The following is a 137,492-nucleotide window of genomic DNA, read 5'->3' as shown; positions in this document are numbered from 1 at the left end:
ACAAACAAAACCCCCAAAAACAAAAAAACAAACACAAGCAAGCACGCCCATTTTCAAAGTCACCAGAGTTCTGCTCTATGATATCACTAAAATTGATTTAGTCCAACTTTTCCTCCAGTGTCCTGGACCATTAAAGGGATTCTCAAATGTATCCACAGAGAACAGAACTTCTGGCCACACCTGCCAAAAGGATGTGCTTTTAAGCAAGGCAGAGAGTGAGATTTTTCCAAACGTCACACATAGTTGCTTTCTAGATGTTTTAAGTGCCTGAAATTAAAGATCTTATTGATTAAAAAAATTAAAGTGCCGTTTGTTCCCAACGTTAAATATTAATTACTTGACACCCTTTCTCTTGCAGGAAAATGAACCCGTGGTCCCCTGTGTCCAACCAGATCTGCATGTCTGCACTGTCCTTCCTAATTATTGAAAAATTACTGTTCTCCATCAGGGTGTTCTTCAGATGAACAACAAAAACGGGGTGGGTGGGTGGGCAAAGCTACTGGGCAATGTCTACTTTTTCCTCCAATGCTCAAAAATACTTGCCAGTTGGAGAGAACAAAAACAGCCACGGGGAAGAAATCCAAACCGCACCCTCTCTCTTGATTGTGCCAGTCTTGCAGAAAAAAGCCACCAGACCAAGCAAGACCATCCTTAAGGTAAACACACAGAGAACCTGTGCTCTGCACGCTCTTCTCCCTTCTTTCAGCCCTTGGGTAACTGAAATCCCATGTTCTTGTACACCAGTAAAGCTGGGAAGCTGTCTGAGAGACAGAATATCCTGCTGCCAGATGCTCTTTTTTCATTCTAACACAGTTGTTTTTCTCTTCACTTGATAAAGTTAAAATAAACAGTCTCTGGGGTGAATACCAGGCATCAAAATTGGATTGGCATATAAACTGTGGAGCAGTTGGTGGTGGGGAGTCTGGGGAAAAGGAAACAGCAGGTTTTAGCTAGAGGGGACAACAGCTTTATTTCCCTTTTGGTCCTTGACAACTAAGCAGATGTCCTACAATTATTGTTTTACCTTCTAGAAATATAGTGCCTTTTCCCATCCTCCCAGGTACACACATGAGTGGCCCTTGTGCAGATGTGCAGGTACATCTCCTCCCTGGTTCAAAGCCATCTTGGTGCACCACTAGCTCCATCTATTGCTGGGTAATGGCTGGCTGATAGTCAGACAAATCCTTGTTTCTCCCTCAGCTTCCTGGGATACCTATTTCCAGTCCCATTAATGTAGATACGACTGCTGGTCTAAAGAATAAGATCTCCTCTGATCATCTGACATGGGCTTTTCCACACCTGTTATATTGTAAACTTTCCATCTGGGTTGATGTCCACTGTAGATACAAGTGCCTGTTGATGTCCTTGAGAGCCCTTTGGTGCAGATGTCCCCTCACCCTGACAGCAGTGATGGGTGATAGGAGGTGTCCCTGGGCACCCCCTGTGTCCTGGGGCACCCAATGTGCAGAGCAGGAGGATGGCACTATTCTGAAGACCTTGGGAAGTCCAAAAGTGTGCAGAGGAATAAACACTGGGAAAGACAGTGCCATGTCCGATTAATTCTTAAGGTTCTGGTGCCATCTACAAAGAAGTGCTTGTTATACATCTGGGAACACCTAGGGCTGCACACCTTAACTTGCTACAATGAGCTGCACTCAAGCCTGAAAACGGCAAACTTTTCTCATTTTTTTTAAAGCAGTCCTGAAATCTGTTTCTAGCCTTAAGAAAGCTGCAATCCAGGTTTGTCATCCTACAAGACATCTGACAGGGAAGTTAAATAGCACTCCAGACACATTTTTTAAAACTTACTTGGGATTGGAGGAATGTTTAGTGTTATCTCAGCAGGTGGGCATTGGAGCTGAGGTGTGTGTAATGTATAAACTCCCAGGTATTTTGGTGTCTGCACTGACACCTGCCTGGTTTCCCAGTTTTGTGTTCAGTGCTTTCTGAAAGTGTGAATGACAAATGACATCTTAAATTCTTGGACCTTTTGAGGACACATTGGGTAACTTGGAATGTTTAACAAAATCTTCAGGATGGTTTTCCTCTACAAAGCTTGCACCTGCTCTTGCAGTATGAGAGGCAAACATGCTGTTTCAGGTAACTAGAGGAAATCACCAGGGAATTCTTTTCTCTTTAGAATAAAGGAGTTAGAAAAAGTCAAGTCATACCAGGTGAAGCTGGCCTCTGGACCACCCACTCTGTCCTGCACAGGACAGGTTTTCATTAGAGCTGGTCAGAGGAAATGCAAACTAGCCAGGAGCTGAAAGCACTGATGGTGCTCCTGACTACTCATCACAGCTGTGTCTGGTGCATATTCCAACATTTTCCTGGTTGGTGTGAATTCCTAACTCCCCAACTAGATAGCAACTCCTGTAATGTCCCAAGGTGAACTTGTGTTAGGAGTGGAGCCAGGCAGGGAGATAATCGCTGAACTGGAGGATAAATGCACCATGTGTCTCTGCTGTTCCAAACCACTCTAATTTCAAACATCTCGCCTCAACAACGATCTGTTAACGACTGCAAGCCAAGAATCTGTCAGAAGAATTTAAATACAATTCTGACAAGATCAGATCTGGATAGACTCAAACTTTACCAACCTGTGGCTAAACCAAAGCTAATCGAGTAAGTGTTTGCCCAGGTCAAGACAGAAGGTGAGTTTGCTGGGATCGTCTTCATTGTAACTGAAACTTCCAAAACCAGACTTATTTGATGTATTTAAATTCATTAGAGGAAATAGAGTGTTGACTTGAGTCCAGGAGAGTGCCTTCATTACTTTGAAAACTGAAAGAAGAGGTTAAAAGTGGAGCAGAGGAGTGGTGCCCGCAAAAGGATGATGTAGTGAGATGTGAAGGAAGTTCCAAAGAGCTTCTGAAAGAGCCATTTTCTGAATGGGAATGGCTTCTGGCAGAGGTGTAGATGTGAGAACAGACTGCCTCCCTCCATGGGACAGGATGTCATTAAAAGGAATGTGAGGGGGTGGGGGGGATTCCCAATCCAGGTTGGGAATACACACTTGAGTTGACTGAACTCCAAAATGGTGGAGACACCCGGGTCTCAGCTGGACACAATGTGTTTCCTCTTTCTTGACATCTGTGTTCCTGTAAACTGATGTGGAACTGCTTATGCCAGTTGTTTGTAGACCCTCCTGTCTTGTGATTGACATGATTAAACCCAGTAAAGAGATGGTTTCTCTACTGCCAGGCTCCTGCAGAGAAGACTTGGGCCATCTGCTAAATGGTCTGTTGCATTTCTGGCCGCTGGTGCTGTCGCAGTGGCTGGAGCTCTGCTGTTGTGCAACAGCCACGTATGGAAAGCTTTATCCTTTAATGTGAAAAATGGGAAAGACAGATGCAATCTGGGTCTAATATTGTTCTTGTATGCCTTCCTCTCATCTCTCAGGAGCTCTCTTGCTGCTGCCTTTCCTCACTCTGAGCACCAGAGCTCCTCTTTTTACTTGATAAAGCAGGCACAGTCACTGTCCCCCAAATTCAGATCCCTGCCTGAGGGTATTCCTCAGGACCTCCAGAGGATATGAACTCTCTCCCCATGATGGTTGTGACCTCAGCCTGTGCATATTGACATCTCACAGAAATGACAGTTTGTAGTTTTTCCTAACTGTGATTCCAGGTTCAAGTAGATGCACAGTGGATGTCTGGTTAAACCAGCAAAACCCCTTTATTAGAAAACTATAGAAAAAAAGGTATCAGATTTAGTGTTTCAAAGAGGATCAGAACCAAATGCCCTGTCTTGCTGGTAGGAGTATGGGAGATTTAGGAGTAGTTAGTAGCTTGAGACAGATAAAACTACCAAAAAAGATGAGTAATACAGGCAGCTTCTGTTTTTTTTCTATTAAGTTTCTGGGCTATACAGATTTGTTATAAATGATGGCACTAAATAACCAGCCGTGCCCAAGCTCCCTGAAAGGCTCTGTAATATCAGCAGCTGATGTCCCACTGCGCAGAGACACAATTGGGTCTGTTCCTCCAGACAATACACCTGTCACTGGGAAACAGAAAGCTGGCAATTAGCGGGGAGGCTCTGTGTTGGGCTTTCATCCCAGACAATGAGAAGGGCCTGGAAGAGTGAGATTAAGGCTGGCATGTCCACGAAAGATTGCTGAAACAAACCTCATTGAGACTTGGGGGCATTTAAGAAGCAAAACCAAGAAAATATAACCCTGGCTAAATCTAACTCTGCAAAGAAGTTGGAGTGCAAAATACCACCGGAACTGGATCCTTTGCATTAGAAATGTAAGTCTGGGGTTGTAGAGGAAACTTTCTTCTCAGCTGAGCTGTCTTGTAGTTGTCAGTGTATCATAGCAAATTAAACCAAGTGGGTTCTGCACTCAAGAGCTACAGAGTTCTGGGAGTTCTGCATTGCTCAGCCAGGACCAGGACTGAGCAGCAGCCTCCACAGACAAGACTTTTCACCTAACTAATGCAAGTTCCACGCCTGGGGACTCCATACCTTGCACTCTGTTTAAAGGTCTCCCAAATTACCAGCCCTACAAAGGCCCTGAAAGCAACACAGCAGCAATGCACTGACAAGCAGTGTCAGTGACTGCCTGTGACCAGTCCTGAACCTGGAAGGGAGCAGCTGTTAGAAAGGAACTCATTTGGTCAGGAAGTCTCAAACATTTTTTTCTCCTGGTGCAGGTGTTCTTCCAACACACAGGAATCAGGAAAGCCAGAGGAAAATTAGGAAAATCTTTTCCTTGCTATCAGCTCCATCTCCCCAGGGATGTAACTGAGGATTGCCACATGGCCATAAAGCAGCGAGTGGGTGGGAGTGTCCAGTAATTACACCACAGCCATGCTGTGCTTTGAGCAGGGCTCAAAGCAGGGGCACAGCTCCCACTGCAGAGCCCTGCATGTCCCTGCTCACCAGTGGCTGAGGTGTGATTGCTGTGCTGAGGGCAGCTCACCTGCTGCTGACAGGGGCACGGGGGAGTGAAGGCTGCAGGGAGAGCTGGACATTTCCTGTGCCAGGAGGTGGTTGGTACAGGCAGGCTCTTGAGACCCACGGGTCACTCTGTCCCCTTGGGGAGGTATTGCTCTGCCTGTGACCTTGTGCCCTCAGCATCCTGGGGGACATATCCATCACCTGCCAGGCTCATGATGGGAAGCCTGTAGCATCAGGAAGTTTGGTCAACCCTGATGTGACAGACTTGAAAGGAGAAGAGGAGAGGGAACTAAGAGAACTAGACAAATAATGGCATTGCCAAACATGCGGGTGTCTGGCCATAAAATCACATCAATGAAGACCTTCAGTGTGCAGGGTGAGGAACTTGTTTGGATACCTGAAGAAGTAGCTTGAGTACGTGTCCTCTCTGTCCCTGCCCTGTCGAGCTGTGAATGGGAAATGGCACCTGCCATCCCAAGTCCCAGCTGTGCTCTTGACGACTCCTGCATGGCTGCTTCAGCGGTTCCTGTGCAGGTACAGACCAGTTTTCCAGGTAGGTGAGTGTGGAGGTCAGGTGGTGACACTGTGCCCTTGTCCAGAGGGGCTGAGAGAGTTGTCTAGATTTTTTCCAGGCACTGCTGCTTCTGATAACTTGACCCCTGTGAGAGTGGTAACATGTGTTAAGAGCTGGCTTGGAGTGGCAGGGATGGGATGGGATGGGATGGGATGGGATGGGATGGGATGGGATGGGATGGGATGGGATGGGATGGGATGGGATGGGATGGGATGGGATGGGATGTCCTGTGCTGACTGCTCCGTGGGAGCAGGAACAGTGGGAAGCTTTGCCATGACCGGAGCCCTGCAATGCAGGGTTAATTGCTTCCTGAAGGCTGATGAATCTTATTTTGGGAGAGCTGGCATGAAGAACCCTCAGTAGCACAAGCCAGCAGCAGCTTGTGAAACATTCAGATGTGTGAAAGGGTAAAATAATTGTGATGTGGCAGTTGTGTGACACACTTTCACAGCCCCAGTACTGGGGAGGGAGGTAAGTCTGCATCTCTTCTATTGGTGCCTCCTCAGTCAGCCCTTAGGAAACCCTGCCTTGGGTCAAAACTGATTCTAATGAAAGTTTGGGTGACAGTAAACTCAGTGAGGAGGAGTTGGGTTAGAGAGAGTGTCAGTTTTGAGCAGTAAACAGCAGGACAAAAAAAGACTGGAGAGGAATAACGTGTTCAACTGGGCTAGGGGATTGCTGTTTTGAAGGATAACTCTGCAAGGGACAGGCTTGCACATGACTGAGTGATCTCTGACACACTCCGTGCTTTGTTCCATTTCTCACTGCATCTTGCTCAGACACATGGCTTCTACTCCATTTGGCAAATATTTGATTTATAAAGATTAACATGTTGCTCGCCCATGTGCTGAGAAGCTCTTCCAAGGGTTGTGTGAAAGATGTGCCTTGAGGGTGGCAGCTCAGGGTTTACTCACTGCTAAGGAAATGTTCCTTAAAATGCACCTGAGCTGATTTTTTAAATTGATTGAGTGTAAACAGAACTGAAACCTATTCCAAACCAAGCTAACCCAGAGTGACAGCATCACCCAAATGGCACAACACAACTTGCCCTCTGCTCAGCTGCTTGTTAGACAGATTTACCACCATTAAAAGTGCTTTGGGATTTTGCCATCTAACCATCCCAAGGTTGTATGTCTGCTTGCCAAGGTCTTAATGTGCTGGATAGACACCTCTTAACTCTAGGAACGCTGTCATTTCCAGTTTATGTTAAGATGTATGAATGGAGGTGATTCCAGAAACCGCAGTTGCCCTAAGGAGACAGCTGACTGGCTTTGTGGGAATTAGTGCTGATACAATGAGGAACTGCCAGCACTGATGGCAACAAATCTGCTCTGTGGCAAGGAGCAAACAGTTGGCAGTGCCCACATGTGCATAGAAATTATCTGGAGAGCGGGGAGGTCCAAAGGAACCACACTTCCTGGGCTGTGCTCTTTGAGGCCTTTTCACTATGATTTTAGGTGAAAGCACAATGAGATGCCAACTATTGGTTTCCACTTTCTGGCTGTGACTTTTCCTTTGAAATGCCAGTGATGCTCTCTTGCCAGGGTCTCTAGAGCCATCCTTGGTGCCAGCCAAAGCATCAAGTCTTATTTGAAAGTCCAGTGTATGCTTATGGAAATTAGTTCATGTTTAAATCCAGATAACTGGTGTAAGTGAGGTGGAAAACTTGGGTGGCGTTCAGTGATCACAAGAAACTTCCCTTCACCTCTCTGCATGTGCACAGAGAAAGGTTTATTTGTATATACAGAGAAGAGTGAGGCTGAAGGTTTGATCCCTTTTCTAATGCTACCAGAAAACTGTATTTTGTGCTCTTACAAAAGATGATTCATTCTCTCTGAGACACAGGCACAAAGACCACAGTTTTGCTGCCTGCTGGGAAACTCTAACTCTCATTAAACCTGATCCAGCCCTAAATTTGAAATAACTTTGCAGTTTCCCTCTGAAGATCTTTGGTGTAAAGTTGGGCTCTGCCTCCTGCCCTTTGCTCCCTCCTTTACCGCGGGAAGCAGGATCCAGTTTTGGCCAAACCACGGTGAGCAGCAGAGCCCTCTGCAGTGCTGCCATGCTGCTGGCAGGCCTTTGGCACTCTGTGCCATGCTACCCAGGAGTGCCAGGACATTTCCCAACTGGCAGTGGTGACTAAGCAGCCCAGAGCTGCTGCCTCCAAGGTCCATTCTTCTGTGGGAGATTTATTGCTGAGAGCAGAGGCATTGGGATGAGAAAACTGCTTTCATTCCCAGGCGAAGACCCTGAAGAACAAAAGCCAGTTGCTGGTGAATCCATGGTGTGATTCAAGCATTTACTGGGAAAGGAAGAGTGGAAACTGTGTGCCTGTTGCTGTAGCAAAAGCGAGTGGGCATCACCCGAAGGAGCAGCTCTGGCTGGTGAGGTGGGGAGTGCCACAGCCACCTGGACCCTCCAGCCTTGGCATTCCCCCAGCGGCAGCTGCAGGCCCCAGTGTGAGGAAACACTGCAATGCTGAAGCTGCTCAGTGAGGACATTGCACCAGGAACCCACTGGACATCTCCAGACCTGTCCCTCCTCGGCTGTTTTGGGCTCTTGCTGCTGCGAGGATCCCCGGTCACTCCCCCACTGCCAGATTTCTCTGCCACGATCATGCGTCAGATTTTCTGGGAAGGTTTGCTGGATGCCTCTGTGGAGCAGTGACTGCCAGGGAAGACAGACAATCCTGGTGCTGCTGGCACGGCGGAGCAGGGAAGGTTGTGAGTGCTTTGCTGTCAGGGCGATGGGATGGGTGGGCTGGAGAGACGTCCCGGGGTGCAACGTGGGCAGTGGGGTGCGTGGCTCCCTCTCATCCATCAGATTTATAGTTTTGCCTGGAGGGCCAGGAGCTGTGTTCGGTGTTTCCAAAGTCGCTGCTGAACTTTGGAAGACTGTGGACACAGAGCCCAGGCTGCAGAGCGGATCTCCGAAGTCCCTTAGCAGCAAAGTGCTTAAATGAGCTTTTACAGCGCCCTCTGAGACCAGAGATCACTCACAGCCGGTGATGCCAGTGCCCAGAGCTTTAGGGCTTGTTTGCATTGGCGTTGCCAGTTTCCATCTTGTGTCTTTACGTGTGATTTTACTAGATTTTTTACTGCCGTGTACTCAGGGTTTTCTCCCGCTGGGGCAGAGGTGGGGAGATGGGGGTTCACTGCCAAGCCCTGACGCTGGCAGCTTCCCAGGATGGCTCCGTGATGCTGGGCTCTGTGTTTGGACTCATGGAGGCTGGATTTGCTGCTCTGCGGGGCTGTTCTGGTGCCCTGCTCCTGCAGGTTTTAAAGGCAATGAGAAAAGCTGCCAGTGATGCAAGACTGCTTAATGATGCCATTTATGGTGGCTTTTTTATTTAATTAGTGAAGATGAAGAGCTCTGCAATCTTGCTTTTTCATTAATATTGCACATCTCTATGTTTTATACTTAATTATTTTGTATCCTGCAAACAAATGTTAAACTGAGACGTTAAGTTCTTCAAGAAGATCTGGGAATTCTTTGGATAAAATACTATTCAGGACAGGTATTTCCGAGGGAGTAAGAAGGAGTAATTTTCTCCTTTTTGTTTCGAGACTTTCTGAGGAAAGCAGCATTGTCAGGGAACTGGCTTTCTGCAGAATGCTTCTGTCTCCATGATGCATCACCAGTAATATTTTATTTATTCTAACAATTGTGAAAGCTTCCCAGCTGGTCAACATGTTTAGGAGAGACTTGAGCCCTGATTCTTGGTTCTTCAGCTTTCTGGTGAGTATTACCAGTTGTTTATTTTTTTATTCTGGGTATTTGAGATAATAAGTTTCTCTGAATGTTTCAACACATTCTCTCCACCAGCTTGGTCTGTCTAGGAGTCTCCTTGCCTTTGCAGCCCTTGCCAAGAACCAGACTACTAAAGGTTAGTGTTTTTATCAGTGCTCTCTATGTGTTTTACAAGCAATATCCAGCACAGAGAAACAAAAGGTTTGTCTGGTGTTGCAAACAAAGGCAAAGAAACTTTTTCTGTTATCCTGTTTTGTGCCTAAAACGTTGTTTGTAGAGCTGGTATTTGCCAGGCTGTTTGCTCAGCTGCTGCTCCGTGCCCCACTGCAACTCCAAACCAAAAAGATTATTTTGTGCCTGCAAATTGCATCTGCAAGTGCAGAAGCTGGATGGAGCTGGGAAGCAGGGACAGAGCAAGAAAAGTTGTTTTTACTTAACTTCTTTGAACAAGTTTTTCTGAGGGCCATCCCTAGGCATAGCAGAGTGAGCTTTTCCTTGGTGCTGAGCCCAGCATGGTCTGTGTATCTCACAGGAATGTGCCCAGCTCCAGCCCTGGGCCAGGGAGCAGAGTCACAGACATCCTTCAGTTCAGGTCCAGTGTAGCCTGAGCTTGTCTGTGCCCACCAACCAGCCCAAGGGCTGCATGGGGAGATGAGCTCCTGCCAGCAGCTCCTCCAATATGCACGAGGCACTGTTTTTAACAGTGGGCTGGAGAGGCTTTCTATTTCCCCATGCTATGTGTGTCTTTCTCCAGGCTTTGCTCCTGTCACGATTGAGACCCCGAGACACGTGTATGAATATGTGGCCACTGCTCTGGACTGGTGGCAAGCTGACAGGTACTGTGAGCAGCACTTTGCTCAGCTGCTCTTTGAACCCCAGGACAGTGAGCAAGGCTCCTTCAGCAAACTGCTGCAGTCCCACCACATCAGAGGTTCTGTCTGGCTAAAGGAAAGGGACAGTGTCCTGCACAAAACAAAGAGGAGACGTGAGTATTACCGGACATGGGCTGTTTAGAGATGTTTCCACTTGGAAAAATATGACTGGAGAAATTGTCCCTTGTTTTTTTTATTGTCACTTTATTGGCCTATGCTTCTTCCTTTCTGCTGACTGAAATTTCTCCTTCTAGGTGGCCACACTGCACCAGCCCTGATATTTGGAGAGAAAACAGACACAAAATATGTGAAGGTGCTCTCTGACTTCCCAGCACTGCCTGCTGTCACAGCCTGTGCCCACCTCCAGTGGGACACCAGGACCCAGGAGGTGGCTACCATCTTCTCCTACGCCGTGCCTGCTTTCATCAACGAGTTCCAGCTCCGTGGTTGTGTGGATGAGGAAGGCTTTGTTCGCTTTGCTCTCATAGTCCACGGGCACCATTCCCCTTACCTGCCTGTGTTCCGTGCTGATGGACAGTGGCACCACTTCTGTGTTACCTGGCAGCAGGAAAATGGCACCTGGGCCATATATGCTGATGGGAAAAGGAGGGCATCTGCCAGTGGCTTGTTTTCTGTGGGGCCATCTGCCCCCCAAGCCATCTTTGGCCAGGGGACCTTCATAATTGGGCAGGATCAAGATTCCCTGGGGGGCACCTTCAAGGCGAAGGAGTCCTTCAGTGGGAACATCACTGACTTGCACATCTGGCAGAAAGTCCTCAGCACTGAGCAGATTGAGAAAGTTCGCTCGTGCTGGGTGCTGGAGCAAGACCTCGTTTTTGGCTGGAGCTCAAATGCCCTTGAAGTGGAGAGCACCGTTCAGGCAGTGACCACACAGCTTCTTTGCCCAGGTAAGTCTCAGTATCCTCGTGGCTGCTGTCCTGGTTCTTAAGGCATAGCCCACAGTGTTTGTTGTACCAGGGCTTGTGGATTGCTGCAGGGAAGGTGATACCTGCTGGGGATGGCACATCCATGGGAGACCCTTCTGTCTGTGTGTGTTTCCACAGGGCCTGTTGAGGAATGCAGAGTTTTGGAAGTTGGCAGCAGTGGATTCAGTTATGCATCTTGTTTGCAGACTTTGCCTTTCATCTGTCACTACAGCAAGGGTACAGCATCTGTTAGTTATTTATGCTTTGCTTCCACTGCACGCACTCCTGGAGGTCCTGCCTGGGGTGGTGGCCGGGGATGGGGAGGCCCCTGCTCTGAAGGGGTCTCATGCAAACTCACTGGGGCTGGCACTTTGCTCCAGCTGCCTGCACTCTGGCAGGGGCTTTGGCTCTTCCCCAGCTGAGCAGTGGTGGTACACCTTCCATGGCTTCTGGGCTCAGTGCTGTGAGTGCCTCCCAGTCCAGGCATTCCCAGATTTGTTGGCCAGGGGAGCATGGGGAGAGGCAGAAAAGGAGTGTGAATCTGTCTCTCCAGATGGGATCTTGTGCTAAAAATAAAATACAGCTGTGAAGTCTCCTTGTCCTGCATCTCCTGCAGACTTAGCCACCATCTGAGGACCATTGCCCAGGCTTTGAACATGGCATGTGTTAACCATGCTGTTGGACTCCACAGCAGTGGTTCTGGTTCTGGTTTGTCCCCAGATGCATACTGGCAACTGAAAAGAGCTCAGCTGGAGTCCAGTCACTTGCTCGCCAGCTGCGTGAACAGCCTTGCAGTGAGGACTGTGGTGAGTCCTGCAGCCCCAGCAGTGGCAACTGGCACCTGGAGCAGGCAGGAGCTGCTGGGGTGGAAGTGCTGGCACCTAGTGCTGTTTGAGGTCACTTTGACAGCAGTTGTGCCTGGGACCTTTCCCTGAGCTGCTGTTGGAGATTGTGACCAACACAGCTGTAACTTCTGCTGTGATCAAACAAGCAGTGTTGCTTCAGATTGACTCATCTCACTGAGGATGGGAGGCTGGACAAGAGATCCCTTTCCCCAGGATATTCCTGGTTGGGACACCAGACAGGTGTCCTGATGCCAGCCAAGGGCATGCAGGGCATTGCCAAGGCACAGCTGATGATCAGGGAGACTCAGAGCTCTGCACTGATCTAAACCATCTTTTCCATGGCAGATTCCTGACACTGTCTTCACGACTGGTGTGCAAGACATGAACCTCTCTGTGGCTCTTGATGTTCTTGATATCTTGACAACTGTTCTGAGAGGAGGAGAAGTGCCTGTGCTTGAGCCATCTGACCTCCTTGTAGTTCTTCAATTACTAAGCCAAGTTTCACATACGGAAATCCAAGAGGGAGATGAGCTGGAGATGTTGGAGAAGTTGGGCCAGTATTTCATGGAAATAGCTGAGTTAGTTCTGGAAGAGCAGAATACTGGGACATGGTCATCGATCAGCCAGGTAATGGTGTTCCCAGTCTGACTACCCTGTGCCTCATCTGCTCATCCTCGGCTGCTGCACAACCACAGGCTGCTCATGCTGTCCTTGCATGGTCACCTGTAGTCTCTGTGGCCATACTCGAGCATGTGAAGGTGCTGCAAGCACAGGCATGGAGCCTTTTCATGGTGCTTTCATAGCGCTGTGTAGTTTCCTTGCTCCCACATTCTGCTGTCTGGCAGGGCAATGCCCTTTTCTCTATGGTGTGCTGTGTTTCCTGGGGATGGGCTGCCAAGGAGCTGTTTGCCATCAGCCCCCTCACTGCTCAAAACACCATCAGGCTTTGCATAAGGGATTTCCATCATCCCACCCCTGAGAGGATTTTCTCCATGCTCATATGTGGTTTTTGTGGCTGGTGCAAGGTCTGCACTCTCCACCTGTCTCTGGAAAACGTGTGACAGTGTCTGGCCTGGTGAGTGCCCCAGGAACCAAGCCAGGGATATCCAGAGATTAAAGGATGCTGAGCAGTTCAGAGTTTGCCTCCTTGTTCACAGTTGCTCATGTCTCCATGGCCACAGTCACTTCTCGATAGTGGCACAAACCCAGCTCTGGCTTGGTGTAACTGGTACAGCTGATAATCTGCTGAGGGAGAAGGGTGGGAGCTGTGTGCTACAGGGGTGGCTCTTGTGCACCCAGCACAGCAGGACCTTGAGCAATGGGGCTACTCTTCTGCCTCCCTTTAGCTGCAGAGTCTGTTTCTGGGTGAAACCTTTTCCAGGAAGAGCAGATGGTTGTTCTACAGCTTTGCAAAAATCAGGAGTCAAGTCTAAAGGTCTTTCTTTCCAGAAGCTCATTTAGTTATTTATTTCCATGCTGTTTTAATGGCTTTTTATACAGAACAGCAAGTTTCACTCATTGCCAGACTTGTCTCCTTGCTGAAGGAACTGGGAACATCCTTCAGTAAAGAAATCACAGAAAAGCAAAGCCAAAGCCTTGAGTCCCAGCTTCTCTTTTTTTTCTGCCAAAGACCAAATGTTTAAGGAAACTCTTGTGAGCTGTGGGAAGGGAAGACTGACAGTGCAGGTGCTGATTTCCATTGCTCTGTCTGTGTTTGCAGGTTACCAGGGGGCCCATGGCTGTTGTTGAGCTCTGTGACAGAATGGTGTCACTCTTGGTCCCACTGCTGACCCCAGAGAGGACAAAGATCACAATCCAATATGGGAATATTGGTGAGTGACACTGGAGGGTTTCTCACCAAGACCCAGATCAGTCACCCCATCTGGTTCTCAATCCAAATCCACTCCTGGCTCCTCTCCTACTCTTGGCTCACCTCTTGCCAGCCCTGCAGCCTGCTCCCCATTTCCTCTGTGCACAGTGTCACAGTGTGGAGGCACCTCTCGTTCTGTGGATTGCAGGGGGATTGTAGGAAACCTCTGGGCATGGGAGAAACTGAGCCCAGATGCCCATGGCTTGCACAGAAAGGGACCTGTCTGCTGCTGCTGTGGCTCTGGGTTGGTCTTGGCCGGGATTACACTGTCCTTGTGGTACTTTGCTGTAGCATAGCTCTGGAGGAAGTTGTTTCAGCACCTGATTTTACCCGTGCACAGGGATGGAGGTGAGGGAGCTGGAGCTGGGTGAGCAGGAGCTGAGTGCTGAGGAGTACGCGGTCCGGACCCCTGAGCAAGGCAGGCGTGACCTCATCGAAGTTCCCGCAGAAGAAATGCAGAGGCTGAAATCCAGAGGTTTGTTCTGACACCTGAGCTTCCCCTGGTACTCCTGTGGCACAAACTGTTTACCTTGCCCGTGTGAGGTCGGCAGAAGTGCGGGGGAGGGGATGCCCCTGGGGAAAGGGAGATGGGCCGTGGGGGAGAGATTCTGTACAGCCCCTCTAGTGACACAGCTGGAGCTGGAGGTGTTGTGGGCCCCCAGTGTCACCCCCCAGATGAGGGCAGTGGTGTCCAGGGCTTCCCTGTGTTCTGTACCTGTCTCCGTGCTCTGTTCCTGCAGGTTTGCAGAGGGTCACAGTGAAGAACATGTGGTTTGGCTACGGCTCCCTGCAGCGCAGCCTGTCCAGCAGGAGCACCACTGCTGTGTCCCAGGACACGGCTGCCTCTGATGGGGGACAGAAGTGAGTGAAACAGACCCCCCCGCACCCCAGGGCTGCTCTCAGGGCCATAGAAAAGCTCATTTTCAAATCTGCATTGAGTTGGTGCCTCGATTTGGGGTCACTTTCATCCCAATCCATCTCCGCCCTCGCACTGGGGCTGCCCGAAACCTGAGATGCCCCGTGGGGTCTCCTGCGTGCCTCTGGTTCCCGGGGGTTAGCAGCTCTGCTGGGGTGGAACAGAGCCCCCAGGGGCTGCCGGAGGGTCCCCTGTGGCCGGGCAGGAGGTGTCCCTGGAGATGGTGGCTTTGGGAGCGGGAGCTCCGGGCGCTCCGAACACTAGGTGGGGATGGCCGCCCGCGCATCCCGCACACGCTGCGCCCGCTCGGCCTGAATTCCCAGGGCTGCGCAGCTGAAACCCTCGGGATGCTGCAGTGCCCATCCCCTTGGTGGGGTTTTGCCAGGTCCTGCCCCGTGCCCAGGCCCTTTGCGGGCAGCCCTAGCACTCTCCAGCAGCGATCCCCATCTCTCCAGCTGTCCTGTACGCTGGGAAATCCCGTGTTCTGAGCACTCCCTCTGCTTCCCTGTGTCCCTGTGAGCAGCGTCCTTTCCCTGGCAGGTACCTGAGCACCACAGTGGGCACGGCTGTGATCTCATCCACGCTGCTCAGTGACCATCAGGAGATCAGCACGTCCGTGCGCTACCGCCTGCAGCACCGTGTCCAGGTACCCGGGAGAGGGGCTGGGACCCAGCTGTCCACAGCCACAGCTCAGGGCCCAGAGCTCTGGGATGAGGGCTGTCCTGTGCCCAGAGCTCTCACTCTGACTCCTGTCCCTGGGGAGCTGTTTGTCCTTCCAGGCAAGTGAGTGACCTGCATATCCCCCGTGTGTGCGTGGCTGTGTGACCTCTCCTCTCCCCTCTCTGCCTGCAGGACCTGCCCAATACTCTGGTGGGGCCCATCTGTGCCTTCTGGAACTTCAGCCTCAGGTGCCTTGTTTCAGTTCGGGTCCCCAGATTTTTGAGCTTTTTATTTCCACTGGAAAAACCAAACATCTCAATAGAAATGTAATGGTAAGAGTAGAGATCTGGAATTTTTTGCCTCCTTTGCATGCTGACATCCCCTGTCTGCTGGAGCAGAATGCTTTCCTGGGAAGATTTCCTTTGGAGAAGTCATTCACAAGCAAGTGACCTTTAATGAGGTATATACAACTCAAATGGAAAGCCCTAGTTAATTATGATTGTTGCCTGTGACCAAAAAGAGTTAGTTCAAGGTACATGCCCCAATGACATGCAGGACTCCCAGCCTCATAAATCCTGCCTGGCACTGGGATCTGTTTTTGCCGAATGTCACTGTGGTGAGAACACTGAGGCTGTGATATATTATGGATTGGTAATTAAGTCATTCAAGTGAAAAAAACTCCTGAGAGTCCCAGACTTGTAGCAGGCATGGATCAGGCTGGGGAAGGTGGGAAAGGCATGATTTTGGAAACAGCTGGTTATTGTCCAAAGCAGCCCTGCTCTGATCCTGACCTTCCTGTGGCACTGGGGAGGCTCAGGGGGCAGTGGGGACAGAGCTGCAGCCATGGTCCCTGCCCAGGGAATTCAGATGGGAGCATTGCTGGCTGAGACAGGCTTGTCCTGAGGACCCAGAGCCCAGTGGCACCACGCTGGGGCTGTGGCAGAGTGAGACACAGGCAGCCCAGTGCTGCTCTCAGTGAAGGGGCTGTAAGGGGAGCTCTTCCCAGAGCCATGCAGTAGCTGGGTTCTGTTTGAAGCTGTGATGGCTGGACTCCACTCTTTAATGCAGATATTGACACCAGGTCTGTTTTCACTGCATGCCTGCTGGATGAGGCAAAGCTGCTGAAACAAAGGGTGAACCAAAGGGAAGTCTACATGAAGACTTGTTTCTGATATCCTCTTCCTCCTTTAAACTCTGCTTTTTCTGGGAGAATGAATTTCTCATCACACTCTGGCTTTCTGTGGAAGTGAAAGGTAATTTCTGTGTGTTTTCTCTGTTTTTGCTGCATGTTAGCCCAGATGCTGGTGGGATGTGGTCCACAGCTGGCTGCTCTGTGGTGATGTCTTTCTCAGACTCCACTGCCTGTTTTTGCAACCACACCACACATTTTGCCATCCTTCTGCAGGTGTGTGAGCAGGAGGTAAGTGAGGAGCCTGCCTGGGCTGCTGTGGGGTGGATGCTGGGACTGCCAGCTGGTGTGGTTAATTCTTGAGAGATTTATGTCTTCTATTGTTTCATCTGGAGCAGAGGACCACCACAGAGGAGTTCACACTGCAGGTTCTGACTTTTATTGGATGTGGAGTTTCCTTCTGTGCCTTGATAGTCGCCTTCATTTTGTTCTTGGTAGTTCGGTAAGAAAAGCCTGGATACTTGTACCCTTCCTTGTATTTTCTACTTGATATTTTACTTCAGAGCCTTTCTCAAAGTGTCCTTTGCCAGCGTGGGGAGAGGTGGGAGCTGCCCTGTGGTCTGTGGCAGAGGGGAGTGATTGTTTTTGGCTGAAGAGGGGCTCAGCCCTAGTTGTTTCTGTGGAGATGCTCACTGACGTGTGCACATACCTGGGTGTCTGTGGGAAGACTTTTATCAATTGCTAACGATGTTTACTATAAAAGCTGCTCTGCTAGAATTATTTTTTATAAAATAAATGGAGCAAGGACTATTTCTTTAATTGCCAACCCTTCTGTGTCACTTGGCAAGGACAGAGATCTGCCTTGTGAGCATGGCAGTGGCTCCCTCCACCTCCCTCTCAACTGCCTGTTCCCTGAGCTGTGGCCAAGGGCTGAGCAGCTGCATCCAAGATTGTCTCCAGCACAGCAGGGCTGTCCTCTGCCCCTTAGACTGTCAGCTTTGCAGTGAGTGGTAGAGAGACCACAAGTTGCCCAGGCAGGCCTGCACAGCCTGAGAGGACAGGGAGGACCCTTTTGCTGTGCACCTTTTTGTCTGGCTGCAGCTCAGGGCTCCCTCTCTCCCTCCCCAGCGTCCCCAAGAGTGAACGAACAACTGTGCACAAGAACCTGATCTTTGCACTGGCTGCAGGAGAAGCTCTGCTCATGTTCAGTGGGTTGGCCAAGACCAACCAGGTGAGTCCATCAGGAATGTCCCACTCAGCACATGTGACCAGGCTCCAGTGTCGCTGTCAGAGCAATAGAAGTGCAAACCCTTTTATTAATTACCTGTGACTGGAATTTAGGGTAGAATTGTCTCTCTGTGTGGAGATGCACATATATACGTGGTGCAGTCATGATTTCTGTCCTCTGCAGGCGCTGTGTTTCATGGTCACTGCCTTCCTGCATCTCTTCTTCATGGCAGCCTTCTCATGGATGCTGGTAGAGGGGCTTCTCCTCTGGAGCAAAGTGGTAGCAGTCAACATGAGCGAAGATAGGAGAATGAAGTTCTACTACGTGACAGGCTGGGGTATCTGCACACTTCTCTGCCTTGGGTCCTCAGGAAAATATTCTTTTTCTTTTCTAGTGGAAGTTTTAATAGGAGACGTGCACCATTGTTTGATTTAATTTAATATGAGAGCTGGATGCCAGTGCCCTGCAGAGGCTCTCGTAAATTATTTGTCAAATTGCTAGTGTTAAAGTTTAGCAGCATTTCTGTTATATTTCTAAATCCAGGAGTTCAGTAAAAAAAAAATGGAGGAGGAGATTTATAGTAAGTTCTTGTTCTTGGAGAGCATCACTATTGTCTAATAGTAATTAAATATAAATGTGTTCCTCACTAAGCACCTTTTATTCTGAGGGAGCCATTTGGGGACGTAGAATTGTTTGAATAGGCTGAGTTTTATGTCAAAGAGGAGCCTCTTTAGGGATGTGCTGCTCAAAGAGCACACACCTAGTTGGACACTGAGCAACCACTTCAAGTATTTTGGATTGGTTTATGTCTTTGATTGTCCATTTTGTTAAAAAAGCAATCTGAGGAATAAATTGCTTTGATCAGGACTCAGGACTTGGAATGCTTTATACCTCAGAGGAAGATGCTGACAGCTTGTAAATCTGACTGTGTTGAGCCAGGACAGATTTCAGCTGCAGAGAATTGATGTTGCTCGTGGGGTTTTGGAGCGTCACGCTGAAGTCTGTCTGGTCAGGGGGGTTTTGAAGCAATTGTCTGGTGCTCAGTGCCCTACATGAGGCATTTCTGCTTTTCCCAAAGTTTAACCTGTGGGTTTTTCTGCAGGGCTTCCAGTCCTTATCGTGGGGGTGACCCTTGCAACTTCCTTTAACAACTATGTGGCAGACAACCATTGCTGGCTGAGCGTGCAGACCAATGTCATCTGGGCCTTCGTGGGGCCTGTGCTCTGCATCCTGGCTGTAAGTGCCAAACCCTGCTGGGAAGGTGGGAGTCCTCAGGGTCTGCTACTAGAAAAGCAGTGCAGAATCAGGGGTGCAGCTCATTGTGCCTGCTGCTTTTATAGGAAAAATGTTGTTTTACTTTATATAGACTTCTACAACACAAATAAATTGCTTTAATCAAAAAAAGCTTTTTGATAGGAAAAAAGTGCTCTAAGAAAATTTTGCTGGCCAGTTGTTGGTTGGCTGTTCAGATAGGAATGTGATGTGTGACATTGCTTTAGCTAAAGGTCTGATTTTAGTACAGGAACATCTACATCCTTGAAATATCATTATACAAAACACAGCAGCAGAAGAAGGTCCAATGTTTATGGGGTCCAGAATAGACCTTTAACAGGGAAGACATTCTCTACAAGAAGTTTTGGGATAAGTTTCCTAGATTTCATACATGTGTAGATAGCTCTGTGAAGTCTTTTGACTTCACTACTTTCTTGGTAGTGATATTTATCGTGACATTTATCCCCAAGTTCTGACAGCAGTTTCCAGCAGAAAAGTCTCACCCACTGGAGCTGAGGCTCCAGAATGAGTAGTGTCTCACTGAGTGCACAGCTGTGCCCTGGCAGGTGAACACCTTTGTGCTGCTCCGGGTGGTGATGGTGACTGTGGCCAGCGCTCGCAGGAGGTCGAAGATGCTGACGCCCAACAGCAGCCTGGAGAACCAGATTGGAACACAGATCTGGTGAGCAGGGAAGGGCCCGGCTGCTCTGGGTGTGAAATATATGAGATAGTGTTCGATATGTGGAAGAAATCCTTTCCAGTGAAGAGGGTGAGGCACTGGCATAGGTTGCCTAGAGAAGCTTGGCCAAGTGAAAGACTTGTGAGGCCTGTGAGAGTCAGAGCAGAAGGGGCAGAGGGGATTTTCTCCCCCAGGGTAACTGTGTCTCACCCAAAGATAGTTTCTAATCCCAGCTGAGAAGCCCAGCCAGCGCCTTCAGCTTAGGGAGCCAGCGCTGGCCTCCATCTGCACTCACACTCCCAAATCTCACCCCTTTAGGACAGGAGACCCTTGGCAGTGCCTCCAGAAATCCAAGCTTGAGACTTGGTGGGTTGAAAGTAAGGCTGGTGGGAACACAGGGGAAGAGGCAGTGGGGACTTCTGTAATCAGTCAATACTGAGAGACCTCTAAAAAACTGCTGCCTGAGTCATTACTTTATCATGCTCTGTGAATTTTTATTGTTGTTAGCTGGCGCCGGATACCCCTGCTAGACATGCATTGTTCCCCTGTAGCATAAATAAATTTTCCCAAATTTACAGAAGCACAAAGATAGGGCATTGCTGGAGGGCAGGGTGACATCCATGAGCAAATAAAACAAATAGAGAAACCCTCCTTGTAGCAGAAATTGGGGGAGAAATAGCTGTTTTCTCATGGCTGATGACGTCAAAGAGCTCCCTTCTTGCTAACTTGCAGTGATAAATGAAGGGCAGGGTTGGCACACTGGGGTCTGGGAGGTGAAATATTTGGTTTTTCCTGTCTTAACTTATTTTGTTTACAGAGGAATTTGTTCCACAGCTACTGTCTTGGTAGTGTTTCATCTCTGAAATGTGCCTGGGTAACCCTGAGCTCTTCCTCCCACCAGGGCCATGGCCAAACCCGTCCTGGTGCTGCTGCCTGTGCTGGGGCTCACCTGGGTGTGTGGAATCCTTGTCCACCTCAGCATTGTTTGGGCCTATATCTTCATCATGCTGAACTCCCTCCAGGTGAGTCCTGCACCAGGTGTGTCCCCAGGTCACAGCCAGGCAGGCACCTGCACTTTCCTGCACTTCAGGGCACTCTACCTGTCCTTGTAGCCAGGGACACTTGAGCTCTGAAGCCAGCACAGCTTTCCCAAGCCCAGTGGCTGTTTTGTCTGAGGAAACTCATTTCATCCTTTCAAGATACAAAATATAACTCTGGAGACCTTGTACATTTAATGGCCCTCAGCACCAGTCTCTGGCAGTGTCCTACTGGTGCCACAGGTTTCCAGTTCAAATCTTGTTTCTTGTGTTAGTTTTTCTCACATGAGTGTGGTGATTCAATTCAAAAAGGCAGTTACAAACTCATTAGGGTTTTTATTTGCTCATATAATGGGTAATTAAGATGGTACCTGTGCAGTCAAATGGAGCAGACATCCCTCCTGCTGTTTGCATCCGGGAAATGAGCTTCTTTCCTGCAGGACAGGGCTGGGCCCTGGGTGCCACTGTCCCTGTTAGAGCAGGGCTGTTGGTGGAAAGCCTGTCAAAGGTCACATCCAGCCACAGCATGCTTGACTGCTGCCTGGATGGGGTGTTCCAGGATGGGAGTTTACCACCTGGCTGCTGTTCAGATATTCTGAGAGGTTGTGACCCCTGTGAACAGTACAGGCAGAGCCACCTTCCCCTTGCCTGGAGTTCAGCTTTACTAAGGGAGACTGGGGAAGAACTAAGAATAAGAACTGAAAACCTTTACCTCTGAAATCTGTGTTGTCTGCAGCCATGCAAGCTCCTCCCCAGGGCTGCTCCCAGTGCCCAGTGACACTGTACTGGGAGTGTTTGGTGAGGCAGCTTTGGTGGGCTGGTGATCAGAGCCTCGTTTGGGACAACTGGACATTTGGGGGCTATTTCTAGCTCTGACTTGCAAGACCTTGTGTGGATCATATCATCTCCTTCAGACTCCTCATTCCCCTTCATCACCTGGCTACATTTTTAAGGCTTTTTGCTTGTCTTGGTATCTTCCAAGGCCATGGCCATGACTGCCATTACTGCAGTCATATTGTTAATGAGTTAGTGTTAATAGGGAATTCTGGAGGGCAGAAAGTAACATTGTTACCTGGTTCATATTTACACCATTATTTTCAATATTATACCTTAATATTTGCTTCTGAGTTTACTGTTCTCATCAAAACACTTTAAAGTTGTAACCAGGCCGTTATGTGGTTAAGACAGCAAAGCAAATTGTCTAAGTCCCAGCAGCCAGGAGTGCTCAGTTCTGCACCAAGCTGGGACTGTTCTCAGGACATTGGGATATCTGGAACTCAGGGACACACGGTGCCAAAAACTCCTGGAACATGTGCTTGCCACCTGGGAATCAAAGCATCAACAGAGGCCTTGCCAACCTTGAGAGAAGGCAGCTGTAGATGGAGCTAGAGAAGCACTGAACACCCCTGAACACCCCTGAACAGCAGGGCTCCCAGCACGGTGCTGAGGGGAAGGAGGAGTTCTCAGCAGGCAGGTGGGAGCAGGGAGCTGAGGGGCACAGGGTGGGTCAGAGCAGCCCCGGGCTGAGGCTGTGCCTGCACTAGAGGTGCCCAAGGGGCCAGTCCCAGCTCTTGGCACTGCCTGTTTAGGGTCCCTTGCCCAGTGCTTGAGGACAGATCCTACTCCAGGGGATCCAAGTCAAGGCAACAACTGGGCACTGCCCTCCAAACCACTGGAATCAGAGTTTTCCGACCCCATATCCCATTTTTTTTTTTTTTTCGTTTCAATAGGAATTCGCCCCTGCTGTAGCTCGTGCTTGTGGAGCAGCCAGGTTTGTGGTGCTTCCCTCTGGCACACTTGGCTGTTTTCAGCGTAGCGTTGGCCGAGCTCTCCAAGGGTGAATCCCAGCGTTATCACCACGTGCACAAGACGTGGCTGCTCAGGGCTGTGGTGTGGCTGGCCCTGCTCCAGCAGCCAGGAGCTGCTCACGCACATCCGTCACTCCAATGGGAGGTTCCAAGGCCAGCCAGGGGCTGCCTCTCCACATCTCCGCCCTTAAGGATATCAGGAGGGTGGCAGGAGGCCTGTCTCAATCATAATTAAACAGCATCAGTTCTCTATGTCTCCTCATGCCACACTTGGGTTACTGAACAGGAGAGAACTGCAGGCTCAGAGCTGTGTGGACAGACATGGCTGTGCTGTACTCATTCGCCTTTGTCCCTTCATTACCAAGTTCAGGACAATCTGCAGGTTGCCCCAGAGGAGAAATAAATGCTGGGGAAAAGCTGCAGAGTTGAGAGAAAGCCATCCCGTTTCAGCCCCTTTGCTGGCTGTCCTATGGATTACTTGAAATTTCCTTTGAGGCCTGAGTGTTTCTTCACCTGTGGGTCCTGTGCAGTTGTTCTGTTGCTGGGGTTGTTTTTTGTTTGACTGCTTTCTGTTTGTCTGCAGAAGCCCAAGCTTGTCTCCAAGACTGCTCTGTGTGTTGGCACCAAACATGACAACCCCTTCCCCAGCCAGGCAAGGCAGGAACCCAGACAGTGACTCAGCAGCAAGAGGGAGTCTGTGGTGATGTGGGGCAGGAGCAGGGGAGGAGCAGGGGTGGAAGTGCAGGCAGGAGAGGGGCAGCAGCAGGGGTGGAAGGGCAGGCAGGAGAGGGGCAGGAGCAGGGGTGGAAGGGCAGGCAGGAGAGGGGCAGGAGCAGGGGTGGAGGTGCAGGCAGGAGAGGGGCAGCAGCAGGGGTGGAGGTGCAGGCTGCATCTCTGCTCCCACCCACTGCTGCAGCTGGGCCTCCTCTCCTTCCTTGCTCTCCTCCTAGCCGACCTTTCTGCTCCCCTCTCCCCACGCTCATCCAGAATGATTCTTTCAAGGAAGACCTGCCTTGGAAGCCTGGCCAGAAATCTGGTCTGGGGGAGTGACCAGCATTTCTGGCTGAAGGACAGGTCACGGCACGGTGCCAGGGGGCTGCTACCATTGCGCCTGCCAAGAGCTCGCAGATGAGAGCAAGGCTCGTTGGAGACAAGATGAATTGCATCTCTTGCTGCAGCTGATTTATCTAGCTGCGATAACAAAACACCCCACAGATATAACATAAATCTGGTGGGCCAGATAGGGCTGCTTTAAGGCCGAAATGGTCGGTCTGGAGCTGTAATTAGCCCCAGGCTATGGCCCCCAGGCAGTGCTCGCTCTGGGCCTGGCCTGGGCACTCTCCCTGGGCACATCCCTCACACAGCTGTGCCCAGCATTCTGTGGTGGCCCAGGTGCCACTGCTCATTGGTCCTCAGTGTGTGAGAGCAGCAGACTCTGTAAGCAGCCTGGTCTCAGGTGTGGGAGGTCCTTCCTGCCTGGCTGGCCCTGGCTGTGCTGTGCCCACCCTCTGTGCCAGTCCCACCCATTCCCATGCTCCTCAAGCCCCTTGGCTCCATGCAAATGAGCACAAACCAGCCGTACATCCTTGACCCTTCCTCTGCTCTCTCCCTTGCAGGGCCTGTACATATTCCTGGTCTATGCCATCTATAACAGTGAGGTAAGGGCTGCCCCAGCTGGATTCAGTCCCTCAGTGTGTTGGCACCTGGGGGAAGCTGGTTCTGGCAGTTGTAAAGCAGCACAGCCCCACTGTGCTTCTGGAGCTGTGGCTGCTTTTTCTCCATGGCTTGTTGGAGCACCTCCAGCTGTGCTGGAGCTGCTGTGGCCCTCACATGTCCTTGCTCTGCTTCAGGTGAGGAATGCCATCCAGAGGATGAAGGACAAGAAGAAAGCCCTTTCCTTCACAGTAAGTTGGAAGGAATCCCTGCTGCCCCTTCATCCACCAGCCACCCACCAGAGGAGGGTCTCAGCTGTACCGTGGGTCTGCTTTGAGGAGATGATGATGGAAAGAAATCTCATTTTTTACTTTTGTCCCCCTTCTTTGCAACCTTGTTGGACAGCACAGACCCCAAGATAGCCTACCCCCATTAGGCAGCAGCCTGCTCTGCCAGGGTGGGATGGGAGCCAAAGCTGTGCTGATGAAATAGATCTTTGGAGTTGGATCTAGATGTAGCAAAGATCACTGTAATTTTCACTGTCCTGTATCTCCTCCCTATCATTACAGAACTGCTCTCATCCCATCAACTACATATCCAGCCCGAGAAACACGACCTCCTGGGAGACAGGGAAGCTGAGTCCTGCAGCTGAGAGTGCCCTGCCAAGCCCTGTGCAGAAAGACCCTCCAATGAAGATCATCACCAACAAAGGTAAGAGGATTGTTTTTGCTGTTAGTCCAGACTGGGTGGTGACACCACAGTAAAATGTTATTGCCAAGACTTGAATTTTAGTGCACCTGGCACTGCATTAATTCCTTTGCACCTGTGCCTGCGTGAGCACAGGGTCTGGTGGTGCTGCTGAAGGGGAAGGCAGAGTCCTCGTGCATGTGGGTCTCAGAGGGGTCAGGTCCATGTCTGGGCCTGCCAGGGTGTGGACAGCATGTTAGGCAGCATTGCATTCTCCTGAGGAAAAAATCCACTTTAATGTCTTAAAATTAATTTTCTGGAGGAGGAACAAAGGTGACAGTAGAAAATAGGGATTTTGGCTCAGGGGAAAAAAGGTTTTGCATTCTCCAACTGATTTGTGGGTGCAGTGATGCAGAAAACCAATTTGGTCCCTTTGCTTCAGTGGGGGACACAAAGCACCAAGTTCTTAGGAAAGCATGAATATTTCTGTTCTCTGGTCTGTGAACTCATTGTGCTGTTTCACCCTTTAGGAAACTTTGGAGCCAAAATTCCCATGGGAATTTCATCAGTTATGTCCCCCGAGAGACCGGTATGTAACATCTTCTGTTATTCTTCCTCCTTCACCCACCCAGAGCACAGCAGTTATGTAGGGACACTCCTTGAGCCTGGGCACCAGAGGAAACCCCCTTGGGCAAGGGGGACAACAGGGCAGGGCACCTTTCCAAGGGCAGGAGAGGAGGTGGTCCCAGAACAGTTGAATTCCAAGGCAAAGGCTCCCCCTGAGCCCTTGGGGAACCAGCCCTGCTGCCACACCAAGAGAGTGCTCAGAGCAGGGCCCTACAGGAGCACGGGGCGCTGCTGAATAAAGCCCCAGACTGAGGTTAGTATGGATCAAGCAGGAGACTTTCCCAAGGACAGCAAATCAAATCAGGCAGTGGGGCAGGTGCCATGGGCAAGTCTCATCCCTCCCAGGAGGGCTGTGCTGCCTGCATCAGGATGGAGAGCTCAGCAAGGCACGGCCTAAAGCAGGGAACAATTTAAATTTGACTACTCTGCTCCCACTTCCATCTCCTGCTATTGAAATGATCATCAATCCTTGTGCACTTGACATACAAGTGCTGTAATTTTCTCAGATTAAAATCCAACACTACTTTCATGAGTCTCACTGAAGGATCTCTCTTTCCCTCTCTAATATTTATCCTTTGAAAACCTATGTCACAGAGACAGCTCTTATTTATCCAATAGATAACACTTCTATAGCTGGCATATCATTCTGAAGCCACTCAGTAAAATCCATATTTCCATCTCTCATGATTTATATTGTGGTTAATGCTGCATCACCAGGCCCCTTGTGCTGAACAACACCAGGACTCACTCGCAGGTGATGCTTTTCTCAGCCAGCCAGGTGCTGGCTGTGTGAGCCAGGGTCAGGGCTGAGCTCCTGGCACCAGATATGAGACGTGGGCCACAGGGATTAGCCCAAGGACCCCAGTTCCCTAAGGCAGGGGCATTAGGAGGCAGCAGATCCCCTAAATGCCAAGGCCATGGCATTTCTGAGTAGGCAAAGACAAAAAGTGCTTCCCTCTGTGTGAGGGTCACTGAGGGCTTTGCTGTATCTTTGCTGCATAAACACTTAAAATGACAAAACACTGAGCGACTGAAGATACAAACACAGACAAGATGTTCTTTGTGTTTCAGCTTTTTAAAATGTTGTTTGGTGATCTTTGTTGTTGTTGGACTGGGAGTAGGAATTTCACATCTCTCAGAGCATTAACCATCCTTTAAGCAAAGAGTGCAGACTGTGTGGGCTCTTTCCACCACAGCACAGTGGTGCTCTCACACTCTCCTGGATTTTCCTGTGGTCTCCAGCATGGTATCCAGCCTGGTGGGTGACCATGGGGCTGGAAGGGTCCCCAGAGTGGGTGTTTGGAGCAGGGTGTCAACTCCCCACTGCTGAGAAGTGCTGCTGTGTCTGGGGACACTGCCGGGTGCCTGTCCCTTGGGGCTGGGATGAAGGCTCTGGTTCCCAGCCTGTGCAGCAGCTCCGTGCTGGGACAGTGGGTGGTTGGGCTCTGGGGAGCCCTGCCTGGCCCAGGGAATATGTTGGGGACAACCAGCAGCAAAGCCCTCAGCCCCTCAGACCCATACTCCCTGCTAACACATGCTCTCCCCTCTTTCAGGCCATAGAGCTGACAGCCTTCAAATGCTCAGGTAACATTTGCCTCCATCGTGTTCTGTAGTTCTTGTTGCTGCTGATGCTGGTTCCTGTGGTTGTGTGCTAGAGGGCTGCTGCTTTCTGCTTAGGCTTCAGGAATCCTTTTGTTTCCAAACTGCCCTGATGGGTCCTGCCCTGGCCAGACTGGGGGAAATCTGTGTCCCCTGAACAGATGAGGGAGAGGTGGGGGCTGTGGAGCCCCAGCAGCCCTGCCAGGGGCACTGCTCTCCCGGGAGCACTGGTGCCTCAGCCAAAGGTCCCATCTCAGGGCACCTGCCTGGTTTCTCCTCACATCTCTGCACCTTTCCTGCTGCCCATCCTTGTTTGCTCCAACTCCTGGGGCCCTGCTGTGCCAACAGAGCTGGGGGTCACAGGAGTGGGCCCTGCAGGTTCCTGGTGCTGAGCTCTCTGCCTGCCCCCAGCCCCACTGCTCTGTGGGGTGCAGCAGGGACTGGCATCCCTTGCTGCTGGGCTGTTTCCAGGGGGGCAGCAGCTCTTTCTGCCCCGGGTTATTTTAAACCAGCAGCTGTGGCAGAAAATATTGGCAGGTGCTGGATGTGCCATGATCCCAAAGAAGGGAAGGTGGCAAAGGTGGGGTGTTCAGACAGGGCTGGATTTATGAGCTTAAAAACAGCCATTTAGCTTCTTCTGTTTCAGGTTGTAGAAAGGGCAATGTCACCATGGAGTTGGGTAGAATTAAAACCAGAAATCCCTCCTAAGCCCCAGGCCTCTGGTGGATAGCAGCTCCCTGCTACCTCCTCAGCCTCCCAGCCTGGCTTTGGGCAAGTCCTCAACTCCTCAGAATACAAATGGAGCATATTTTGCTTTATTTTCTTTAACAACTACTGCTGGGTACTCCCAGTGCAGCTTCTGGATGGGGACCCTCAGGCAGACAGTGCAGTGAGGACACACCAGGGGTGGAGTGATCATCTTTTTTCAAGCATTGTGACATTTTCTTTTGTCAAGGCAATCAGTGCATTAGCAGGTTTCTGATTTTGCCTCCACATGAAGTGTCTAAGCAGGGCATCCTCAGACTATTTTCGAGACGATGCCACCCAGAAGCAGTGCAGCTTTCCTCCCCACACTGAGACGTGAGAAAGGCAGAGATGGTGGCATCCAGGAGTAGCTGTGCAGCGGCATTTTGGGCATAGGAGTGGGGTCTCAGAGGCAGTGAGACCTGCACCCAACAGGCTATTTGTGCTCTGCCCACCCACCCTCACCTTCTTCTGTGTATCTTATAACCCACGTGTGTTATTAAACTCCAGCTGTGCAAAGAAGTGGGTTGTTTAGTTTGGCTTTATTTTCTCAGGTGAGCCCTCGGTGTGTTTTTAACAGGCCAGGTCTGCACAGAGGGTGAAGGAACGCCAGGCTGGGCTCGGTGCCGTGGGAGGGGCCAGGGGTGGAAGGAAAGCTGTGCACGGCCACCCTCCCTGAGAGCCCCCCAGGCTGCCCCCGTGGCTGGGCAATCCTTGAGCCTGGGGTGAATGAGATCTTGAACCAGAAGAGCTCTCCTGCCACACTTGTGTTTGTGCGGCGGCACAGCGCCGGTGCCGGCCCCGGGCTCAGCCACAAGTGCCTGCAGCCATTAAAGCCAAGAATAAAAGGCTCTAATGCCCAGCTGCAGAGGTGCAGGGGGACCCCAGGGCAGCTCAGCCTCACACAGGCGTGTGCCTTCACATTCTGTTCACAGAGCAAAGTGCTGCAGAGCTCCTGGGTGCCAGAATGGGGACAGATCATTCCAGTACTGACACTGTCCCCTCTTCTATTTGTTGTCTCCCAAATGGTTTAATGAGGAGAGATATGTTTAGCCCCAGATATCTTTATTTGAAAGCTGCCAGCCAACTGATGAAAATGGTGCTGCTGCCAGCAGGAGCTATGGCACAGATACAGGAGAAGCCCACCTGTCTCTCCCAGGAAAGCCGTGCTGGATCTGGGATGGGCTCCAGCACTTTTCTGCTCCAGGGCCTCAGCCACCCCCTGTGAGAGCTCTGGATGTTGCACTGGTCCCAAGTGGGTCCCTGGGGAGGTAGAGGTGGGATGGGTGAGGATGAGGGTGGATAAGATCCAGGTGAATGCCAGGCCAGAACCAAAGAACGGGGTGTTTTGCAGCATGGCTGTGGCAAGAGCCAGGCATGGCCTCCCCCTAAAAAGGGCTCAGTCCACGGAGCAGTTGTGCAGTAATGAGCTCCAGCCCAGCTGTAAGGAGCTGCACTGTGCAGCAAGCCCTGCCTGGCTTCATTACACACTTTTTGTGAGCAGGGCATGGCTGGGGCGGTTCACATATTTGCACAAACAATAAGTTCCATCTTCCTTCTCCAGGCAAACAAGAGCTCCAAGAGGCCTCCACATCCTCCATCTCCTCAAGTGATGGCTGCTTTGTTTCCCCACGATAATTTCATTATTCTGTTTGAATACATTTATATGTTGCTAAGCCACACATAGCAACATGGATCTTGTCTCCACAGCCCAGCCTTCCTCTGATCGATACTGACTAATTCTGCAACTCTCACCATGCTGTGTTACATAAGCTTGGTTTGAAATAATGAGGAATTTACGAGGCTTTGGGATTCAAAGCCAGAAAAGCACCTCGTGTCATGGGGAGAAACGTAGACCCTGTCCATGCCAACTCTGCTGGGCTGAGTGTGGCGTGGCCCTCCCTGAGGAATCCCTTGTGTACCCTGTGGAGGAGATGCAGCCCACAGGGCACTGGTGCTTCCTGCCATGGCAGAGCTGGTGTTTTCCTTAAATCCCATTTAAAGCTCATTGTTCCATGCTCTCAGCCCTGGGTGCTGTGCTTAGGGGTGACTGACCAGGGAAGAAGAGGTTTCCTGCCAATTCTCCCACTGCCCTGGGGAGACCCCTGCCCTCCCCTGCTGCCAGCAGAGCTGAGACCTTCTCTCTTTTGCTTTAGGTTTCTGACAAGTTTCTGGGTGACGAGCCTGCAATGCAGAGGGCCCTCCAGCAGGAAGGATGGCAGGTCGGAGGAGCTGGCTTCCCTTGGAGAGCTTCCAGCCCAGGCAGAGCTGTCACCCTGCACTCCTTCCCAGCACCTTGTGCTGCCAAACCAAGGCAGGGCAGTGCGGAGTCTCATGGGGCTGTGTCTGCTGCTGGCTGCCCTGCTCCTCTCCAGGGTGGGCACTCCACAGGCAGGTACCTGTGCTTGCTCAGAGGTCCCCATGGCTCCTGCAGCCTCTGCTGGGGCAGGCAGGGCTGGCCTGGGGCTGCCCCACATACCCCCTGGCAGCACTGGCAGTGCTTGGCTGTGAGCTCTTGTTGCTGCCTGGGGGGGCTGGAGCAGTGGGATGGGAACAAGCCCAGCTTTGCCCATCCAGCCGTGCCCAGGCAGTGCCCACACTCCATGGTGAGGATGGCAGCACTCCTGATCTGGGGCTGGGCTGGGGACAGGCTGGGGACAAAGCGCATGCACTAGGGAAGCCAGCAGCTGGCTTCAAGCCTTTTCTAAACCAGCTGACATCAATAGCATCTTCTGCTGTTTAGGACAAAAATCCTCTCCCTGCTCCTGCTTGAGTTCCTTCCCGGCTGGCCTGGCCCCTCGCCAGCTGGGCGCTGCTTTCCTTCCCTCTTCGTCTGTTACCTCTGTAGTGTTTAGAACATAGAAAATGTGGTGGGTTTTTGCTGATTTTGACAACAGTAAATGGTGATTTTAAAGACAACCTCTTCTCCTTGTTGCACTGTGTCCAAGGGAAGGGGCTCATGTCCAGCTCTGCATGGCTGAGCCCAGTGAAATGGGTTTGGCCATGGTGCAATGACCAGGGCACTGCCCACTGATTGCCAAAAAATGCTGCTGTTCCTGCACTCACTTGTGAAGTGCTTTAAGAGTCACTATGGCAATTCCCAGCAGCACTTTGAACCAACCTGGAGTCCCCAGTGCCCTGAAGCAAAGGCAGCAGCAGCACCATCCCACCCCAGCCATGTTATCCTGGTCCCAGAGGCAGGTGACAGGCCAGGAGTGCACCCACAAACACCCAGCCCTCTCCATGCCAAGCACCAACCACTAGGGTTAGAAAGACAGCCAAAAAAGACAAAGTTTGCCATTTTAAATGAACTGCAAAATTTATTACAGTGGTTTGCTCCTGACAAAGAAGTTGGTAACCTTCTGACTGGGAAGGAAGGGGGAGGAGTGGGGAAGGCCAGGGACGAGAGGGAGGAAAGTATGTAAGAGACAGAGAGAGACACTTAAGGACACTTTTCATTTTCTGAAAATAAAACATCTTTTACCTCCCAAAACATTTTTCTCCAGTTCTTTAAGTTCACAAAAAGAAGGAGGTGAAACCAAACCACAGACTTCAGGAGGAAAATGCACAAACGTGTTAAAGCAGAGACAAACATGCTCTTTCTTCTGTGTCTAACAAGCTTCACAAACGACACGGCTCCGGGTGAGCCTCCGTGGCTCCTCAAGGCACGGGCTCTGCAGAGCTGCAGCTGCCCCGGGGAACACACCTGAACATCCCCAGGCACGCTGCAGGACCCCCAGAGCTGGGGGTCTGTGGGGCAGGGTCTGTGCCAGCCCCAGTGGTGGGGGAGAGGAGAGGAGAGCACGGCTGAGACCGAGAGAAAGCAGCAGCCAGAGTCCAGCATGGCCCAGTTTGGGGGGGCTGCCACCCCCCAGTGCTCCCAGTCCTGCCTGTGAGCCCCGATCATGATGGGAGAGGACCAGAGTGCTCTTTGCCTGTGGCTTCAGCACAGCATTTGCCATCCCCTGGGGCCATGGCAGAGCAGAGGAGGGAGCCAGGAGGCCCAGCATGAAGTGCAACACAATCTTCATTCCTCCTTACCCACTCACTCAGCAGATAAATGCAGGGGGACACTGCAGAGCTCCCTAAGTCTTCCCAAGATCCTGGGCACCTGCTGGAGCTTGCACCTCCTTCCTGCCTGGCTGCTCTGCCACCATACCTGTGGGCAGGACTGAGCTGTGCTGCCTGTGGGCAGCTCTGGGCTCTGGACACTGTGGCTGCCAAAGAACTGCTGCCCCCAGCACCAGCAGGCACTAGGAAGATGCACCTCAGCTGAGGATTCAGCACTGCCCACCCCTGCCTGCCCTCTCTTGGCCAGGCCAGCTGCAGGACACAGAGCTGGCAGCAACTGGGACCCAGCATCTGCACCTTGGGGTCCTGGCACATCTGCATGGGGTTGGCATCTCCAGCCCAGCCCCAGCATTCTGTGTGGATTTCCTGCAGAAATCCTCCACCTCTGTGTGTTCCCTGGTGCCTGGAGACACCTCAACTGCCATAAAACCACAACCTGGAGGGGTTTCACCTCCCCTCTCTCCTGCCCTGTGCACGAGGGGCCCTGAGACATGGGCAGGGTTGGGGTGGGATGGCAGCAGTAAAGAAACAGCTGGTGGGGGCAGCAGGAGAGGAGCAGAAATAGGAGAAAAAGCCAGAACAGGCTTTACCCTTCCTTGGTGCTGCTGAGCCGGGTTGGCAAGTGACAGCTTTGGGCACCAGTGGAGCTGGGGGTCAGCACTGCCAGCGGGGCAGCCAAGCCACGGCCCTGCAGCCTCAGCTGTCCTTGCAGTGTACGAAACCTTCTGGGGCGTTTCCAATAGCAGAGGTTAAATAGCATCACTGAGGAAGGCAGGGGGGGAGGCGGTACCTGCCTGCCCCTGGCACCAGTCCCATCCCTGCTGGAGGCACTGGGGCACGGCCGGGTCCTGCTGGTGGCCACTCAAGTCCGCTTGGCGTGCAGCATCTCGATGAGGAGGTTGTTGCAGGGCACCTCCCCGCTCAGGTGCTTGTGGTACAGGTACTCCTCGGCCTGCAGGCTCAGCGCCCGGACCTCGGCCAGCCACAGCAGCAGCTGGCGGAACTTGTCCGTGGAGTGGGGGTAGTGGCACACCGTGTACTCCAGCAGTGCCGCGTTGGCCTTCTCCTGAGCATCCTTGGCCAGCGTGTGGTTCTCCAGGTACTTCACGTCTGCAGGGGAGAGGATGAGGGTTAAATGGTGCTAAACTTACCTGTCTGCCCCACCTGTTCCACACTGTGCTGGGCGAGCCAGGAGGGACCCACACTCCGGGGTCAATGTCCCTTGTGCATGAACACACAATGCAGGAGGGGTCGCACAGCCTGTCCCCGCCCAGCCACGGGCTCTCCATCCCTACCCTACTCCCCAGGTCTTCCCTGATGCTGAAGAGAGACTCCAAACCCCCTGTGAGTAGGACTGGTGTCTCCCTGCCCAGGAAGCTGCAAAGCCAGAAGGTGTTACCAGCTGTGCCAACACACTGGGAGTTATTACCATCAGCCCTCTTTAATTCCTGAAGGTCGAGAAAGCGGCTGAATTAATTCCCTGATAAACCTGGTCTTTCCAATGTGGCAACCAGGCTCACCAGCCTGGAAACCCTAATCCTCCATGCCTTGCCAGGGCCACAGCAGCTTCTCATAATCCTGCTGCCAGCAGGGTAGGGAGCAGCTCAGCAGGCAGCAGCACCGAGGTGCAGGCAGGGCCAGTTGTCCCCACAAGCAGATTTTGGTGCCTTTAGGGAGCCAGTGCTGGGCATTGCCCCATCACCACCTGCACACAGCCATGGTCCCACACACCTGCCCAGCACAGACCTTGCTGCCCAGCCTGGCATGGTCCACCCAGGGCAAGTGGATTTAGTGGATTTACTGTGCAGGATGAGGTACTGCCTCAGTCACGGCCCCGGTGACTCTGCTGCACACAGCCCCTGATGCATGGCCAAATTCCTGCTCACCGCCTGGAAACATGGAAATCTGGGCACAGGCTCTGGCTGAGGCAGCTGGGAGTTTGGGGATTGTGGCACCCAAGGCTGCTGCAGGCCAGCAGAGCTGGGAGCCCCGGGGGTCAGAGCCAGGAGCTGAGGTGTGGCCGGGGGGCTGCAGAGCCCCAGGGAGGGGAGGCACAGCACAGCCGGGGGGACCCCAGGGAGCCCCAGCCTCGGGCCGTGCCCACGGGCACTGCGGGGGCAGGCACAAAGGGCACAGGTTGCAGTGCCAAGATGCAGTGGGTCAGATCACTCTTCCCTTTTCACTCTGACGGCACATTTGCTCCTATTCTCTCCTGCTTACCCGGGTTGTTGTTATGAAATCTCTTTATCTGCATAAGGTTATTGTGCATGTCATTAAAAAAAAAAGAAGTTATATTGATAAATGTCAAATCTATCCCCCGAGTTGGCTCAACAATAGCTAGTTCTACTCGATGAACTCACCTGGTTCTCTGAAAGACCCTATTCACTGTTTAATTGAATATTTGAATAATCTTTTCATTCCTGCAAGGAATAAAGAATGTTGTCCAAATAACATTGACTCACTTCATTTAGAGACACTGCAGCAGTTGCAAAGACTGTCCTGTGACAAAGCCTCCCATCACACATACAGATATGCCTGGGATTATTTCTATGCCCTCAAGTGTTCTTCCTATTCACAGCTCCTTTTGTTTGGGAGAAGCTGCTGATAAATTGCAAACGCTTAAGGGAATGTGGGCTATAAAAGCCTCTCTTCCTCCCCTCCCCAAGAGTAGCTGCTTCATGAATGTAAGTCATGAAATCGAATGATAGGTCAATCCATTAAGGCTCTATTAAGCCCTTCTGTAGAACAAAGCTAACCTGTGCCGTCCTCATAAATATTGCTATTTTGAGAAGCCCTAATTTTAATTAAATCTCTTTACCTGCTCAGGAGAGAAATCTATTTAGAACTCAAATGGCAGCTCTTGTGAGCAGGGCTTGGCTTTGACTGTGCTGTGGCAGAGTGGTAAATGTGGAAATTCTCTTGTCAAAGGCAATTACATCCTGCACATAATACACAATCCCGTCCTCTACAGCTGAGCCTAGGAAGGGCAAATTACTCCAAGTGAGCTCTGCAATATGGAGAGAAAAAGTTGCATTTGGGGCAAAATGATGTACGGGAAAACACACAGCTCTTGGATTCCACTCCTTCCCTGAAAGGCGCTGCTCTGGGGAAGCCATGGGGGGGACACTGTGCTGTGCCATGCCAGGGGACACCGGGGCAGCACGGGGGGACCTGGCGCTCCTGGTGCTCAGAGCGTGGGGCAGCGGCCAGGGAAGGTCTCCCCCGGCTCCTTCATTTCCCAGCCCGGGCACTGTTTGTGCCACACCTTATCACTGCTTGAGCAGCGAATTATCGTGTCTCGGTTCTCTGCGTTTCTAAACAGCTCCGGAGGGAAGGAAAGCTGAGGGAGGAGATGCTGCAGGTGCAGGACGGGACAGCAGCGGGAGCCCGCAGGTGCAGGAGCGCAAGCACAGAGCCGAGGCATTCGAACAACGATGGGGACGGGGACAGGACTGCGGTGGGCTCACCGTGCCAGCCCCAGCACTCGGCTGGCGCAGGGACCCAGGGGCAGGAGCGGGCTCTGCCATCCCAGGCACGTCCCAGCTCCGCTGTTATTTTGTCTGGGTGAGGTGGGAGCGTGTGAACGCGCCGGCTGTGCCCGACCGCAGGCTCCGGGCTGAGCCTAATCAGGAGCGCAGCAGCCCCTGCCCGAAGGAGCGCGGGCCCTGTGACGCAAATCCCGGGAGATACGGCCGGCCCGGCCGCCTCTGTCAACACTCCTGTTTTCTCCAGCCGTATCAGCGCTTGTTTCCCTGCTCGCTGTGATGGGCCGGTGACCAAAACAGGCTCTGCTTGGCCGGCAGGGTGACAATGTCCCCTGCAGCTGGAGCAGAGCCCGGCCCCGCAGAGGTTAGGGGCAGAGGGGGACAGGTAGATGCCAGCTCTGGCTCCTGGCTCCTCATTAAATCCCCTTTTGCAGAGCTGCTTGTGCCCCCTCCAGCCGTGCTCTTACCCGGCTCCGCAGGCAGCCCGGCCGGACCCCTGTGCCCCCCCAGCTGCACTCACCGAGGCTGAAGAGGATGAGGAACTTGAGGCAGACGAATTCGTGCCGGTCCACCTGGAGCGAGTGCAAGTGCAGGACGAGCTCCTGTGCCCGCAGCACCAGCGTGTTCAGGATGGAGCCGGCCTGGGTTGCGATGGCAGACATGTCCACCTGCAGGAACAGGGGGACATCAGCTTTGGCAGCCCCAGCCCCAGCACAGCCTGCTGCAGGACACCTCACACTGGGGGAGCAGAACCCAGGTCCAGACCTGAGCACTGACTGAGAATTAGAGGTGTCAAAAAAAAAAGACTGATGAGTGAAATGGGAGCACCGTTTAAAACAGGGGGGCCTTTCGAAGGGTGCTGGGATTGAAGACACCACATCTCCAAAAGCCTCCTTCAGGGAGGGAAGGGATCCCTCCTCCCACCTCGCTGCTGACAGTACGGTGGGGCTGTTGGTCTCTCCTTAAGAAACATTATTCTCCAGAGCAGGAGCTGTGTGGCAGGATGGGACAGGATGGGACCTTCTGCACAAGCAGACCCAGAGTGTAACAACACCACCTGCCTGCCCTGTGCCGAGCTGGCCACACTGGGACAAAAGAAAGAAAGAAATCACTCCATTCCCCCATGCAGCCTCTGCCTGTCCCCACTGTCCCTCCACAGCACCACCACAGTCCCATAGACAGTTTCTCACCTCCTGGCCAGTGACCAGCAGCACGCTGTGCTCCTTGCCGTGCTGCAGCTGCCGGTAGATGTGGTCAAACACCAGCAGCTCACTCCAGCAATTCTGCAGCAGCTTCATCTGGTCACCCACCTGAAACAGAGCAGGAGCAGCACGGCTGACACCCACCATGCTGCAGTGCACAGCATCCACTCTGTGCCTGGCAGGCATCCCACGGGAGGGGTGTCCCCTGGGGTGAGCATGGAGAGCTGGAACTTCACCCCAGAAAGGGGGACCATGGGCTGGAGGAGAGGAGATGGGCATATGGCATTGCTGAGCTGGCTTCAAAGCAGCTCAACATGTTTCAGGGGCACTTGCTGGCTCTTATCAGCATCAGTCTTCCCCCACCAGGCACAACCTCCTCAAATCACACACAAATTTTAACAAAATGACTGCGGGAGGGACACACAGTGGCTGCACAAAGGGCCTGTGTGTCCAGACAGCCCCTCTGGATACTTTAAAACGAAAGAAGACAGTGCCCATCCTGGACTCCTTGCCCAGGATGGCAGGTCTGGGGGGGCAGCAGGGCTGTGGGGGAGCCACCAGGCACGGGACATCCCTGTGCCCTGCAGCTGCCAGCCCGGCCCTGCCCACACACCAACACACACACTTGTGGTCACAGGCACTTGTGCCCATGTGCTGGGGTGTGTGTGCCCAGGGAAATACAGGGGGCTGTCCCTGTGAGGAGCTCAAGCCAGGACACTGGCTGAAAGGGTCCCCAAAGGCCAACAGCTGCATTTGGAAGAACTAAAAGCCCCCGGAGCTGTGGCAGGATGTAGGCACTCTGCCTTCCCCACTGTCCTGCCAAGAACCACCATGGGTCACTGGCTTCATCCCCTCTGCACTGCTCTCCACTGAACCTCAACTCCTTTCCACAAAGAACTGAACTCCTGCCCTGCCTGGACTCCCCTCTCCTGCAGGGCCAGTGTAGGGAAAGGGTTGGGATTATGGTACTGCCTCCACTACCGTCCTAAGGAGCAAATCCAGTGCCAGCAGCCGAGCTCTGCAGGGCCATTGTGCTCCCCGTTAATAGAGGGAAGACAGATGCAGCATCACAGGGCTGGATAATGCCCTCGTTTTGCTGAAGAGGCTGCAATAAACCCGCACTGGGAGATTGCAAAAGGAATAGAAGCCAGATGAGAAAGAGCTTTATGGTCTCAGAGCCGGCGCTCCCTGCAAGCTGCTGGGGTTTGTCTCTTGATGGTGGTGGGTGGCCAGAGCAGGGTGTGTGGCAGGGAATGAGAGGAGGTGGGAAGGCAGTGACAGTGGCTGGGCTGTGGCACTGCTCCTGCCCAGCTGCTCCTGCCCAGCTGCTCCTGCCCAGCTGCTCCTGCCCAGCTGCAGGGCCCTGGGCACCGCGGGGCTGCAGGGGCTGCTTGTCCTTCATCCCCCAGCCCATGCAGAGTGTGGGACTCCGGTCAGCTGCTCAACAAAACCCTGGGGAAAAGCTCATTCTGCACTAAACCAAAATGGAGACTTTGTGCACCCATGGTGAGCCCTGCAGAAGGCGAGTGGCCGACTCTGACGGTGGCCAGCCTGGGCAGGGAGCTGGGGCCAGCCCAGCTGCGTGATCCCCAGCGGTGCCGAGCGCCTCTGCTCTGGCTCAGTCAGGCTGTTGTTTTGGAAGTTCTTTCCTGTGCCTCATTCCTGAGCGGGATGAGCTCCAGCAGAGACAGACAGAAGGTTTTGCCTTGAACACCATTTTAAAAAAATCAGCTTTTCCAAAGAAAGTGCTCCAACAATTTTGAAATCTTACTTTCTTCCTTTTAAAGTTGCTAATCAGCTTCTACCAATCTCTGAGGGGAGTTTGGCTTCCTCCCTGAAGCCCCTCAGCAGCACATTTCACCCTCCATGGCTGCTGCAGGGCTGTTCCCTGGCCAGCACGCTCCGACACTCTGCGGCGCTTCTTGGGAACATTGCAGTGCCCCAGAGACACACGGCCATGGCATGGGGGGAATGTGCTTGGGAGCACCATGGGGTGGGCTGGGGGCTCTGTGGGCCAGTCAGAGCTGGTTAGAGTCCATGGAGTTGTCCCCATGGCCAGGCTGGGTGGGAGGGGGCAGCCCTCACAGCAGCACTGGGGCTCTGCTGCAGGGGGGCTCAGGCTGGGGGTCACTGGGCTGCACCCCACCCTGGCCTGGCCTGACAGGAGCAGGGGGCTGCTAATGGAGGGGCACTCAGAGGCAATCGATCCTCCCAGCGAGGCGGCAGCACACACGCTCGCCGCTAAAAGTTAAGCAAAGGATCTTCCTCTTTTAATGTCAAGGCTTTTCCTTGGAGTGCTTTATCAAAGGCCTGATGCAAGCTGTCTTTAAGAGGCAATCCTTATCTTTTTTTAAAGCAAGCATTTAACCCATTCACAAAACACAGGGTGAAACCCTCCCCACACTGGAAGAGCAATCTCTGATGGGCTGCAACCCACAGAAAATGCAGTTGTCTGTGGGAAAGGATCTGGGAGTGTGCTGGAGGGGAGACAGGTCACTCAGAGGCAAAGATGATGCTGCCCAGGCACAGGGCTGCAGAACCTGCCTGTGGGTGTAGTTTTAAATCTTCTGAAACCTTCCTGTGTGTTCATAGGTACAAGGTGAGGAAACCCCTGCAAGTGTTAGGGCTCCACAAAATGTGCCCAGGCCATGCAGGGATGGCACAGCCCCACAGTGCTCACTGCTTCCTGCACAGTTCAGGGCAGCCCCCACCCTGGGTACCACTGCTTTAGGAAGGAGAGTGACCCACCAGCAGCCCTTCTTTGACAGCAAGTCCTGAGATGGTCCCAACATCCATCCCCAGCCACGGGCACAAGTAGCACTCAAATGCCCCCAGCCTGCCCCTGCCACACAGGTGCCCTCCAGGCCTCCTCCCAGATCTCAGGTACAGGATTTACCCCACAGTCCTCTGGCAGGTGTGTGGCACATGTCAGTACCCTAAGCAGCCCCAGCAACTTGTGAGTGCAAGCAGGACCCATCACCTTGGCTACTGAGAAGTGTGAAAGTGGATTTGTGTCCACCAGCCACCCACATTGGAAAACCCACTCATGTCCAAGGTGTTAATGGTCAGTGCAGCTCCCCATTGCCCTGCCCCGATTACCACCATGATGTGCATCTTAAAAAAAATAATCATCAACACCAGTGTGGCTAGCCCAGGATCCTATCTTCCCTGCTGGCTCCCACCCTGCTGCAGCCCTGGCTGCATGGGCACCACGGCTCTGCAGGCAGAGCTGTGCTGGCCAGGATGTGTCACATTTCCCCCAGTGCATGGGACGCTAAACATTGCTGCAGCATCTACGACCAGGAGGAGATTTAAAATCTGCCAAAAACTCTCTGGCCATTGGCCAGGAGATTGGGTCAAGATGACCCACATGTTAAAGGCAGAGAAGCAACTGACTGCAAATAGGCTTTGTCGTGGCTCTGGGATCTCTGAGCACAACTGGGGGAGAGCAGCCCAGCAGACAGACCCAGTGATCTGCGGGAACGGTGCTGCCTCTCAGTATCCTCCCCATCACTGGAGCTTGTCTGTGCATGAAAGGGTGGTTTGCCCCAGCCCCTTGGCATAAAAGGGGTGAGGAAGGGATCGGCATCATCCCACCACCCTGTGGCTGCTCCGTGCCTCTCTACTGGCTCAGGGACCCACTGCTCACCCAGCCCAGCCTGGCCTTCGAGCTGAAATCATGGCAATTTGTTTAACATTCCTGCCTGCTCATCCCAATCTAAAGGTCACTGCAGCCCTGTGTACACGATATTGATATGTAGGTATGGCAGTGACACCCATATAAACCAGGCTGTGCAAGACGTGTGTGTATAAACCACACCAAAACCAGACACAATGTGGGCGTGCAAGCACACATACGTGTGTGCACATCCCTCTGCCCATCTCTCTACATATACATATAAAAAAATTACATCTGAAAGGACAAAGTTGCCCGAGACTCCCAACCCAACAAAATATATTTCACCCCCGGCCCATATTTTTCTTCCTGAAAAGATGCTGCAAATCTTCCCTCAGTCCTGACACATCTCATCTAGACTCAGTTAAAGTTCGTATTTATGGGCGTCAGCGCTGACCTCTTCCACCTCCGCCCGCGCGGCCTCGCGCCGCGGCAGCCTGGCCAGCCCTCGATAAACAGGCAGGCCCCCAAATCCCCCTCTGCTGTGCAGCGTTATTAGTCTTGCCTCCGAAGGCCAGCGCAGTCCGTAATTCTCCTCCTGGTGACACGAGATGAGCGCCGCGACATCAGTCTCCCGGCAGATTGGCATGGGGACCCTCGTTTGTCAGTGGCAGACTGACAGAATTACTGGCCCTTAAATGAAACGATATATCTGGGAAGTTAAATCTGTTTTCAATCTGACTGCCCCGCGCCTGCGGGCGGACGTGGCGTGTGAGCCGATGTCAAGAGGCCATTAGCCCGTGGCCCCCCTCCTTCCCTGGTGGGGAATGGTGGAGCCAGGGGGGCTCTCCCCAGTGTCCTCCACTCCAGGAGTGTGGAGACAGCAAAGCACGCATTCTGGCCCTCAGCAGATTGCTAGTGTGGGAATGGGAACAAGACTGGCCAGCTCCAGGGGAAACTGCTCCCACACTCCCTGGGCAGGGACCAAAGGCTTGTCCTAACCAGGCATGATCCCTCAGTTCCTCATGTCCCTGAGGATTTTCTCCTTCCTCTCCAGACTCCCTGTGAGGCCTCGGGGACAAGCCAGGTCTCTGCTAACAGCCCTGTGGAAGGAGCACGGTGGTGCTGGGCAGGCTCAGGCAGGGAAATCCATGATGTGGCAATCTCCCCACACCTCCCCTTCTCACCTGCCTGCACCTCCTCCCCATCTAGTGCCAGCCTGGCATGATGTCCTGGTGTCCCAGCACAGTGCCTTTCCAGCCTGGATGCCTGCACTGGCCTCAGCCAACAGCCCTTCCCTGCTGGGGCAGGGGACCATCACCTTCACATAGACCTTCCCAGAGGATGGAGAGGGCTGCTGGCATCCCTGCCCTGGGGAGCCCTGAGCACTCAGTGGTGCCATCGACCGCGGAGATTGCAATGTTCCTCCATGCTGGCTTTAGGGCAGAGCTATAAACCCTGTGCTAGCAGGAGTTCATTTACCACCCCAGCAGCCCTTTGCTTTTATGTGCCAGGCAGGAGCAGGAATGGGGATTCAGGATCTCAGGCCTACTCCTGCTTCCCACTGCCTACTCTCCCATGGCTGAGGAAAAGCCTCTGCCCTGGCCAGGGAAGATGAGCCATGTGGGGTGGGCAGGAGGCAGCCCCAGCACCACCTGTGGGGACAATGAGGACACCAGGCACCTCTGCCCTGTGCTGGGGCTCAGAGCCGCCCAGAGCTCTGTGCACAGCAGGGCTATGCCACATTCTCCCTCTCCCACTGGAGCCAGAGTGGGCTGTGGGGTCCTGCAGTCCCCAGCCCTGGGAGATGCTGGTAATCCACCCCACAATCACCATGTGGATAAGGCAAAACCTTGAGGGATGGCAGTGACGGACGTGGGCACCCGCTGAGCACCAAACCCCATGTCCTGAGCATGGCAGGGCATGTGCCCTGCTCCCAGCAGGACACTGGTAGCTGTGCCCAGGTGAGGCCTGTGGCACTGCCATCCCCCCCAGAGTCCCATGGCAGGAGGAGCACCCACCAACACCGATTCACACAGGAACAGCCTATTTTGGTGGCACAATCACGCTGACAATGGAGTTACAAGGCTACACAGCTATACAGCTGGGAACTGAATTTACACTGTTTACAATATCTCCTGCAAAACAACAACCACCCTGTTCCCAAAATCCAGGCTGGACACTGATACGATTGAAACAAGCCCAACCCACCCCCACAATGCCATTTCCTGACACTGTTCTGGAAGACAGGGGCTATTTTGAGCCACAAGGCTTGGCCACACTCAGCCCCATGGCACCCATGGCACAGGGAAGAGCCTGGTCCTCTCCTACAGCACAGTCCCACTGGAAAAGGGTGATTTTGGCCCAAGCCAGGCAGCACAATCTGATGCTGGAAACACAAGAAAGCACCTGAGTCTCATCACAGCTGCCCTAGGATGTTGCTCTCTGGGTTTTGGCCATGTTGCAAAATTTTCTCTCCCATTTTTGCACCAGTTTGAGATCTTAAGTCAGCCCAGAACATGCATGGAAAATTTCTGAAGACTTGGCAAGGTGAACAGGATGGCAGAAGCTGTTCTAACCCTGTTAACCCTCCCCTGGCCTCAGTAAATGTTCAGGGACATTTGCTAGAGGGATGTCTTGGCAGGATGGAGGTCAGCTCCATGTCCCCCAGCTGGGCACACTCGTGGGCTGCAGCAGCAGGCATGGCTCTGGAGCAGACTGGGGCTGCCCCGGCTGCCTGGTGCTAATAGGACCCACCTGACCACATCGATTTTCCTCCTAAAGGCAGAGGAGAGAATTGTCTCAACTATAATTCGTCAACGTTACATTTTTCAATTATATCTTGAGCTTGACAATACAGTCACTCTGCCGGCAATTGCCTCCACACCTGCCCCCGCCATGATGAATCTGAAATCATCCCACACGACAGTGGGAATTGCTCTGGCAGCACAGCCAGGCCCAGCACCTCCAGCCCTACTGTGCAGGGAGCTAGGAGCAGAGCTGGGACGTGTCAACACATCTGCAGTGATGGCCCCAGGCTTGTGCCCACGGGTGTTGCCCTGTCCTCACAACATTTCACCCTCAATCCTGTCCTCACATCACAGCAGCCTCAGCCCTGCCCACCTCCCAGAGCAGCATCCATCTCACTGACAGGTCCTACCTCCAGCTCCTTGAAGAAGATGCAGCTCCGTGCCCACTCCACAATGGAGAAGAGGGTCTGGTCAGCCATCTTGCACATGAGGCCGAAGGTGCTGAGCTTCTCGTGCCGGCCTTTGCCCTGCTCTTGCTGCAGGCAGGACAGTATCCGTGCCTTCACCTGGGCCTCGTCGGGCTCCAGCTGCAGCAGCTTCAGGATGACCTCGGGGATGTCAGGGGGGGAGCTGCTGGGGTAGGTCTCTGGGTACATGTAAGCAGGCATGGCCTCGTGGGCGTTTGTGTAGTGGTCGGGGTACTCGGACTTGATGGTGCGGTTGGGGAAGGAGGGGTAGTGGTATCCGGGCAGCGGCGCGTGGCCGGGCACCGCCATGCCCAGGGCAGGCGTCCCGTAGGGGCTGCGCTCGTAATCCACGGGCGTCAGCGCGGCCGGGTTGGGTGGCAGGGTCTTGGACATGGTGTGGATGCTGTGGATGGTGGAGGACAGGCTGTAGTCGCTCTGCACAGGGGACATGATCTGAGGCACGCTCTCCAGCTTGAAGCCGTTGGCACGGATCAGAGCTTTCTTCTGCTGCTTTAAGGCACGGTCCCGCTTGTACATGGGTCCAAACTTGTTCCTCCCTCCTCGCATCCGGTCTGCACGGACAGCTGGAGACAGAGACAGGGCAGAGACTGCAGTGAACCCGCATGGAGAGAACCAGGACTTCCACAAGGCACAGAGAAAATGCTGGGGGACACGACTTAGTGGCAAAAAGGGGTTTTGGGACACTGGGGAGACCATCCTGGAAAGCTGATGACAGATTTTGTCACTCCCAGCCCAGCCCATGTTACCCTCAGAGCCCCTGGGGATTGCAGGAAAGGAAGAGACATTTGGCTTTCACTACAAAATGGGCTGGGGGATAAAGAAGCTTTCATTCCCCATGGGTTGAGGGGACAGCCTTTAAAGCCTGAGCAGAGGAGGAGATTTGACACTCACTTTCATTTTAACAATCCATGTCACTGGACCAGCCCTGGGATTTCCTTGTTTCTGCAGAGCCTGGAACTCCAAAACCCCCTCGGGACCCTGGTTTCCTCCATGCAGGCTGCACATGCAAACCTCTGCCCCTTTGTCAGGCAGTACGGCTGGCAGGTCCCAGCGGATGCATTTCACCCCACTGGCCTCAGGCAGGAGGCTGCCGGCCCTGGGGGTACAAGTCCTGGTGGGGGCTCTGCTGGAGCATCCCGCTGGGCTGAGTCCCTCTGACGTCTGCAGCAAAGCAGATGTTCCCACCAAACCGAAAAAAAAAAAACCAAAAAAACCCCCAAGGATCTGCCAACATGCAAGGGATCAGGTGGTTCTCTGCAGAAGGAGATTCTCCTCCTGCATTGCCTTGCTGTGCTCCGGGGGCTGCTGCCCTGGCATCCCCCTGGAAGAGCCTCAGATCGCGGGAAGGCACGGAGGAGTGTGCCGGCGAGAACAGCGCGCAGTGAGCATCAAAGGAAAAAGCTCTCCGCTAGTTTGTGCTCCTGCTGACAGCCAGCGGGTCTTGCTTTGCCTCTCAGCTGTTACCTCTGCCTTTCTTTCGCCTACTTATCCCGGGGCTCGCAGCCAGCCCCCCCGGAGAGCTGGAGCACCTCCCCAACGCTCCCAAGGCAGGCTGGAAAGGCGGGAGCAGCAGCATTTCCAGGACGAGCAGGAATGTGCTCCCAGGAGAGCCGTCCTGGCTTCCTCCCTCATTCTTTATTCATGAAAACAGCATCTCACTTGGAGCGGGCTGCCAGCAGCAGGCTCTGCAGAGAGAGGTGCTGTGGCCCACAGAGAGCTGTCCCGGGGTAGTTCCTGACTCGGGGACAGGGGAGGTGGCCACACTCAGCAGTGTGCACAGCCCAGCCGGGGTCCCACACCAGCAGCCTGAGCTGGCACAGGCAGGTCTGGTTGCCCTGACCACACACCCTGGAGCCAGAGCACATCAAACCCAAACCTCACACCCACTGGAAGTGACGTTATCCCACCACTGCTCGAGGTCGGGCACAGGGATGTCCAGGGATGGCATCCCAAAGCAAAGCCCTGTGACCTGGGCAAAGCAGAGACCCTCCTGCACCCCCACACACAGCGAGAGGTGCTCACAGTCCGGGCTTAGGAGCTCTCCAGAGGCAACTGCAGACACCTCCTCCCATCTCCCAGCGAGAACACAAAGGGAGAAAAGGCCTTTTAATTCCCTCCTGCTCTGCTTTTCCTGCCGTTTGTGCTACACTTCGGATTGGCAACAACTTACCATTTGCTGTGTCCCAAGTGACAGCCGAGAGGAAAATGATGCATCCTGACCTCCAGGGTGAGGGAGCCCAAGTGGAGACACCCAGGAAGCGCCTGCACCCCCAGCAACCCCCCAAAACCATCTGCAGGAGGCCCCCAAGCCGCATATTGTGTCGGGAGGGGTCTGTAGCCCCCTTTTCCCCTTGTACTGCCCTGCCTGCTCTCATCCCAGTGCAGGGCCCTGCCTGGGGCAGGCTCTGCCTCCTTTTGGCCACCTTTCTTTGCCTGGGCAGGGACAAGGAAGGTGCCACGGGTAGTGCCTGTAGGGTGCCCAGGGCTGTGCTTCTCCTCCCGGGCAAGTTTCGCTGCCACCTCCCTTCAGGCACTTTGAGGAGTGCCCGTCAACGCTGTGTTCCCAAAATCAATCACCTTGGGGTTGCTCTTATCTTGTGGACCTATAGACTCAGCTCCAAAGCATCACCTCAGATGCCTTGCTCAAAAATACTAGGAGCTGAAAGAGGTGGTCTCTTTTTTTTGCCACAAAAGACACGGTTCCATGGGAATATCGCCCTTGGCTGTGTGATTGCCGCGTCTGCTCAGCTCTGCTGAAGAGCCAACAGCAAGAAAATACACGAGAAAAGGCTGTTGGGACAGCTCTGGGACCAAAGCACCTCCACGGTGTTCAGGACAAAAACTGAAAAGGGGACAAACTGAACAAGGGACAACCGAACAAGGAAAGGGACAAATTGAGACCATCACGCCTTTTCACCCCAAGCACTGTCCCTGCCCGTCTGTGGTGGGCTCTGCAGCCTCTGCCCAGCGCCCAAATCTCCTTGAGACATCCATCAAAATGACCAGAGCATGCACCGAGGAATTTGGGGCACCAGTAATTCCAGCCCAGGGAGAAGAGTGGAGCTGGGATGTGTTTTGGAAGCTAGCTCACGCCGGGAGTTTGCAGGGGCTGAATTATGTTTTGTCTCACTCCTGCGCTTCTGCTCGCAGGCTCCCGCCCTGCCAGAACATGAAGGACTTTCCCATTAACCGCGCCGTGTCCCGAGCAGCGAGCCCTGGGGAGGGGGCTCAGCCCTGGGGAGGGGGCTCAGCCCTGGGGAGGGGGGCTCAGCCCGGCAGGAGGGGGGCTCAGCCCTGGGGAGGGGGCTCAGCCCTGGGGAGGGGGGCTCAGCCCGGCAGGAGGGGGGCTCAGCCCTGGGGAGGGGGGGCTCAGCCCTGGGGAGGGGGGCTCAGCCCTGGGGAGGGGGCTCAGCCCTGGGGAGGGGGCTCAGACCAGCAGGAGGGGGCTCAGCCCTGGGGAGGGGGCTCAGCCCGGCAGGAGAGAGGGGCTCAGCCCGGCAGGAGAGGGGGGCTCAGCCCGGCAGGAGGGGGCTCAGCCCAACCAGGGTCAGGCAGGAGGACCCAGCCCATTTCCACAAAACGCAAACGATTTCAAAGGCGAATTGAGGAGGGGGCGGCTGACTCTGGGGTGGGGGGTTCCTCCAAAAGCAGCCTCAGCTTTTGCTCTGCCACCCCGGGCCAACGACCTGTCCCCTCAAATATATTTGGTTGCATTGCAGAACCCGCAACACGAGCTCTCGGAGCCCGACTCTGATGTCGGGATCCTCTGAGCCGACAGGAGAGAGGCGGCGGCTGTGGGGCTGAAATCGCCCCCCCGGGGGTCAGAAACCCGTTTTACTAAATGCCACCCAGAGGAAAAATATAATTCGTGGTGGCTCTGCGGCAGTTTTATTGCGATCCCCGTATTTTTTAACGTTTTTTTTTTTTCTTTAAGTCTCGGCTTCTGGAATTATGTGCTTAAGGAAAACAGTAATTTATTTGCTATTTCCCAACCTTCCTGCCAGCAAAAAAAAAAAAAAAAAAAAAAAAAAATCCTGAAAAGTTGAAACCGTAGCAGCAGAAAACCCCGGGGAAAAAAAAATAAAAACCAAACAAAACGAAAGAAGGAAAAAAAGGAGGCGACGCGAAAAAACGAATTTTTTTCTTAACTTGGGAGGGGAAAACGGAATCGAAGCCGGCCCGGGGAGGTGGGTCAGCCCGGGCGGAGGGGACAGAGAGACCGGTCCCGACAACTGATGGTCCCTGCACAGCCCCGACACAGCCCCGACACATCCCCCGCCCCGCCGGGCCCTTCCCGGGCCGTCCGTACCTTCCAGGCGCATCCCCACGGTCAGGCACTTCTGGAAGCGGCAGTAGGGGCAGCGCTTGCGCTGGGTCTTGTCGATCTTGCAGCTCTGGCTCTCGGTGCAGGTGTAGTGCTTGTTGTTCTGCACCGTGCGCTTGAAGAAGCCCTGCGGCGGCGGCGGGGATGCGGTGGGCACCGGCATCCCGGCCCCGGCGCCCCATCCCCGCCGGTCCCGCCGCGCTCGGGGCTCCCGTCGCGGCCGCTTTCCCCTCCCGCCACCGAGCGCCGACCGCCGCTAACGAAAACGGGCGGGAGAAGCCCCGCGGGCGGTCCCGCTGCCCCGGCCCCTGCACAGCCCCATCCCCGCTCCCTACACAGCCCCGGCCCCCTGTTCCCCGTGCAGCGGTCTCCGCACAGCCCCAGCCCCACGGGGCGCCGGTCGGGCAGAGCCCCTGCCCCGTTTCCCCGGCCCCGTTTCCCCAGGCCCGTTTCCCGGCCCCGTTTCCCCAGCCCCAGTTCCCCGGCCCCGTTTCCCCAGCCCCGTTTCCCAGCCCCGTTTCCCCAGCCCCGTTTCCCAGCCCCGTTTCCCCAGCCCCGTTTCCCAGCCCCGTTCCCCGGCCCCGTTCCCCCGGCCGGTGGTACCTTGCAGCTCTCGCAGGTGAGCAGCCCGTAGTGGTAGCCGGAGACCTTGTCCCCGCAGACCGGACACAGCTCGTCCAGGTCCTCATCATAGGAATAATCCATCCCCTCCGGCGGCCCTGCTGCGGGACGAGCCGCGCTCAGCGGGACGGGACAGGACGGGACGGGACAGGGAAGGGGACGGAGGGCGGCCCCGGCCCCGGCGCTGGGAGCGGACCGGGAGTGGGCGCGGTGGAGACCGAGCGGCAGGTGCGGGAGCCGGAGCTCTTTATAGCGCCTGGAAGAGCATCTCCATGTCGGTGCGGGCTCACGGCCAGCCCCCCGGGGCTGGGGAACCTCCTCTGGGAGAGCGGGCGGCTCGCGGCGGCGGGGACCGGGCGGGGGCGGAGGGACCCGGGAGCGGGGAGAGGCTCGGCCAGGCCTCGGCAGCGCCGGGATCCCCCCAGGGACTCCCTCCGGGCCGGGCAAGGGGCACCGCTTTGCAGGAAGGGCTGTGAGACCCTCCCTTGCTACCCCACACCGTCTGTGGGGGACAACAAGTGCCCCAGGCTGTCTGGAGTGTCCGGCCTGGGACAGGCAGGACCTGCTGAGAGCCAGGAGTGTCAGGGCTGGAGCAAACTGACCATGTGTGGGCATGAGCCTGCTCTGCCCTGGGCCACCAGCTTTGTCAGAACATCATTACCCCCCACACCCCCTCTGCCAGCCCAGGAGAGCTGTGTGGGGAGCACAATGGCTCCTGAAATCTCGTCTGGGGCCACCACTGAGGAGATGAGTTTGGACCCAGCACTGGCCATCCCACCAGGAGCACCCACTCCCAGTGGTGTCCTGGTCTGCCTGTCAGACAGCAGGTATTGAATCAACGCTTCACGATTAGTGTTTCTTGATGAAATGATCCACGATGGCAGCAGACCAGCACAGAAGCACCCAGGCTCCTGGCACATCCTGTTTATAAGGATGCTCCCAGGCCACACGCCGAGACCAGGACTTGGCTATGGGGAGCTTGAGGCTCCAGCTCTGAGCCAGGCACTGGGGCTGAGCCCGTTCTCCAGGGCTGACCCACTGAGTCAGGGGCCCCTTCGTGGCTGGTGCAGAGCATGTCCCAGCACGGTGGGAGCCTGCTGCCAGCAGAGCAGCACCTGGAGCCCCAGTACAACTGAGGGCTGTGCTGCTGGCAGTGCCCCACAAAGGAAAGGCATGGCTGATGGCCCCATACGGCTGATCCTGCCAGGCTGAGCCTGCCTGGTTTGTCCTGAAGGGCTCATCCCACAGATCTCATCCCACAGATCTCATCCCACACTCTCACCCCACACAGCATCTGCCCACGGGTGCAGCGGGTAGGAAGCGGCGCTGGCAGGGAGAGCGGCAAACAGGAAACGGGCTCAGTGAAGCATCACTCCAGAACCACCAGGAATGGAGCCCGGGCTAAGAATAGCAGCAGAGCAGCCTGCAGTGCGGGTCAGCCGCTGTTTCACAGGGAAGGAGCGCTCCCACCCCTGGCAAAGCCTCTCGGCCATGGCCCCCACAGCCACCACGAACTCCTGGAGGAGCTGCCAGGCAGGCACGGAGCAGGACCTGCCATCCGGGAAAAGCAGCCCAGGAGGGGCTCTGAGTTGGGAGTGCTGAGCAAACATGGCAAGGAACAAAAGCAGCTCAGAGCTGAAGGCTGTGATCCCTACCAGCGTGGGATGGGGACAGGACACTGGCTCAGCCAACCCCAGGAGTTGAGGGGTTCCAGATGACTCCCATGCCCACTCCAGAGTGTGGAGGCTGCCCATGCTTCTATGGGAAACTCCCAACCCTTGGGTGACAGGGGACCCGCAGGCACCACCAGCTGGGCTCCCGGAGCCCCTCAGCAGCCACGTCTGCCATTTCTGAGCAGCAGCTTGGCCGTGGGGCCAAGGCTGTGGCGAGGCCTCGCTCTGCTGCCCGTGATCTGCAGATCCGCCATCCCCACGCCCACTGATGGGGACGGGAAGCGGAGGCCCACACACGACTGCTGCTTCCTCACCAAGCCCAGCCGTCCCCAGCTCCAGCCTTGGCTGCCACCGTGCCGGGGAATGGTGGCGGTGGCTGGGAGAAGGGTGGGATGGGACCACGGTTCCCCCCACGGACACGTACTCACCGCGAGGCGGCTGCGCAGCTGCTGCGCGTGGGGCCGGTGGGTGGGAGAGCCTGCCTCGGCCTCCGGCCAGGAGCTGCGACCCAAGGAGCCTCCGTGGGGTGTGGGTGCCGCTGCCCTGTCCACGCTGTGCCGGGGGATTTATGGGGACCTGTGTCTCTTGGGAAGGTGTTGGGGCTCTGGCTGCGCACACGCCGCCCTGGGCAGGACACCGGCCAATCTCCTCCCCATGGGGGCCAGGCTCAGCCAGGATGGACCCACTTCGGTGCCTTATTGGCTTCTGCGGCCACGTGACCGTGCTGAAAAACATCATAATTAAGCTACAAAACGCTGCCCATAAACTAGCATTAGAAAGTGACAGCGAAGATAAGTGGAACCCCTGTAGCAGATAAGGTGCCCTGGGAGGGAGACCCCGCAGGGAGGTGGGGGGCACCAGAGTGCCCCAGCACCCACGGCCACCCTGATTTATGGCCCCGGGCAGAAGGGAGGAGGCCGAGGGCACGGGGCAGGACACCTCTGGGAGGAACGTGAGCTCACTTCACCCATCCAGCACCAGGATGCAGACATGGCCTCTTCAGCCCTGTGAGGTCTCCTCTGCAGGGGAGGACAGGAGGAGGCTCCTCCACACTCAAGGCCCCACTGCCGGGTCCCTGAGGCTCACAGTGTCCTCGAGCAGCAGCTCTTCATTTGCCAGAACAGCACTCACAGAAAGCCAGTGCCCCTGGGCCTAGGCAGCCACGCCTTGGCTGTGTTTTTTGCCATGTGTGATTCCCCGTGTGTCACTGCCATGCTTGGTCCTACCCACGAGCACTGTGCTGGCAGATCTCGGCTTCCAACTGCCCTGTGCAACACAGGAACTGCAATGCCAAGGCAAGAGGCTGCATGAGAGACCCTTCCATGCTGCCAGAGTGGGGATCTCCTCTCACCACCGGCCCCGTGCTCCGGCCATCCATCACCACGGTGTCTCCACACATGTTTGCACAGTGTCCTGCTCTCTGCTTCATCCCACAGTGACAACAGCCTTGAGAAAGGGTGGCTGCCTCATGCCCCACACCAGTCCAGCAAAGGCTGTGCCGTGGCTCTGCTGTGGCCAAGTGGCTGCTGGTAGCCAGGGTGGAACAGCAGGACCCATAGTCCTGGGCTCAGGGAAAGATTTGTCCTCTCTCTGTATCAGCACAGCCCTGACACGGTGTGACAGTGATGTGCCCTGCAGTATTCCCGTGCAGAGTGAGGGAAGCAGTGAGCCCCGGGTACTGAGGGGAGAGGAGTGGGAGTGCGGGCTGCACGGCACTGCTTGTTTTTTCCTTGCTTTGCAGCTGAAGAGAGGAGAAAAACTAATGAAAACAGAGCTCTGGAAGAAGCGCCAGGCCTGGAGTGGCTTCCGCCCCGATCCCCAGCAATTATCAGCCACATGCCAGATGTTCCGATGCGATGCCAATGTCAGAGAAAATAAATCTGTGTCAGGTTCAAGGTCCCTGCCGGGCCGGCACGCAGCGGCTCGCGGCTCAGCGCTGCACGAGGCGGGACAGAGCTGCGGGCCGGCCGCCGCCGCTTCCTCCTGCCAGGCATTGTTCCCCTGGGAAGCCCCGGCCTCACACCGGCCACTTGCTATTTTTGCAGCAAGGTGCTTTCGGGGGTAAATACGTCCCTGCCGGCCTTGGGCACTTTCCTCTGCGCGGGCCCTGGCCAAGGCTGTGCCCTGGCTCCTGCTATGGGCAGTGTGGCGGGGCCTGGGGGTGGCGAGAGGGCGAATTTGGGGAAGGCCACACTGGAGTGGCCACACAGGCACCAGGTAAAGCCCAACTCTCGGCAGCCTTAGGGGTTCCTGGGGACAGCGAGGAGGTACAGACAGGTGACATTATGGAAGCCACACACCTAGGAGGGAAGGATGAGGTGAGTCTGGCTTCCAGCAGCATGGGATCTGCTGGGGAGAGGATGTTCAGAGCTGGGGACAGGCCCCAAAACTGCTGCCCTGAGCAGAGTTGTCCTGGCCAAGGGAGCAGCACAGCTCTGTGTCCTCGATGGGCCCAAGCACTGGCCCATCTGTCACCAGAGCCCCAGCTGTTGGCTTGGAGGCTGCTCTGCCCCATCTCCTTCCCTCACGGCCACAGCGCAGCCGGAGCCTGCGGATCCACAGCACCCACCGCGGGCCGCAGCGTGCTTTGGCTCCTTGCTGGTGCTTAGCCTTGATGCTCAGCAAAGCATATCTCCTTCTTGGATTTTATCTCCATCCCCTCAGCTTATCGGCGCGGGGCAGCCCTCCTGCCTGCGCCACGTTCCCGGAGCGTGCCTGCAGCAGGTGTGGCCAGCACTACTGTTTGCCAAACGCCGCTGCCTGCCCGCAGTCCCTGACTCGGGGGCCCGCGCTGATAATGCGCACGCGGCGAGGACTCTGGCGATAGCGTTCCCGATGACATTACCTTGTCCCCCACATTCTTCCGATGCCACACACGCCTTCGCTCGGGGTGCGTGCGGCCTGGCCATGGTGGTGGGTGCAGATGCTGTGCAGGCAGCACTGGGAAGTGCTGGTGGTCTCCTCCCGGGGGGACTCATTGACATATCAGTCACATAGTTCTGCATAATTGGGACTTGGATGCAGCCTCTCTTTATGTTTCCTCTTGGCAGTAGCCAACAACATGAAGCACTCCTGGGTCAAAATGACAGCCTTTTGTTTACTATTCCTGCTTATGTGCCTCATTTTCTTCAAGGATAAGAGCTCTTTATAGGAATCTTTATTGTGATGAGGTTAGCAGAGAGAAAGATTTCTCTCCAGCTTTCTCTCTCTCTTTCACAGCTGATTAGCAAGGTTGGCCCACGAGGACAGCGATGTGGAGCACAGATCCAGCATTCGCCTCAGGGTCCTCCCAGGCATGAGTCATCTTCTCCAGCACAGCCCCAACCTGCTACCCTCCTACTCGTGGCAGGAAGGGGATCCACCACCCCAATAACGGTACTGAAAAACCCAACTGATTGAAGCTTGGAGAGGAGCTTACCCGGAGCACACACCTTCTCTCCACGGTCTTACCAGCCATCCCATGGTGAGCCATCCTTCATCTGACCTTTGCAGCGGTGACCAACTTGGCAAATTGAGATGTGAGACTTGTGATGGACCAGACAATGGACACCCACCAGTCTGCTGCACTCAGAACTCTGGTTTTCAGGTGTGAACTCCAAATGGATAATGACTGGGGAAGGGATGAGGAGAGATGTGGGAGCAGTTGGTGACAAGATGGGAAGAGCTCATGGAATAGACAAGGGCAGGGTGGATATCAATGGAGAACATTCCCCAACTCTAGAAGAGGCCCCCACAGGACCATCCCAGCAGATCTTCCACCCACTGCTGGACTGACAGTGCTGCTGCAGGGAGGTGACCCAGCTGACGCCACAGCCCTGTCCCAGCCAGTGCCTATGGGTGACACACTCCTGGGAACAGCCACTCCTGTCAAGAGGAAAGCAGCTTACCCTTGAAAGTTCCTTTGCGAAGGTCAAGAGTGGGACTGTGACAGAGCAGCCTGACAAACACATCTCCCTAAGTCCTTGGGTCCGATAATGTATGTCCCATGCAATGTTGACACTAGTGATCCACCAAAGATCAGGTTAACAAGTTTGACGTTAGTGACAGTGTGATTTGTTCCATGCTGGCTCTGAATTCATAGAGCCGCTGGCCTTCGGTGATAAACTATTGCGCCGCGCACACGAGGCTGTGGCAGTTGTCACCCGCCAGAGCACTGAGATGAAAAGGAAGCAGAGCTCTAATCAAAATACAGTGGTCAGTAGGGGTTGAGCTGAAAATTAAAAGGTGCTGGTACTTTTCCCACTGCAGCCTCACTTTCCATGCCAGCGTAGGGTGAGGGGAGAGGCTGCCTCGTCACTTCTGCTCAGCTCCAGCTTCGTTTGAAGGTGAGGACAAACCCATCACTCCATGTGCACAGACCATCCTCTGCCACCTCCCAGGGAGCCCCACCACTGCTGATCTTCAGGCTCCCCTCACAGGGAATAAATCCTGTGTGGCACAGTGCCCTTATCCCAGTTCCCAGCCACAGCAGCAGCCCCAAGACCTTCCCCACAGCCCCAGCCCATTCCAGAAGCACAGCAGCAGACAGGGCAGGGCAGGGCCACAGCCACCACCCAGAGCAGCACTGGGCTCCCCCACCCTGATGCTGCTCCGCCCCTGAGAGAGAGCCGTGACCAAGAGGGGAAGGTACAAACAGCCAGGAGACACCAGCGGTGCAGAACATTTCACATTTATTAGTTCATACAGCTAAACACTCACTAAACATGCATTCAACACTTATTGGTCACATTTCCACAGGTAGTCAAGTCCCGGAGCGGAGCAGGGGCAGGCCGGGCTGACAGGGACCTGCCGGCAGAAACATTCATTTGGTCATAGCATGGTGAGGGGACAGCTTCCAGTGCCCCTTCCACCTGAGGGTGACATGGGGCCAGACACTCCCTCCTGCCCCAGCCCCGGCTCTGAGTGTGCCAATGTTCACCGTGTGTCATGCCGAGGCAACATCCTGCTTCCCTGATTTATACAAGGGATTGTGGGAAAAATGAACGGGAGAAACCATCACTGGGAGTGTCCCCAAGAAGGACCCAACAACTGGGACTGACCCTCTTGGAAACGTCCCTTAAACCAGCAAGGGGCTGGCACAAGCAGCAAAACCTGACCCACTGCCTCCCCAGGCTGCCCAGGATGGACACACCAAGAGCTGCGAGGTGCTGTCAGGTCCCAGTTACAAAGGCAGCCTCTGCACCAGGACATGTAGCTTGATGGGCACCGACAAAACCCCAAGTGCCATGAGCCACATCCTCCCCAGGGAAGGGACACCGGACACACAGCAGTGACAGCAGCCAAGCCCCAGCCCAAGGGAAGGGAAACAACTCCAGCAATCACAGCCCCTGTTTCTCGCTGGCAACAGACACTGGCAGTGTTTAGTTTTTCACACAATCCCTTTGAGATGATAAACAGGATGTCACACGAGGTAGTTTAGTTATGGAAATTGAGTCAATAATGTTATCAACTATTACAAGACATTTTATAAATTGAAAGAAAACAATGAATCACAAAAGGCTTTGTTAAGGTTGATCGTCATCTGGTCTCAATTCTGTTTCTTTTTGCCCTTGAGGGCATTTCTTCCACTGAACCATGTTGCTTCTTTCACAGACTTGTCAGAGGACAGCTCACAGGAGCTATTTTTTTTTTTTTTTCCAAGGGAAAGACACTGCCTGGATTGGCCTCCTAGCTTTTCACGAGGCTGGTTTAAACTCAGGTTTGCAGATCCTGCCTGAGGGTGCTGGGAGGGCCTTCAAACTTTTGCTGACTCTCACTAGTGCTGGCCCTGTCTGTGGCTGGATGGGGCCGTTTGGATACCCATATCAGCTGAAACCCAACCAGAGTCACACACCAGTGCCCTTCTCAAACTGTCTGACTTTGCCTACAACCACAGTGAGAAAGTTGTACTGATGAAAATTAAGAATTCATAAATAACAGAGTACAGAGCCCTGGAACTGGCTGCCAGGGACACAATGAGAAATTCCTGTTTCCTCTTTTCCATGAACAGTCAAATATTTAACACCAAAGGCAGAGCGATGAGGTAATGCAGAAATAGAGCCCCACAGACAGAGCTGGTCCCCAGCTGCTGGGTGGTGCAAGGGCACAGCCTCCACCAGCCCTGTGCACCTTTGGGATGCTCTGCCCACAGGACCACGTCTGAGCCTTCAGCAGGCTAACTTCCTACAGCCAAACCCAAAGGTTTTCCCCAAAAATCCCCATATGGGGCTTTGGTCAGCTCTCAGTGGGTCCTCCAGACAAGTCAGGAAAGAAGCAACTGTTGCAACATCAAAACTAGGGTTTCTCTGGGTCACATTTTAAATACTTATCCCTGAGCTTCTGTGCATTGAAACAACACACCGTGAACCCAGAGAAACACCACAGCTTGATACTGATAACTATGCACTCCCCTCCATTTACACATCATCTACAACTTAAAAATTAGTTTCATACTTTAACTAGTTCCCCAAGTTTCCCCCTTTCTCCTGCCTTTCATGTGGCAGGGATGATTGCCGCTTATTATCCTGAGAAATAACAACATTTTCACAGACACCAAGCTTCATAGTTTCAAATCCAAACCAAGAAGGAAGAAAGAATGAATGGGAAATAGCACATTCACAGGAGAATCTTTTTTTTTTTTTTTCCTTTTAAAAAATGTAGTAAAGGTAAAAGAAATTCAAGTGGGTTTCTTTTTTTTTTTTTTTTTTTTTTTTAAGTTGGTTTGAAGGACAAGACTTAAACTCCTTTATCTGAAGTGGCTGTGAGTCTGTGCAGAAGCCTGAGGAGCAAGGGCAGATCCTGCTGGCACAGGGAGGGATGCAGCAGAGGCACTTGAGCCTTTGCATGGGTGGGGACAGAGCCATCAAGGCCCCCACCAGCAAGTGAGAACAGCCCAGGAGCCCTGCTGGCACCCCTGGGAGCCCTCACTCTCATGGGCTCCCTCAAAGCAACACCCCAGCACTAGGAAAACAGGTGGTACGAGGCTGGCAGCTGCCCAGTGCAGGTGGCAATGCCACTGACCACTGGTCACTCTGAAAACACCGTGCTCCCCCTTCGGCCTGTGTGTGATGGGAGATGGCAAAAGGTTTAAGAATGAAATCTCTGGATTTAAAAAATACAGAATAATCCAGATGCGCCCTGATGATCCAGAGCATGCAGTGCCTCTGCAGAAGGGAGAACAGGAAGGGCACCGGCACAGGTCACAGCTGAGCAGCAGCCAATGCACACGGGAAGTGCAGTGAGTCCCTCTGCTCATCCCCCTGCCCTCTCACAGGGCTGGACATGCTGAGAACAGGGACTGGCAACTAACCCACACCGAGGGGTCAAGGCTCAGCCCATGTGGCAGGAGCCTGAGCTGAAGGGAAAGAAAACTCACTCATTTTCCAGAAGGTTTTCTTGAGGCCCCAGGGTCTGACTGAGCCCTGTGAGTGGGGATCCCTTCCAGCCGCTCCTCGGCAGCCTCCCCTGAGCACTTCAAATTTATGTCCCAAATCTCTGTTTGGATTAAAAGTAACTCTTCAGCTTTCTATCTGCACAGACGCTTTGAAGGAGAAGAGGGGGTCAGCCAGCCAATCTATCTTTCAAATCAGGGATAAAAATTGACTTGTCATGGCAGAAAATTCTACCAAAAACTATTATTGTTGATTGATTTCTCTATGACAGAAGGTCAGATAAGCAAGAGCAGATAGATACCAAAGATAATGAACTTCCCCCTAGTAGCATTAAGCACAAATAAAATATGAGTCCCTGTAAACTGAATGTTACGTGAAGAATGGAACAAAAATTCCAACCTTTCCAGGGTGTCCTTCAAACCAAATTCACAAATACATCTACCTAACATCTCTACATCTCTAGCTACATTCCTACCTTCTCATAATACCTGAGTTTGCAATGCAACACATTCACATTACCCTGTTTAAAAAATACAAGCCATTAGAGGACTTGGTGCCTAAGATATCAGGAATGACTATCCAGTGATTCCATCTGGTCTGTTTGCTGCTTCCTTACCTGTCAGTTCAGGAAGGATTTTTTACTCCCTATGGCAAATGTGTATTTGGGAACGGATACTACTGCCAATCAACCTTTGTAAAATTTGCTTTCTACAACAGAAAGTGGAACATTCATGACTGCTTGTCAGCATAACTGAATTTAGATTTTTGGTTGTTGTTGGTACAGCATTAGTTTTGGGAGGCTATTTTGGAAAATCACAGATTACCCAATAGATCATTTTTTTGGATAGCTGGCAACAAGATGACTGCTTTTATGTACACTAATTAAAACACTTATTCATCAACAGATCATAATAATTCAGTAACTGTAGAATAAAATTACTCCTATGCAATTTTAACAATTCATTGAGTGAATAAAAGAGCAAGCCAGAAATAACCCGTAATAAAAAGATCATATCAAGCTATTTGAAAATTAAACTTAAAAGCTGAGAAATACATTCTAACTCACAAACAGATACACTAAAATCTTCCCCTGAACACGTGAGGTATGGGCTGTATGCAGAAGGCTTTCCTGAGAATACACACGTGTCTCATTGTACTGTCAGAAAGTAAATGAGATTTATGGAACCACCTTTGGGTGCGAAGCTCCATTGAGCTGAGCCACTGCTGTGCCCAGCAGCTGTTACCCGTAACATCCTGTTTAAATAATGAAAAATTAACAGCTATGGACTTTTAGAAGAGCTGGGAGATGCCCAGGTGGGATGCCCACGGTGAGGCAGCAGCAATGCCTGGCGCAGTGTGACTGCAGCATGGCCTGACTGAGATGTGCCAAACCAGCAGGTCACAGCCCCCCTCGGGCTGCAATCCAGGAGCACCCCCTGGGCCAGGGGAGGGAGGGAAAGATGACTTTGGTGCATGGGATTTTTCTCCTGCTCACCATCACATCCATGCACAGCAGCTGCAGCCCTGCTGAGCTGTGCTCGCTCTGTGCCATACAGCTGTCACCAGGGACAGACAAGAAGGTAGTGACTCGTCCCTCACACCCTGAAGGAACAAAAGTTGTTTCCACAAGTATTTTTAAATCAGCATTCAAACACTTATCGAGGAGCCACCTTGCTAACTGAATGCCAGATTTACACCTGAGGAGGCAGGGAAGGAAATCCAGCCAAGGCTGTCTAGGAGAGTAATGGAGCCTTTGAAGATTAATTCCTAATGAAGGAGATGAGATCAAGAGCATCTCATCCAAGCTCCCCATCATGAGCAGGAAATAATGAGGTCACTCACGAAAATGCCCAAGTTTAGCTGAACACCAGCACTCAGCAATCACTGAATCAGCTTATCAGCTGCCATTAAACCAGTTCTCCATCTGAAGTTGTGGAGAGTCTGGGAGATGGAAAATCCAAGCCTTGCAAGACCTAGAACACAGCAGGCAACCAAGTACAGCAGTAATGTAATTTTTCCTAGGATTCCACAAGGAACAGGGCAGCCCTGGCAGGATATAACTATGGAGCACCCATTCCCTGAGTCCAGCAGAGAAAGCCATGCCAGAGGACACTGGAGTCCCTCACCCTACTACACAGGCCCCATTTAATAAAGGATACATTAACTGCTCTCAAAATAGGGATTGCTGCAATGCAGAAGCCTCAGCAGTCAGGTATCATGTTAGAGGAACACATTAACAGGGGGCAATCCTACCTCTCCTCTAAGTAGGTTTTTCCTGCTTCTGTAAACCTAAAATGGATTTTAAGGAAGTGATGATAAAGTCCTTACCGTTCTCTAGCAACAGGAGTATCTTTGTGTAATGCCAGGAGCCTGTTATGAACTGCAGGAACACAATTCCAGAGGAATTGGCAGGTGTTGTGGTAATAGTAGGAGGGCAGCTGGCCAGGAGGGGCTGGGGCAGACCCCACCTGCAGCTCCCCAGACAGGACAGGGCCAGGGAGCCCCTCAGAGCACTGCCATCCCACTGGAAACCTGCATCTGAAAACTGCCAGGGGAAAAGAAACCAACTGCCTAGACAGACTTCTCCTTCTCTATTCCCTGCCTTTTTAAAATTATGAAAAAGCTTGGCACTTCTCTAGCACCCACTTCTCCAAAGTCATCCCTTTGGGATACTAACAGCTCTGTCAACATTTGTTCTCTATGACAAATGCTTTGGATGCAAATCATGGAAAGAGCAGTGCGTGAACAGCATCTTCTCCTTGAGGTAGTCTTAGTCATCTCAGTCCCCAGCCCCAAATACAAAAGAACTAACCCTAACAAACACTGTAACATTAAACATCTTCACATTCTGTAAACCGCTGGAGAATGCATCTGCTGCATTCTTACAGAACCATGTGCATTGTGTTGAAGATCATACATTCAACTCTGTCGTGAAATAAATATATAGGAAAAAGAGTAAAAAAACAAACAAACAAACAAACAAACAAAAAGATTCTTGCTACAAGGGCAGAGAGGCCCCCTGCCCTGTCTCCTGCCTGGATGGCGTTTGCTCCTGTCCCGGGGTGAGCCGGCTCCCGCCCGAGGCTCAGCGTAAGGCACTGGCCGGGGCCAGCTGCGCTCACTCTTTGCTCACACTGGTCTTGCAGGAATGTAGAACGGCCTTAAAAAGGAGAGGCAGCTGCTCCAGGGGGACATTCACCATTTTTCCTGGTAAAAAAACCCCAAAAAACCATAATTAGCAGCCACTCCTGAATCAGATTTCAGAGACACCTAAGCCAGCAGCATTGGAGACGGTTTTACCTTGAACCTCTCACAGAAACAGTTAATCATCCTACAGCTACGTTAGACATTTGATATGCATTTGGACACATTATGATTTATTATTTACTGAATAGAAAGCAAAATAAATGGGCAAAGTCAGATCAAAATGATTTCTCCACAACGGAGAAGTATTTATAGAAAGTGGGAAAGGCTAAATCCCATCTCACCTCAAACCCCCTTGTTGATCTCTATGAGTAAATTACGAGAGCTACTCTGAGATTATTATCTAACTCATTATGATGGAGTAGGATGAAGCATACGGGCCTTGACACAGGGAGGCAAGCATCTCCCTTTGCCATAACATTCAGGAACAAACAGTTTTAGTAACACCAGACCTTGGAGATCTAATTAGCAACACAAATGCAGCTGAGAATTCACCTGCGGATTTCCGAGGTCCAGATGAGGAAACCTGGAGGTTACACTGGTCTGCCTGAACTCTGCTGAGCACTTTCTGCTCAGTTCAGGCATCTCCTTAATTCTGATTAGATAACTACTCAAACCAGGATTACACCGTTTTGGGACAAAATGCCCCCCAGCTGGGAGTGAAAGAAGAATAAGGCAAGACCGAACCATGTATTTAAAGGGTATCACGTTGGAGTAGGCACCTCTTCCCAGAGTGGGACTAACCCTGTGCCCACCAGCATCACCAGGACACCTTGCCAAGAGCCCCTCAGACTGGATGAGCTTAGGGCTTAAAGATGGGTAGAAGCTCTGATAGGAAATGGTCCCACACAAACATCTTCGACCAAAGTCCACAAGAATTTCACTGCAGTAAGTTAATTATCTTACTGAAGTAAACTTCATTACTTGCTCCCAGCGGGAGAGGTGCTCAGGAGTTACCTGCAATATACCGAATCTCTGGCAAACACATCATTAAATCCGGGAAGCGGTTTGGCTGGTGGGGGTATTTGTACTCCGTGAAGTCCTGGCAAACGTACCAGTACCGCTTATTCAGCTGCTCCAGCTGGGAGGCGTTGGTCAGACCCCTGATATCTGGAAAGGAATACAATTAGAGCAATAAAAACATGACAAAAACATCTCAGGAGAGCTGCAGCCTAGCACTTACTGCCACTTCTTCATGACAGACTGATTTCTGGCACTCTGATCTGGGTTCCTGCTTTGGAGACTGGCTCCCAGCACCCTGTTAGACCAATACTAAAATTCCCATCTCCCCTCCTGCTGTGCCTGCATCATGGATATGTCTTTATGTGTATGTCTGAATCCAGGATTTCCCTCCACAAAAGGCTGGGAAGAGAACATGTTCTACACTGCTCACTTGCAGCTCAGTGAATGATCTTGGAGAGAACAGCCCCAGCAACCTGAAATCCCTGCCTGGCAAAACACAGCCGGGTGTCAGGGTTTGGTCCTCACAGCACATCAGTGTAACACCTCCTCAGACAGGAACACGTTGGTTTTAGCTGTATCATCGTAGGTGAGGACAGCACTCAGCTCTATAATTCAAGATACCATCACATTTCTCCCCATCTGCTTAGGAATTATGTCACGGGGGCTTTATAAACTTGTCAAGTTCTTATTTTTAAATTTAGCTTTGCCAGTCAGGCAACACACACAAAGGAGAAATGGACAAGCAGGAAGTCCCACTGGCAGCGTGACCAGTGGCTTCACCAGTGGGGGATCCTGCGGAGGATCCAGCACAGGAGTGAGGAAGCTGCAGAGCCTTGGAGCAGCCTCAGGGATGGGAGACCATCTGACGGAAGAGGCATTCATCTACTGCCCAAAAGCTGACTTTTAAAAATAAGTTTCAGGTATTTCACATAAAAAATTGCAAACTTCAACTAAAAATAAAAGAAGACAGGAAGTTAATGAAAATACATTTTGGAAAACAATGGAGACAGCTCAAGAAGTGCATTATCCAGTGTCAGGAAACTGCCCAGGGAAGCAAACCGGAACCTCAGCCCGGCACAGATTGAAGAGTCAGCATTATCTCCCTCTGGAAATGAGCGGGGGAGGAGGGAGCCCGCAGCACATTCTTACAGACTGCAACTATCTTTCACAGCACAAAAGACTTTGGGGACATTTATTTCCAAAATTACAGCTGAACACTATTCACTGACCGTTTGTCTCCGCATGGATTTTGAAATGCCCAGGGTCTTGAAGAAGCCTGAACTGCCAGCTTTAATATGCTGCTTAATCAACAGGAGGATACAGCCCTTTCCTAGGCTGAATTCATGTCCTGCATGTAAATACTTCATTTGTGATTTTCTTTCATTGTGAAAAGTCAGATTTAGGTATAGAACCTAAAAAGCAGGAACCCAGCTAAGAGACTTAAGGATATATCCTGAAGGTAAATATTTTAATGAGTCTGAAAAGCTCTAAAAAGAGAGCAACCAGCCTTACAAATTCATCCTTTGAGGCATAAAAATGAACAAGTGAGGCTGGTACCTCGCCTTTGCTGCCTCACCTTGGTTGAGGAAGTTGATGGCTTTCATGCAGGCGTACTCCTCGTTGCTGACCTTCAGCTGGTTGAATTTGCGAAAGAGGTAGATCAACCGCTCCATCACCTCCATCCCCTCTTCACTGAATCTGGAGGACAGAGATCACACATCAGCACACACAGCACACGTACTGGACAGTCAAGGCATGAAGCTTATTAAAATAACTTCAGAGATTTTAACACCTCACAAGAGATTAAAAAAAAAAAAAGTCAGTAAAACTGCCTGAAGACTGCTGGTACAAAAAATAAGGAGGAAAATGTCTCAGTTACAAATGCAGAATCATAGAACCATGGAATGGTTTGGGTTGAAATTACCTCAAAGCTCATCCCCTGCCAGGGGCAGGGACACCCTCCACTAGACCATGCTATCCAGAGCCATCCTGCCTGGCCCAGGGATGGGGAGTCCACAATCTACAGATATTTGTAGGGAAAACTCTCTCTTGGTGATTTAGTTCCCCACCAGCCTGTTCTCACAAAAGGGAAGGTTTCATGGAGCCAGGAATCTGCAGCGAAGCCAGTGACAGAGATGGGCAGCACAGGGAACACCCCAAAACCTCCTGAAAAATTGCCTGATGGAGATTTTGTAGGTGCAGAATGCAGTCCTCCTTCTAAAGAGGGTGCCACACTTCATTAGGAGTAATACCCCACATGCACACCATGAAAAAGCCATGGGGAAGAACCAGGCTGGAGCGGAAAGGGAGGGTGTGGAGGGCTGTGGGTATCCTGCAGGCACCTCCAACCATCCCACACCTGCCCAGGGCCAGAACAGCCTCTTGGGAACACATCTCACAGCAATACCCCTGGCTTCAAAGCAACTGCATATTGCAGAAGCGCTCAGAAGTGGGACAGAAGTGTTTCGGGAAGCTTCAGCGTGCTCTGGCATTGTGCAGCACAAAGAATAAGAGCACAGCCAGCAAGCCATCTCTGAATAGAACAGAAATAGAACCTTTTTCACTGAATAATACCTTATTTTGGCATGTGTGTTTGTTTACTTCAAAGTTATTTGTAAAATGCATGGTGGGGTTTGACCTCTGCGAAGTGAAAACAAGCTGTCTGAACTCTGGGTCAATTCTTCAAGAAAGTAATATTGTAAGTGATGAAAGCCTTGTCGGCTAATCTAAAGTTGTACAAGTTTTCTTGCTCTCCAGTTGACATTAAAAATCTTGCAGGTGCAAGATTGCAAAGCTCAAGAAGTTAATGAGCACAAAGACCACTCAGTCATCTGTTGGGTTTCTTTTTAGAGCATGCACATTTTTACCAGCCACTCATCACTTCATAAATCCAGGAGAGCTCTTCTCTCATTCCTGCAGTTGAACTGTCTTACTTTTATGCACATACTTTCCTCCTCCTTTCAAACAAAGCTGTTCTGTTTTTCACAGCCCTATTTCTTCTCGAGGACTGACTCCTCCACACACTTTTCCTTGCAGTTTACACCAGGCAAGTTTCTGGCTGGGAGTTATCGGGATCAGCTGGGGAGGAGGGGGAAGGGAAACGCTATCAGGAGTGCTGGGGGAGGTCAGGAGTCTATTCATTTCATATTCATCTTCAGAAAAACAGCACAATAAAAGAAAACATTTGATCTAGCAGGCAAACAGAACATTTAGCCAGTTGTTAGAAGCAATTAAAACACAGGGGCTGTGGAGCTCATTCTATGCCTTTGTTTGTCACCTATGCTTTAGCACTGCTCTTATCATTTTGCTAAGAGCAGAAATTAACCCTGAAGTGCCACACCATCCCTGCTCAGTGAGATTTCTCCACCCACGTGTGAGCTCTAATGAAGCTCCCTTTGCAGGCACTCCTGATCAATGCCAGAGGAGCTAGGGGCTCTCTGAGAACACCCACAAATGGGACACCTGTCCAAAAGGGCCCCTCTCAAATCCAAAGGGATCAGCTTTTCCACGAGTGCTTTGGACAGGGAGACTGATACCCATGAGCTATCCCACTGCTGCTGGAGACAGTCAAGCAGTGGCAGAAGGACCATGAAGACCAGCAGGAGGGAGCCACGCAGCTCCAGACCCCTCATCTGTGCAGCTTCCTGCTAAATAGCTTTTTGGGTGTGCATTCTCCCAGGTTACTAACAACAATTAATGACACTTGAAAAGCTAAATCACAAGGAGAGACTGCAGAAGCATTCCTCTCCCAAGAACATCTATTTTCATCCATGTGCACAGATCTTCTCTGAAGGACCTTCAAGGTGACCAGCTCTGAATTGCTGGTTTCTGCAGAGCGAGAATTCCTCCTTTGTCTCACCTCTCGCTTGTATTTATCACAAACTCAAAATGAAACAAACACTTCTCTTGTGAGGCTCTGACCAGGACAGCAGGAACAAAAGGACAGCTGAATGCAAGAACAAGTGTCATTGTGGTTTTCTATGACCCTCGGCGCTCCTTGCAGCAGTGGCACCAGATGCACGATGAATGGCTGTGCAGAGCAGCGCCGCACAGGAACCTGTCCCAGGAAATGAGACACCTGGGGCCAGCTCCCTGCTGTGGGCTCAGCCAGTGCCTCTGCTTGTCACAACAGATGCACAAAGGAGCCCCCAGGAACCATGAGACAGTCCAATGGCCAAGGACCACAGCAGTGTTTTAAATCTGCTCACTGGACATCCCCTGGTGACTCCAGCAGCATTGTGAGCCCAGCAAGGGCAGAGAGCAAACAGCAGGTGTTTAAAGGGAGGTTGGGCAGCAGTTTCTCTAAATTCTACCTGTTCTGCCATAGTATGGTGGGATTGGAACTCAACTATCAAAAGAAGAATCTATCTGGCACCAAGACTATAAAATAACCCGACCAACATGATAAATGAATGGCAAGTTCCTCAGAGCATCAGATAGCCTGTACCATGGAAAAAACAAGACCTAAGTTGCAACATCTTTAAATTTATCTAATCAAAACAATGAAATAGCAATTAATAATGAACACTTTGGCAATACAGACAACCAGCTTTGTGAACAATCTTTCCACTGGGTTTTTAAACGGGCTTTTAAATAAGATCTTTCCTGTGTGCCAGGGTTACCCAAAGTGTTGGTTTGTTTTACCCTCCCCATAAAAAGGTGGCTTGTAGGGTTGTGTTGGAGAACAACAGCACTGCTGCATGGAATTCAAACAGCCCCACACATCACTGTGCCCTTCCCCTGCAGAAGGAAATTATGATCCAGCACTGACTAACCATGATGGGCTTTCTAAGCCTGGAACAACTGTTCTCTAAAAACTAGAAAAGGAAAACAGCTACAGGTAAAGTGACTTGTCCCAGAAGGTGGTCAGAGGACACCTGACTGTTGGGCTTCCATGGCTTTTCATCTCCAGCTCTCACTGCCTCACCCTGGGCTCAGTCCATCTCACCTGTGCAGCTCGTCATCAGAGGGAGAGTATTTGGAGGTGACATCTGCAAGGTCACCAAAGATCTGCTTGCTGTAAACAGTCAGCGAGGAGAGCAGGATCAGCTCCTGCCACGTAGAGCTGAGCAGGCAGGTATAGTCCTTGATGGAGAGTTCGCAGAAGAATGGCAGCTTCTTGATCCAAGCAATCTGCCTGAAAAGCAATTCATCCGCCAGACGACACAGCAACGCAAACAGCTCTGCCTGAGTCACTTTATACCTGCAGGCACAGTTAATACAAAGGCAGAAAACACATAACAAACATTACAAAGGCAGAAAACACATTACATCATCTGATGAGGCACTTGGAAACAAGGCAAATGCCAAAGGAATTTGCCAGTGCCCAGGGTGTCACCTGGTGACAGGAGCCACGATGGTCAGCACCCACTCTGCCCAGGCAGGGACTGAGGGGCATCCTCACAGCCCCTGGTGACAGGAGCCATGATGGCCAGTTAGCACCCACTCTGCCCAGGCAGGGGCTGAGGGGTATCCTCACAGCCCCTGGAGTCACCCACCTGGTGACAGGAGCCACAATGTTTGATCAGCACCCACCCTGCCCAGGCAGGGACTGGGGGACATCCTCACAGCCCCTGGTGTCCCCCCCAGCCCAGCACCCAGCCTGGCCAGACCATGCAGCCTGTAACCGCACACCAGGCCTGTGCACCCCAGCCCCAACAAGACAGGACAGGGTCTGGTTTGCTTCTGACACGGTGGCCATGCCTCGCCCCAGGGACCCCCACGCACCCGTCCTCGATGAGCATGGGAGTCCCGAGCGGCTCCAGGTCCTCGGCACACACCAGCTGGCTGATAAGGCCGTGCGACTGCGGGTCCAGGCTGCGCGGCTGCGGCGCCACCAGCGCCGAGTGTGCCGAGTAGCTAAAAAGGTGCGGCAGGTACTGGTAGTGCGTGGACACCGGCGTGCCCAGGTACTGATCCCTGAGTGCAGTGAACCCGTTCAGCTCCACAGACCTACTGGAAAAGGAAAAGCTCTTCAGTACACCTCCAAAACTCCACCTGATCCGTTACAGTGTTGTGTCCAGCTCCAACAGAAATGTTAACAAAAATAGGGAAGCAAAGGGAATGGAAATGCTTTTGTGGTTAAATCCTGCCCTGGAAAGAGCTGGGTGTGCACTTACTGCACGTCCAGTCTGGCTGGGCACTGGTTCCATGTGATGGAGCTGCTGCTGAGCTGCCATTCAGGGAGCAAAGCAGAAACCCCAAACCTGCCTGTGCCCAGCCTTTGCACCCCGGCTTCCTTACAGGGCCAGAATTTAAGATCCTACATGAGGTACTCACACAGCCACTGAACACAAACAAGGCCAAGCTTAAGCTGCAACTGAAAGCAGATGGGATCAGGTCTGAGATTCTTGCTGTGTTTGCAATCAAAGACTGCATCAGGAACTGCATCAGGAGGTTTGCACTCACAGCAGCCAACTTTAATATAACACCCCCAATTACTAACATAAATGGTTTTATTTTCAAAATCTGAGCACAGTGCAGAGAAAGAGCTTATGCAGAATGAGCAGTGAAAGGTGATCAAGTTCTGAACATCTGCAGAAAACACAATCAGTATAAACTGAGATATATTTTAAATATAATTTTAATTTAAGATCATCTTCCTTTGTTCACAAACATCTCACTTCCCAATCCAATTATTTTCAACCCAGGGTCTGTTTGTCTAAGAACACAATCAGAAAGGCAAGAACTTGCTGCATGACCAGTTTCAACAAGGATGCACTCACATGCTTTCCCTACACTGACCCCAAGTATCACTCAAGGAAAGAAATCCAAGATTCCTGTAACACCAAATTCTTCCAGGGGTCATTCCCACCTTGAAGATGGAGTAGAAACAGGTGAAGGCTGGTTGCTCTCAGAAACTCCATTTCCAGGGGAACTATGGTCACTGTCTCCGTTGTTGCTCCATGACATGTTTGCCTCTCCCTCAAATTCTTGCCCAGACATAATTCTCTCAATCTCTTCTTCTGATATCTGCCAAATACAGGACACAATGGTTACTTTAGCTGGGAACAGAAATGCAGAGCCTCTGTTTGCAAACACCTTGTTCAGTCACATCCAACAGGGCTGACCCCCCTGCAGGTACCACATCTTTCCTCTGCATTTAACAACACACATGAAAAATCTTATTTACAGGTAATCATGGTGACCTCCAGCTCCAGCAGTACCATTCAAGTGAGGGTAGCACAGCAGACAGGAACTGACACATGAAAAGATGATGTCAGATGGACATGGCAACCAGCTCTAAATCAGCCACTGTCACACTGAAAAACCTGGGAGTAATTGAGGCCAGTGCATTGGGAACATCACTCAAGACTGGCAGAGGGAAAGGCAAACTGGAGGTGGAGCAGGCTCTGCTTTGATAAAGCAATCAAGAGAGGCAAGGTGACACATATAAAATCAGTCAGGAAAACATTTACAGGGAGACAGAGTTCCCTATTTTTCTCCACATAAGAACCAGGTGGCACCTGAAGTAGCAATTCAGCATCTAATACTTAAGTTCTAGAGAGTAACATGTACAAAGCTAAAATGGGCTAAATTTTTTTTTTTTTTTAAATTGAGTTCACTGTAATATAAAGTTTCAAGAAAGTGCTGGGCATGCTCCTGGAGTAATGCTCCACCACTAACTGGGGAAATGCAACAATAATTTAGACGCTTCTTTTTTTAAAAAAAAATCTGTGTATGTCCCTTCATGTGAACAGCAGGAAACAGGTTTGTGTGTTTCCAGGCAGGCTGTGTCTGACACTGACCACGGGCTGCCCAGCAGGGCACAGCAGTGCCTGCTTAGCTCCTCACACTTTGGGCTGAGCTGAGTGCTCCTTCCCAGGCACTCAGGCTCACAGAAATTGCTTTCAGTGTTATTTCTATTTTGCTAAAATAAACAGTAAACTTTTAAAAGACCCCTTTTCCAGAAGCAAGCTGGAAATGGCCATCATTTTTCAGGCATGTGGCACAAGCTGCTGTGCTGAATTACCTCGAGCTTTACAAGGCATCTCTGGACAAGCTGTGCCATCAATCAGACAGACATTTACTGGTGCCCTGCTTGCCACAATTGAAGGGATTGCAGCAGGCAGATTGAGATTTACTGGGAGCCACGGAGGGACAGACGTCCTTGTGTGGCTCACAAAGGACAGGGTACTGCAAGCCTGTCTGTGTGTCTGTGCAGCACCCTGGGACAGGCAGCACCCAGCTCTATTTACCAATCTACAGCCCATGATGTGCTTCTGACACAGTCAGAGCCCTGCCACACCAGCAGGAGGCACAGCCAGGGATGATGGAGGCTCAGCCAGGCCATTCCCAGCCCAGGCTGAGCTGTGCTGTGGTCTGAGCCCAGCCCAGCCAAGGCCAGGAGACCAAAAGCTGAAGGGAGCCATGGAGAGACAGGCACATGTGCTCACCTGGACAGGTCCAATGCTTTTGTTTCTGCCTCCTGGCATGCCATCCTCCCTGATTGCTGAAAGATACAACCAAACTTTAGTGAGGAACACTACTGCCAGCTATTCCCAAAGCATATATTTATGTTGAAAGCAGTTTTTATACCTTAAAAGATTAATTTTTTTAATTAAAGAAGTTTACAGAGAATCCTCCACTGCTTGAGCAGCACACACACACCATAGTTCTCACCCCAAAAGGCACAGACATATCAATGGGGCTACAAGCATTATTCAATGATTTTAATGTCTTCACATGCTCTTCGAATGACAGGTAATGAAGAAATAGCAATCCTTTATCCCAATTAATTCCAGCATAATTTGAGAAGTGGCACACAGTAAGGAACCCTATTTGATCCCTGGAAATAACCCAGTGAATGCCCAGGACTGTTGGAAAATGAGATGTGGGGGCCAGCACATCCAGCTCCACGACGCACCACAAGTCAGAGTCCCCTCAGAGAGACACAACCAGTGCTGACATTGCATTTTTAAGGCTCTTTAAACAATTTCCAGGGAGCTCCAGTGAAGTCCAGCTAAGAGGATTAACCTGGAACAGCTTCTGTGCCTTCCTCTTCCCTCTGCCTCTCTGTGCAGAAACCAAAGGCAGCCCTGCTCATGTGCCTCCCCTCCCAGGCTGTTTCCCCCCCTGTTTATCAGGGCTCCATCTCTTTCCCACCACGACCTGGCCAGACTTGGCAGGAGGCTCTCCCCAGCTGCATGGTGACCTTGCTGCTGCAGGGCCTCACCCTGTCTGGCACACAGGGCTGCAGGAGGCCCTCCCGGAGCAGAAAATGACACAGAATTTAAGCAAAAAAATTCTGTCCCAGAAAAAATTCTGCTCCTGCAGCTCAGGGAGTGCCTCAGGAGGGCAGAGGAGAGGGCCATGGGACCCAAACTGTGGCTTCCCAAACCTCAACCACCGACCTGGGCAATGCACAACACTGGCTGTTTATTTCTTATGAAAGCTCTTTATAAAAAAAATATCAATTTCCCACAAAAAAAAAAAAAAAAAAAAAAAAAAAAAAAAAAAAAAAATCATGTAAAAAAAGCTGTCAGAGTTAGCTGCTATCTTCTTTAGTTTTCTTTAACTTACTGGAACTACAGGAATTCTGGGGGAATTTTCCTCATTTTCCAAGATATTTTACTATTAACTGTCATTTGGAAGCTTCCCTTCAGCTCATTCCATTATGAGCCCTGGGCATAAATTGTCTTGGTCTTTTGATTTCAAAGCATAATTTTAGCAGACAATAGCTTACATCTGCAACAAAATATAGGAATGTTTTTGCTGATGGTCCATTAAAAGGGCCTCAAGAGACCTGAGTGGTTCCCAAATATAGCTGGACTCTTGAATATCATCCTGGTCCTGGGCTGCATGACAGCCAGTCTCCTCAAAGTTGTCTTTCCTACCAGTGCTAAGATCTGCATCTTAACGGAATTTAAAAATATTTGTATTTAGACCTAATATTTAAGGTATTTTCCAACCCAACAGTGCCATAACTTGGGCACCAGGGCAGGAAGAGAAAGCTCCAGAACCCAACACCAAGGACGTTCAGGGCTGCCTGTGGCAGAGACACCAGTGGTGAGTGCAACCCACGCGGCTGTTTGGAGAAAGAAGAGAAAGGAAAGGAGAAAAGGAAGAGAAGAGGAAAGGAGGAAAAGGAAGAGAAGGGAGCAGTGAAGGCGGGCGGGCGTGCGGCCGGCAGGTGGCGCTGTGCCCCCGCAGGTGAGAGCCACCCCCAGGTGAGGGACCCGAGCTGTCCCCAGACCCACAGCACAGCCCTGACCCCCAGGTGAGGGACCCCCAGACCCACAGCACAGCCCTGACCCCCAGGTGAGGGACCCCCAGACCCACAGCACAGCCCTGACCCCCAGGTGAGGGACCCCCAGACCCACAGCACAGCCCTGACCCCCAGGTGAGGCACCCACAGACCCACAGCACAGCCCATCATCCCAGCTCTCCCATCTCAGCCCCTGATACATTTTCTCAGAAAGATCCTGGTGGATTTGCAGTGAATTTATGGAAGTTTCAGCGCTCCTGACAGGCGGCTTTCGTATGAGTGATGGCCCAGAGACCAACAACAGAGATCAACAGTCACATCTAAAACCATGTGGTGACACTGGGGTTTGGCAAACAGGATGGTCACTCCACTGCCCCACTGCCAGGGCAGCACAGCCAGCTCCTGCTTGTGCCATCACACCAAGGAATCCCTGATTTTAGTGGGTAACAGCAATTCCAGGGGTTAAACACACAAAAGGCTGGTGTGAGGAGTAGAGATGTGACACTGAAATCAACCACAGCCATTCTTTATCACTGATTTCTGAGTTACTTCAGACTGTCCATCCTGAAGATGATACCACAGCATTCTGCACACCTCTGGGGATAAGGGGTGGCTGTCCCTTATCCAGACCACAGCTGTTTCAAGCAGAGCAGGTGGTCAGTGAAAACCCTCACACCTCACCCCTGGGCAGCAGCTCCTGGTCTAAGCACCCACAACAGCAAACAGCTAACATCTGGCTCAGATCCCTTGGAATTCTAAAAGCCTGTTTAAATGCTTTAATTTTTGCCTTGTCAGCAGATTGAAGCATGGAAACAGCGACCACTTTGCTCAGTGTAAATACAAATACTCTCAAAATATTTATACACGCTTTCAATTCATACAGACTGTTCCTCCATAGAAGAATGAAGCAGCTCAGAACTTAGTATAGGGCGTGATTTTTTAACCCATGCACGATTTTGCTGAAGCTTTGCTTTGTTTTTGCCGGGAGGGCTCTGTGCCCACCTCAGGGAGCCCCGTGCCCGTTACCTTTGCGGTTCATGCCCATCTGGAGGCACTTGAGCAGCCGGCAGTACTGGCACCTGTTGCGCTGCTTGCGGGACATGACGCAGTTCTTGTCCCGGCTGCATCTGTACACGCGCTTGTTGCAGATGCTCCTCTTGAAGAAGCCCTTGCAGCCCTCGCAGGAGATGATGCCATAGTGCAGCCCCGTGGCCCTGTCCCCGCAGATCAGGCAGGTTCGCTGATCCACCCGCTCATCTGCAAGGCAAGAGGAAAGAAAGGCTTACAGGGGATCCTGGGCTTTGTGTCGGCTGGGTCTGGCTGAGGGGCAGCCACCGCCATCCTGTGAGGATCCATCCCGCAGCTCTGCAGGGGGAGCTCCATCCTTCCCTTCCCCACTGCCAGGTAGGACCCTTGGGGCTCTCCCCAGCAGCCTCCACTGACCTTCCTGCTGTTCTTAGTAGAGAGGAACAGAAACTCCATTTGGGAAAAAAGGGTTCTAAAATGTCCCACCTTGACTGCACAGAGCAAGGTGGGCAAATACAGAAACCTGGCAGACACCAGTGAAATCCTATCATATCTCTCAGACTCCAGGGGCATCTCTGGGCTTCAAAAGCCTCACTGCAGAGGCTCACCACCCAGAACCCAAGAGAACATAATTACAGAAACCACTGGACACTTAAGCCACAGTGATGTGATTTTACTGATCATTTTACTGATCCTTTTCCAAATCTTTGGAAGGCCTTTGGATGACTAAAAATGTAAATCTCAGGGCTCTCTGCAACAGGAGCTGTCACATTCGATTTAAATTCAGTATTTTAAGATTCTAACGCTGCCTCGGAGAGAGAGTAGAGATTGCCCAGCTCAGTGAGATCTCCAGGCAGGGATGTCAAACAGAAAGAAAGAACTAAATGATGGTGAAGAAACCCAAGTAGTTAACTTAGAATCTCATCACCTCGTACTGCACAGGGAGGCCTAAACCTCACTCCAACTAAGTCAGCTATGCTTAAAATAATGCCAGCAAGTTGCACCAGCAACTCTTCCTGTAGCAGATGTTTCACAGCTCAACAGTTTAACCCCTTGCATTCCAGGCCAAGCTGCCTCCAGCTTCCACGTCGTGTTTTAACCCATTAAAATCCCAACAGTTGCAAACAGATCTGCACTGCAAAGGTAGGAGCTATTAAAATACGTTCAGGGACACATAAATTGGCAGTATTCCAGTATTTTCCATGGGGTTGCTTTCTCAAATATCAAACAGGCATGACTAGATCACCCTGGCTGAGCGAGGCACTGAGAAGAGAAAGGAAGCACTCTGCTGCTCCTCACTCCATTACCCCCTTCCTGGGGCTGCTGGTTAAACCAGGTTGTTTCTGGTGTTTGTTGGCCTGAAGGCAGGACAGTGCCATTGCCCACGGGGGCAGAGACACTCATGGCCCAGGCAGGACCCAGGAAGTGTCACTGGCTCTCTGTGGCTGCCTGGGGACAGAGCAGGACACAGAGCCGGGCACAGCAGCTTCCCGTGCTCACCATCCACATGGGGAGCTCAGACTGGGCAGACACAGCTGCACAAACCCACACCCACTGCTCCTGTTTGGACACAGCTTGAAAAACCCCAGCCTTTGGACAGCACTGGCTTGTGAACATGAGCTGAGTTAAACTCGCTGCAGCACAACACCACCAAGCCCGACTTTCCTCATTTAGATTTGGCCAGGGAGTTTTCTGAGACGAAGGTAAGTTTATCTACAGGATGGATTTTTGGAGCAGCAGGAGGTAAGAGTAACAGTGAAGTCTTCTCCAGCCTCAATAAAGCCCAAGCAAGCTGACAAACCAGGGTGCAGGTTCTTACTACTGCAGCACGTGTGAACACAAGAGAAATGAATGAGCCAAATGTATTGAGATCAGAAATTAAACCAGTTTTCAGTTACACAAGCCAAGTAAAAATCTAAACCAGCTGCTCTTACTCACAAGCAGCTTTTTCCAGAGCTTAAACCCAGTAGAAACCAGAACCAATCTGTGTTAATCTCTAAAAGGTCTGCTATGCACAGCATGCACATTTGCACTGTTCTGCAAACTTCACTGTTCTAAAATATTAAAATAAAGGGATGAACAAAGGAAACACAAACTTTAAGTGAAGAAACGTTCCTGATTGGCACCAAAACATCCCCAGTTTTACCTGACAGACCACCTCAGGTATGTGCTGAACCCAAAAGAATGTGGGTACAGATCAGGAGTGGGGCTATCTGAGCATCTCTGAAGGGAGGGGGCTAAACATGATAAAGTGCATAATCTCCACCTTCAGCAATCTGATAAACGTGGGGAGGGGTCTGGGGATTAGCCCGGACACAGGACTCCTCTATCTGCAGGGTTTAGCTCAGCCTCAGCTTAACTGCTGGCCCTCCCCCTGCTCACACAGCAGTGCCATAAATCCCGGGGTCAGCAGCAGTGGCTGGGCAGGGGAGGCACCAGGGCATCCCCAGCCCAGGGTCCCACACATGGCCAGAGGCAGGACACGCTGGGCTGCCCCAGCACCACAGCACAGCCCCGGCTCACCATGTCAATGAGGGCTCATTTCCAGGCACAGCTTTTTTTGTTGTGGGAAGAATAGGGCCGTCACCCAGCCCATGTGGGAAGCCCGGATGATTAAAGCGAGGAGGAATCAGAATCCTTCCCTTGCCATCCCCATCTCCCCAGTGGAAGGGGGAGATGGTGTGAATGGCCCCTGGCCACAGGGATTGCACACACCTCCAGCAGAATCTGTTCCTTGGGTTTCCAGATTAAAATTGGCCGTGGAGCAGCAGCACACACCGAGAACAAAGACACAGACCCCGGGGACACAGAGGTGTCCGTGCTCCCCACAAACCCCCTGCAAACAAAACTGGGAGATGAGAAATAGTGGCCTGCAGAAAGTCTTGGAGGTTTGGATCTTTAAAAAAAATGCTGCAGGGACCCTGGCCAGGCCCACGTTGCTGCCCTGTGCCCACGGGTTTGCTGCTCCTGACCTTTGCCAGTTTTCACCCCTCGCAATGCAGTGCCTGGTGTGGGTGAAGGATGGGAGAGATGGGGCAGAACCACAGTGAACTTCACAGAAATGGTAAAGCACCAGCAAATCTAAAGCAGTTTTGCACTGAGGGTGCTATGAACTCCCTTCACTTTGAAATAGAATATCAAAACAAATAATAAGAATAGCAATTTTAAAGTGAATAAGCCCTCTCTCCTCCCTGTCTCTTGTCACCTCTCATCTCACTGATTCCTCTGGTTTCAAATGCTACACAAGACAGCACAGATTAGGACACAAAGCAACTTATACGAATTTTTTTCAAATACCTGTTTTGTTTCAGAGAGAGAGCTGAGGAAGCTTCCCCCCTGCTGCCCTCCCCAATTTTCCTGATGGGTCTTACATTTAACCAACTCATACACGGGATATTCTGGCTTTGTTCTCCCAACCCATTGTAGCAGGGGCCACTAAATCAAACAGTTGCTGCTACGACAAAAGCACTCACAAAAATCTCAACCTCATCTTGAACCCTGAAGATTTTTATGGCTACTCCCTTGCTAGCCCCTCCCCGAAGCCACATTAAAGGATGCATTGTTTTCAGAGGTCATGGTAGGTTTCATACCACATACAATGTAAATTCTCCAAGAATATGATGATGTTACACAAGAATCACAGAAGATGCAGTAAAAAAGATTAAAAAAATCTCTCCTCATTTATGTTTTATAAGACAAAGAGTAAAATCAATACATTTAATTTTTCAAGAAACTGGCTTTTCCCCTCAGCAAAATGAGCAGTCTTGATAATTTTTTAAAGAAATATTCTATTAATTTCTAAAAGGAAATACCTTACAATCCTGCTGAAACACATAGCAAAGACCTGAACAGAAAGCACTATGGCATGAGAATGAGATTCTAAAATACAGAGCAAATAAATTAAAGCATGGGGACACACAGCCAGCACACCCATCACTGCTTCCACCTGTGGACAAACACCCTGAGCAGGGACCAGGGAGGCAGAGCTGGGAGTGGCACTGCCACATTCTGGGCTGGCTGTATCTGCAGCTCCCCAGGCTGCCAGGGGCTCATCCCCACCCCTGGAGACCCCACTGAAAACTCTACAGCAACTACAGCTCCCTGTGAGATTTACCTTGGAAACCTGGCGGCGTGTTGGTGCAGCAGGCTTGTGGGATTTTCCATACTGGTGCTTTACGATGGAAGAGAAACAAAGACTTTATATCCAAAAGTAAGGCCAAAAGTGAAGGCACAAGCCCTCACCCAAACCCCAAAGCACACAGTGCTGGGATTTGGCCTGGCTGGAAAGCAAGAGGGAGAAAGCAGAAAGCTGCCGCTAGCAAAACTTCCCATTTATACAACAGAACGTGAATTTAAAGCTAAGAAAATCTTTTATAGCTGAAAAAAAAAATTCCAGGCAACACTGAGCACTGCAATTCATTAATACATTTAACATCTTTTCAGCTGTGTGCCAGTTATTTGCTTTTTGATTAAGTGACCCTATGGCAGCCCCCTGCAGCACCCTTTAGCTGAGTTTAAATCTCAAGCTGCTAAATACCAGCTGTTTGGGGAGGGGGGCGGAGGGGGAGATCTCACACATGTGTTACTTAAATCCCAACCGCATCTCACTCTCCTCTTGCCTCTGGTGATGCCTCGAACACAAATAAACGTGTTGGGGGTTTCTTTTTTTCCTTTAATTTTCCTAACAACGTTTTCCATTGTCAATTTTTTTAGTTTCAAGAAAAACCATCCTGGTGAAATTCAAGCCCCAGAACTGGAGGAACTCCCCCCTCACTGCATTGTCCAAACAAGCCCACCCCCAAACCAGCCGCCTTTGCTTCAGGGGGCTTTTTTTTTTTTTTTTTTTTTTTTTTTAAACTTATAACCGATGAACACAGGGATTAAATTTGCGGCCAAGGCACCGCGTCCTGCCCGGCTCAAAGAGCAGATTGTGCTGCCCCGGATCAGGCCGGCCATGGGGAGAGCTGAATAGAATTAACCCTCTGTGAACTAAAACAAAAACATTTGTGTGCCCAGCTGGGAGAAAGGTTAATTTAAATGGACAAGCCTCCTGTAAAAAAATAAATTTAAAAATAAAAATAGAGGAGGGGAAAAAAAGAGGCAGCCTGCGAGCTTATTCTCTGTACTGTAAAAAGATGTTGTGCTCACAGAGAGTCTAATTATAAAATAAGCAGCAAGTGAGTACTGGGAAGAAAAGAGGAGAAATGCTGCACTAGAGGAATGGCCAGTGCATCTCACTCTGCTCTCCCTTTCCAGTTATGAAATCCCAAACTCACGGTCTTATTCCACCCGGATTCTGTTTCTGCCCAAGCAGAATTAAACCCCCATAAAAAACCCCAGAAATCATCAGCTGCTCCTTTTCTGCTCGGTATAAATCAAGAGCGGGGCAGCTGATGAAACCCATCACCCTTCCCCTGCCTGCCTGGGACACATCTCCATTTGCATATCAAAAACTCATCTGTGAAATGCAACTTCTCCCGGGCAGGGGAGCCCCCGGAGCCGCCGGGGGACCCTGCCCCGCTCTCAGTGCGGGATGGGAGAGGATGGATCCCTCGCTCCGGCCAGTTGTTGCACAAAGAGTTTGGAACAAAAGCCCGCACAGCAAACTGTGCCCGGTGGCAGCCGGGGACGGGCACGGGGGGCTCGGTTGTGCTGCCCACGCTCACAGAGCGACTCCGAATTTAGTGATCAACTTTCGCTGATCCAATTTTAGCAAAATAAAACTCCTGCCGTCGCTCCGAATTAACGCCCGGCTTAGAGCGGGATTTAAATTGATCCATTACAAAGTGGGAAGATGAAGATCTGATTTACCTGCCCTAAAACCGAATCTCCCGGCCCTGCTGAGGCTGTCTAGACGTGCGAACACTTAGAGCGATGCTGAATTAAGAAAATCTGAAGTTAATCCCAGCCCGAGCAGGGCCTGGGCACAACCGAAACAGCGATTTCTCCAACGTGTGTTTGTTACCAAGCGCAGTGCTCTCCCCTGAAATATTTCATCCTTTTCACCGCTGTCTTCAGTCCCAGAGGGGAAAAAAGGCTGCAAACCCTGGGGGGCAGCGCCGGTCCCGGGAGGGGCTGAGCGCCTCCCTGACCCCGATAAGATCCAGAATTAACGATACTAAAAAAAGCTCCTCCAGATGGTCGCAGGGATTAGGAAGTTTAAAATATAAACAAATTAACCCACAAAACAAACTAATGCCCTTTTAAAAAAAAATAAATAAAAAATTGCATAATCCTGCTCGCAGCCCAGCGCTGCGCTGGGAGCCGGGAAAAGGCAGGGAAAGGGGAAAGGGGAAAGGCAGGAATGGGGAAAGGCAGGAAAGGGGAAAGCGCGCCCGGCCCCGCGGCCCGCGCAGCCTCCCCCGCACCGCCCGGACAAAGGGCCGGCCCCGCTCACCTTCCATGCAGGTCGAGTCCCGCTTCATCCCCGGCCGGCTCTAGGGCCGCCTCATGGCGGCGGCGGGCGGGCAGCCCAGCCCGGCTCGGCCATCGCCGCCGCCCGGGCCGCCCTATGCTAACGACGTGATGTCAGCGCCGCCCCCGCCCGCCCGCCGCGCACGGCGCTGAGACACCGGCCGGGACCGCCCGGACACCGACCGACCGACCGACAGACAGACAGACCGGCTGGGACTGACCGACACACCGACCCACAGACAGACAGACAGACAGACCGGCCGGGACCGCCGGGACACCGACCGACCGACAGACAGACAGACAGACAGACAGACAGACTGGCTGAGACCGATCGACACACTGACAGACAGACAGACAGACAGACAGACAGACCGGCTGAGACCGATCGACACACTGACAGACAGACAGACAGACAGACAGACAGACCGGCTGAGACCGCCGGACATACCGACCAACTGACCGACAGACAGACAGACACACCGGCTGGGACCGACCAACACACCGATCATCTGATACGCCGATCGTCCGGCACAGCGACCGATCAGCCGCCTGACTGACCGACACACTGACCGACCGACAGACCGATCGTCCGACCGACAGACTGACCAACTGACAGACTGACCGACCGACAGACAGACAGACTGAACAGTCAGCTGAGACCAACCAACAAACTGGATGACAGACTGACCAACAGACCAACTGACAGACCGATCGTCTGACCAAAAGACTGACAGACCGACTGACCAACAGACTGACTGACCAAGTGAACGACTGACAGACCAACTGACTGACTGACAGACTGACCCCTGCTGCAAGGCATGGCCTGGGCAGTTGCCAGGAGGCATCAGATACTGGCCATCACCACCAAGCACTGGCCATTGGCCACCAGCCATCACCACTGGCCATCACTTTGCACAGTCCTCCCTTCCCAGGGAAGTTGAGAGAGGTGTTCACTGTGGTGTGAAACAGGCACCACCAAAATACACATCTACAAAATCCAGGGATCCCCAGTATGAAAAGAAAAGCTGTCCAGAGCAGCTGTGGTTGCCCCATCCCTGGGCATGTTCAAGGTGAGGCTGAACAGGGCTTGGAGCAACCTGGTCCAGTGGAAGGTGTCACTGCCCACAGCAGGGCGTGGAACAAGATGAGCTTTAAAGTAATTTCCAACCCAAATCGTTCTCAGATTTTTTGACTCCATGAAAATTATTTCTTTAAACTGATAGCAAGTATTGGCCAAAACCTTATGCTTAGTTTTGATCACCAGTGAAAAGCAGTACAGACACAGGCAGTACCAGCCAACAGCTCACAGTGCCTCAGGCTGGTGTTCTCAGGTGCCGACACCTAGACTGGGATTTCCAGTTCCCCCAGGACTGGGAATTGAGGTGCTGCTCTAGTGTGATCACTGTGGGGTAGGGGACTGAAGCCCTCCTCACAGGGGTCTGCACAAGTGAGACACTGGAGTTGAAATAGAACACAATAAATCCATGACTGATTTAGCTGCTCACCTCAAAACAGGTACCACTGGCAGCACTGATCATGATGAGCTCTTTGCCAGGCACAGCTGTGTGTGTCTGCACCAGAAAATATTTTCATGAAGCTCTTCTGCCCCTTCACCCTCCCTCTAGGATGAACTCAGCCTGGGCTACAGTGCAGCTCATGTGTCCTTAGTGCCCAATAAACTGTCCTGGTTCTCAGCTGTGTTTGACCAGCCCAAACCAGTGCTCACCACACCACAGCATTTAAGGGAAGGCTCAAGAACATTTCTGCTGATGGTCAATCCAACCTGTCCTCCAGATGTCTGGATGTCTCAAAACTGGCTCAGCTCAAAAGCCACAGTTTGCTTCTGTTCCTCATCCTGAGGACTGCAGCACCCAACTGTGCTCTGAGAAATGGCTGGCTTAGAATAAACAAGGCACAGAGGCAACAAAAGAGGTCATATTTCACTCCATCCCAAGCCTGGAATTTTATTGCTTTCTGGTGACATCCAGCAATGCAAGTAACCTCGTGAGCAGGCAGGGCAGAGCTCAGTGGTGTCCTCCTGGCAGGCCAGGCCCCCTGCTCCAGCTGACCCTGCTCGGGCAGGGGATCTGGCCACCAATCCCAACCCCAACTTCCATGATTCTCTCTCCTGATGATCCTGTTTGTAACCCAGCATTTCCGCACAGCAGGTGCATTTGCAGGAGCAAACTCTGGCAAGCCCACCCTGCACAGCTCTGCTGATGCTGTAAATCTGTGCAGCCCCGTGTCAGAGGACTGAGCTCCCCCTCTTTTCACCAAAACCCGGCTGGGTGAGGAGCTGGGGCTGCCGCATGGCCAAGGTAAGCCAGCCCTGCAATGGCTGCACTATTGACACAGCTGTTTGCAATTGTGCTGCTCCCAGAGCTCCACATTCTTCATCCCATGTGAGCTCTTGGCTGGCTCCCGGCACCCCTCGGAGAAGTGTGACCAGAATGCAGAGTGCTTATTTTGTAAAGCCACAGCGTGGTGTGGACACAGCAGTCTGAAACGAAGCAACTTAATCTCAAGATAACACAAAGTTGCTCCCACAACTGCTGTTAGGGCCCAAAACATAGGCACACACACACACACACACACACAAAAAAAACAACCCAAAACAAACCCATCCCCCCCTCCTCCTAATTCTGAAACTGCAATTATAGACAAAACCGGACTGGAAAAAAATGATAATTGCCCAAACAACCCAAATCTTCCAAATTATTCAAAACTCACATTAAATACATGTCAGTTTATCCATAATAAATCCTTAAGGGCAGAAAATAATTGTAGAGGTCCGAAACTATTCTGTTAAATCACACTGAGAATGGGCAGAGGGCAGGCAAAGAGACAAGAAAAATGAGTTTTGTTTTCTGACCCAAACAGCCATGCAGCAAGTCTGGGCAAAAGAAAAATAAAGTAGCCGGTTCTTATTTTAGCCTGTATCAGCCAATTCCCATCCCAGACAGAAAAACCTGATGCTACTGTATCCAGTATCTAAGATTTTATAATGACACCAGTTCATAACAGTAAAAGCCAAAAGCATTGCCAAAAAGTGGGCAAGTGGCACGCTGCCTGCAAGGGATGTATTGTCTTGATGTTAAAGCCATAAGGGACAGGCACAGGAAGCAGGAGGAGGTACTGCCCCTCTCCCCGGGGGCTCCCTGCTCATGTGCCATGAGATCACCATCCCAAAGACAGGGAGTTCTCAAAAGATGGGACTTTTTCAGAAATATGGAGACAAAGTGGTGTCATGAGCCAGTACCAAAATGGATCGAACAGTGCCAGGCCAGCACAGCTCTCCCAGGACACTCTCTGCCAATACCATCCCTTGCCACAGCCAATCCCAAAAACCCTGCTGAAAACCCCAAATTTGGGCAGAGCAGGGTAGGCAGAGCTAGGTGGCCCCAGGACAGGGGCAGGCCTTCCTTGAGCTCTTGCTGTCCCACCCACGGCCACAGTTTCATAATTCCCGTGCTCCAGCGAGGCTTTTCCCATTTTCATGACAATCGGGGCTCTGTTGTGTCCCCGCAGTTTGAGCCATCAGCCCCTTTGTGGCAGGAACAAAGTCCGGGCTGAGGATAACAAAACCCAGCGCTGAAGGGGACAAACCCAGGGCTGCCCCCACACCACTGAGCTGGCCACGGACCAAACTACAACACTGAGGGGGATTTGACTTCAAGCAACAAACAGATCCGAAGGAAATACCCGACTCCTGGCTTCGTTTTCATTTTACCAACAACTGGCAACACCTCTGCTGTGCAGTGCCTGAGCCCGGCAAGAACCTGGAGCAGGAACCTGGGAATGAGACCCAGTGCCCACAACCAGAACCGACCTAGTGTGCAAATGTAGCTGCATAAATGATAAAAATTCAGATTAACACATCTTAACAGCCTTGGTACTGTGGACGTTACTGCTTTCAGGCCCTGCAGTGAGACAAGGAGATGGAGGCAAACACAGAGTGTACTTCCCCCAAAAGATCTATTCCACTCGCTGTGTATGCAGCTATTTCAGAGAGAAAAAATTAAAAATTAATATAAAATTGCTTAGACAAGCTGTGGAAGGAACTGCAAGGAATGATAATAAACGTCCACCTGATGTCTGAGCTGTTCTGTGATAGTGGTTTAACAACAGATTGGGTAATTCCTCTCCTCCCTGGCGTTAAACACTCCAGGAGCGTGGTGTTAATAATTCTAATGAAGGTAGTCACTTGGTGCACATAAAATTAAGCAATTTTCTCCTTCTTACTAGTCTGATAGGTCGTTGTGTAAATTGAATCCTTCTGTCAATTTCCGGTTTTATCTGTTTATTTATATTTTTATTCGCCTGGCTACCGAATTTGCCATCCCAGTCAACTGAGTGGTTACAAGAAGCGTTTCATTGCATCTCGCTTGGTGGGTGACAAACAGCAGAGAGCAGCTCTGTGTAACAGAGGAAAAGGCAGGGGGGAGGTTAAGGGCTCCTCAGAGAGGTCGCCTTCAGAGGAAAAAAGGAAAACAAATGGGATTGTAGGCATGGGAAGTATATGGTTTTACTGCCTTAGTGGGAAAATACAAGAAAGGGGAATTGCAAAGGGAGAAGCTTTACATTTCTATGAGGAGGCAATCGAGCTCCATTTCCTTCCATGGGATGGCTCCATCCATTCTCAGAGTGCATCCCCTGTAACTCCCAGTAACCAAATCGGGTCACACAGCAACAGATCATACTGGAAAACAGGGGGAAGTGCTTGGGCTGGGTCTCTGTTACCAGCCAGAGCCCCACAGAGCCCTGAGCACTGCATGGCTGGAGCAAGAGGTGGGACCCCTGCACCTCCTCCTGTGGGCAGCTCTTTGTCCCAGGGTCGATATTCAGGCACAGAGCCCGCAGCAGATGCAGCAGTGGGGCTTTGTCCTGGCATATCCTACCTACAGAACCCATCAGCCAGCGTGGACACAAATGAGAACAAATCTCTCCATCCAAATGAGCACAAATCACTCCATCCAAATGAGCACAAATCTCTCATCCATCCATCTGGGCAGAAGATGATGTTTAGCAGGGTGCAGGAACAGAGGAGAGGACTGTAGGCCAGGAGGCAAAGAGTATCTCCCAGATTTGAAGAGGTGGGAAAATTCTGTGCATTAAAGTGATAAACTGAAAAGCCAAAAGATGACTTCATGCCAGACTTACACAAACTGAAATTACACAGCTACACCAGCCTGCTGCAGTTGCTGGTGTTTTTAACAATAGCAACAACAGACCAAGTTTGGTATTATAACTATAGTTACAGTTATAACTATAGTTATATAGTTATATATAGTTATATAGTTATATAACTATATTTATTATAGTTCTGAACAGTATTTACAAATTCCAGCTTGGTGGTGAGCAGCAATTTTTTGTATGCCCAGGGAACAACAAACAAACAAATAGTGAGGACATTTCCTCAAATTTCAGGTCAGATGGCAAAACAAAGAAGGAAAAAAAATCTTCAGAATTAAAAATGCAGTCAACCTATTGCTGGGACTTGGGAGCTTCTTCGGCTCATTAGGTGTTGAGGACCTGTTTGGGAATGGGGATGTGGCCCAGCATCCCTGTCCTGCAGGGCTGTCACCGGGCACAGAGAAACAGGGGGTTTATGTCGGAAGAGAGAAAACATCCACGGGCTTTACAGCAAGTTTAACACGTTCTGCAGGCTCAGGGACACGGCGCTGGACGGGAGAGGGCAGCACCCGACCGAGGACACGGCCAGAGACACTGGAGAGCATCCCCGGGTCCTGGATGGCACCTGGGCTTTCATCTTCCCACAATTAGCTGCTCTGTCAGTAGGAGTAGCTATTTAAACTGTCCCTTTCTGCCTCCAACCATTTTTAAGTATTCAACTTAACTTGTTGAAATTTGTAATCTTATTTTCCTTTTTTTTCTTTTTTTTTTACACGAGAAAAGGAAAAGCTGACCTGAAATGTCCTTCCAAAATTTACAAAAACGGGAAGAAAATTATGGAGGAACTACCTGGTATGCCCTGACAAACCCCCAGACTTCCCCTTTGAACTCATGTAACCAGCCAAGAACACATCCATGCAGAAAACATATTCCACTGAAAAAACCACATCACCTGAACTTGCAGCCTCTGTAAGACTCTCTTGCCAACACCTCAGCTTGGAGACTGAATGTCTTACCATCTGCAACCATCTATAAACAACAATTACTTCTTAAGATGAATTCAAGCTTAAAATCAAATTGTGAAATGTCAAAATCTATGGAAAATATATTTATTAGAAAGGCAATGGCAATTGAGGACAACAGCACAGGAGAAATCCCCATATTCAAGAAATCCTTGTGTAAATTCAATTTCCTTTCTAGAGGGCCTCAAAGCAGCAAGGAAAGGCAACCAGCATGGGAGAATGGCACAGTGACACATCTGGCCCTGTTTTAGGGGGACAAGGGCCCATAATTTGTCAGGAGCTCTGCATCCCCTTTCACTGTCCAGCCACAACCTGAAGTGCCCAGCTCAAAGCTGCAGAGGGGCTCCTCCAGAAAAATGTTTAAGTTTCTGCTGTTGCAAATGTGAGGAAAATGTCCCCATGAGTTACACAGGTTGTCCTGGCTGCAAGGTCGAATCTCTGTGTGTACAGCAGGTTGTGTGATTTCAGCACAACACTGCAGAGCAGAATGGTGCTGAGGAAGTCCTTTGTGTCTTGTTCAGTCCTTTGGAGCAGCCTGGAAATCTGGGGCATTTCTGCACTGCTTCCCCCTCTATTAATATTGGTTTCAATTCTGAATGGGCCAAGAGCTGAATCCTGAAAAAACAGTATATTACCTCCCTGTCTTCCTCCTGCTAAACCTGATCCTCCTCCTTTCTTTCTGATAAACTGGATAATTTATACATCACCTGTACCAGCAGCTCCCAGGCTCAGATCCCACCCACCCCAGTTAGCACGAGGTTCCAAATTAAGATGTACGTGACTGCAAAGAGCCAATTTTATTAGGCAAACACTAGGGGAAAAAAAAATCTTCCATCCTCTCATTTGTGAAGCCACACAGGGCGAAGTATTCCCATGCCTATTCCTGACAGGGAGAGAGGCTGCCCCAGCACAGGGGCTGCTGCTTTGGGTGTAAAGACTGAATCAAACATGCAGTATTTAAGACAATTAGGTTTTCAAAGAAACTACACTAAACATTTCTTTCATGTGTAATCAAATTATGTTAAAGCAAACCTCATAATTTAAACCATTCCATTGGTCAGCTCCTATTTGTTTTCCCTGCACCCTCATTTTTGCTCCAGATCTGTCACATTACATTAACACCTTTCCTACTCACTGCCTACAGAAATAACAGCCTTCGACATGCCTGCACAATCCATTTGTCCTGCTCTAATTACTTTTTGACATAGCCTCTTCTGCTGTTATCTTGCCTTTTCTGACCTCTGTCTGTATTAAAGCCATTTAAAACAATCTTTACACTTGGTATCTATTGTGATGTGTCTTACATGATACTGCTGGAGTATCAGGCAGCGACATTTTGTAAATCAAATATTTAAATCTATGGTAATACGATAATGTACTCGAGGAGGAAAGCTGCTGCACAGTGGTAACAGCTACAACTGGCTGCTCATAACACGAGCCCCCAGGACTGCAGTTCATTTTCAGGAGGAAATTCCTATAGTTATAATAAAACTGTTCTACATAAGGAAGCTGCTCAAAGATAAACAGGGTCTTCTGCATACTAAGGAATTGCCCTTGATTTCACAAATGAGGAGGAAAGCAGCAGAAACTGAGAACCCAAACAACTTCCAGACAAACTGAGCAGACAGGAAGAGGATCAGGCAGGGTGCACCAACAATGCAACCCATGAAAAATCACACTCTTCTTCAAACCCAGAGAAGAAACCATGAGTCTCTAATCCCAATATCCCTCTGTTTTCATCAAGCCCACTGAAAAACACTGCCCTCATTTTCTTTTGTGGTGATTCACAGAGGATGAGCCTCTAATTACCAGCTACTTCCCCAGCTGAAGCAGTGGAGGATCTGCTCTGTGCCAAGTGTCTGCTTAGGAGTCAAGAACTTTTCCACATGGTGGAACTAATTTTTTGGATATCAAGTTGATCTCGATGTACGTATGTCTCCCACTATACAGTCTAACTACATCTTTACATGCTATTTTCCACATGATCCAGCCTCGTGCTCAATTAATTGGTATCTAGTCAATATTGTACTCACATTTCAAGAGATTCCTCAAATCTACATTTGCTCTGGTTCATTTAAAGGGTAATTATCACACCAAGTCTGGCCTTCTAGATCCAACCAGTGCAGACACAGGCACAGCTCTGCTGGGAAAGCACAGCTCTACACTTTGTCTTCCAGATGACAGCACTATAAAACCGACGGGGGACAAAACCAGAGTCAATTAAAATACATTAAATGCAAAGCAACAATTCTATGATTTGTCATAGAGATTTTATTCCTTTGCATTCCTCTGACTGTGTCCTCAGGACATTAAATCCCATGAATGCTGTGGAAAGCTCTTCTCACAACACTTCCCTATGCTCATTTTTATTTTCCCCTTTCTCTTTCCTGTCAGCAGCCCTAACCACAAACCTCGGCCTCATTAAAGCATCTAAACAGAGAACGGACCCGTGGCTGCACGACCAGACCAGTCTACTGGAAAAGCAGGAGTGTGAGATGATGCTGTGCTGGAGCACAGCGATGGAAAGGTTTTTCAGATATGGTTTTCCACAGGACATCCAACAGGAGGAGTGGGTCATGCCCACAGAATTACTGAAACAGTGAGGATTTAGGGGACCAAAAGCAACAGACACTAGACCTGGAAACAAGGACTTAGAGATTGCCAAATTTCATGCCGGGTGAGGGAAGAGGCTCCAAGCTCCTCTGTAGGGTGGCACAGAGCAGCATCTCCTCCCAGCCGGCTCTGGAGCAGCTGCTGGCGGAATTCGGCGCCTCAATTCCTTGTGCAGGAACCTCATGCTCGGAGGGACCCGTGTTAGGACCACGATTAGTTCTTAACAGATGCCTCTAAATTGCCTGCCAGAGGGAATCCACCTCTCCCCATCACTTGTCCCCGAATTAGGGGGGTTGATTTCCCCTCATTAAGCCTGTCCTGAGCTGCTCTCTGCGAGAACCATCCTGGCCACAGCTCCCACTGCGGCTCCAGAGGAACAAGGAACTCCAGATTACCCAAACCAAGCAGATCCTCCCGGTTGTTCTCGGGGCTGAGGAGTGAGTGCAGCTGAGGCCTCGCTCACAGAGTGTGTGTGTGTGCAGGACAGACAGACAGACAGACAGACAGACAGACAGACAGACAGAGCTGCCCTGCACGGCCATAAATCCTCTCCGGCACAGCAGAGCGGGTTTGGCTGGAGGGATCCTCTGCAAGGCGAGGTGCTGCAAGAAATGTGAGCGGGTTTGAGAGGAAACATGTAAGAAGACTCAGATTTGAAATGAAAATGATCCGCCCCAACAACAGCGCCTGGATTTTCTGCATTAAATTTTTGACATTCCAATGGCATGATATGTTCGTGTTGCTCACCCGAGATAATCCCACGCGTCTTTTTGGAAGTTAAAAATTAAAATCTGCATTAGGGTTTTTATCATGCATCTTGAAAACAAGGCAAATAGAAAGCTCCCAGTGCTCACCACCAGGCATCTTATCAGCAGAAACTACGGGGCTCTTTGTGCTGTGTTGTGATGACTTTGCAGCACACGTACTCCTAAAAACAGCCCCTGCTACTCACAGGAGACACCTTCGATGCTCAGATCCACAGATCCCACTGTGAGGTGCCACATTGTGTGCCAGAACAGCCCAAATCACACTGAGTGAGTTCCTACACCAAATTTAGCAAACTGCACTTTCACTATGTCTACAGGAGCAAATGTAAGATGTTAGATAAGAGCCACACCAGGGTTATACACACTCAGTATTTGGTTAAATCAGGAATTGGACTTATGAGTTCTAGAGATATGAATGTCACTTAACAAGACAGAACATAAATACCCACAGGGCAGTGACCGTCTTTTTTAAATCAAAAGACATCCAGTTTTTCCTGTGTGAGTCTTGCCAAAGACTAATTACATTATTGCTTGTGATTTGTGACAAAACATAAAACATTTTCCTCATGCCCTGAGACAGCAATCACAGAGGAACCCGTACATCCTCACCTCAATACACACTATCCTGTAGGATATAAAGCACTCTGATCTAGTCTCATCCACCCACTAAATTGCTCCAAAGTTTGCTTGCACATATTCCCTGCAAGTCCAGGGAGAAGCTGCTTTCTGCACTGGCAATACAGCGAGCAGGGTGACAGTCTAACATGGTGTCCTGCTGAGATCCAAGAATAGCAATGCCTTAAAAGGCAGCGATGTTGAGATCACAAGGAAAAGAGAATTAGGGCACAGCTGTGGAGTTCTGTAGGCTAAAACATAGACTCAATATGTCAGAGAAAATTAAATCACAGAGCTACATGTAATTTCTAGTCTCATTTGGAACTTTGCTGTAGCTGTGCAGAATTTGTGCTCGGGTCATACATGTGAGTCTCTGTTTCTGCACACAGAAATAAAGCATGAAATTAATTTAAAAAGAAAAAACAAAGGAGTTGTATACCATAGTAACACAAACAGCTATGTTTAGAAGGATGTGTACATGCCACTGCAGCTCACACACACTTCTCTGGGCAGCTCTGGAGGCTAGACAGCAAAGCCCCAGACCAGACTGTGACACAGCCTTACCTGCAGCACAAAACAAAGACAAACTGACCTGACAGATCTGAAAAATGCCTCTGTTCCTGCGGTTGTCAGATAAGTGAAAGGAACCCTTCCTAAAAACTGAAGGTATGAAAAGTGATAACAAACTTTAGCACAGGCTTTTCTCCTTGAAGAAGTGATGTTACATTTTCCAGAACAGTATGTAGATATAAATTTGCCAGTATTTCTTTATCCTTGAAGCCCAGCACTAGCCTCTTCTCTGAAAGCATTCAATATCCAACAGAATACAGTTTATTATCCTCTGCCAATATCTACTATCGCAATCTGCATCCAACTAATGAATTTTTGGGATGTCAGGGTCCGTGGCTGTCAGTGCAAGAGCTGTGCCTTGAGCCAGGAGCTTGGTGCCTTCCCCAGTGCCTTTCCTCCAGCTCCAGAGAAGCCTCTGGAAGGCCCTGTGGCAGAGACCAGCACAGAGAAGTTTGATGGTAAGAGCTGTGGGTTCCATGGGAGCTCCTGGATGAAAAGCTGAGCTTTAGGCAGAGCAGGAGGGGCTCTCCTGGCCAAACCTGGACCCATGGAGGGGCTGAGCAGTGCCTCACCCGCACAAGAGACCAGGCTTTACCTGACCAGCAGACCAAAACTGTCTCTTTAAAAGGCTCTGAAGGCCAGGGACAGATAAGAGAGAAGACAGAGTAGATAAAGCAGCTGGCAACAAGGGAGCAAGACTGATTGGGATGAGGTATAGATGGCCAGGCTTTCCTAAATCCCTGGTACTTGAGCACTACTGTAGTACAGAACAGCAAGAATACAGAGGTTGGGAGCTGCACGTAATTACAGCTGTGTTTAGCTAAGTGTATTTCCTGTGGAGCTCACAGAGCACGGCTGCACTCGAAGCTGGTATGTTGGTATCAGCCATTCTTTGTCCCTAAAGAGGTAAATTATACCTCTGATTTGTATATAAAGTTCAATAGCTGCTAATGGTTATGCTTGAGCTGCAGACAGAGCTGTGGACTGATATCTCCAGGAGTCAATTACTATGAAGATATAGTACACTAAGAGATTTTACAAAGGGGGAGAGTTCAGCAGCCAACACACAGGGAGAAGTGAAAACAAGCCAGGGAGTGAGTGTCTGGCTGGGGGACCAGGCTCAGCCTGCCGACCCCTTAGCCATGGCTGGTGAGAGGCCTCCCTGCCCACAGCAATGGGGCTGGACCAGATCATCATTAAGGTCCTTTCTGTGATTCTATGACCCAACTGCTGCTGGAGTCGCAGAGCTGTGTGCACAGGGAGAAGGAGGAATGCACCGTGACAGGCATCACACGGGGAAGGAGATAAGGCGGGAGTGCAGATGGGCAGGAGGGATGCTGGATTCAGCCCGCAGTGATGGAGGAAAGCTCCTCTGGAAGCTCCAGCACCAGGAAGGGTTAACGGGGCAGTTCCCGAGCACAGGCGCTGCACGCAGGGCCACACGTGCACACCACCATCTAATTAACAGAGAAAACGCCAAATCGCTGCAGATTAATCGCTTTTCCCGAGCAGAACTATGTATTACCTACTTTAAGCACAGCTCAGTTCATACATATGCAACGCTCTTCACCGACACCGCGCGTGGTGCGGGGAACAATCCCCTAAAATGAGGATGCAAAAGGAGGTCAGCGATTCTCCTGGAATATCTGCGGGAGCAGGCGGAGGGAGCCATCCCTGCCCAGCCCGGCCCGGCCGAGCCCTGACCCAGTTTCCCGCAGCATTTTCTGCATAGCGACAGAGAGGTCCGGGCAGGACAAGTGTCACCTCCCCAGCCCAAGGGACTCTTCGTTTCCCACCGCTTTCCACTGGATGTGCCCAGCCTTTAAACAGGCACACACGAACACGGCATTGCACATAAATGTAAGTAAACACAGAAAAAGAAGGGATTAGAACAACAAAAATCCTGTCGTCGTTCAAAGAATATTCCTCGGAAGCAGATACAGTGGCTACATGAATATCCATCCCATGGGTCCTCCTTGGGAGAAGCCTGGCAGTTCCATTCTGGCCAAAGCTCTTTTAAAGGGACTTTGCTCGTTTCTGGCTGGTCTGACCATCCCTGTTGCCCTGAACCATTCCTCCCCTTTCACTTCCACCAAAAGGAATCCTATTTATTGAGCCACCCAGAAGATTACAATTCCTTCCTTAGCCCCAGCCAAAGTTCTGACGCTGTGAGGAAATGCATTTTGGCTCCCCAAGCCTCACACACCTCAGGTACTGCCCCACTTCCTACTCCCTCAGTCCCTACGGAATTACAGTGTATTGACTGCAGATATACTAGTAGTTCTGATGTCATCTCCAGGCTTTTTCTTTTTAATTTTTTTCCTAGGTGAAGCATCTATATCTCCTCTGTTCTGAAATTTTGTGCTGAAACTATAACAAGCCAAAAACCTCTTCAATGGGAAATTTCACAAACGGAGGATTATGACTTCAGCTCCAGAATAAGCAGCAGGAGCAGATGGAACTCTTCAGAAACAATGATTCTATTTTCATGCAAATTTCCTTAGTAGTTAAAAAAAGACGACGAAGAAAAAAAACCACCAAGATATCAGAATGGTCTCTAAATGGAAGATTTTTGAATGATGCTAAAAGCAAAGGGCTGGTAGCTCTCCAGAGTCCCAAGCATTTTAGCAGTAGCCAGGGTGAAAAAAAAAAAACCATGACAAACTAAACCCAGACTCCGTCCCCACTCAGAGTAAGGATAAGGGAAAGGGAAAAATGAAGTGCATGTGTATTTTAGTTTTTATGATTTTCAACATCCTTGGCTTTGTGCTAATGCACACTTCAGAGCTAATTCTTATGCTCTTTAGGAGCACAGGCTTCATTCATGAAGCAGCATGACAAAAATTCTTTATCCACTTGATGACTACAGAAGGTGACAGGCACCGAGCAGCAGCCAGCCACGGGGACCCTGTCAGAGTGCTAACCTGCAGCGCTCCTCTTTGGAGGACAGTGCTCCCCTGATTGCAGGAACACAGGCATGCATATTTCATAGCCCAAGTCTGGAAACTGAGCCAATTCTTTTGTTATTCATACTGGCAGCATACCCTAAAAAACAAATAATGCACAGAGTTAGGAGACTCTGTTTCTGGCTCTTCTACTGACTTCTAACTCAGTTTTGGTCTTGTGCCTTAATTTTCCCCTTGTGTTTACTCCCCAGCTGAGAGGATTCGAGCTGCTCCCTCACTCTCAGCCTGGTGAGGACAACTGGCTTTGCACAACAGAGCGTGACTGTAGCTCCAACCACTGTCCTGTGGTGCACACACAACACATGCTCAGGGTAGTAAATGGAATACTTTGGAAGGCCCAGGGAATTCCACTTTTACAGGCTACTCTTTCAAGCTGAGAGGAAACTACACGCACAGAGGAGCAGGAATGCAACGACCCGGTGCTGTTCGTCAGGGGAATGTGCAGCCAGGTCTCTCCTGAGCAGAGCTGCAGCCACTGGGACCAGCCCCTCTAAACCCAGGCGTCCCTCCTGCCACAGCTGCCCCCTAATGCTGCTCCTCATGTTTTGCAGTGAGGCTTTCTAAGTGCCTATCAGTTCTATCAAACAATTTCTATCTTGCTCAGTTTCACATTGATTTTTTAAAGTTAATTTTATCCTTTCTTTTTCATGCAAAAGGGATAAAAATTTGGCTTCAAATAAGGCTGCCAAGAGTAAAGGCCTCTGAGCCATGTGTTCAATACCAAGAATACTTCTGTTTAATCCCATTCTACCTACACTTATCCCTTTCATCATGTCACTGGCCAAATCTTTTCACTTTGAATTTTCTCTCAAGCTGAATCTCTTTCCTTCCTCATCAAGTTAGATGGATTTAAGCAATGACAGCTACCAAAAGGACAGGGCACATACAAAATAACTCCAAAAATGGGCTCAACAAGGTTTATTTTCAATCGCCTCCCTTGCTTACTTCTTAGCAGAAGGACGTAAAGAAACAATTTCCTCACTTAATCTCTCCTTGACCCAAATTAACTTTTTCCAAACTATTTTCTTAAATAATTTCTTTACAGCCTTGCCTGAATGAACTTGACAATAGGCACATCTCAGTCTCCCAAGGAAAGGAAGAGAACTGCAGTGGGGAGGGATAAGAAGATAACTTAGCTGGTGTGACCAGCACAGTGCTGCACATTAGGGTGGTGGAAGAGGGGGGATTCAGATTAAAACTCTGGATTTCTCTTTATTTCTCAATAAAGATGACCCAGGAGGAAAAAAAGGCACGTAACCTTTAAGCCTCCACCTCCTCGCTTCCTGGTCTTTGAGGTATGAAGAGAAATGAGATCCATTTGCCCCAGGTCTTGCCTGTCTGGATCAGCACATTGGATTTGACCAAACTCATGGGAAGTCTTCCTTCCTCCTGCCCCTGTCTTGTCACAGCCTTTCTCCAGGATGGGAACTGCCAGAAAGACTCGAAGATGACTGGAAACACAAGGGGGTACCAGCATTGCCTCTCCTTTAGATGCCTCAACGGATCTCCATCACTTTTTCATTTTGACTTAGGTAAATTCTAAGCAGCAAAATGTAACACAAAGTTGATGACAGTACTGTAAAATGGCTGAAAGGCTGAAAACTGGGTCAACCCCCACCTCCTGCCCCCAGCCCCATCACCACTGACAGGGTCCTGCAGGGCCCAGCTCTGGCTTGGAGGAACAGCCACGGCACAATGGCCTCGGCCGCAGTGCCCTTGCCTGGGGAACTTGTTCTCCATGGCTGCTCCAGCAGCTCACTTCCCAATGGGAAATGATGTTTTCCAGAGATTCAACGAAACACGGTTCTAATTTAGTAATCGCAGTGTTCATCCTACAGAGCAGGACTGAGTGTTTTGAGAATGAGAGCAAAATAATTAGGACGAGCCTCAAAATATTCAAGTGACTCAAACATTTGAAGATCACCTCTGATGTGGGGACAGAAGGAGGCACCTGGAGATTGGTGTGTGGTTGTGCTTACACGCTGTGCCAAAACCCTGTTCCCTTTTCCAGACTCTAACATTTCATGTTTGAGGACTTCTGTAGTATTACTGCAAATCTTAAAATGGGTTCCATAGCTATTAAGATGCCTCGTAAAGCCCATACTACCCTCAAAAACAATCTTGTGGATTTATTTTTATTTTTCATAAATAGGATCAAAGATACCATATGCTTTTGAGTCAGAACCCCACTCTTACACCAGCAAGCACCAGAGCATGTATCTTAACAACTGCATCAACTATGTTTCAAGAGTATAACTAAATTACTCAAGCAATGAAAGACAATCCTCAAAAGAGGAGGCAGATAGGAAGCTGTCTGGGAACTGGAGAACTTACTATGATGGTGATTGTGGACAGAATGGACAGCAGATACGACTTATCTCCTTCACACTCATGACAGGGAGGTGGGAACCTCTTCATCCACATCAATAGCAGCTGCGTGACAGTGATACGAGCCTGGGTCACCATCAAAGCACTATGTCAAGCTTTTTTTTTTTTTTTCCCTTTTTCTTTCCAAATTGCTTCCTTTTGGATGAGTTCCATGTAACTGTCATTTGCTTCCTCATTTCGTTTTCATTTTCCATTTATGCATTCATCCAGTCCTTGAGGGGGAATTCTACACAAATCCGTGTCAAGAATGCCCACAAGGGCCCTCTGACCCACCCCTCCCACTCCTCCGTGTCTCTGCTAATGACATCATGGCACAGCTCATGAAAAACTCAACAAACATGACCAGCAAAGGGCAGGAACTGCATTGCCACTGCAGCTCCTTCCCTTTATCTGTCACCTGCAGCTGCCCTGGTGCATGTGCCCTGTCCCAGAGTGCTGGGGCTGCCAGATCACCAAAGCACAGGAAGCCAGAACCAGCAGTGCTTACTGCAGTTCTTACTGGAAGCATTTTAACAGCAGCAAAACAGAGAGAATGGCCGTGCAGTGTTAGAGAATGAGAACCTGTCCTATGGTACAGGATTGTAGGTCAGAAGGGACCTCAGAAGTCACCCAGTCCAAACCCTCCTCCAAGGAGGTTTCCAGAGCTTTGGTCTCCCCCTCTCAAAATGTTCTGAGAAGAATAAAAGGTCAGTAACTGAAAAAAAGTGGGAGAAAAAAAGACTAAGAAATATGGAATAGAACGAGAAGAGAAAATGCAGACATTGACTTCTGCTCACTGCTCAGCCCTGGGTTCCCCCGGCAAACACTTGACAGAAACTAAGTTAGTGTGTCTCAGTACAATCCCAGAGACATCCCAGTGTCTTGTTTCACTGTTCTAGCACAGGGAAAGGATGCAGACGAGCTGTGGGAGCAGCTTTGAGTTTTGTCAGCCTCAAACCACTGAAACTAGCAAGGTAATGCAGTTCATTCATCATCAGGTGGTCTCATTGAGAACGTGCTTTAAAGTGTTTTATTCTGTCCTGCCATACAAACGGCAACGCTTGCTCTCAGTGCGCTAAAGAACGGAAAGCAAACAAACACAAGTGGAAAATCTCTTCGATGCTACGTGTGATTCAGGACAACGCTGCCGACGGGGTTTGGAGGGGGCTGTCCTGCCGCTCCAGAGGCGACAATCCCGAGGTTTTCCAGGAGCCCGCAGGCGCTGGAGCCGCTCTCCGACACCTTTTAGGCGCCTTTAAGCGCCAAGACGAAGCGGCCTGGCGGTATTGCCCGGCTCTGCCCGTGACCCAGTTTCCCAGTGGCCCAGAATGGCCGGGGATAACCCGGGGCCGGCAGAGCAGGCCCGGCCGCCGCCCGCCGGGCTCGGGTGACAGCCCCGCGGCAGAGCTGGCGGCCGGGCGGGGCGGGGCGGGGCCGGGACCCGCGGGGCGGCCGGGGGCAGCTCGGGGGCCGCGGGGCAGGTGCGGGCCGCCCCCAAACAAACAACCGCGGCCCCCAAACAACCGCGGCCCCCACACAACCCCGGCCCTGCGCCCGCCGGCGGGGCGGGGCGGGGCGGGGCGAGACGGACCCTCCGGAGCGCGGGCGCGGTCCAATCGCCGGCCGGCCCCGCGGCGCCGCAGCCAATGAGCGGCGGCGGCGGCGCGCACGTGACCGGGCGCGCGGCCGCCCGTCAGCGGGCGCTATATATCGGGGCGGGGGCGCGGGCGGCGGCGGCCGCTGTGAGGGCTCGGCGGGTCCGGCCGCCGCTCCCGCCCCGCCCGCGCCGTGCGGGGCCGCCGCTCAGCGCCGGGAGCTGCCGGGCCGCCCCCACCAACCGATAACTTTGGGGAGAGCCAGCCCAGCGCGGAGCCGAACCCCGGAGCGCCCCGCCAGGTAAGGCGTTAATCCGAGTCCCGGCGGGCCGGGGGGAGCCGCCGGGGGGGCGGGGGTCGCGCTGCGCCCCGACCTGCCGCCAGTTGTGTTGGTTTTTTTTTATTATTTATATTTTATTTTTCCAGTCTCATTTCTGCACGTGCTCCTTTGTTCTCCAACAGAAGCGCTTTTTTTTTTTTTTCCCATGTATGTATGTGTATATATATGTATATATATATCCGTTAATGTAACGCAGCTGGAGCGGCCGCTCCCCGCCGGTACCGGGGGAGGGGGAACAGGCAGCGGCCCCCAGCCCCCTCCCTCCCTCCCTCCCCGCTTTATTCCCTCCTCCCCCGAAGAAGAAGGAGAAAGTCGAGCGATTCCGCAGCGCTGGAAGTTGCTCGCGGCCCCGGGTCGGTAACCAGACACGCGTGTCGCCCCAGGGCTGGCGGGGAGGAACTGAGCCAGACGGGGACACAAAGGAGGGGGGCAGCCCCAGACACGCCGTCCCCGCCCCGCGGCGGCAGCGCCCGGCACCGCCGAGACCCGGGCGGGGACGGCGAGGAGGGAGAGAGAGAGAGGATGCCCCCGGTGCCCCCCTTTTGTCTGGCTCCCGTGGCACCTGCGGGGGCCACCGCTCATATCGCGACCGGCGACGGATTAGCGACAGTTGTGCTCGGAGAGGGCTGAGACAGCCCCTCTGGTTCTGTGGCCGTGCAGGGCTTCGTTCCATTAAGCCTCATGCTAATTAACAAAATCACTAAAAATGCAAAAAAAGCTGCAATAAAATGAGCCCCGATGTGCAGTATTCCCCCAATTCTCGCTCCGTCACACACGGAATTTTTATCATAACTTGCTCTAAAAGAAATTTAACGTATTTGCTCCCAGACTGTCGACAGTGATTAGCTGTACCACTTGCAATAGACTCAATACAATATCTAAAAGAAATTTCATGTATTTGCTCCCCCAAACCATCTGCAGTGATTTGCTGTGACGATTGCAATGGGCTGTGTATACAATATCTAAAAGAAATGTAACTTATTTTCCCCCAAAATCCTCTGCAGTGGTGCTTGGGCTGTGTGCGTGATAAAAGATGTTCAGCATACACTTGAAAATCTGGTATTTTCTAAGAAAATAATTTTCATAAACTTTTCCTCTCACTTCCTCAACAAAAACAACCCATTATGAAAGCTCTAAGTTGAATTCTTCCACAAGTTTAGCAAGTTGAGAAGGGGACGATTTACCTTCTTTGTTTTGTCCAGGAATGCAAGATAGCATATTTTAAAAGTTAATAAGTATTAAAAGCCACGAGGAGCATTAAAAGTGTATTTGCAAGCAGCGTGCTCCCCACAGCCGCGGCGCAGAGCCGCCAGCGCAGCGCCTGCAGCTCCACGCAGAGCAGAGGTTATTCACATGGCTGTTCCAGAAACTCCATTCATATCTCTGACTACCTGGATTTGAATAGAAACCAGACAGCAATTCTTTGGTCCCAGCCACTATTCGCCCCGCTGGACAATAGAGATTTGTTAGCACACAGGCACAAGCCCTGGGACACAAAGCTGGAGGCAGCAGAGATAGGGGCTTCACTGCACAGGAAATTACAGCTTTTGATGCACTGTTGGCAGGTCTGTCGGTTCAGAACAGCAACATGCCTGTGCCATGTTTAAGAGCTCCTGACTGCCATTTTTAACCACCTAGAATGTCATAAAAGCTTTATTGTCGCAGTACATAAAATCATGAAGTCCATATGGTTACTTTTCAGCTGCCCTGAGTCTGGAAGGCAGAAGTATGATCTGTTTGGAGATTTTAATTTGGGGGGAGTGGGGGGGGAGAATTAGAATTTGAGGAGGAAAAAAAAACCCTCAAAGTGTTTATAAAAGCTGAGATTTGTTACCGAGGCAGCTGATGTCCAGCCTGAGATGGGGTGGTGTTCTAATGGACTTGGTTTAGTGGTGTTTGTAAGGGTATATAGCTGGGCAGCTTATTTCATCCTAAAAGGTGCAGTAAATTTACTCCATGCAGCTCCAGTACCAGCTGTGGAGAAGAACATTGTTCAGTTGTGTCAACTTGGCAAACACGAAAATAAATAAGAAAAAACAAACCGCTCAGTGTCTGGTACCTCCCATTTCCCCTACTTTCCCCCCAGTCTGGAGTTAAAATGAGAACTGCTCAGAGACTGTGCTTTAATCTGCTGATTGGAGCCAATGAGCAGAAATTATCAAGATTAGAAAACCAACCAGTGGGTTTTATTAGCTGAGAAGCCAGCCCCTCGCTGTGCACGGCGCCGTGGCCGCGCGCGGGGGCTCGGGGCACTCCTCGCCCAAAGAGCGGGAGCCTTGGGGCTGGTCCTCCTCTCTTTTTGTGTTTTTCCATAAATCTTGCCTCCCCTACCACCTTAGCACCAGATGAAATAGCCAGTCCAACAGGCTTTTAGACTGTTAAAATTCTGCCAGGCGCACAGTGTGAGGGTGTCTCTAGGTGTGAGCCTCGCTGCAAGTGCAGCACAAGTGGGATGACTTGGCTCTTCTTCACCCAGGAAAAACAATGAAAGTCAGAGTTGTATATTGCAGTTAGGAAGTGTGTGTGTTTGTTATGAGCTGCAGCCATACAAAGCATCATAAAATACAGAAACAAAAGTTGGGCTGTTTGCTGCTATTAAGCATGTTTTTATCAACGCAATCTTTATGAGCTGAGGAAAAGGGGAAGAGTTTTAAAGCAAGGAAGGTCCATCTTCCAGGGAGACACCTGGGAAGAGCAGCGCTAATGCTCTGCACCAGCCCATGAGGCAGATGATGGACTTGCTTCCACTGATCCTTTGAGCAGTGAAGGGTGAAAAAAGGCTGGATGACTAAAAGAATACACTTCTAAAAACGGTGCTTCTTGCACGACTAACAAACATCCGCACATGTGAGGGGCCAGCTCATAGAATTTTCAGCTGCTGTTTCAGAACATTAAAAATATAAATATGAATGTAAATACTTTTCACAGGAGTCAGTTTTGTTTGAGTAATTATATAATTTCCTTGAATTCTCTTCCTCATGGAGTACAATGGCTTGGGTGTATTACTTCTCAGTAAAACTTAGCTTGATTGTAATCTAACCCAATTCTTATCACCTATTTTGATTTTTTTTTTTCTTGCTGGTACTGACAACGCCAGAAGGACCTACCTAAAATAGGCCTTTGAACAAAAAAAAAAAATTTAATAAAGCTTAAGTATATTGATGGCTTTATCTACAACATGCTTTTAGATGAAATTCTATGGTATTCTTAAAATGCACCAACCTTTCCTGTTACCTGTAAGACTGCTAATATTTAATATTCATCCAGATGCTAATGTTAAAACCTACCCCTTGAAAGTGCTGTCTGAAAAAAAATGTGCTGAAAAGTTAAATTCTGTCCTTGCAATTGGGTCACAAGATTTTTGAGTAGCTGTTAAGCACATAGTTTTGAATGGAAACCAGACCATTATAGGTAGGCAAAAAGCACTTCTGCTTAATCAAAACAGCCGTAAGAGGGACGTCTGGGCATAACCCACCCCCAACAACATCCGCAGAATCAGCCTGGACATGGGAATAATCCCATCAGGCACATAAGAAAAGGATGCTGATGCCTTTTCTCATGTGGTCAGGGTTTATTTAAACTTCACATAGAAATAACAGATAATTCCAAAGTCAGTTTTCACAACTCCAGTTACAACTATTTCAAGGGAAAGCTTATAAAGTCTGAACCACTGTGACAACCACTAACAGCCTGGGAAGCTGCAGCAGATGCAGAAGACCAGCGCGTGTATAATCCAACCATTAATAGATGGTATTGCCATTACAGGGTTGGTTGCCAATAAAAATGCATCAGGTATGCTGAGATCTCACAATACACTTGGCAATTTAACAAAAAAATGTGGAATCCTAAGAATTTCATTTTATCTTAATAATAGCCAGCAGATGCTGTAATCGTTTCAAACCCACAGTGTTGATTAATGGTGCTCAACAGTTTCAAATGTTAAAAACTCAAAAGATAACAATTGGGTGTTTTGATATAAGGATAACATGGAAGCATGTGTTTCCCTAAGAAGCACCACGGACACAGAGACTGATGACATCACCTTTTCAAACAGACTTCAGTCATTCCTGCCCTCCCTGTTCTGCCTGAGAGTAGCTCAAACCATCTGCAGCTGCCTTATACCACAACACAAAGAAATGAACCCCACTGCCAGCAAAGACCTGGGTAAAACTGAACATTTCAGAGTGCCGAGTGCTGCATCTCAGACCCAGGAACCCTACTGCATTAGCAGTTAATTGTGTGGGAATGAATATTGCAGGAAGCCTGGGAATGGGAATTCTGCTGCCCAGTAGCAGGTCCCTTTCCACCATATAATGGCTTTGGGATCCTGCACAATTTGGGTTTGCAGCACCGCATTGCTCAGCCCTGCAGTTAAGCCACGTTTCCCTCGGGAAGGCCGGGCTGTGTGGGATGAGATGCCCAACTGTAAGGGCTAGGTGGGCATGGGCAACACGTGGAGCATTAATGTGTCCCCTCACAGGCACTGCCTGCAGCTCAGAGCTGCTCTTAACACGGGGGCTGTGTGCTCTGGGGTGGCTCCAGCTCAGGCAGGGTGAGCCCAGCCGTGGCACAGGCATTGCTTGTCCAGTGCAAGCACATTGGAACACAGTGAGTCCAGCAAGGCATCAGTCCCCAAAATTCTATTGATACATTTACTGATTCTCAATTCGGTGACCAAGTCAGTTTATAGTTCTCTTGGAAATACCTTGTCATATGAGTATTCAAGGCTTTCCTACTTCACTTTTTCCAGGCTTTGAGCACACATTACTTGAGCATTAGAGCACACATCCCTCTGTTCCCATGTACAAGTCCACAGTGCCTCTGTAAATAGCGCTACATCTTGGGTCTGATGTCATGAACAAAAAGGATTCATCTGGTCTATGAGCAGCAGTGGTCAGGGTTTCACCAGGCACTGCAATTCCCAGTCTCCCATATTTACTTACATTTCCAGCTGCACGCACGCCAGTGCCCTGGAGTGGCAGCAGCTCCATTTACATAACCAGGGCTGGGTACCCTGGGGGCTCATGCTGGAGCTGAGCCCCCCAGTGCAGGCCAGGAGAGAGCTCTCACCTCTCTGAGAACGCTGCTCCTCCACGGGAGAGGCTGGGGGAGCCCACCAGGGCAGCCACGGTACACGGGCTGCTTGTGCCACGGACAGAAAACCCTCCCCTGCTACTGGGTGTGATGAATGGCTCTACCCACTCAGATTTATCTCTTCAGACAGAGCCCCAATTCAGACTATTAAGATGATCAACACGTTTGAAGACAAGGTTCACATTAAAAAGATCCTAGTTACAAAACAGAATGTACTCAAGTTTGCCATATATTATTTTCTGCTAGAGATTTAAATATCATGTGGCTTTAGCTTTCTTTCTGTTCACTGAATATCAAGGTCAATTAGGAATGATGTCTGGCCAGTACTCTCAGAGCAGATTAGACAGTTGCATCAAAAACTAGGACCGTGTATAGGTCATCTGTTACTGTGACCTAGATTTCTGAGAATCTGTTCAATTTGTTTTATTGAAAATGTGGTCCTTTCTCAGTTCTGTTTCTCATAGCAAACCTTTCTGTAATAGGAGAAAATAGCTTTATTAGATACTTAGAGACATTGCTTACTACTTCTGCTAAGACACAAAGAAAATTAAATCCATGCAGCAGACCGGTGCCTGTCATCCATTTAATTTTAAAATAACTTAAGGTTCTGAAAGGCTTATGCCTTATAATCTAAAGCATTTGGTCCACATGCCAAATACTAAGCAATCTGAAATACATAATAGCTTAGCTGCAGCTTTGTTTGCCCTATTTAATTCATTTTTTGCCTTCAGTAACCGATGTGTAGATGCACTATTTCTGCAGTCTACTTTAGAAAAGAAGGAAGTACTGAAATATCTGAGTGAGGCTGTTTTGTTTGTACCTGTGTGAGCTTTGTGGTGCCCTGGGAGGAGAGTTGGTGTTGATTGCCCAGATCCAGACATCCCTCCCAACCCCGCCTGTTCATGGTGGATAAGGATGGTGCTGTCTGAATCCTGACACTTTACAGTACATCCACCTATCCTTGCCGGGTTGTCATTCTGAAACCACATAAAAGCAGATTTCCATTTGGAACATTTTAGCCAAATTTCCTCTCCTCTCACAGCTCTTAATTGTTCCGGTAGAAAGCAATTACTAGAACAGAGACCATGCAAACCCTGCTGTTGGGGGTGTAAGTACTGGCGAGAGGGAAGACAAAAAGGTGTATCTTAAAATATTAGAAACTATTTTCTAAACACCAGTGAGTTCAGTGTAAAAAAAACCTATAAAAATATCGAAGCCATTGCAGAACTTGCAATCCAAACACCACCAACCGAATTTGAGCATTACCATTGTCATTGGTCTCTGTGGCTTTATCATGCTGGGGTACACAGCACATCTGGAAAACTTGTGCCCTCATCACACCCCAGGACAAAAGGTCAGTTATGTGATCAAATGTCAGGAGAGGGGACACCAAAAAAGAAAATACGCCAATAGGTTGAGATTCACAAATGAAAACCTGCAGTACGTCCTCCCTCCTTCATACATCGATCTTAGGAAATCTGTTCCTATTTTTTTCAAAATTCTAAAGCCAGTTCCACCAACTCATCTGAATTTTATACTACTTTCATATTCAAACTTTTATGTGCATCTCACAGCACGTGGGGACCAATTTATTTTATAGGCAAGATAAAACCCTGCAATATTTGGTGATGTTATCCAAAGATCATTCTTCTAAATGAACATAAGTACATTTTCTCCTTTTTGTTTCACATGATGGCTGCATTTAAATAGGCTAAATGTATAATTCAGAGAAAAATCGTTGCGTCCTGCTCACCTGGGGGTCATATCCACATCCATCCAATATTTAAAAGCACGCAAAAGCAAAGAAATTAAATATATAAGAGGCGGGGGAGGAAGTCTTGCTTCCAACAGAATATTTGCCTGGTAACCAGATAGAAGACCGCCTCTTTTTTTACCCCCAAATCACAGTTAGTTGTTCTACAAGTGTTTGAAGACACTTCTATTTTAAATTTTAACACCTGAAGGAACAATTCAAGATGTGCTGCTCTGGCTGAGGCACACACGGTGGGAGGAAAGTCTCACAGAAACCCAGCTGAAGCTCTGAAGCCAACACTGCGTGATCAGTGCACGTTCAGACCACGTGTAAACAAGGCTGAATGAATTTGGTGTGAGAATGGGAAAAAAGAGCAAGGAAACCTACCCATGGCGTGGATGGGACCATGCTTAGGATGTGATATTTCCCTGTCAGCCTGGAGCACATCCATCCAGGCCTTGTGGTGCCTGCTGGAGCTGACTGGGAGTGACCACGGCCAGAAGATGGGAGCCAGGATCTTGCAGAGGTTCAGTGAAATCAAGGCACCTGTTCTGTGTGGCTCAGCTCACAAGGAATACTCTCCTCATGGAAAGAATAGCACGCTTCCAGCTAAGCCAGATCTTGGCAAGGGATAAGAAATCTCATAACCTTTGGGAGGAGGATGGGCAGAAAGCCACGTGAGGATTAATTTTCCTGCTCATTACAATGTCATCGTAATGTCATTTTCTTTGCTTCAGTTATATACAGTTACTGGAACTAAAATATTTATTGCAGTGAGGGTATTGTGAAATATGAGGTGGCAGCATAAAACTGACCCAGAGGTGCCACACTGTCAAAACTGAGCCAAAAAGTGAGATTTTACGGGTATTTCTTTTGAGAAGAACTTCAAATCTTGAAGTCTATCAGATGAGAATTGCTGGATTATAAAGATGAAAACCAGGAACTAATTATCTTCAAAGGGACAGTTATCAACGAATCAGGAGGAGACATTATGATTATGAAAAGCAAATCCTCCATTTGGTCCCTCTCCATCCATATTGCTTCCCAAGCAGATAACCTAAGCTTTATCCATATGGAATTGCTACTATGCCAAACAGAGAATCAAATAAAAAAGTCCCAAATTAGCATATTTTTTAAAAAATGTGTATTCTTGTAGTGTTGGGAATGATCAGTGTGTGAACAGAGATACATGGCAGCAATTCCATGGGGGTCATGTCCCAAGTCGCAGGAAGCCATCTCAACAAAACAGACCTCAAATTTCTCTCCCAATTACTTTGCAACTCTATTTTCCCCACGTTTGCCCGTTACAAGTGCAGGTTCTAGGCACGTCTTCAGTATCTCCCATGGGAAAGCTAAAGTGATTCCTGTGAAACACATCCAGGGGCAGGCACTGTGCTGGGTGAGCCCACCCAGTGCACTGCCCCACCAAAGCCAAGGAGACCTTAACTCCAAACTTGGGATTCTCTGACATCCAGCTACATTATACATCCAGAAACAATGACAAGGGAACCTCAGCTGGACTCTTGGGACCAGCAGGAGAACCAGTGATGCTTCGTGTCCTCCCTGCCCTGGCACAGACCAGCAAGTCCAGCTCCTTCCAACCTCAGCACAACAAGGCAATTCTCTGTAACACAGGAACTAATTTATGTGAAAACTGTCAGACTGATGACTCTATCAGCAATTTCTAAAAAGCTAGAAGGCGGAAAACAATCTCGGTAACCAAATCATCTGCAGTTAGGATCATCTCTCTCCTTCCTGAAACAGGCACAGGAACTATGCATGAATTCACAGCTAATGGGAAATCTTTTGATCTTCACAGACACAAAGCTGCCAGCCAAGAAGAGCAGTCAGCACAGGGGGACCTTCTGAAGAAGCACTTATCCTGAATTCACCACCACAATAAATGTAACACATCCTGGGTCTGGAGCAGCACAGTCCTCAGCGATGAAGACCTGTGAGCATGTTTAATACAGCAGAAAAGACAACGTTATTTATATCTCACAAAGCCGCTTACCCAGCGTTAGATGTGCCCGGGCATAGTGCAACTGCAGGAATCCATCAGGAGGACACCTGAGATTCCTCTCCATTAAAAGTGATGGATCTAACACAGCCAATCGTCTTCATGGCAACAAATGTTATCTTAAAAGACAGGGGATAAAAGTTCACAGGGAAGCTGTACAAAATTCATGAAAAGAAAAATGCATTCCTGGTGACTGAATGCACAGAAGTCTGTCTCCAGAAGTCTGTGTGTGTTGAAAAATGTCTGGAAGACAGGAGATGATTAGCAGGAAATATGCAAGCTTCTCTTCCTTGTATCCTTCTCCAAACATCCATTAGCCACTGGTTTGATTTTATTTTAAGAGTCAGAACTGCTTTATTGATTGCAGCCAACAGCTGCAATTCAGTAGTGGTCCCAAATATCCAAAGCAGTTTTTTCCCAACAAAGACAATTTCTGAAGTTCTGTGAAATGCGATGACGACACCGTTACTGAGACATGCTGGGCTGAGGTCATTTGTTCCAGTCCAGGTACAAACAGTTCATAAATGGAGCTCCCTCCAAACCCATCCCTGCTTGTCTGCTCAGAACAACATCCCTTACACCACCCTTGGGGTGCTGGGAAGCTGTTACAGTGCTGAAGAAGCTCCTGATCCCCTCCCCAGCCTGCCTGGGTGAGACTATGCTCAGTCCTTGGGGAAATGTGGTGTGGGGGCAGGCAGGGCTTGAGGCTTCATGTGCTGATCCCTTCACCTTGCACAGAACAACTCTGGAGACAGGACAGCGAGCTGGGCTGTAATCCAGGCCATCACTCCTGGCTAAGTAGGTCAGCAAGGAAGACCCTGCCCATGGTTGTGTCTTCCAGCCCCCCCCCACCAAGCAAATTTGACAGCTGTTTCCTTTAGGAGGTCACAGGAGATGGAGAGTTTGATTCTGAGAGCTTGTGTATTTGTTCTAGAAATATAAAACAAGTTTTGCATAAAAGCATCTTAATAGCGCAGAAAGAATTTGGTGAAGCACCTAAAAAATTACACGGCATCTCATTACTCAATCTGGGATGTCAGATTGCAAGAACATTCACAGTAGCTCATTCATAAACACCCTATTTTAAAATATTTGGCAAAAAAAAAAAAACCCAAAAACCAAAACAAAAATAATTTTACTTACTTTTCAGTTGAAATCACTTGCTGAGTCTTAGCCTAGCATTATTTAAGCATGAGTGTCTAATATAATTTTCTTGCAAAATCACATCCCAATAGGTCAAAAAAGCTTTCCACTCTTTCATAATGCTCTTGAAACACAAGTTGGTACCTTGAGTTTCTGAAGAGTCAAACCATTTTTCCCTGCTAACACCCACTGCCCAGGTTCTGTTTCCCACTGAAGCGAGACCCATTCCCAAACCCAGGGCAGGGTTGCTGCGCTCTAACTGGCTTAGTTGTGCAGGTAAAGATGTTAAGAGACAGGACAGAACTCCTGAACTTTCACTGGTTTACCTCAGAGACTCTTATTTTACTGGTGACAGTCTTTCTGATTATTTAATTGCTCTCCACTCAAACTTTGAGAAACTAGCTCAGCTCAGTGATGTCTTCAGGGCAGCCTGTGCCAGAACTGCTAAAGCATCCTTTCAGCAGTTTCAGGAGAACTAAATGCAGATGCACCAGCCTGTGCTGCTGTTCAATATTCCATTGTTTGCACAGTAGTAGGAGTGAGATTGTGCACACACATGCAGTTAATTATCTCTGTGGCAAGTACTGCTTCATGGGCCGAGCCCTTTTTCCTCACACATGGTCTGTATTCCCTGTTCCCAAGCATGGAACTTTGCATTCAGCTGTACCAAAGTATTCACTTGCACTTGATTTATCTAGAGATCCAAATCTGTGTCACTCTTCTGTCTAAAAACCCTAAACCTGCTAATATGGGATACTACATTTCTCCCAGGCCAGAAACCACGATGCTTTAGGATGCAGCCAAGTCATTCTAAGGCTGCGCCAACTGGATCAAGTTCCCACTTGGAATTGCATTTAGACCTCCCCGTTTGTCATTTGTTAATCCTTTTAACATTTGCCAAAGCAAATTTGTATCATACCAGTTTAAATTGTCATTCAGTATTAAGTCAAACACCTTACAAAAGTCTCGGGTATGTTGCATCCACAAGTGAGCTTGTCAACTTAGAATGTGATCAAAAACTTGCTAAGTCCTCCTTAAATTGCTGGAAACTGGTACTAACAGCATTTCTCCCAGGTCCTAGAAGAGCTCAGCATCTGTTTTCTCTAGGATCACCATCACAGCACTAAAAGGGCAAATGCAACAGACTGGTAACTCTGTCCCCCAGTTTTATGGAGCCCCTGGACTTGTCCAGTGGTAGTCACAAGGAATTTTTTGACAGTTAAAAACAATCTCCAATGCTCACTGGAGAAGACTGCTGAATCTGAAGTGTTTGGCCATGGCTTTGCCAGTTAAACACCCGAATTTCAATGAAACAGCAATAACTAAAATTACCAGCAGCAATTCCATGCTTTTGTCTCCCCAAGGTGTATTTGCATGCTTACCCTGCTAAAGTTATTTACCTTGACAAAGAAAACACATTTTTATAGTACAAATTAAAGCTTGTTCCGGGACAAAGCAAATGTGCTTGCACATGGCATTTCTGTGGATGCTCCAGGCAGGCAGTAAGACACTGTCATGTGCTGAGGACAATCCTGGCCCCAGTTTCCTTCACTGGGGTCACACACCTCCCTCATGAGACTCACAGCTACAGCACAGGGGGTGGGAGGAAAAGGGAAGCTGGTTTACTACCAGACGCATATTTTAAAATTTATTTAGTTATACTTTAGGGCACTGCTGTTGGGATTCCTGCCCTGCTAAATAAAAGTCTTATTGTGAGGAGCTAGTAGAATGATTGGATTAGGGTGTAAGAATTGTTCAGGGACCATAAATACAAAGAGCACAAGAAACATCCACCAAATGAACTCAATCCTGAACAGTTACCTCTTACAAACACATTAACCATTGTATGCAAATTTTGAGGAAACCATTTTCTTCGTAGAGAAACTCATTCTCTCCACTGTAATTTGAAAGAAAACCCCGTGTGCTCTGAATGTTCAATACTTTCATTCATAGAAAAGGTAATGTTCAGCAATCATTGCCTCCTGACTGGTGGCCTTACAGGGATCCCCATTTACAAGGTATTCCATGCAGAAAACAGAGCTGGGCTTTCAGGGACCCCTGTCAGCATCTGGGGAGGGTTCACTTAATGCTTTTTCACAACAAAAAATAATAATTAAGGAATAACAATAGAGGTGGCAGTGTCAGCTCTAGTTTCAGTGCTTCCTAGGTGAGAGAAGTCTGAGAGAAAGGAAGGTATGTTGAAGTTTCAGTGCAGACCAGAACTTTTGGAGTGTGCCTTGTACATATTGCCCACTTACAGTTTCCAGAGAACTTTTTTTTCATTTTGGAGTCTGATGGAGGGCTTTGAATTTTGCAAAGGAGAAGGAGTTTGCAACCAGGATATAGAAATAACATGTACAGTTTAACTTGCAGAAGAAATTCAGGCTCTGAAATCATGAAACAAGAAGATGAAAGTTTCTACCTTGAATGTCATTGGAGGGATAAAGGAGGAAGAAGTAGTGAATTGAGTAAAAAGCCTCTCTCACAATGTTATTTAAATATAAACACACTGTTTTGGTTTGTTAAAACCAAAATTTCATGCTTGACTTGAACTGAGTTTCCTTGATTTATGTTATACCTACCACATGTAGTCACCCTTTACACTGGGACACTCTTGAGGCTTAACACTCCAGACTGAGCACTGCTTGTGATTAATTCAAATTGTCTTTGTTCTTTCCACCAGCTCCTACTCCAAATGATGGCAAGAAAAAGGTGAGACTAATTTTTGGAAAATTCTTTTGATTTTCAGTATCAGCTGATGTTTAATGATACCATTAAAATCAATCAGTTTAAGTGCAGGCTACAAACTGTATTTCTGGAGCAAGATTGCTTTAAGTACTTTATTAGACAATACACTTACTGTGTAAATTACATGTATCAGCTCAGGATATTCAGAGAGAAACTGTTAGATCCCTACAACAAGAGAAAATACTCCAAATTTAAAGCAGGTTTCTAGCATTTAAGCAGTAAATTATCCCCACTGACTCTGTAAGCTCCACTGCACTCACAGGAAAGTTATCTCAGATACAGCAGCAGATTTACTTTTTAACAATCAAATGGCAAATAAGTAATCTCTCCGGAACTAAGCAAGCCAGGTGGAAAAGGTAAATATAATTAAATGCGATATAGAGATTTAAAGATATTAAACCCCCTTTTCCTCTTTTTAGGGGAAAGAAAAGCAGGGACAGGAGCTGTGGAAATACAGACATTATGTACTCCACTAAGTAGATCCCCTTCTCTCACTTCTGTTGGTTTAGCACTATGGGTGAGCCCCCACCCCCATTTTTTTTTTTTCAAGTGAACTTCATAAAGAAATCTGAATCATTATAAATATCCTTAGTGCTGCTATTGAGAACATGCATATCCACAACTGCAACTCCGATATATTCAAAGCTGGTTTAAGAAATACTAAGTCAACTCAGCATCCATAACCAAAGTGTTACACTTCTGCAATTCATTAGTCCTCAAGGTTCCATTCTGTAATTAAAATACTTTGCAGTTTAAGGCTTTACAATAAAGAATGTGCAGTCCTCAGCAGTGTTTCCACTGCCAGTCTATGGAAAACATATGCATGGAAAATCTGTACAGTGCATGTATACAGCCATCTTTGGATAGCTTCAGTGAACATTCAACGCTGTCGGTGAGTTTGAGAACTAGAAAAAACCATCGACCGTTGACTGTACCTTGAGGTTTATCACAAACCCTCTGTTAAATGGAAAGCCTGAACCTTCAGAGATTTCACATGTGGTTGCCATTAGCAGGTCATGATTTACAGATTATATTAAGAGCTACAGAGGTTGAGTTTTTCCAGTTCTACTTTCTCTAAAAGTGAATTGGTGTGTAAGAAATGGTTGTTTTCTCTTAAAAAAAAAAAGAATTAAAGCTTTATACTAGCGTAGAATTTCTGCAGAACAGAGTATAAGAGATCAATGGAATGTTTTGTACGGGCAGCACAAAAGCAGGAATATGTCCCACGCCATATGGGACACTTGGAAACAAATCTGAGTATGGTATACGTTCAGAATAGCAGAATACAGGCCAGATCAGGAGAAAACCTTTCCATTTGGGCTGGCAACTTGAGCTTTGCTGGAAAAAGCTTTGGAATGTCCGTTCATTTGCTCCCAGGAACCTGCACTGGATTTCAGCAGCTGCTCACCGGGAAGGCCGGGTGGCTCTCCCCCGGCCAGGTCCAGCTGCTCCCACGGCTCAGGCTGTCGCCCTGCAGCCAGGCAAGCAAGGAAACAGCTTTCCTTTCAAAGGCACAGAAAGCCAAGGGCTCGGGCACCTCAGTGGGACCTGTGTGGAACCTTTTCCAGCACAGTTGGGTGAGCAGGACTGCAGGCTCTGGCAGCGGGTGCCTTCACAAGGGTGCAGGCACTTGTTCTGCCTGAACAGGGACTACAGAATCCATAAAATAACAAAAGACCCAAAGCACGTGCCAGGGAATTTTGTCTTGGGCTGCTCTAGAGTGTCAGCACCATCACCGTGGCGTGGCATCTTCAGCATATAATGGCTGCGATCAACATTCATTGCTGTCGGTGGGTTTTCATTTCTATCAACTCACTGACCAATGAATGCAAACTGCGGACCAGCCAGCCAAGGACCACCCGCTCCGACAGCCCAGGGCCACCCACTCACATGGCCAGAAAAGTGACACTTCTGCCAAAGAAATGCTGTATCCAAGTTCTGCCTCCCAAATCTGTGTACAGTGGGTCTATGGCTGTGCCATTGTCCCACCAAAGAAGTTCAAGACATGTCATCCAGCTCCTTCATGAGCAAATCTGAGTGCTAATTAAGAAATGCACAGGGATTTTTAAAGGAGCAGAACTGTTAAGGAACTAGTTCAGTTTTAATAAAAGTGACACCCAATTGGTAAATCTATCAGTAAAGCATAAACCTACAGGTTTACCAGGTTATAGGAGATTAAACTTCCTCCTGAGCGAGCCAAGCTATGGAACAGCACTGGTCCTACAAAGTGACCAGTGAGAGATGAAAAGGGACTGAACCGCGGGGCTTTGGATTGACAGGAATGAGAAATGGGAAGAAGCAAAGCAGAAAACAGTGATTTAAGGTACTGCTACAGAGAACATTCTTCAGGGCTGTGGTGGGCAGGGCCAGCTTCAAATATACTGGAAAGGTGAGCTGGAGCTGACAGCCTGGGGCAAGCAGAGACCTTCCTGCTCTGCAGCTGTGTAAGGAGGAGCAGACGCATCTCTGCGTGACAGACACAACTGAAACTGCCCTGAAACAGAAGAGTAGCCTCTCGAGCTGCCCTCCAAGTATTTCTACATGACTGGCATGACATAACTGTTCTCAGAAATGCCCCCGTCTCTGGACAGGGAGATGCAGTAAAGGAAAGAGGCTCCTGTGGTGCCCCCCACACCACTCAGACCAGGGATGGTGGATCTCCCTCTGTTCAGCAGTGGTGTCAGTCAATTCTCTGGGCAGTAAAGGGTCCAAGCACTTCTCTTATGCCTTGTTTGCTCCTTCAGTTGCTCAGAGGATTATCCTGAAGGAGCCTGTTCAGACATGCTGTGCTGCTATCCCACAGGAACCACGTCCCTCAGCTCACTCTACAGCTCAAGTCAGAACAACTCACTGAGGACTTCTGAACTGCAGTTAGATGAATATTCAAAATATATCTGCTTGCTCTGTTAAAAGACAAACTTGTTCAGTTTTACACAGGAACAGCTCCACCAAGTTCAACAGCTACACACTAAGCAGGCTGAATTTTGCAAAAGTGGAATTTTAGGAAAAATTTCCCCTCTCCCTGAGTGATAGCAAAGAGCCCTATTCAGTCATCCACAGCAAGCACTTCCACTGAGAGCCCAGGTAAGTGTGGTGGTTTGGTACAGGGAATTAATTTACCACAGCAGTGTAACAGCCAACAGCCCAAAAGCGTGCCTGCCAAATTGTTTTAACATTATGAAAACAAGTCAAATGACTCATTTTTGATGCAGTTTGACATTCTGCCTTTGAAATCTGAAATTTTTCAGCATGCTTGGCAGACTCATTCAGAAGTGAGAGTGCACAACTTGGATTTTTTCCAGAGACATCTTACATGATGCACAAGAAGGCACTTCTGTGTTATTTTAAAGACATTTCAGCCAACTGGTTTTCCTCATGTATACCTGCATGAAAGTAAATATACAGAAGTCCTAACAGAGGTGTTCATCTTTACTGCAAGGACATGTGAAAATAATTCACTGGAATTACTCTGAGTAAGACATTTCAGACAAACAGGGAAAATTACACTAAAAAGGCCATTACCTCAGTTTGCCAATGCACAACAAGCCAAAGGCTTGAGCAGACATTCCACACCTCTCAAATCCTCTGGAAGCACAAATAAGCTTAAAATTTGGGTTCCTACTTGGCTGTAAAAAACCCTCCAGATTTTTTTAAATTTAATTTTGGTAAGGAGACAGCAAGGAAAAAAAACTAAGGAAAGACAGGTTAGCAGGCATGTTCAGAATGTTTTTAAATCCATGCTTGGGAAGCTTTAGATGTTTGTGTCAGCAACTGTTTGCTGCCTACCAGAGCCACCACCCTGCAGATCCACCTGCCCCGGGGCACATCAGGGTGACACCAACACAGTCAGTGCTGCCACTACAGCCGTGGGACAGCTGGGGCTGGGGAGGTTTGGGACCTGCCCAGCAGGAATTGCCAGGGCTCATCCATCCACACCAGAGGCCAGCAGTGAGGGCTGGGTCATCATCGTGACTGACCAGAGTGGCCACCAGCACTGACGGGGTGATCGAGAGACAGGAAGACATCAAAAGAACTCGAAGAGCTCAGTTTATTTAGTTTATCAAAAGTTTATATAAATATCTTCATAGGGAACACACAAGCATTTTTCAGTTTAGCAAAAGATAACAGACATGAAAGCTGTAGCTAGACAAATGCACACTGGCAATAGCATACAGTTATTTAAGGGGGAAAGAGGGTCAGACAACTCATGCTGGACAGCCCTGCCCTTTTTTTGCAGATACATTCTGCTGGGAGAATACTATGGAAAATTTAGTTACATTTTAATACCTGTCAATGCACAAGAGTAAATATAAGCTATGTCAGGCCACAAAGGTTCAACAGAATTTTAGCCAATATATTATCATGAAGTATACATGTCTCTAGATGACAAATTACATATGCATGTGAAATTACCTGTTTCCATATAAAAGTGATAAACTGCATGAAAATCTAGCTAGATACCTACAGAGAGATGTTTTATTAATCAACAGGCAAATAGCTGCACACATGTTCACAATTGGGAGCCTACAATGCATGCATTCCACAGGGCTGTTCTCATTATAAAAAAGAAGGAACCAGATTTTCATTCCCATCATACAGGAACCACAGGTCTCCAGTAAAACTAAGTGCAAGTCCACTGGCACAAAGGCATGTGGAAAGGACCACGTCCTGGCTCTTGGGAGGCTTTTAGCAGTTGTGAACATTTGAGTGTTGCTTTTGAAATGAGCTGTCCGTTAAAAGTCTGCCACATTTGAAAAATCCGCGGAGTTCCCAAACAATGAGATGAAAAGTTACTCCGAATGAGGGTTTCTCAGCCCTGTAAAGGACACGGTTTCCCAGTCCCACCAGTCTGACAAAGGCCTGTTGCCATCTAGTGGATTCACATCGACTGGTCCCCTCCGCACAGCAAATGCCACTAGATGGAGTGTTAGGAAGGAATTCTGAATTCCTACTTTTTTTTAGGTGTCCAGCAGCTCAGGTTTTCAAAGTCTCAAAAAGTTACAGGCCCAGAATGACCCTGAAATTGAGGAGGATTTCACCAACTGCTCTCAGTTTCATGAGAAATACCAGGCTATAGATTTTCAAGTGTAATAATGAAACACTACAGAAAAATACTCCAATGTCAACATAATTTAAGTCACTTCAGGGGTTTCTGTCACTCATACAGGCATCTCCTTCACTGAGGTATCTCTGGTGGCAACAGATCTTACACAACCTGCATTCTGCTGGTGTCAGTAGTGATGACAGCTCATAGCTGTGGGAATCCCCACTTCCATGAATAAGCATCAGCTGTGAAACTTCTCCACGCCTCTACCATGGAGTATCAATTCACATATCCGGATTTTCTCAAAATGAGAAATTCTACCTCATCACACATGGCAAGAAAAGAGGTACTTACTGCCCATGGAGTTCATAGGGAGGCCAGGAGAGGAGGAACTCATCTGCTCCACATCTGTAGCTAATGGGAAAGTGAAAATGAGAAAGATGTGATGTGCATGTTACTGAGAAGGTTTTATTTTAAAAACTTTCATTTACACTGAAATTGAATATGCATGTCTTCAATCACCTGAGGAAGCTGCTTAGAGAAGCAGGTAATTTTAACAGCATCAGCTTCCCCCTCTCAAGGTATTTCTATCATACATACACATTATCTGTAGAACTACTTTTTCTCAGCAGTCATATTAGTAATTTGTAACTTGTGATGGTTTGAGAATATCAATTCAGAGCAACTTCCAGCACAAAGAAAGTCTAAATTACATCAGGTTTAACCTGTATGCAGAGCATTACTGTGGAATGAAGGGACATGATGATCTCCCATCTGTGTCCAGTGAACCTTCAAAAGATTCCTGATCAGAAGAGATCCTCTTCCAAAGGCTGGCAAGCTGCTGGAATTTGATCTGGAGCAGCATCAGAAACAAGTGTCTTTAAGCACAAGGCACTCCAAAGGTTTATTTTCTAACAGCTGAAAGAAGAAACAGAACTTCCTGCCTGTGTCTGACAGTGAAAACCCTCAAAGTCAGAATGTGATCAAAAACAAATGCCAGATTGCCCTCTGTGTTTTGGAAAGGATCCACCTTTCCAGGATCCAAACCAGAAGAAAACCATTTTGCACTAAAACAGGGTCAGTTTTAACCCAAGATTAGGTAAAGCCAAGATGCATTCTATGGGCTTGATCTCTCTCAAAAGACCAAAGCCCCTCTCAGCACATCACCACCAACACCCAAGTCCAGCAGCTCAGTCTCAGTCCCCATGATTTTGATGCTGGTAGGTCCCACATAATTACATATTTTGTAACTCTTGTTTAGCTCTAAGACCCAATAAATGCACACTACAAGTTTACATTCCTAACCACAGAACACAGCCCTAGAAGCATAACTCCAGCCCACAGCCAGGCTTTGCTGCCAGCCCAAATCCTGCCTTTCACATTCTTGCAATTCCCATTTCTCGAGCAGCAGGCAGTTAGTTCCCTGAGGACCACTGTTTACACTGAAAGTGCAAAGTTCTGCTCTAATTAGGCAAACCACAAACAAAAGTAAACACTTCAGCAGACCATTTTTATAGAATGTGAGAGCAGACACTGCACCACACTGACTAAATCCTCCTGCCATACTTCTGTACCACTCTGACCTCCTCGGTGTAGCTACTCAAAGCAGCAGCTTTAGTTCATCATGTTAAACACCAGCCATAGCTGAGAACAGCAACCAAGTCAATTACAGACATATTCAGCAATGCCCTGGCTTGTTCCTGTCCTATTCCCCACTGAATTACCAAGGCATTTACTGCCTAGAACATCTACACATTAATTTATCCTCTTGCTTGGCTCTTGCAGCAGTGCTCAGAACGCTGCCTGTGACATGCTGACTGCAGAGCTCCAAACAGGCTCTGGATTACACTGTTGAGCTCAGAGAAGAAAAATTACTTTGCACCTTCCTATTTTCCACCTTAATACTATAGTCTCCCTAATTTAGGAACTAGCAAGCCATATACTATACATGTTTTGTAAATAAATAAAAAAAAAAGATTCTTCATATGTAGTACAACCACTTCAGGTTCCTGGAAAGAATTCTGTACTTTTGCCTATTGAAGGCTACACATGCTTTCACATGCATCCAGATTAAGCCAAAAAATAAGTGCAGGTTAAATTTACTGTGACTCTTTTGAGCGTGGTGCAGAGTCAGCACTGAGCACAACTCAGCTTTCAGGAAGGCTGAGGAAGCGGCTCAGCAGATGGTCACTGAGGTTACCTGCTGCTCTGGCACACAGAGGTCACCGCCCGGCACGCGGCCAGATGGCACAGGGCAGGCACTTGAGAGGCTGCTGTGACAGCAGCAGCCACTTAGGGCAGTAAGCTACACCTGCCAACATCTGGAATAGTTTATCAAGTATCATTCAGAGAGCAACTAAATAATGCATGTGCCTTCTGAAGAGAGGTTATGAGTGGGAAGTGTTTAGAGAGAGACAGCGCAAACTCTCTTAAGTCCTGACATTGTAGATCCTTTATTGCAATGCCACTTTACAGGCTGCAAATAACAAAGTAACCATTTCCCAGCCATACTTGGAAATTTCAGTTCATGCTTGAAATTACGTGTTTTAATGACTGTTTGTAATATGTTCACCAATGCAGACAGCATGCTCACCACCACCCAGCTGCTCAAGTTTGAGGTTAGAATCCCCTCAATGTCCTGCCCTGTGCTGCCAGGATCCTGGCGATCCCACAGACCGAGCAGGAACGTGGCACAGCTGTGGCATTCAAGAGCAGCAATACATCAACATGTCTGGTCTTGTGTACTACTGGCAGCTGGTATTTATGACATATTAATCTCAAAATCACACTTTGATTTTTTTCTATGTATGTAAAAGCACAACTGCTTATTGTACGCCCAGCCTTGAATAGATGGATTTAAAAATTTCTGTCTATATTAAAAAAATTCAAACAGCTGTTTATGGCAATGCTGGTTTGCTCTCTTATCCATAATCCCCCACCCTTCCCTCCAGCCCTTTTTATCTTCATAATTATATGTAATCCATTAAATTCCTAAAAACAATTCATCTAAGAAAGAGAAGAAACGGACTAACAACTAGACTAAGATTTTGGAGTGTGGTTTGCTCTAAAAGATGAAAAGGACAGAAGTCTGCTCAGCTATGAAGAGCAGCTGCTGCCAATACAAGTATTTACCTCCTGACCTCTCTTCTGCCCACTCAGTGAACAGTGCCAATTGTTTTCCTGTGTTTCTGTTTACAAGCGCTGAGTGCCATGAAAGGAATTAATAATTCAGCTCATGGAAGTGATGACCTCTATTGGGGTACCCCTATTTGCTGAGCAGGAATCAGCAAAAAGCTCCCTTGAAGCCACAGGGTTTCTTAAAGAGTTTTTCACTTTACAGCCTAATTTGCCATCATAACATAAATCAATTATTTCTCCTGTTCTGAGCAACAATGTTACCTATTCTCAACCCCTCGATTTCTGACTTTCCTTGTATCAAGCCAGGCCTTGTTCTTTGACTGTTGCAATGGTCTGCTAGACACACTGGCAAGGCCAGCATGGAGAGCTTGGCAGGATCAGGAACATTTGGGAACACCAGAAAAAAGAGATTATGCTATTTTGAACTTCTCTTGACCTTTACCTGCCCTTGTCCTGTTTATGCTAATTGAAGGGGTATATGGGTTACTCCTAGAAATGAACTTAGCCTGAACCTGTGACACAGCATTGGACTTTGAAGATGAGCTGTGGCACCCCCTCCCCAGTGTTACCATCTCAGGTGTGGAAGAGCTCAGGAGGTAACACAGGGCACCCTGAGCACCACAGGGATTCCCCAGGTGGGGATGAGCAGAACCTGCTGACTCAGGGAGCCCCATCACACTCCCTCCTTCCCAGCAGCTGCTGTCCTGCCCAGGATCAATCCCACCCGTGGATCCTGTGGCACAGTCCAGTGCTGCCTGTGGAGCTGCAAGCAGGGGATGTGTGTGGGACAGGCTCAGCAGGCACAGCATTTTCCAGAGAAGGCACCAAGTGCTTCTGTCAACCTGTCACAAGCCAGCCTGGCTCAGTTGTGAGGTTCTCTAGGACCCCAGGCCCTCTCTGCTGAGCTGCTCCCCAGCCTGCACCATTCCATAGGGTTATCCAGGTGCAGTACTCATGTGGCTGTTTAACTTTGAAGTTTCAATCAACCTTTTCCTTCAGGTTATTGAGGTCTTTTTGAACAGCAGCTGTGCCTTCCAGCATACCAACCTAGTGTCATCTGCAAGTCTGAGGAGTTTGTCCATCCCACTATCCAGATGGTTGATGAAATTGCCCCAACACTGACTCCCAAGGACAATCACAGCATAATGGCCACCAGTTAGTGCTTGAACTCGACTGCCACCCTTTGAAGAAAACAGTCCAGGTTTTCACCCAAACTGCCTGCAAGGATGACATGGGAGACTGCATCAGAAGCCATGTGTAATGCTAAGGTTAATGACAAAATTCCTCTCTCCTCATCCATGGATCCAGTCATTTCATCACAGAAGGAATGAGGTTGGTCAGGCATGATCTCTCCCCTTGGTAAACCCACAGTGAATGTTCCCAATTACCTTCCTGTCCTTCAAGTGCCTGGAAATGCCTTCTGGGAGGATTTGCTCCACACCCATCCCACTGAGGGACTGAGACAAGGCTGACCAGCCTGCAGTTCCCCAGAGCAGCTACTGCTCAGCAGAGCTGAGTTAAAAGTGATTCATTATCCCTTATCAGCTAAATTTTACTATACAGAGACATTCCTCCCCTTTCCCCTACATTGGGTAGAGCTTGTCTCACCTCAGCACTGAAAACACACACTGTTTGCAAAGAAGAGTGGGAAATAAGGTCATCTCATGATAAGTATTTTTACTTATTTTCATTTACATGGAGAAGAATCCCAGTTCCTGCTTACCAACAAAACCGAAAGGAAACCTACACAGAGCTGAATCTTCCATGTACCTGCACTGTATTCCTCAATACACTCTCTACATTGTTATTTTAAAAGCCTGTTTACATTCCAGTAAAATTCTGTCAGCATAGTATCTGATTTATTGATGCCATCAAAAGTCACAGGATTCCTGACATGCCTCCTGAGGCACAAAAATCAAAGCAGAAAGGAGATGCATGTTGCTGTGCTATCAGCATTACCACATCCCTTATTTTCCAGGGTTTGCAGAAGCCCTCTGTGATTTCTGAGACTGAGCACACTGCACTTCTGGAAAGCTGGTGCTTCCCTGAGACGTTCAGCAGGATCTGCTCCTAAAAACTGGGGTGGTGTGGAGGAAATGCCCTCAGAACCAGCTCATGGTAACAGCAAGACTCAGGACAGCTCTCAGGAGCTCATTCCTCTAAAGGGGACTCATACACATTTGGCATCTTATTTTAGACTTTTACCAAAAGGGAAAACACAGTCAAGCACCAACGCTTTTTAGAAAAATTATGATGATGAAGAAAAAAGCCTGTCCTAAAAGGTGATCATGTCTCTGTTTCACATCCAGTGCCTCTCAGCATGCAGCACCCCAGCCCTCAAGCACACTGTCTTTGTTCCTAGCCATGAGATTTTTGGCATCTTCTATACCTGCAGGACGTTTTGGTTCATTAGGATATTGCCTACCAGGCAGCCCAGCCTACTCCAATATTGAAAGATCAATTGCATAATCAGTCTGCAAATCTGGGGAAATTCTTTATTGACTTTCTGATAAAATGTTGGCCAACACAAGGCATACCACTTTAGCAAAATCCATCTAGAGTTCACTAGAATTACCTACATTAAAGAAACCAGAATTGACTGATATTATACAAGAGATGCTATTTTTTGAAGAGTTAACATCAACACAGATTACTACTGATCTCCTAATAAATAACAGCACGTTATGATATACAGTGTGGGAGCATCCAGCAGTGGACAGCAGGGAGAAGGAACTCTGCAGACCTGAGATATTCTAGAAACACGTGGGTTTATTGCAAGGGTTGTGGGTAAAAAGGGCTTTGCCTTCAGCCACCAGCCTGGGCTGGAGGGAACCCCAAAGAGAGAGGGAGAGAGAGAGGGTATGAGTTAAGGGAGGTAAAAGAGCTAAGAGGGGTAAGAGTGGTAAGAGAGGGAGGACCTTGTTACAATACATTATATCTCCTTTTTGTTGATTATTCTAATTTACAGTGACCAACCGGCGCAGGATACAAAACCCACAAACTCTGCACGCAGCCTATGAGAACTGCTATATTACCATATCATCCTGTATTCTAAACTTTAAAGATTACTTTTCTTATCTACTTTTTCCTTGATGCTTTGGCAGGGTGGAGAGTGGCTACATCCTTGGGTCCTTTTGTTTTCTGTCCTTCAACCCATCTCCAGCTAATCCACATCTTCCTCCCTGCCACGCGATCACATCTCAAAGCTGCCCTTCATTTCTATTTCACTCACAGGTTTTACATCTCTAGTATGTCTTACCAGGCAATCATATTCACAAGCCTTTCCTGTCCCATCTTTCCCAACAATACAGAATATGGCAGAAATCATGTTGTAAATTAGCCAGTGTTCCCAGAGGCAAGCTGTTCCAGACCCCAACCAGTGCACCAGGTTAAAACACCCCTGTAACTGGATACCTGTCAGTGTGGGAACAGCCAGGTGTGGCTCTCTCATCTTTGTAAGGTCTCCACTTCCCACAGCCACCTGTGACTGCAATAACTGACCAGTCCTTGAGGTTTCCTTCAGGTTTTCTTTCCACTATTGATTCGAGTATCTTGCTCATGAAATTCAGTGATCAGAGCCCCACGGAGCACTCCCCTCTCACCCCACCAACACCAGCATCCCAGGTTTTGTTGGAGTGAAAGGCTCACATTAAGCATTTGGCCTCCCAGGGATAGGGATTACAAACAGGCAGGAATCAAGGGAAATTTGATTCTTTCTCCCCACCTACCTCTCTGCCTACTGTCTTCCATGTTTGCAAACCGTATTAGCTCCTGCTGCTTGCAATTCCAGAAACACTTCCCTCTCTCTTTGGGGCTCATTCCAGCCACATCTGCCTATTGCTATAATCTCATTTTGCAGGATGCCACATCTCTTAGTAGCTTTTAATTGTGGTAACACATCTAAGCATCTTAAAAAGCACATCAGAAACTGTCTGACAGACAGAAAAACGCTGTTAAAAACAAACATCCTTCCTGACATTTGGATATTTGTGCCACTTGTACTAGAAAATTACCTTAAATGCAGAAAAATATCTACATTTTTAAAGAGAAGGCTCCTAATCTTTTCAATGAGAAATTAATTTTGGATTGAATTTAGTATACACTGCTGCTCTGAAGAAGAATCTGAATCTTAACTGACTTTTAATGTAACTTAAATAATACAGCAGTTCATGGCTTGCCGATTTCCATGAAAAGACAGTGCACAATTTTGCCTATTTTAAAAATCTATGTTGCAAGACATATGATTACAAGTTTTACAATTTAAAAATAATTGTTCCATACATTGCTACAGGAAATCCATTTGTATTCTTCCTTTGAAGCTGCTCAGCACTGGTGCTCCACAGATGGTCGTGTTCTGCTTGGGCAGCAGTGGGTAAGGCTGGTCCCCCTGCACCCCACCCAGCCAGGACCATGGCCACGCCTGAAACATCTCACTCTCCTTAGGAAAAATCATCCCAGCATGATTGCTGTCTGCTGGGCTAAAGGAGATGAGAAAGGCTGTGGCACTGCCATTTATTTTGCCATGATTATGGCATTTCTTATGTAGCAACTACTGCAGAGGTTTTCCTAGGAAAAAAAAAAAAAACAACAACCAAACTTGTAAACAGGTCTCTTGTTCCAATTTATAGCATCTTACTAGAATATTTTGTAGTACTTCTTATTTGATTTTCAAATTATTATTTGAACTCTTACTTGAATTCAAATAATCCCTATCCTACAGATGTTGACAACTACAGTTCACTTATTATTGGGCAATCTATATATACTTCTTTTAGCATAACCCAAAGATAAAAAAAAGAGGTGAAACACCCAGAGGTGCATTTCTTCCCCAGTACCAGTTTGCAATAGAAGCTGTTTCAAACTTAAGTTGTTTCATACAAAAAAGAGCAAAATTTTAAAATTCTGATCCTCTAGATAAAAAATCTGCTGCTGCTGGACTTGCCACTTCAGAATGTGGAGGTTTGAGAACAGGAAACAAACCCTTCACCTATCAGCTACAGAAAAGAGGTAAATTTAAAAAAATTCTACAAACAAAACAACACAGCATTGCTGAAAACAAAACCTTGAGTGCAGGCTGGAGCTGGGGATGCAGCACAGCCTGTGGTGTGCACAGATTGCCTTTTACAAAAGCCGAGTGCCCTGCACCGAGGGTGTAAGTTACCACTTGTGAGTAAGGACCAACACAGCTCCTTCCTTCTGTCCATATGAAGGAACATTTCTGGCAGGGCCAGTGAGCCCCGTTTCCCACATTGGGTGATTGATTACACTTTCCTCCTTAGAAGAGTTGATTGGTTTCCTGGTGCCAGGAAAATGATTGATGAATATTTCAGGCCATGGGCCTCTCTTCCTGCTGGGTGTCCTTTTCACATGTCTCCAATGGGCCTGGGGACTTTTTTCAAGACTAGGAAGTATCATTTTTATGGATATCATCCTGTGATAGGGACAGTTCACTGAGCAGAGGCTTTACATAAATCCAAGTGAAATACTAAAGGTCAGCTCAAGTGTTAAGGTGATGGACCCAACTGGCAGTACCAGGTAAGCAGGAAAACAGAATTGGGCAAAGAAAAGCTTCACAAAGCAGAGCAGACACACTCTGAGCTTGGTACAGCAGCAAACTGGTACTCAACACTGGCACCTTTCCTCAGCTCCCTTCAATTCGGTACACCACAAGAACAGTAAATTTGCAGGTAAGAAAACCCCTGCTTGTGACCCCCAGCAAGGGCATTTCCTTAGCACTATTGATAAAACAGGCAGACGATAGAGAGTCTCCTGGCAAAAGCACTCAAAAGACATCTGAAACAACATACTTAGAGTGATTCCTTGTAAGTATTGCCAAACAACATAAAGCTACAGCTGTGAGACTGAATGAAGAGATTCTTGGAGGACAAGTTGGTGTTTGGCAGAACTTTCAGAGACTCAGAGTTCTTTTACAAATTTTTACTACAACCACGACAGGCATAATTTAATCACTTGGCTTCAGGATCTGAGGGCTCTGCAGCAATTCCCGCAGGTAAAGCCTGGGCCTCTCAGCAGCAAATAATCAGAATAAACCCTAACACCAACAGGAGCCCCCTGCTCATTTGCAGCTCAGGGGTACAGCACCAGCAGGTCTGTGAGCAGTGCAGGGAGCTCACCACAATGAACACCTTCTGACACTGAACCACTGCTGCAACCCACATTTCCTGCAGCAAGAGCTGGGGAGGCTTTATCCCACAAGAGAATTTGGGGATTTAGTCCAAAGAACATCACAGTCCCAGGTTATGTTCCCATAAAAACTATCAAGGACATCACAGCAGTTTGCAGTCAGCCTGGCATTAAAGCTGTGATAGATTTTTACTGGGTTTTTGTGGTCTTGTTTTTTTTTAAGGAAAAAAAAAAAGCTTTAAAAAATTAATCTTTCACACTGACCAGACATTTCTCTAAGTTTAAATTTCACTACCTCTACAAGCCTACAGCTGGGATGATTAGGCAATGGAAGTTAGACATGTAACTTGTGGTCTCCGAAGGAGGCAGGGTCCACCCTGAGTAAATGAAACCTCCTTATCGAAGTGTTGGGGGAGAACTCAGATACTCCAGGTATATACTGCTTTCAAGATAAGTTATTGGCAATCATTTACCAATAAAGAACTTCACTGAAGCCAGCCTCTCTGTGGAGTATTTTCTCTTTCTAACAAAACCTGTACAGAACCATTTTTATCAACACACAAAATCTGGAAGTCTTCTAATTATGTAATTAGAACTGTAATAATTAAGACCAAAGCTAAAGCTCAAAGGGTCCCCACGTCCCCCAAACTTCCCTTTCTCAATTAACTCTGCACAGTGATAACCACTTTGGCTTAAAGGCTAAAAAAAGGACAGGATCAAAAGGCTGGTTTAATACAGCTGGAGGGAAAGAATGCATTTCAGCTCCCCAGCAGCCATCTGATGAAACCCTGGGCCAATTCCCTATGTAAATGACTTAATTAGAATTACCAGATTACACTGCTGAAGGCTTTATTTAAATAGGCAGTTTATCAACAGGATAAACTGTGCTCCCATTCTCACAGAAGGCTGGTGTAAATGCATCTGTTCAAAGCTCTACCACATAGGAGTTGAACAGTAATTCAATAAACCACTGGCATATTTTCTCCACCAAAAAAAGAAATGCCACAAAGGACTTGCCAGAGGCAGGACAAAAAGACAGCTATTGCTTCCCAACAATCAAGAATTACTCTCCCAGATGGGAAAGATCCCTCATTTTCAATAATACAGTATCTTTATACTGTTTTATGGCAAAGCAGGGGAAAAAATCCTGTTGTTGCAGTGTCACATCACACGCTGCATCTGCTCAACATACAGCACTAGTCCTGGGCTCAGCACAAAAAGGCATGCATAAACCCATCTTCCTGATTAATGATCTACAGAAGCCATCAATACCAAATTCCAACTTTATACCAAAAGGTATTTTTCCCTCTTTACCATCAAATCAAACAAAGGAGCTAAGTTGTTCCTAAATTACAAGTCTCTCATTTCCCATCACAGAACTGAGTTCAGAACCCTATGCATTATTTTCTGTTATTATTTACAAAAGCAAGAGACATCCACGTTCAACAAGCCAACACTGAGCTGAAATAACACTGTAGCTTCTTGTTTATTCAGAGACATTTGACTTCAGCAGCATTGCCATTCGACAACTCCATTTGTTTTTCTTCCTAAATCTTCAAAGAAATGTTTATAGCAAGTAAACTAAGAGCCAACTATATCAATGAAATAGTCTTTGTTAAGCAAAGGCTTATCTCATCAGATGCAAAGCAACCAAGCATAAAGAACCACTAAAAATGTCAGTGTGTGCCAGTAAAGTTTGGGAATGCTGTGGAAAAGGGAAGGATGCAGGCAAAGGAATTTTTCTTTGAAAATCTTACATTCTTTGTGCTCTGACAACTTTCCTCTTTTCTCTGGTATGAAGTTTATCCAGATCAGTAATCTGCCCATCTGAAACTCTGATAGTTTTACGGGAATGCAAAATTCGAGTAGTTTCCTGACAAATGTCTTCCAAGACCACAGGACACAATAGTGTCCAAAGTTACCTTAATTCTAGATAATCTGTTGTGTCCCTATTTTAGCTAAAACATAAAGTAATTTAAACTATGTAAAAGCCATCATGTCTCACTCACAAAGGAAAAAGATGCCACCTGAAGCTATAGCAAAACTGATCTTAAATGGGACCCTGTTGAGAAAAAATTGCTACTACTGCAGTAAAAATGAATGCCTTAAATAGCTTTTTTTTAAAAAAAAAAATGGTTTTATACCTTGCCATTGATTTGCTCAATGAAAAAATACGTTTCTTACATAGAAGAGGAAGTACTCAAATTGGCAAGGGAAAACCACCACCTTATATTCTAAGAACGTCAAGTGTCCCCTGAAATAATGAGGCTGCAATTGCCCGTAAGTGCTGAAATAAAACTACAGCCCTGCATTTCAAAGTTATCCTGAGTTATCCTGCCAATAAACTTGCAGCAGTTTACCCTGGGTTAACACAGAAGCCACGTGCAGAGCTTAAGTTCATTAATGATTTTAACATGAACATTTTAACACCAAGAATACAATCTTTTATACCTCATACAATTTTCACTGGTTTTGTTAAGAGCTAAGATGCTGTTCCTCAAGGTATCAAAAGTACTGCGAATCTTTCTTAAGAAAACAAAATATTCAGAGTCTTCGTTTCCCATTATCACTTGCAGGTATTTTATAAAACCATGAATTAACAACCCAACCTTTCCTGCTCCTCCCCCAGAGGCTTTAGAAAGACTGAAGGTCGAGCAATGTCTCAACACTGCACCAGCATTTCACATTTTATAAGGCAAAGTAGTAAAAGGTTGTTACATCACCCATTCAAAAGACTAACCACGGCCACAGGTACGTCTGTCACAAGAAACTCTTAAAGCTAATCTGATTAATCAAAAGAGATTTCCCCCAAAATCCCATATCTGGGGGAAAAATAGCGAATGCAGACAAAGCATTAATATTGTTGTACTCTTAGGGACCCTAAAGCGACTGAGACTTCACAAATTAAATCAGAAACTGAGACTTCACAAATTAAATCAGAAAGTTCAAAAAGCACTAAGGCTATATTAAAGTATTAAAGAGCGTTATTAGAATGTTATTAAAGCATCTAAGAGTATTAAGTGTCTTGGACATCTAATTAAGTGAGGAAATAAAGCGCTCCCCGGGAGAACTCAGCACTGCGATCAGGGCGATCACAGAAATGCCCATTCCTGCAGTTCCCACACCGCCTGTATCTCCAAAACCCGAGGATGCCGCCGGATAAAAAGCCTCTTTTGTCCGAGCAAACCCTTTGTAGAGAACCCGAGCACCTTAAAATGGTAAAATGCAATCGCAAACCATAAAAACTGGCAGGGACATTCAAGTGCAGATGCGGCATCTGCATAGGGGAAGTGTAAAAGGGTCCCAAATGGTGCCCATAAACCGCGGGCAGGGCCGGGACACCCGCGGGACCCCGGCACGGGGAAAAACCGCGATTTTACCCAACGAGTTAAATCCGCGGGGAACCCCGCACCGCCCGCAGGGACCCGCTGTGGGCGACCCCCGTGTGTGTGTGTGTGTGTGTGTGTGTGTGTGTGTGTGTGTGTGTGTGCGTGTGCGTGTCTGTGTGTGTGTCCCTCCCGCCCAGCCCCGAGCGGGTCCGGGCCCGGCCCGGGGGCACAGGGCCTTTGTTGCGCCCCGCGGCCGCGGAAAGTTGCGAGGCCGGGCCGGGCAGGCAGAGCCCCCGGTACCGCCGGCCCCGCGCCCCCGGAGCCCCGGCGTGGCACTCACCGCTGCGGGGCGGCCCCTTGCTGGCGGCGCGGGGCTCCGGGAGCTCGGCGGGCGGCTCCAGCTCCATGGCGGCGCCGGGGCCGCGCCGGGCCGGGCCGAGCCGGGCCGGGGCTCGGCGCTCTCAGCGGCCCCGGCGGCCGCGCTGCCCCATGGCCGCTCGGCGCTGCTGACAGCCGGGGCCGGCCGCGCTCCGCCCCCGCGGGGCACCACGGGAGATGTAGTCCGAGCGCCGCCCCGCCCGGCTCCGCGGGGCACCACGGGAGATGTAGTCCGAGCGCCGCCCGCGGGGAGCCCCGCCCCGCCCTGCCCCGCCCCGCCCCGCTCCCCCGGCCGGTGCACCGGGAGCGGGGGGCGCCAGGGGGCACCCGCCCGCCGAGCCCCGAGCCATGCCCGCGGCACCGCCACAGGGGAACCGGGCACAGCCGGACGGGCAGCCCTGGCACGGGGCACCGGCAGCCCCGGTACGGCGAGGGCACCGGGCGGGCACGGCCAGCTCCGCCCGGGGGGAACGCGCCGCCCCCGCGCCGCCGCTGCCGGGGCCGGTGCCGCCGCCAGGACGGGGCGGGACGGGACGGGACGGGCAGACGGGACGGGAGGGGCGGCTCCTCCCCACCCCCGGGACGGGACGGGACCGGACGGGTCCGGGCGGGCGGTCACCGCCGCTCTCGCCATGCGGGCGCTGCTGCTGCTCCCCGCGCTGCTGCTCCCGGCGCTGGCCACGGTAAGGACCGGCACCGGCACCGGCTGGGATCGGGGCCGGGAATGCGCCCACGGCGGCGGTGGGGAGCGGGCGGGAGCAGCCCCGGCCCCGCGGGACCGGCCCGGTGTCCCGGTGTCGCTGTTCCCGGTGCCCGGCACAGGGAGGGGGGGCCGGGGTTCGGTGCCCCCATCGCGGGGGTCGGGCGCGGAATGAGCCGGGCAGTTCGAGGGGCTGGAAGGTGCCCCAGCCGTGATGGGAGCCCCAGTGAGCGACTCCGTGCAGAGAGAACAGCCCGGACAAGCCTCCCCCGCGGGGATGGGGAGCAGGAGCGGGGCGGGGGGAACCGGCCGCCCCCAGGCGTCCAGAGCCCTCGGCTCCAGCTGGAAGATCTCTGCCGCGGGGTCAGTGGCCGGAGGACACCGGACCCGGCCCAGGGGAGTGGTGCTGGGAGCAGCCACTGCTGGGATCACCAAATGTGAAAAAGACGGGATTTTCCAAGACATTCGGTGGAGAACGACACTGACACAGCTGTTGTCGGCAGCGCTTAGCTTGGAGCAGATATGCAAAGCCTGGAATGCCCTGTTGTTGGGTTCCCGGCGGGGCGCCAGGGGTGATGCTGGCAGGACTGAGCGACCCACGCGGTGCCGCCTCCTCCTCCCTCCCTCCCTCCCTCCCGCCCCGCAGGTGCTGCCTGCTGTGCTCAGAGGGGGTTTCTCCCTTCTTGCTGTTGGATGAGACCCCCCTGGTGGGCACGGCTGAGTCCCTGTGACCAGCACGGGATGCCCAAAGCAGCGCCAGCACCCGGGGCTTGGCCACCTCCATCCACGGTCCAGCCCTGCCAGCACCGTCCTGCCTCAGCTTCAGGACGGGTTTGACACCTTGTGCCAAGCCCGGGGGGAGGAGGAAGAGGAGGGTGACATGGTTTCCCTCCCAGCAGCTGTGCCAGGGGCATGTGGTGCAGCAGCTTATCAACACAGCGTGTTTTCCTCCCAGACCAGTTCTCTGACAGCAGCCAAAGGGCGGCTTAAATGCTGGCCAAGGGTCATTGTCAAAGGTCCCGCTTTCTCCAAATAATGTCACAAACTCTGTGCTCACATGGATGCTCTTGCAAGAGGCCCCAGAAACTGGGAAAATTACCCAGCTCATAAAACTCGCAGTGAGAAAACCCTCAGCAAAGTGCAGGGACACTCTCCCCACACCAGCCGTGGTTGTGCAGCTGGGACCCACTCGGGAGGAGAGGCAGCACCCTGGGCTGAGGTCTGCAGCCAGTGGGGGCATCCAGGGAAAGGATCACCAGAGCCCCTGCAGAGCTGCAGCAGCTCCCCATGCAGCTTTCCTGGGGAGCTCCACCTGGAGAAAGCAGAGCACCACGGGCTGCCTTCTGCACCCACATCCCCAAGCACCTTGGAACAGATATCCAAAGCCTGGAATGCCCTGTTGCTTGGGTTCTCAGCTGGGTGCCAGGGGTGATGCTGGCACAAGCACCTGTACTCTGTGGGGAGAGGGTCTGGGTGTGCCCTGCTGTGGGCTGTCCCCTGTAGGGCTGACAGAGGGCCCCCAGCCCATGGACCGCAGTGGGCGACCCTCACAGAGTCTCCCATGTGGGAGCCTGCTTTTTAATACTTTCTTGCTCGTGGGCTTGCCTGTATAAATAGAGCATGCAGTTCCTGTTTAGGGAAGCTGGCAGATGGCAGGGTGAGGTTTAGTGTTACGTGGAGGTGCAGAGAGCACCCACAGCGGGATGGATGGGACTGTGGGCAGGGGCTGCCCTTCATGCCATGGGAGAGGTTCTGTGTGCTGGGAGCAGAGGGGTCACAGCATGTGCAGGGCTCGGGCTGTGCTGCAGCAGCGGCACCTGCACCAGCGTTCTGGAGACCCCCCAGCTTGGAACTTCAGTGGGCCTGCAATGGGGCATGCCAGGGCCTCGCATGGGGTTACCAGAGGGATGTGTGTGTGTGCACCAGGAGCTCAGGCAGGGCCGTGCACAGGGGTGGACACTGCTCTGGCCAGGACAGCCACCCCCGGGCTGTGAATTGCCCTGTGTGTGTTTGCACAAGTGCTGCCGTGCCCATGGGGGAGGGAGGTCAGAGGGCCTGGCGAGGTGGTGTTTGGGGAGGGGGTCCCTGTCCTGCTCCCTGCTGAGAGCTTGATTAGATTCTGCTCAATTTACAGCCCTTTGGCTTCCTGGTGTTTTTCCTTCAGCCAGCAGGACCTTGTTTCCCTTTGAAGGAAAGAGGGTTTTTTGAAATGCAAAATGTGTGAAGTTTTGCAGCCCTTCAGAAAGGGGAGGAAGCCCCTGGCCTGTGTGGGCTGTGGGGAGCTGGGGGTCTGTGCCCAGCTCAGGGAGCCCCAGTGCCAGCAGCACAGCAGCCCTGCTGGCCCAGCAAGGGGGATCCTTGTGGCCCTGGGTGCTGCCTGCAGGCAGGACATGGACCCCGTGGGGCTCTGCCCTTTCCCACGCCGCTCTGTGCTCCGGAGAGCACCAGGAACCAGAGCTCAGCTTGTTTCCCAGCTCTGCCACCGTTCTGTTTTCCAGGATGAGTCAGAGTCCCTGTGGGCAGAGCCCTCTCCCTGCGGGGTCACTGCTCTCCCTGCTCTCCCTGCTCTCCTGCCCTCCTGGGGGCTTGGAGCCCATGGGACACCCAGAGCAGCCTGGCCATGCCCCTCCCAGCCCAGGGGTCCCCCACAGCTGGGGGCAGGGGGTGAGGGACTCGGCTCCCCTGCTCCTGAGCACAACGGGAGAAATGAGCTAAACCAGCCTGGGCTCTGTGGCGTGAATCAGGGCCATGTGTGGAAACAAGGGAGTCCTTGAGCGTTGTGCCTCAGGCCATGGGGGCAGACTGAGGGGCCGAGCTCACCCCGAGGTGGCCGCATGTCACCGCCAACAACGAGCCCTGTGTGGGCCTGGAGCAGGGCACAGAGGCACTGCTGGGTCTTCTTGCCACCATCCTTGCTCGCTGAGGTCTTGCTGGAGGCTGGGAAACAGCCACGAAAACGAGACTGAAGTACCTAGGCCACACAACACCGGTGGCTGCAGGGGTGAGCAGCTCCCTGGGCTTTGTCACTGTTCCCTCGGGTGCAGAGTGGTGGGACAGGGTGCTCTGGACTAGACCATGTCTCACACACTCTTTGGGGCACAACCACCAGCCCCAGGGGCAGTGGGGGATCTCTGGGCAAGCAGCAGTGAGGGAGTTGGCTGTGATGGTCTGCTGGGGCTGGCGAGGCCCTGTGGGACACCCGGGTGGGACAGCGAGCTCATTGCGTGTCCCGCAGGCTCTGGGTGACGTGGACCAGGTCCGGATGACCTCGGAGGGCTCCGACTGCCGCTGCAAGTGCATCCTGCGGCCGCTGAGCAAGGACGCCTGCAGCCGCGTCAGGAGCGGCAGCGCGCGCGTGGAGGATTTCTACACCGTGGAGACGGTGAGCTCGGGGGCTGACTGCAAGTGCTCCTGCACCGCGCCGCCCTCCTCGCTCAACCCCTGCGAGAACGAGTGGAAGATGGAGAAGCTGAAGAAACAGGCCCCTGAGCTCTTCAAGGTATCTGTGGTGTGGTGGGACTGTGTGTGCCTCTGCCCCATACCCTGTGCACTGTGCCCCAGCCCTTACCCCAGGCCCCGTCCCTGTGTCCCCCCTGCAGCTGCAGTCCATGGTGGACCTGCTCGAGGGAACGCTGTACAGCATGGACCTGATGAAGGTGCACTCCTACATCAGCAAGGTGGTGGCGCAGATGAACACGCTGGAGGAGGTGAGTGAGCTCCAGCAGCACCATCCCTGCCCTGCTCCCCACTGGGCAGCTCAGGACCCTCTGTGAGCTCCCTGAGTAGGGCTTCAGCCTCTCCTCTCCTGCAGACCATCAAGACCAACCTGAGCAGAGAGAATGACTTCATGAAGGAGAGTGTGCAGCACCTCACTGACCAGATGAAACGCTACGAGAACTACTCTGACATCATGATCAGCATCAAGAAGGAGATCTCCAACCTGGGCTACCAGCTGCTGCAGAAGGATGCGGCTGCCATTCCTGAGAGCAAGGCACAGGTACCCCAAGGCACAGGTACCCCAGGACACAGATACCCCCCAGGCCCAGCCCCATGCAGGCACGGTGGGAGCTGCCAGGCAGGGCCAAGCTCCCCCAGGCTCGTGGTGGGTGCATTGGGGTAACCCCTGGGCTGGTGCCTGTGCTGCCCACTGCCTGGCACAGCGGTGGCAGGGCAGAGGAGGGCATGGGAGGAAAGGGGATCCGACCAAGCTATGCCCCCCAGGACACGACAGGAGGCCAAGAGAAGGAGGCAGGACGGTACCCCAGCACCCGCAAGGCACTGGGGGACAGGGCAGGCCCCCGACCGCCCAAGGAGAAGCTGCTGAAGCCCGAAAAGCCCAAAAAGGAGAACGCCAAGGCCAGGATGGGGTCACAGCCCACGGCCAAGCCCAAGCCCCTGGCGCAGCAGCAGACTGTGGTCCGAGGCATCACGTATTACAAGGTCGGGCAGGCGGGAGCGGCGGAGGGTCCAGCCGGTGGCCGCGGTGAGTCGGGAGGCAGGGCAGGGATGGAGGGCTGGGAGGGCAGCTCTCCCCGAGGTGGAGAGTCGGGGCTGCCCTTGCAAGCACACTAACACCCAGCTTGTCCCCCCACAGAGGGCCCTGTGAGAGGGGCAGTTGTGTCAGAGCAGCAGGAGGAGAGGAGCCCCCCGCCCCCCCCAGCTGAGGACACCCCAGCCCAAGCTGTTGCACAGACAGAGACCATCGTGCCCATCACCACGGCTGTGCCCAGCACCGCCCCGGCCCCCCGCAGCACGGCCCGGAGCCCCCCCGGCCCTGCCCTCGGGCAGGGGGCTGACAGCACTGGGGACCCCGAAACACCAAACAGAGGTGGGTGAGCGGGGGGCACCCAGCCCTGTGTGCCCAGTGCCCCTGGCCGGCCTAAGCCAGCAGTAATCTGCCACGGGGAAGGAGGAGGAATCAGCTGCCTGGGGCAGGGATAAGCCTTCCTCTTCCTCCCCTCGGTACCCAGTAAAGGAGGTGGAGTGCGAAGGCACCATTGAGTCCGTGGAGCCCCCGATGGAGCACCACAGCTACGGGCGCAACGAGGGGGCCTGGATGAAGGACCCGGCGGCCAAGGACGAGCGCATCTACGTCACCAACTACTACTATGGGAACAGCCTGGTGGAGTTCAGGAGCCTCGACAACTTCAAGCAGGGTGAGGGGCAAGCAGCTGAGTGGGCACAGGCGCCCCTGGCTCCTCCCTGATGGGTGTCCAGTGCTGTGTGACACCAGCTGTGCTGGACCCTGGGGTGGTGGGCAGCTGAGGGGAGCTGGGGAGCACCCAGAGGGCAGCAAGGGGGATACGAGTCCCCTGCTGCTGCCAGCATGCTCTAGCCATTGTGCATGGGACCTCAGCGCTGTGGAGGGTTCCAACACCTCTCCCACCCACTCACAGGCCGCTGGAGCAATCTCTATAAGCTGCCCTACAACTGGATTGGCACCGGGCACGTGGTGTACAGAGGGGCCTTCTACTACAACCGTGCCTTCACCAAGAACATCATCAAGTATGACCTGAAGGAGCGGTATGTGGCAGGCTGGGCACAGCTCCATGACGTGGTGTATGAGGACACGACGCCCTGGAAGTGGAGGGGCCACTCGGACATCGACTTTGCTGTGGATGAGAGCGGGCTTTGGGTCATCTACCCCTCGGTGGACTATGACTACTCACAGCAGGAGGTGATTGTCCTCAGCCGACTTGACCCCGTGGACCTCTCGGTGCGCAAGGAAACCACCTGGAAGACGGGGCTGAAGCGCAACACATATGGGAACTGCTTCATCATCTGTGGCATCCTCTACGCTGTGGACACCTACAGCCAAAAGGAAGGGCAGATCTCCTATGCCTTCGACACGCATACAGACACAGAGGCTGAGCTCCGACTGCCCTTCCTCAACCACTACTCCTTCACCACGCAGGTCGACTACAACCCCAAGGAGAAAGTGCTCTATGCCTGGGACAACGGCCATCAGATGACCTACGGGCTCCACTTCGTGGTCTGAGTGCCCGGGCGGGTCCCACTGCACTCCTGCACCCACCCTGCCCATGCCTGGCAAAGGCACCCTGACGCAGCCTGGCCCGGGCACCCCACCTTCAGCCAGGGCTGTGGCAAGAGCCCAGCTTCCACCCCAAAACCTTCTCCATCTGCTGTGGCCATCACCTGCACTGTGCCCGCTGTACTGCAGGGCAGGGAGAGCATGTGAGAGCAGCCCCCAGCAGACACCTGGTGACAATGTGGCCCCTGGGGCCGTGGCAGCTCAGCCAGCATCCCCTTCCCAGGGACACAGAGAGGAGCCCAGCCCCGCATCCCTCTGCCCCTGCTGGCACCACCCACCCTGCACCAGCTCCCTGAGCACCCTCTGCACTGCCCCCAGCCCAGCCACACTCCCTGCAAGCCCCCCAGGGCCGTGAGTGCCATCCCAGCCCCTGGCCTGCCCCGAGCCCCGTGGGTTGGCTGGGGCCCCTCACTGCCAGGCACCAGCAACAGGTGCCAGTCACTATTTTAGGAAATGTGGTTAAGATGCCTTTGCTTTTGCTGATCATGAGTTTGTTATTTAAATACATTCACTGGAGCCGTGCAAGTCCCCTTTGGCAGCAGGTGTGGAGGAGCCTGCCCGGGGGTGTCCTGCTTGCACACCCACCTGCACACCTGCCCCCACACCTGCCCTCACACCTGCCTCACACCTGCCCGCACCTCACACCACCCAGCACTGGACAAGGCAGCCCTCGGGCCTCTCACTCTCTGTGTGAGGCCGAGTGAGGGGCTGTGAGCGCTTGGCTTGGTTTTGGTCATTTAGACATGAACAGTATTAAAATATAACAAATACGAGAGCCGGCTCTGTGTGTTGTCATTTGTCCTGAAGCTGGGCAGGGAAGAGTGGGCAGGGTGGGTGCTCACCATTCCCGTCCTTCACTGTCCCTGTCCCTTGCCATCCTTATCCACTGACCCGACTTCCAGGGCCAGGAGTGCCCAGGGGTTGCTGTCACAGCTGTTGCACACCTTGCAGGCACATCTGCCCACACTGGGCCCAGGGCAGGCATCCCACTCTGCTCTCAGGTCCTCCTCTGGCTCACGGCAGCACCTGCCCCTGCCCCTGCCTCTGCCCCTGCCCTGAGCCCCCACATTGGCCATTCACTGCACCCCTGGCTTGGCTGTGGGTCCTCGCCACCAAAAAGCCAGAAAGGAGCCGGCCGACTTTTCCCCCCGACTGGATCCCTGCCAGCCTTTTATCTAGCGATCCCCAGCAAATCCCTGTACAAACAATACGGATTTCTGACATTTTTTCGTGGTAAAGTAAACTCCCAGCGCATCTCTAATTCCAGGGCTTTGTTGTTCTTCCGCAGGGGCTGCCGTGGCTCCGCGCTGTGCTGGGCTGGGCTACGGACACCCCTCTGCTCTCCTCGGTTAGAAAACATGGGAAGGGAGGAATGAAACCCACATGGTCAGAGCACTGTGTTGTGTTGGGTCCTTTGGACCCAGTGGGGAGTTTCAGTCCCAGCAGCTCTTTGTGGTTCTGGCACAGGGCCCTAATGGCTGGTCCTGCTCTCTGGTCCCATGTTCTGCCCCTGGTTTCAGTTCCAGTTCCATGACAAGCCAGGCTGGGGAGGACAGGGATCCCTGAGCAGGACACAGTGGGGACACGTGGGTGGGGGCAGGATGGGCTCCCGCTGCGACAGGCGCTGCTGACTTCCAGACATTCCTCCTGTGCGTGGCCGGCACCACCTCGGCTCATAACGTGATTAAAAGATTAAAATCTCTCAGTTCAGCAGCAAGCAGCAAATGAAGCTTGAGACAGGGATGTTGGGGGGCTGTGGTGCTCGAAGCCCCCGTGACAGCAATGTGGTGCCCAAGGAAGGGCAGATGAGGCCATCTGGGCAGGTGGCTCTGGTGCCACAGCCCTTGCTCCCAAAATCTCCTCCTGTCCTCAGTGCAGTCGGGCAGTGAGCCCGGATACCCCCCACCTCCTTCTCAGTTACTGGCCGGGCTGGTTTGTTTGTGGTGGTTTTGCCTCCTTCCTGGCCCCACTACCCGGGCTGGCGTCCTGCTCTCCCCACAGTTCCAGCCCAGTGCTGAGCTGTCTCAGGGCTGAAGTGAGCTGGGGCTGGCCAGTCTCTGGCTGGGCAGAATGTACAGAGGGAAGGTGACATCCTGGCCAGAGCCTGCCCATGGTTGCAGTCTGTTGGAACCCACAGAGGGTGCACCAAAACTTCAGTCCTTGCTCCACCCCAAGAGCTGCCTCTGCCTGGATCCCCTGCAGCTGAGCAGTCTGGGCACAGCCAGGTCCCAGGACCAGGGGATTGGCAGAGGGCTCTTCTTGGGACATGGTGTCCAGCCATGCCAGGTCATCCCTGGGGAGCAGAAGGCTCAGTGCCAGCACCACAACTCTCATGTTGTGCCACCACCCATTTGCTGCCCATGCTGGGACATTTGATGGGAGAACTGGTACCACCAGGGCCTCTGGTCAGTCTCCAGGAGCTGCAGGGAGGTGCAGGGACATGGTGTGATGTGGGGACACATGTGCCAAGGCTGAGGACCCCAAGCAGCTGCAGGAAAGGGCTGGGCAGCGGGTGGTGGGCGGTGGTGGTGGCTGGAGGGAAGGGAGGGGAGCCGTGGGCCTTGGCAGTGCCGCTGCTGACTCACTCACCAGTGGAAACAGAATTTTTTCCCAGGCTTACACCAACAGCTCCACAGCACCCTGGCCTTGCCATGGCAGCCCCTTGGGTTGGCAGGGTGCACCTGCAAACACCCCTTCCCTGGCAGCACCCATGGAACAGCACAGCATGGCAGGGAGCAGGGGCTCCCATGGCCAGGCTCTGCTCAG

General features: G+C 50.6%; 4 protein-coding genes across 8 annotated transcripts; 2 read left to right on the top strand and 2 right to left on the bottom strand.

Moving 5' to 3' along the window:
- Positions 1–9,169: 9,169 nt before the first annotated feature.
- ADGRD2 (adhesion G protein-coupled receptor D2) lies at positions 9,170–30,048 on the top strand (the record flags this gene model as incomplete). 3 transcript variants are annotated; one of them, XM_083876014.1, is made up of 25 exons in its annotated part: positions 9,170–9,217; positions 9,305–9,365; positions 9,984–10,214; positions 10,356–11,009; positions 11,166–11,264; positions 11,748–11,833; positions 12,218–12,499; positions 13,593–13,704; positions 14,083–14,217; positions 14,483–14,603; positions 15,199–15,304; positions 15,511–15,566; positions 16,612–16,738; positions 16,846–16,949; positions 17,576–17,678; positions 17,859–18,012; positions 18,778–18,911; positions 19,514–19,629; positions 20,528–20,648; positions 24,088–24,129; positions 24,322–24,375; positions 24,694–24,835; positions 25,342–25,400; positions 26,992–27,022; positions 29,938–30,048. In XM_083876014.1, the coding sequence occupies 25 exons, from the start codon at positions 9,170–9,172 to the stop codon at positions 29,943–29,945; spliced, it is 3,186 nt and encodes a 1,061-aa protein (XP_083732140.1). In that variant the 3' UTR covers positions 29,946–30,048. The 3 variants fall into 3 exon arrangements, with proteins under 3 accessions (XP_083732140.1, XP_083732139.1, XP_083732141.1); XM_083876013.1 differs by lacking the exon at positions 29,938–30,048 and adding an exon at positions 28,038–28,413; XM_083876015.1 differs by lacking the exons at positions 20,528–20,648; positions 24,088–24,129; positions 24,322–24,375; ... (2 more) ...; positions 26,992–27,022; positions 29,938–30,048 and having other exon boundaries at positions 19,500–19,582.
- Positions 30,049–30,452: 404 nt separating this feature from the next.
- Positions 30,453–48,431, bottom strand: NR5A1 (nuclear receptor subfamily 5 group A member 1). The gene is made up of 6 exons (XM_083876016.1): positions 48,321–48,431; positions 47,703–47,844; positions 43,316–43,956; positions 36,528–36,647; positions 35,858–36,005; positions 30,453–32,962 (listed from the first exon to the last, which is right to left on the bottom strand). The coding sequence occupies exons 1-6, from the start codon at positions 48,420–48,422 to the stop codon at positions 32,715–32,717; spliced, it is 1,401 nt and encodes a 466-aa protein (XP_083732142.1). The 5' UTR covers positions 48,423–48,431; the 3' UTR covers positions 30,453–32,714.
- Positions 48,432–55,592: 7,161 nt separating this feature from the next.
- Positions 55,593–128,003, bottom strand: NR6A1 (nuclear receptor subfamily 6 group A member 1; the record flags this gene model as incomplete). Of its 2 annotated transcripts, none has more annotated exons than XM_083875740.1 (10): positions 55,593–60,588; positions 61,543–61,695; positions 63,125–63,246; positions 66,497–66,751; positions 67,276–67,503; positions 68,363–68,520; positions 69,945–70,000; positions 72,782–73,012; positions 115,340–115,399; positions 127,937–128,003. In XM_083875740.1, 10 exons carry the CDS (start codon positions 128,001–128,003, stop codon positions 60,500–60,502), a joined length of 1,419 nt encoding a protein of 472 aa, XP_083731866.1. In that variant the 3' UTR covers positions 55,593–60,499. The 2 variants fall into 2 exon arrangements, with proteins under 2 accessions (XP_083731866.1, XP_083731867.1); XM_083875741.1 differs by having other exon boundaries at positions 67,276–67,500.
- A 578-nt stretch (positions 128,004–128,581) lies between these two features.
- Positions 128,582–135,600, top strand: OLFML2A (olfactomedin like 2A). Of its 2 annotated transcripts, XM_083875965.1 has the most exons (8): positions 128,582–128,657; positions 131,910–132,173; positions 132,274–132,381; positions 132,486–132,671; positions 132,896–133,157; positions 133,269–133,502; positions 133,645–133,830; positions 134,071–135,600. In XM_083875965.1, the coding sequence occupies exons 1-8, from the start codon at positions 128,607–128,609 to the stop codon at positions 134,670–134,672; spliced, it is 1,893 nt and encodes a 630-aa protein (XP_083732091.1). In that variant the 5' UTR covers positions 128,582–128,606; the 3' UTR covers positions 134,673–135,600. The 2 variants fall into 2 exon arrangements, with proteins under 2 accessions (XP_083732091.1, XP_083732092.1); XM_083875966.1 differs by lacking the exon at positions 133,269–133,502 and having other exon boundaries at positions 134,071–135,599.
- Positions 135,601–137,492: the final 1,892 nt, after the last annotated feature.

The sequence above is a fragment of the Zosterops lateralis genome, assembly GCF_965231275.1.
Source record: "Zosterops lateralis genome assembly, chromosome: 20".
Taxonomy (NCBI): Eukaryota; Metazoa; Chordata; class Aves; order Passeriformes; family Zosteropidae; genus Zosterops; species Zosterops lateralis.
This window is presented reverse-complemented; position numbering and strand designations above follow the sequence as displayed.

Excerpts from the sequence above, each read along its gene's own strand:
- NR5A1 (XM_083876016.1), bottom strand. The coding sequence starts at position 48,422 with ATGGATTATTCCTATGATGAGGACCTGGACGAGCTGTGTCCGGTCTGC. Across the intron at positions 47,845-48,320 it reads TCACCTGCGAGAGCTGCAAG|GGCTTCTTCAAGCGCACGGT; the intron begins GTACCACCGGCC and ends CCGCCGCCGCAG. Across the intron at positions 32,963-35,857 it reads CCTCATCCTCTTCAGCCTCG|ACGTGAAGTACCTGGAGAAC; the intron begins GTGAGTGCAGCT and ends TCTCCCCTGCAG.
- OLFML2A (XM_083875965.1), top strand. The coding sequence starts at position 128,607 with ATGCGGGCGCTGCTGCTGCTCCCCGCGCTGCTGCTCCCGGCGCTGGCC. Across the intron at positions 133,158-133,268 it reads GGGTCCAGCCGGTGGCCGCG|AGGGCCCTGTGAGAGGGGCA; the intron begins GTGAGTCGGGAG and ends GTCCCCCCACAG. Across the intron at positions 133,503-133,644 it reads CCCCGAAACACCAAACAGAG|TAAAGGAGGTGGAGTGCGAA; the intron begins GTGGGTGAGCGG and ends CTCGGTACCCAG.